Source organism: Cryptomeria japonica, chromosome 4 (genome assembly GCF_030272615.1).
Source record: "Cryptomeria japonica chromosome 4, Sugi_1.0, whole genome shotgun sequence".
Classification (NCBI taxonomy): Eukaryota; Viridiplantae; Streptophyta; class Pinopsida; order Cupressales; family Cupressaceae; genus Cryptomeria; species Cryptomeria japonica.
The window spans coordinates 399,274,526-399,418,704 of NC_081408.1; the positions used below are offsets into that span (position 1 = coordinate 399,274,526).

Consider the following 144,179-nt stretch of genomic DNA (forward strand, 5'->3'; position numbering starts at 1 on the left):
ATAAAGGATTTAAGAAAATATTATAACACTCTGCGAGGTTCACAAATCGGCACCAAATCAAAGCAGCACATTAACAACAGAATGTTAGGCAGGGAATAGAAAAAAGTTAAAAATCTAACCAATAAGGGCAAAGTACAAGAGGCAAGCTAAAGAAAATATCTCACCAACAGATTTTAGGGTACCAAATTGTGATTCACGTCGAGTCCGTCTATTGCCTAAAGATGAATATAATTGTTTTGTAGTGACATATATTGCCTAAAGATGAATATGGATATATCAAGTTCATTAGGAGATGTCTTGCATGGTGCAAAACAAATGCAAAGTTGAAGTCCTACACCCTACTACTAATCCCAAATCATCCACATGAGAGTATACGTATGGATTCCACCATGCCACAAGGTAATGAATACTTACTTCTTCTTGTTAACATATGCATGTGAATCCATAGAACACAATCTAATGTCACATTTCTCAAGTACTCTTCAAGGCATGGGCACACTTAGAGTGCCCAAGTCAAATCCAATTGCTAAATTGTATGTTAGTACAACACTTGAAGGGGCAAAGTAAGAAGCAGCGAAAACTTGTAATGAGAGTTCGGCATGCACTGTTCTACAGTAGCTCCATTTGAGATTAGTTTCAACTATTTTCATCCCACAACATAGAATGGTGGTTTGTATGGGAAGAAAGGAGAGACAAGAAGCTAGTTTTGAAAGAAACCAAGGTAATAAGTGCCAAAAGAGGATACAGCAAATACACGAAAAAAGGTACCGCATGTGTCAAAGGAGTCACAATCAAGTATAACGCTTCTTAAGACTAGTTTCACTTAAGCAAGGATAAACTTTCATGACAGAAAAAATCTTAAATTGGTAAGGTGTGTACCTTTGTAGACCAAACAAACAGATGTTTATGAATGTTGAACAATCTACCTTCCTGTCTGCTAACATTTTTAGCATTCAACATGGAATCTTGTAACCATCTGTTTTGGATGATGAACAAATAGGCCACATATCATCTTCCATAGAGGGTTTTGCATTCTATTCCTAGGAGATGGGCAAAAACTTAGTGCTACAAAAGAAGCTCAAAAACACACTCGTGAAAGAGCAATCGAAAATTCATACCCCCAACGGGAAACTAGGATTCTCTCAATAATATTTGTGTGAATCAAAAGCTAACCATCAAGGAGGTATGACAAATAGTTCAATATTTTTTAATACATGCAGAGTACAAAAATTATATGGAAGTACATGAATCTGAAAACGTCATTTGATGCTAGTCATTTAAGTTGGCAAGATCAATGAGCAGCAACGAGAAGAGCTCAAACTCAATGATACGACCCTAAAGTAGCATGTCAACGTATGTGAGCTTTTACTAGTGACACATCTAGGAATTAAGTTATAATAACCGTTTATTTTATACACTTCATATAAGGTGTGACAAAATAAAAAATGAGTTAAAGATTTTTTTGACTGCTCCCAACTCTTCTTGACATACAAAATTCACTTTTAGATGTAAATTGGTTTTCTAGAATAAAAGAATGTGTATACATACATGAAATGAACTAATATCATATGACCTCCAAACAGCCCGTAGTTTTGGTCCACAAGACACTGAAACGTAGTAATTTAATTAATATCATTTTATCATAACTTTACTTCATATCATTGTCATTCTATGGTTATTAAATGTAAGACATAATTCTAGTGTATCACAAATCACATTCATCGACTAGTCTAAACATAATACTCGGTTAAAATTTTCAATTAATCCAATTGTATTTCAGATCTCAAAATTATCAAACTGGCAAAACTAAAGAGCCTCTACTGATATTCAAGAATACAATTTGGACAAATACGAAGGCATCGGACTTGGAATATGAAACACAATCTGCAAAGATTAGTCTTTTTAAGTTCACACATTGATCTCATGTCCAATGGAATATGAAGAAGACAATGAAATAGATTCAACAGATCCTTCACTTGTTAAATACAGACTCCTACTTTCAAGAGTCTTCTTTCTGAGTTCAATTGGCATTGCAAAAGAACACAATCGTCCATCAAAGGCATAGAAGATGCTACCATCTGTCAATACAAAAAAAGTAAAGGACACCCTTGACAATATTATTTGTATGACTGACACTCAGGAGAATAGCTATGTTAGCTGAGCTAGTACAAGTAACAATAAATAGTACTGGCTTTTGCCGGTTTTCAATGTTAAATACTTAATATTGAATTCATTAACATTAGTTTGGATTGGACAAGAAGACGGCTTGATTAGCAGTCCATTCTTGTCAATAACAATAAAGGATTTAAGAAAATATTATAACACTCTGCGAGGTTCACAAATCGGCACCAAATCAAAGCAGCACATTAACAACAGAATGTTAGGCAGGGAATAGAAAAAAGTTAAAAATCTAACCAATAAGGGCAAAGTACAAGAGGCAAGCTAAAGAAAATATCTCACCAACAGATTTTAGGGTACCAAATTGTGATTCACGTCGAGTCCGTCTATTGCCTAAAGATGAATATAATTGTTTTGTAGTGACATATATTGCCTAAAGATGAATATGGATATATCAAGTTCATTAGGAGATGTCTTGCATGGTGCAAAACAAATGCAAAGTTGAAGTCCTACACCCTACTACTAATCCCAAATCATCCACATGAGAGTATACGTATGGATTCCACCATGCCACAAGGTAATGAATACTTACTTCTTCTTGTTAACATATGCATGTGAATCCATAGAACACAATCTAATGTCACATTTCTCAAGTACTCTTCAAGGCATGGGCACACTTAGAGTGCCCAAGTCAAATCCAATTGCTAAATTGTATGTTAGTACAACACTTGAAGGGGCAAAGTAAGAAGCAGCGAAAACTTGTAATGAGAGTTCGGCATGCACTGTTCTACAGTAGCTCCATTTGAGATTAGTTTCAACTATTTTCATCCCACAACATAGAATGGTGGTTTGTATGGGAAGAAAGGAGAGACAAGAAGCTAGTTTTGAAAGAAACCAAGGTAATAAGTGCCAAAAGAGGATACAGCAAATACACGAAAAAAGGTACCGCATGTGTCAAAGGAGTCACAATCAAGTATAACGCTTCTTAAGACTAGTTTCACTTAAGCAAGGATAAACTTTCATGACAGAAAAAATCTTAAATTGGTAAGGTGTGTACCTTTGTAGACCAAACAAACAGATGTTTATGAATGTTGAACAATCTACCTTCCTGTCTGCTAACATTTTTAGCATTCAACATGGAATCTTGTAACCATCTGTTTTGGATGATGAACAAATAGGCCACATATCATCTTCCATAGAGGGTTTTGCATTCTATTCCTAGGAGATGGGCAAAAACTTAGTGCTACAAAAGAAGCTCAAAAACACACTCGTGAAAGAGCAATCGAAAATTCATACCCCCAACGGGAAACTAGGATTCTCTCAATAATATTTGTGTGAATCAAAAGCTAACCATCAAGGAGGTATGACAAATAGTTCAATATTTTTTAATACATGCAGAGTACAAAAATTATATGGAAGTACATGAATCTGAAAACGTCATTTGATGCTAGTCATTTAAGTTGGCAAGATCAATGAGCAGCAACGAGAAGAGCTCAAACTCAATGATACGACCCTAAAGTAGCATGTCAACGTATGTGAGCTTTTACTAGTGACACATCTAGGAATTAAGTTATAATAACCGTTTATTTTATACACTTCATATAAGGTGTGACAAAATAAAAAATGAGTTAAAGATTTTTTTGACTGCTCCCAACTCTTCTTGACATACAAAATTCACTTTTAGATGTAAATTGGTTTTCTAGAATAAAAGAATGTGTATACATACATGAAATGAACTAATATCATATGACCTCCAAACAGCCCGTAGTTTTGGTCCACAAGACACTGAAACGTAGTAATTTAATTAATATCATTTTATCATAACTTTACTTCATATCATTGTCATTCTATGGTTATTAAATGTAAGACATAATTCTAGTGTATCACAAATCACATTCATCGACTAGTCTAAACATAATACTCGGTTAAAATTTTCAATTAATCCAATTGTATTTCAGATCTCAAAATTATCAAACTGGCAAAACTAAAGAGCCTCTACTGATATTCAAGAATACAATTTGGACAAATACGAAGGCATCGGACTTGGAATATGAAACACAATCTGCAAAGATTAGTCTTTTTAAGTTCACACATTGATCTCATGTCCAATGGAATATGAAGAAGACAATGAAATAGATTCAACAGATCCTTCACTTGTTAAATACAGACTCCTACTTTCAAGAGTCTTCTTTCTGAGTTCAATTGGCATTGCAAAAGAACACAATCGTCCATCAAAGGCATAGAAGATGCTACCATCTGTCAATACAAAAAAAGTAAAGGACACCCTTGACAATATTATTTGTATGACTGACACTCAGGAGAATAGCTATGTTAGCTGAGCTAGTACAAGTAACAATAAATAGTACTGGCTTTTGCCGGTTTTCAATGTTAAATACTTAATATTGAATTCATTAACATTAGTTTGGATTGGACAAGAAGACGGCTTGATTAGCAGTCCATTCTTGTCAATAACAATAAAGGATTTAAGAAAATATTATAACACTCTGCGAGGTTCACAAATCGGCACCAAATCAAAGCAGCACATTAACAACAGAATGTTAGGCAGGGAATAGAAAAAAGTTAAAAATCTAACCAATAAGGGCAAAGTACAAGAGGCAAGCTAAAGAAAATATCTCACCAACAGATTTTAGGGTACCAAATTGTGATTCACGTCGAGTCCGTCTAAAACAGAAAAATCTGAAGGAACAACTACATCAATACCACCTTTCACAGATAATGGTGGAGTATTTGAATTCTTGCCAATCAACTCATGGTCTAAGAATATGACGACGACACTTATATCATCGTGAAAGTGCCTTCTGATGCCTCGTTCAATTTTCTTAAGATCAGAATATCGCATTTCACGTTTTTTGGCTGCCTCTTGTAGAGCTGCTCTAACAAGTCTCCTTGCAATCCCCTGCCATCATAAACTCCAGCATGAATTATTAAACATTGTATAAACCCCTACCAGAGTTTTCTAATCCTTGTGAGCAATTTATTACATAATCTAGTGTTTCTTCTAGGGATTGACAATCATCATGATATTAATGCATACGATACCAGAATATCCCAAAGGAAAGAGTACTTCATGCAAGATTATGTATAAAGTCTTGGATATTTTACAGTATATGTCAGTAATTAATAATTTAAAATTCCATGCATTAGAAGAGGATTAATAATCATTATAAAAATTTAAAAAATACTGTATATGAGGTATGTTGATTTCAGTGTCTTGGATATTTTACAGTATATAAGGTATCATTATAAAAATTAGAACGGAGAAATTCTAGATAGATTGACAAAAAAAATAGGTTTTAGAAAACCTCTAGCAGGAGTTTCAAAAACACGTTATGTTATCTCCACAAACCAAAGTGGTCATAAGGAGATATTTGAGGCATAGTTCCCAAAAAGGAAACATTAAATATTTTGCACCAAACAGTACAAGAAACATACATGGTTCACATGTATAATACACAGTCTTAATAAGAATTTCACTCAAACTGTGAATGGTATGCATCAATTCTTTCGATCTAAGGTTTAACTGAAACTGCTGCCTGAAAGAACAAATTTGTAAACCCTAGGTTATTTTTATGTTACACGAATGAAGTCAAATTATAATCTTGGATTACAGTATCTTTCTTTGCATCAATCTACTTGAAATTTGATAACAAACTGATCTATTATGACAAATATATAGAGATCTACTAAATATCAGATTCATACATCCAAATAAATTAAATGCACGAGTTGTGAAATATAGACTAGAGAGTGACAAGGAGAGAAATAAGAAAATGCATCCTTGGGATATCTGTAGAGTGCATCTAACTAAAAAACTGAGAGAACGCAAGAATCCTAGAAATATTCAACTCTGAAGGATCAACACAGAATTTAGAATTGGACTTAGATGCTTCTACAGGACAGGTAGTCCAATGAGCACTTATGCAAGGCTCTAGGACCACCAATGATATGTCTGTTCTAGACACCTGTGATGGACTCTAGTATTGGGTATGGGCACTCTTGCCCACTATAGACACCTGCGTTAGAGATGGGCACTTTGCCCCTCCTAGGCACCCAAGCAGGTCACTAGAGCTGAATAGAGTAGCTCCTGTAGAGCAGATTTGCAAAGGCTCTTCTATGGGACACTTTATTGTTCCAAGTCTAGTATCTGTGTAAAGAGTGGGAGTCTGAAATTTTCGAGGCATATACATCTCTATATTTTACTTTTCTTCCAAATTGTATCACCCTTCAAAGTGCCTTCAATCTCCTCTTATAATCTCTGAATATTTGCATATATAGAGGGGTAGGGTGTAGGATAGGTGGGTGGGGTGAGCAGGCGAATGGGGGAAGGAGGAAATTAAGGGTGTGGGTGTTTGGGAGACTGCCTCAATCAGCCCCCTTTTTTTATTTTTCAACCTTCAACAAAGCCTTGGTAAAAATCCAAGTGTGTCCTACCTATGTGGAGTGTTTTTAGGTGTGTATTATCCTCAATAAAATTTTAAATAAAATATTTACCACTTTCTAATCACCAAGATATCATGAGGGTGAGGTTAGAGTATGCAGTGAGTAAATATTATTATTCACCACTTTCTGATCACTCAGTTCTCATGAAGGCAAGGTGAGAGCCTATGGTGAAATGAATAGTGATTTTTTTAATTTTTTATATATATTATTTCCAATAATAAAAATGCCCAATAAAGTAGGTATGCTTAGGCTTCAAAGAATAACACACAAATATGAATAAAGCTTCCTCCAAAATAAAATGCTACTGCTGTAATTACAATACATATGCTACCAAAGTATGTTGAGTCTTCAGAAATACAAAACTTGTTGCAAATACCAAACTATGTATTGAAATACATTAAAAACTTTGATGTACAAATACAATCTTTGTGTGATATTGCCCTCAAGAAATCAAAGGCTTTTCATTCTCAAATCCTGTTGCTGAATACTAAGGCTCAAACTATGACAGAAAAGACTAAATAGATTGGCAAATATCTCAAAAGAACTCAATACATAGCACCACCAGGCCTCATTTTCCCTCTCAAAGATAGCAATTAAAATATTAATGAGATTTTCTACTAAAAGTAGCCCCACTTTGTCTTGCAACTCATTAATTTCTTGTCATAGAATTTGTCATGGAAAAGTTGTCAATTGTCGTAGTAGCTATTACCTTTTATGGAAACCTACATGCCCATATCAATTATTATTATTTTATTTGTGGCTACTAAATCATTGCTTCTTTATAATATATTTTCTATCCTTATCAAGAAAATAAAGGTAGGACCCACATATGCTAATTAATGAAAAAAAGGCAGTAGAAGTCTGCCCTTCCCCAAATCGCTAGCCCAAAAGCAATGTTAAGTTGGGTGCTCAAGAATCTCTATTCCCTTCCATGAAAAAGCTTCTACAAGTAGGTTCCTCCAACAAACCAAGTATTCTGTGATTTATTTGTAGCTCAGCTTCTCCTCCCAAGTGTCAATGTGGCTTCTGGCACCAAAATGAGCTTCCCTTCACAACTCTACTATTAGTGTAATGCATTGTCCAAGTGTCTTTCTGGAGCAAGATACATGGAAAACATTGTGAACTTTGTAGTCTATTGGCAATTCCAACTCATAAGCAACTTCACCAACCCTTCTCACAACTCTATAAGGTCCATAGAAACAAGGTTTGAGCTTGTCAACCCCGTGTCACTTGATGGAATCTTATCTATAAGACTACAAACATAGAAAAATCATGTCTCCAAGTCCAACCTCAAATGACCTCTCAATATGTTGTTGATCTACATAAAAATAAAAAAGTTGGTTTTGAGCCCATTGTAGGTTATCCTTGAGGGACCTCCGAAGTTCTTAGTTATACCTACCAACTCACTAGTTGGCACCTTCTTATTAGTGAATGAGAAACACAAAGAAAACACTGAGAGGGGGGGGTGAATCAGTGTTTCAAAATATACCAAAACATAAACAGAAAGACCATAGATACAAGAACACAAGATTTCACGTGGAAAACCCTTTTGGGTAAAAAACCACGACAAATCAAATTCCTTTTATTAATAGAGCTCCAACTCAAAAATACACAAAAAGTGAGCACCAACTCACTGTGGGCACCAACCCAGCTCCAACAATGAGCACCAACTCGTATACAATCTACACTAAGATAGAACTTCCCACACCAACTGTTAACACTTATTTTGCATAAAAATCTCAGCATAAGGCAGACATCATATCCCAAAACAGTCTATTTAGGTAACGATAAAGGTTGTTCACTGAAAATATCCAGCCAGCCTCTTGAAGACACTCGGAAACTTCTTTTATATGAGATCGCTTTCCACGGCCATACAGCAGATCATGTATTTCTCAAAAATAAGAAATTACTGCCCAGAAAGATTCGAAACAGAGACACCACACTTCCAGCAAAAGTTCATCCACATCAAAACAACAATTCCCTTCTTTTTATCCTTCAGCACAAATCTAAGGCCAAACAACAAAACCAGATCTCTAGGATAGAAGCCGACACCAGCTCCAACACGTAACTCATGTACAACAAAGAACTTGTCTTCACCGATTCAACACAAAAATTATCGATAACGCATATATTTAACTTCCAATTTCTGACCACACAAAAATTGAATCAAATCAATGTCAAAAGATGTTATGACATCCACGTCTCTACCATCACTCAGAAGGAAAATATGACCCATATCTTCAGCCCACAAAATTATTTTTAATGTCACCTTTTAATGCTCAAAGACGCAGCTCTTTTCCAATTTTAGAGTCCACCAGCAAGGTCAATGAAAATGCCATACATAGTCAAAGCGGCTCACGTAAGAGTTTAAAAATTGACCCCTTCTCCTAACATCGTGCCTCAATCCTCTTTTTTTTAAAATAAAACTTCCACCACACCCTTGCTTCGATACAAAGAGTCCTAGAAAAAAAAAACAGCATACAGAATTCGCACAACTTCCTCTATTCATCAAATCTTCAGTCAAAAATCGCCAACACAAATATGGAAGAAGACGCAAATAATTATCCACAGTTTAAAAAAAAAACTTCCATCCTTTGACAAAATTCCATACCAAGACTCCACGACCTGGCTGCATAGAAACTTACAAGGTGCCACGATATTTTTAAAAAATTCAATCGAACAATTAAGCCCTACAGAAGTAACGTCTTCCTTCCATGATGTTTGTAACTGCCATAAATTCCTCGTCCAACCACAAAACGCACCTCCTTATAATAGAAAAATGTTCAGTTCTTAAAACAAGTCGTGGCCTCAAAGAAAACAATAAGAAAACGATTTGACTTCCAGAAATTCAGAAATATTAACAAAATTCTGCCAAAGTCTGAAGAAGACACCACCACGCCACTAACCATCGACACATAACAAAATTGTTATCTATATATAAAAAAAAAATGCGAAGGAGACAGGGAGACGGGTCCCACCAAAGCATAGTGATGTGGCATAAGAAGTTGACTCAGCTTGAGCAATAGTGAACAGTAGGCAACTGACAAAAAAAATAAGCAAGCACCTTGTACAAGTTGACACACAACCAGCTAATGCATATACACAAGCATCACAAGAAAACATACAAGCACCTCAAGATAGTAGGCAACTAGCTCAACCAGACAAGCAAGGAGCTTGAGCTGGCAAGCAAGCAGCTCAATTAAACTTAGAATAAACTTGACATCAATGACACAAATATCCAACAATCTCCCCCATTTTGTCATTGATGGCAACTCCAATTCCAACTGCAACTTCCTAAAACCAAGAAAACATAACTTCTCCCCCCGAGATCCTCCCATTTGACATCAATGACTAATCCAATTGTGCAAATAACCACTCCTAACTGCTACCTTAATCTCTCAAAAGTATCTCTAGGCAAGGGCTTCGTAAAAAATATCCGCAAGCTGATTCTAAGTAGACACATATTCAAGCCTTGCTAATCACTTACTTGTTCAAGTAAGAAATGATACCTCATCGGAATGTGCTTAGTTCTAGAATGCAGGACAAGATTCTTAGATATGTTGATGGCACTTGTGTAATCACACAAAATAGAAATGGGATGATGAAAATCTACCTTCAAATCTTTTAAGGTTTGTTTCATCCAAAGGACTTGTGTACAACCGAAGACTGCTGCTATATATTCCACTTTAGTAGTTGAAAGTGAAACAGAAGATTTCTTTTTACTATGGCATGAAACCAAACACTTACCAAGAAAGAAGGCACCTCCACTTGTGCTCTTCCGGTCATCAATTGAGCCACCCCAATCTGCATTTGTGTATGTTGTAAGAAAGAAGTCATTTCCACTTGGATACCAAAGGCCATACTCCATGGTACCTTTAAGCTACTTGAATATTCTTTTAACTGCATTAACATGTGTCCCCTTAAGAGCAGCCTGAAACCTTGCAACATAACCTACAACCTGCATTATGTCAGGTCTAGTTGATGTAACATATAACGAGCTACCTATCATAGACCTGTAAAGAGTTTGATTAGCATCTGGTGATTTACAACCAGTTACCATAGGTGTGCTAACATGAGTACAATCTTCCATTTTGAATTTCTTATTTCTCTAATATACTTAGTCTGTAAAATAAAGATACCTTCCTTTGATTGATGAATTTAGCCCAAGGAAAAATGACAGCTCTCCCAACAATGACATTTCAAACTCCTTCATATTACTTGCAAAAACTTCACACATCTGCACACAATCACTTCCAAAGATTAAATCATCAACATAAACAACCACAATCAGCATATGTTTACCTTCCTCTTTGATGTATAAGTTGTTGTCCGCAACACCTCTTTTGAACCCCTGTTGAAGCAAATAACTATTCAATCTGTCATACCAAGCACGAGGTGCTTGTTTGAGGCCATAAAGTGCCTTTTTCAACTTGCACACATAATCCTGATTCTTTGACACAACAAAACCATCAAGTTGTTCTACATATACCTCTTCATTCAAATCACCATTCAAAAAGGCAGATTTAACATCCATTTGAAAAACTTTAAAACTTTTAAAAGAGGCAAAAGCTAAGAACCTTCCAATAGCCTCTAATCTAGCAAATGGTGCAAAGGTTTCATCAAAATCTGTACCTTCAGCTTAAATGTAACCCTTACACACCAACCTTGCCTTATTTCTCACCACTTGACCATCCTCATTCAATTTGTTTCTGAAAACCCACTTTGTGCCAATCACGTTCTTGTCCTTAGGCCTTGGGACAAGTTCCCAAGTTTCACTCTTGAGTCTTATTGATTTGTTCTAACTCTTCTTTCATAGCTGAAACCCATGATTTATCTTCTGCTGCCTCCTCAAAAGTCTTTGGTTCAATCATGGACAACAATGAAATATCATCATCCTCATAGTAGTTTACCTTTCTTCTAGAAGCTCTAGGTCTGTAGACTTGAGAGAAGTTTTGATTGTAGTTGTGTTTCTATTATGTGAAGTTGTAGGACCAACTGATGCATCTGCTGTACTTGACTGATTTTTTGTTGTTCCATCCTCAGAATGTGAGTCAGCACCTTCATTTTGATTATTAGTAGGTGTATTTCCAACATTGTTGCTTGCTGTCCCAACATGTAGATTGGTAGGAATTGGCTAGCCAACATTTTCAGCTTCATCACCCTGCAAGCTATCATCACAACTTTGCAATCTCTTAGAAGAATCAGCAATCTCATGAATTTTCACATTAGTGCTTTCAACTATTTTGTGCAATCTCTTATTGAAACATTTGTAGCCCTTTTTTTGAAGAATATCCTAGAAAAATACCCTCATATGCTCTAGGATCAAATTTGCCTAAATTATCTTCATCTCTCTTCATATAACATGGGTTACCAAAAATTTTAAAATACTTAACAGTTGCTGCCCTATCATTCCATAATTCAAATGGTGACTTGGTATGCTTTGCCCTTACAAAACTCCTATTCTGAATACAGACAGCTGTATGAACAGCTTCTTTCCAAAAACAATCACTTACCTTGGATTTATTCATCATGCTTCTAGCCATCTCTTGGACTGATCTGTTCTTTCCCTCAACCACCCCATTTTGTTGAGGTGTCCTAGCAGCTAAAAATTGTCTCTTACTGCCATACTTTCACAAAAGCTCACAAACTCATTAGAGGTAAACTCACCTCCATTGTCTGATTGAAGACATTTGATTTTCAATCCCTTCTCATTTTCAACCAAAGCTTTGAATGCTTTGAACTTCTCCAAGGCTTCTGATTTTTCCTTCAAAAAAGGTCACCCAGGTCATACGCAAGTAATCATCAATAAATAACATAAAGTATCTCTCACCTTGCATGCTTGTAGTTCTTGTTGGTCCGCACAAATCAGTATGAACCAGCTCTAGAGGCATTGTGCTTGAGTACTCTTTTGCTTTAAAACTCCTACGAGTTTGCTTACCCAATTGACAATCTTTACATACTGTGTCGGATGGTTTGGTGAGTTTTGGCAAGTCTCTCACCACTTCCTTATTGCTGATCTAAACAAGACTGTCAAAGTTAATATGACCAAGCCTTCTGTGCCACAACCAAGATTGATCAAGTATACTCAAACAACAAGTTTCATTTTTAGCATCATCAAGAATATACAAGTTATTTGCTGCCCTAGTTGCTTCAACAATATAAGTACCATCCTTACTAATCTTACAGCAGCCAGAAGTGAAAGTTAGATTATGACCTTGATCACACAACTGACTCACACTTAGTAGATCATGTTTCAAGCCTTCAACAAGCAACACATTCTCAACCTTAGTCTTACCATCACTCAACATGAGTATACCTTTACCAACAACTCTAGCTGATGAGTTTCCACCAAATCTTACCTTGCCACCATTTGACTTCTTGAGAGTTAAGAACTTACTCTCATCTCCGGTCATGTGTCTAGAGCAACCACTATCCACATACCATATATCTCTCTCATTATGTGCAAGAAAAGTTGTTTGCACAATCAAAGACTTAGTTTCAGCCTCTTTCTCTTTCTTCCTCCATACTTTGGTTTCCTTTGCATTGTTCTTAACATCCTTCTTCAAAAATCTGCCTTGTCATTCTTACAAAATCTTGCACTATTTCCAAGGATATTACACTTGTAGCAAACATTATTGTAATCCCTTAGAGGAGCAAAAGAGTTCTTATTTGCAAAACAAAAATTATTTCTAAAAGACATTCTACAACTTGCTGCCTTGTGTCCATAATAGTTACAAGCAAAACAATAACCATAAAAGAATGAATGATTAAAACTGGTTATGTATGCTTGCCTAGCACTGAAAGGTTGTCTGAAAGCATTATTTCTAGTTTTTGAAGATGAAAACCTTGAGCTTTCACCATTAGATGTTTGTTGTCTTACCTTTGAACTTTCTCCTTCTTCGTGACCAACACCACCTTTGTTTGAGGACTATTTTTGAGAGGCTAACAGGTTGTCCAACGAAAATGAACCTTTCTGATTTATCTCTTCATGATTCAATAGTGTGGTTGATTTTTCTATCTTCCTGAGAGAAGCTATCTCAGCTTCAAGTTTTTCACAACTTTCAGCCTCGACTTTAATCTGATTTTTCAGTTCCTCTTCAATTTTTTTAGCCTCATCAATCTGAAATTTCATATCTTTAATTTGTTTTTCTGCATCTTCAAGAGCTTGTGATTTTGCAGATTTTTCTTCACTTTCTTCTTTGAGTTGCACCTTCAAACCTAGATTTTTCTTCTTAAGAATTTTGATCTCATGAAGAGCGCTTATCAATTCTTGCTCTAAATCAACTTCTCCAAGATCACTTTCAACATCCTGTTTTTCTGTATGAATTTCTTCCATGGCCATGAACAAGATCTCATCACTAAGAGATTCTTCATCAATTTCATCGGACGATTCACTTTCCTTCTTTGAATATAAGCTCTTCTTAGATTTCCAAGTCTTCTTGTCTTTTCCTCTAAACTTCTTCTTATTAAACTTTGGCTTCCTTTCATTGTTGCTGTCATCGTCTTCGTATGGACACTTTGTTGCAAAATGTCTAGATTTGCTATAGTTAAAACACCTAAGAGAGGTCTTCCTCTTGTTTTTACTAAAGTCCTTCTTTGATCTTCTAGTGAACATAGTTTCTCCTGAATCAGCTTCATCCTCTGAACTATCACTTGAGGCAGCTTCCTTTTGTTTGCCCTTCTTTGAGGCTTTGAAAGCAGTCTCTCTTTTTTATGATTCAATGTTTGTCCTCATCTCATATGTTGTTAATATACCATGAAGTTTGTCAATGGACATTTAATCAAGATCAATCATCTCCTCTATGGCTGAGATCTTAGCATCAAATCTTAAAGGTAAAGACCTTAAGAATTTCTGTATAACCAAGCTATCATCAACCTTTTCACCAAGACCCTTTAAAGAGTTCACCACTTCATCAACTCTAAGAAAGTATGCCGCTACACTCTCATCTTCTTTCATTTTCAGACTTTCAAATTGCATACTGTGAATCTAAAGCATGGCTTTCTTGACCTTTTCATCTCCTTCATAAGCATTTTTAAGCTTATCCCACATAGCTTGAGCATTGTCATAGTGCATGACTTTCACGAACTCAAATTCTGACAGTCCACACAAGATAGCATTCATAGCCTTTGCATTGCTTTCAAAGGCTTTTCATCAGCAGTAGACGGAGGATTTTGAGTAGTATAGCTAGTTGAAACAGAATTCCAAACATCAAAACTCAATGACATCAAGTAACCTTGCATTCTGACACACCAAAAGGCATAGTTTGATCCATCGAATAGAGGAGCTCTATTCGTTGCTAATCCTTCTAGAGCATTCATTTTCAAAATCCAATAGAATCAACCTTCAAGCTTTTAAGCCTAACTAGAAGGTACCATCTTTGATGCCAATTGAGAAACACGCAGAAAACACTGAGGGGAGGGGGGAGGGGGGTGAATCGGTGTTTCAAAAGTTTACACAACTTTCAAAATATACCAAAAGATAAATAGAAAGACCATAGATACAAGAACACAAGATTTCACGTGGAAAACCCTTTCAGGTAAAAAACCACAGCAGATCAAATTCCTTCTATTAATAGAGCTCCAACTCAGAAATACACAGAAAGTGAGCACCAACTCACTGTAGGCACCAACCCAGCTCCAACAATAAGCACCAACTTATATACAATCTGCACTAAGATAGAACTTCCCACACCAACTGATAACACTTCTTTTGCATAAAAAACTCAGGATAAGGTAGACATCATATCCCAAAACAGTCTATTTAGGTAATGATAAAGGTTCTTCACTGAAAATATCCAGCTAGCCTCTTAAAGACACTCAGAAACTTCTTTTAAATGAGATCGCTTTCAACAGACATACAACAGATCATATATTTCTAAAAAATAAGAAATTACTGCCCAGAAAGATTCGAAACAGAGACACCACACTTCCAGCAAAAGTTCATCCACATCAAAACAACGATTCCCTTCTTTTTATCCTTAAGTACAAATCTAAGGCCAAACAACAAAACTAGATCTCTAGGATAGAAGCCGACACTAGCTCCAAAACGTAACTCATGTACAACAAAGAACTTGTCTAAACCAATTCAACAACACAAAAATTCTAACCACACAAAAATTGAATCAAATCGATGTCAAAAGATGTGTTATGACATCCACGTCTCTGCCATCACTCAGAAGGAAAATACAACACACATCTTCAGCCCACGATATTATTTTTAATGTCACCTTTTAATGCTCAAAGACGCAGCTCTTTTCCAATTTTAGAGTCCACCAGCAAGGTCAATGAAAACACCATACATAGTCAAAGCAGCTCACTTAAGAGTTTAAAAATTGACCCCCTTCTCCTAACATCGTGCCTCAATCCTTTTTCCCTTTTGTTTCAAAAAAACTTCTGCCACACCCTTGCTCCAATACAAAGAGTCTTGAAAAAAAAAACGGCATAAAGAATTCACACAACTTCCTCTATTCATCAAATCTCTAGTCAAAAATCACCAGCACAAATATGGAAGAAGCCGCAGAGAGTTATCCACAATTTTTTTTAAAAAACTTGCGTCCTTTGACAAAATTCCATACCAAGACTCCACGACCTGGCTGCATAGAAACTTAAAAAGCTCCACAATATTTAAAAAAAAATCAATCGAACAATTAAGCCCTACAGAAGTAACGTCTTCCTTCCACAATGTTTGTAACTGCCATAAATTCCTCGTCCAACCACAAAACGCACCTCCTTATAATAGAAAAATGTTCAGTTCTTAAAACAAGTCATGGCCTCAGAGAAAACAATAAGAAAACGATTTGACTTCCAGAAATTCAGAAATATTAACAAAATTCTGCCAAAGTCTGAAGAAGACACCACCACGCCACTAACCATCAGCACATAACAAAATTGCTATCTATTTATTAAAAATAAAAATGCAAAGGAGACAAGGAGACAGGTCCCACCAAAGCATAGTGATGTGGCATAAGAAGCTAACTCAGCTGCAGAAACAGTGAACAGTAGGCAGCTGACAAAAAAAAAGAAGCAAGCACCTTGTACAAGTTGACACACAACCAGCTGATGCACATACACAGGCAGAACAAGAAAACATACAAGCACCTCAAGCTAGTAGGCAACTAGCTCAACTAGACAGGCAAGGAGCTCAAGCTGGCAAGCAAGCAGCTCAATTAAACTTAGAATATGCTTGGCATTAATGACACAAATATCCAACAGTGAACACCAAACCTATGAGGATTAACACATCATATCCATACAATACCATAAAAGGAGTCAAACCAATGGAAATGTGATGAATGGTATTGTAGTAATATTCTTCAAGGTACAATTACTTGACATATGTTGTCTGCCATGCACTCTGCTGAAAGGATGCCAAACACAAACTATGCACTTGGCAAGTCTCTCCATATGCTAAGTCTATCAAATTAAATTAGCATTCCATGTCACACACAAAATTCTCATTTCTTGGTAGCAAGCAAAGTCTTCTTCAGTACCCTATTCCTATGCTTGAGTACCTGAATCTTTTCAGCAGCTATCAATGCTTGTAAGAAAAGGTTTTTTAAGGTCCTCAACCTGAATTCTAACTTTTCATCACTTGCTTATTGTCTGACCAAATTATCATTTCTCCTTTATAGCAAGGTCAAGACAAAAATTCATTTCTTGAATTCTGACTCTATCACATGCTTATTATCTGACTCGATTACTTCTTCTTCTTGATAAGAAGATCGGGCATACACTGCATTTCCTTGGTGGCAAGGATTTTGTTCTTCAGTCCCCAGTTCCCAAGCCTGAAAACCTGGCCTTGTAAAGCAATGAAGGCCTTAGTCTTGACTTCTAAATTTACCACCTAGGTTATTGTAAATATGAACCCTGAATTTTTTTTCGAGTATGATTTGCCAATCAACTTGATAACAATAAACATAGAATATGATAAGTCACTGCTGTTGCAACTGTTATATCATTTAACCATGCAAATAAAAGTTCCTTGTTTTGTAATTTTTCTCATTGATGTCAAAGGTTATTTGAGCTTGTCCAGTTGCTGATTATTCATTATGGCCTATTTGAATTGTTGGCTTTTTGTTTTGAGCTACTTGTTTGCCTTCTTAAGGTGCTTGTATGCTTGCTGGAGCTACTTGGTTGTTTGGTTAAGCACTGTGTGTGTCTGCATCTGCTCCTTCTATGCCTACTTGTTGTGGTCAGCAGCTTAGTCATACCTTTTGGCCACATCATCAATCAAGATTGATATGGAGTTTGTTTGGTCAGCTTTCACTTCTCCTTGTGGAATATTTTCTTTATGGAGGCGGCAGAGTTATTGAAGATGGGTCTTGAAATTTTCTTTATGGAGGCAGCGGAGTTATTGAAGATGGGTCTTGAATATTGTTAAGTAAATTAACTTTGAGGTGCCGTTGGATTATCTTTTGTTTTGGTGCTCTGTCCATACGTTACAAATTTTAATCATTATTAGTATGCCTGGACACCTATGTTTGATGAAAATTGACTCTGCCTTTGTGGTCAGCATTGATGCGATGGTCAGAAACGTTTTTTTAGGAATACAGGAGGTCGTGGGCGGCTTACTTTTGATATTCTAGAGCTGTCCTTTTTTTAAGAGGTATCGTGAGTGCCCAAATTTGAAATCAGAAAATCAATTTAAGATGGAGTGTGAATTTATTATTGTTTGAGTGTGTAAAATATAGACATCGTGGGTAATCAAAACTTACGTTCTAGCATAATCTGGGTAGTTTGAATGTTAACAGGGGCATTATGATCAGTGTGGAAGTTTTTTTTGATGCGATATTGTTCTTTGGAAATAAAACAAGATGAACATGTGCCATGACAGTTAAGGAGTATTATAAATCGTAGTTGAAGAGCATGTTGGGATTGCCGTGAACTGATAGAATTGGAGGTGTTGAATATTACCAGTGCGTGAGGAGCTCGATGGAAAAAATATTGTAGTGCCAGTGAGTCGAAAAAAAAGAGTTTATCACATATAACAGTCTTTTTTTTTTAAATCTTCATGCTTGGCATTAATTTGAAAAATGGTGGAGTGTCTATGAAAGGCGATACACTTTATTGAAGCTGGATGAATTAATAAGATTCAAAAAACTCATATAACTTAGTGTAGGTCATGGATGATTCTGCCTTCTGTAATGAATGGAAATGTTTGTGTGTCGTATCTGTTTTTGCGTGTAAATTAGAGTGGTGTGTGTTGTGTTTTGAAGAAAAGAGCTTTCGCAAATATATATATAGGAATGCATTAATAAGTTGGGCAGTTAAAAATTTTGCTGTAGAAGAATTTGAAGAATATGATCAAGGAGTGCTTAGCAGTTTGCTCATAGCCTTTGTTTTGAAAGAAATAAAAGTTAGAAGCTTTTTTTTGGTTGGATAGCTGGAGGCTTGCTGGAAGAGTCAAAAACCAAAGACAAAACATATGCCTAAATTGACTAAGGGGTGCAGAGACAGTGTTACAAAAGGATAAGGGTTGGAGCTCTCTTTGAGGTTGGTGCCTCGTCAATTCAGAGTTGGTGCTCTTATAGAGATTGGTGCCACATCAATTCAGAGTTGGTGCTCTTACAGAGATTAGTGCCTGAGCTGTGCATTGGTGCTCTTGGAGAGTGGATGCTCTCAATGAGTTGTAGCTCACTTATGTAATCTGGGTTGTAGCCCATTATTTTGAAGTGAATAGAATCCTTTGATGCCGTGGTTTTTTACCCGAAAGGGTTTTCCATGAGAAACACTTGTGTTCTCATCTTGCTGGTTGTTCTCTGAATCTGTTTTGACTACATATTGATTTTAAAGTTTTAAATTTGTGAAATATTGATTCACCCCACCCTCTCAGTATTTCATGTGTGTTTCTCATTTGGTATCAGAGCCAGTGTCTCCTGTTAAAGCTTAAAAGCTTGAGGGTTGATCCTATTAGCACACTAAGATGAATGCTCTTGAAGGTCTTGCAACGAATAGTGCTCCTCCATTTGATGGCTCTAACTATGCTTTTTGGTGTGTCAAAAAGCGAGCATACTTGATGTCTCAAAATCTGGAACAGTGTGGTGACAGGCTATACAGCTCCTCAAAATCCTCCATCCACTGCTAATGAAAAGAGAGCTTTTGAAAAAAACGCCAAGGCCATAAATGCAATACTGTGTGGATTGTCAGACTCTAAATTTGTTAAAGTCATGCATTGTGATACTGCTCAAGCCATGTGGGGCAAACTCAAGAATGCCTATGAAGGAGATGAAAAGGTGAAGAAAGCCAAGCTTCAGACTCACAAGATGCAATTTGAAAGTCTGAAAATGAAAGAAGAAGAAAATGTTGCAACCTATTTTCTAAGGGTAGATGAAGTAGTGAATTCTCTTAAGGGCCTTCTTGAGATGGATGAAGGTAGTTTGGTTATTCAAAAAATCTTAAGGTCTTTACCTTTAAGATTTGATGCAAAGATTTCAGCAATAGAAGAGATGGTTGATCTTGATAAGATGTCCATTAACAAGCTTCACGGTATATTAACTACATATGAAATGATGACAAACACAAAATCCTCTAAAAGGGGAACCGCCTTCAAAGCTTCAAAGAAAGGCAAACAAAAGGAGCAAGCTTCAAGTGACAATTCGGATCATGATTTAGACTCAAAAGAAGCTTTGTTCATGAAAAGGTTGAAAAAGGATTTCAGCAAACAAAAGAAGAAGATGCCTCTAAAATGTTTCAACTATGGAAAGGCTGGACATTTTGCTGCCAAATGTCCGTATAAGAAAAGTGAGGACAGCAGTTTTGAAAAGAGGCCAAAATATCACAATAAGAAATACAAAGGAAAAGAGAAGAAGGCTCATAAATCTAAAAAGAGTCTACATTCGAAGGAAGAAAATTGTTCATCAGATACTAGTGAAGATGAATCCTTAAGTGATGAAATTTTGTTTATGGCTCTAGAAGAAACTCATGCTGGAAATCAAGAAGTTGAAGATGATTTTGATGAAGAAGATGGAGAACTGGATTTTGAACAAGAATTGTTAAGTGCTCTAAGTCAGATTAAAAGTCTTAAGAAGAAAAATCTGAATTTGAAGCTGCTGCTCAAAGAAGAAAGTGAAGAAAAAACTAGAAAATCACAAGCTCTTGATGATGCTGAGAAACTCATAGATGACCTGAAAATCTAGATTGAAGAAGCAAAGAAATTTCAAGAAGATCTGAAAAATCAGATTAAGGTGAAAGAAGAAAACTGTGATAGATTGGAAGCTGAATTTGTCTCTCTCAAAAGTTAGGCAAATCATCAACGCTGCTAAACGAAGAAAAGATAAATCAGAAAAGTTCACTATCATTGGATGATATATTAGCTTCTCAAAAACAGTTCTCAGATAAAGGTGGAATTGGCCTTGAAGAGGGTCAATGCTCTAAGTCTTCAAAAGAAGAACAACAGACTCTTAATCGTGATAGCTCAAAGATTTCTTCTACAAAAATCCGAAGTAATGGTTTCAAGCAATCTTTCAATATTAGACAACCACACTTAACCAAGTCGAATAACTCTTTCTTTTATTGTTATCGTTATGCTTGTAATTACTTTGGACCTGTTGTGACGTATTCACACATCGCCCCATTGCAAATGGGGACCCCTACTTTTTTTTGCTTTCTGGGGTTTGCTTTCTAGGTGTTTAGGGTTTGTCTATTAGCCTTTGCATTTTGAGTGTCGCCAGGGGATCAATAGGATGGTAGGCTTTGCTTGAGCCAGGGGAGTCAGCAGGTGCTCCAGGTTAGGGTTTCTTTGAGAATCTTCTTTAGGGCCTGGTTTTGCGCTTGTTGCTAATTGTGTCTTGCTTTGTGAGTGGGTATCATCCTTGAAGGTCTGAGTTAGGTCGAGTTGGTGAGTGATGAAGTCTGAAATGTAATCCTGATCTTCAAATGCCCTGAAATTTGACTAAGTCTGGAATGTCCTGATCCTGAAATTTGGCTAAGTCTGGAATGCCCTGTTCCTGAAATTTGGCTAAGTCTGGAATGTCCTGATCTTGAAATTTGACTAAGTCTGGAAAACTGAAGAATCCTCCAAAAACTAGATTTTGCAATATAACTCCTGGAGGTCTGAAACCACTCTCAAACATCCTGAAAGTATATATGGAATATAACTTAAAGTATAATTCCATAAAATGATCCTGACGGAGAGTCTAAAATGTCAAATTTCACTCCTGACCCTTCCAAAGGGTCCAGAGCGAAATTCTCCATAAGACATTTTAGTTTGACCCAAACTTAGAACCAACTCGTTCCCAGGCATCTTTGAGGGCAAAACACTTGTTTGGATGGAAAAATGTGAAAATGAAGTCAGGATTTTGGCCAAGATTAGGAATTTCGCTCCTAACCCTTCCAAAGGGTCCAGAGCGAAAATCCTTATACACCTCAATTTATCACTTATCAAGACCAAGTTCCTAGTTTCCAAGGCACGTGTGGAGGTATTTTTGAATGTTCTTGCCTTGAGAGGGAGTTGGATGATTTCAAAGATCAAGATTTTGCTTAAAAAGTGATTTTCGCTCCTGAACCTTCCAAAGGGTCCAGAGCGAAATTCATCATAAATTTCATTTGCCACCTTGTTTGAGCTTGAAACCTTGTTCCTAACTTGGAAAATGGTCTAACTTTGCCTTGTGAGATAGTTTCAAACTTGAAGACTGAGCAATCTGGCCTGGAATGAAGATTTTGCTCCTGACCCTTCCAGAGGGTCCAGAGCGAAAATTTTATTTGAGCTTATTTTTCACTAATTTTGGCTAACTTTTTATGTGCAGGGTCTCTTGGAATGAAGATTGGACATCATTTGATACATTTGAAGATTTGGAAGTATGCAAAATGAAGAATTTTGGACAAGGAAGGCAATTTCGCTCCTAACCCTTCCAGAGGGTCCAAAGCAAAATTTTGAATAGCTCTCATCTTGCAATGAAAAAGGTCAAGTTTTGGGCATGAATGAAACAAGGACAACTCCCATTTGCCTCCTGAAGAAGTTTCAACTTAAAAGAATGAAGGATTTTGCTTAAAACCTAATTTTCGCTCCTGACCCTTCCAGAGGGTCCAGGGCGAAAATCCTAAAACCTATCTTTTCTTCCAAAGATTGGACTAGACCAAGCTTAGACATGGGTTTGACAAGATGTTTGAATTGCCTTGAAGTTGAATTGGATTGCTAAGGATGCAAATTTTGAAGCCAAGAAGGAAATTCACTCCTGACCCTTCCAAAGGGTCCAGAGCAAAATTTCCAATTCCTCCTATTTTCCTTGCATTTCAAGATAAAATTTTGGTTTTCAGGACTTGGATGGGAGAGAGGCATGATGTTCTATGCCTTAGAAGTGATTTGAAGTTAAAAAGCATGAAGGAATAGGCCTAAAACTCAAAATTCGCTCCTGACCCTTCCAGAGGGTCCAGGGCGAAAATCATAAAATCAACATATTCCTTTTAAGTTTGTGCTAAGGCAAGGATACACCAAGGTGGAAATGACCTTTAAGACCATTGATGAGTAATTGCTTGTTTCAAAAGTTGATGATTCTAGGTCAGAGAGGGAAAATCGCTCCTGACCCTTCCAAAGGGTCCAGGGCGAAAATCTAAAAAACCCCTATTTTACCTTGCAAGAACAAGCCAAACTTGGGTGGAGTGAATGAGGAAGAACATTGCCTAGCTATGAGTGAAAAATTCAACAAAAGCTGATGAAGGAGTAAGCCTAAGGAGGAAAAATCGCTCCTGACCCTTCCAAAGGGTCTAGGGCGAAAAACCCTAAATTCACCTTTTTCTTCCAGATTTGAGTGAGACTAAACCTGGACTACAATGAAAGAAACTATTTGGAATGCCTTGAAAAGGTTTTGGACTTTCAAAGATGAGAATTTTGAGCTCAGGAGAGAATTTCGCTCCTGACCCTTCCAGAGGGTCCAGAGCAAAATTCCCAAAAATGCAATATTTCCTTCAAAGTTTTGATGAGCTAACCCAGTGATGGAAGGAAATGAACCCTAGAGATTGCCTTAGAGGAGTTTAATGATCAAGCTAAGGTGAATTTTGGCCTAAAATGAAAAAATCGCTCCTAACCCTTCCAGAGGGTCCAGGGCGAAATTCACATTTTCACCTAATTCCCTCATGAAAAATGATATAAATTCGAAATGCAAGACTTTGAGTAGGTCAAGGCACACATGAACTCACCTTCCAGGAGATTTTGGAGTCAAGGAATGAGGTATTCAAGACCTAATTTGAAAAATCGCTCCTGACCCTTCCAAAGGGTCCAGGGTGAAATCATCAGGAAACATCATTAAGTCTCAATCAAAACCTAATATTCCCAAATTTTCTCCAAATTTGCCAAAATTAAGACATTTGGGGTGGTTAGATCAAAATCGCATGATTTGAGGCCTTTATAATTGAATTAATTAATCCACCTTGGAGGCCTTGAAATTAATTTTCAAATTTTAAATGAAAGTGAGCGCTCAAAACACATTTATTGGCTTTTACAAGCAAGTCGGCCTCCTTTTAAGTGGGATTTTATCCTATTTTATTACTAAATACCTAGGTCGGCCTTATGCTTAATTAGGGTGAGCGCCCTATATAAGGAAGGAGTATTGTTCCAAAATGCAAACCATTCATTCATTGTTCTAAGTGCGATTTTGAGGAGCAGATTGGAGGAGCGAAATCTAGCAGATTGGAGGCGAATTTTTGCTAAGTGTTGGAGGCTAAAGAAGGTGAAGCTCTTTTGAAGGCTAATGGAGGCGTAATTCATCCAAAGGAAGACCACAATTCAACCCTTGTCCAGCAAAATCCGGTCTTCTTTCTTCATTTTCCAAGGTTTTATAGTTAAGCATTCAAGGGAAGGTATGAAGAATCATTTTGAAGTTCTTATTCAAGGCTTGTTTTGATTTTCATAGCAATTTTTTTTTAAAAAAGGGTCTGAGTCTTAAGAATTTGATTTCATTCATAATTAATTGAAAAATGAAGAATTCTGGATTTATCATGACATTTTCAAATTAATATCTTGAATCTTTCCCTTGAAAAGTCTTAATTTCTATGCTTTAAGGTATGATGCTCAAGGACTAACTTTAATCTTTTGTGTAGGCATCAAATGGCGACCCCCGGAGTTGGAAGATCAACTACTTGGCGGACCCTCATCAAAGAAGATCAAGTCAGGACAAGGACGATCTCCTCCAATCCAGTTTCATTAAGGACGACCTTCTCCATCTATCTTCCAGTCCAGCATTTGAAGGAAAGCATCACCAAATCGAGAATCAACCAAGTATTAGACAAGGTGGCATCCTAGTCATCATTCCTCCAGTCGGGTTGGTCCACCTCAGCATGTCCAGATTCAATGTACCTGACTCATTAAAGGTGGCACAAACTTCGATGTACCTACCCCGGCTATCTATTGGTCGAATATTCCAGAGAAGACATGTGTCCAAATAATGCAATTATTTCATTGGTCAAAATTAAGTTTGTTGTAACAAACCCTAATTAAGGTTTTCATTGTAAAATCTCGGCCATTGATCTCAAGTTGATCTAAGCCATTGAATTGTATTGTGGGCGCTATATAAGCCCTGGCTCTTCATTTGTAAAGGCTAATAGTTAGTGAATAGCGAGTAAAGAATAGTTAGTGAATAGTGAGTCAAGAATAGTTAGTCAGGAGTTAGAAGGTGAATAGTTAGAATAGTGAATAAGTCAATTAATAGTATAGCAATTAGAGTAGAATAGAAAGAGAAGGCAAAAGATTGTTGCCAAGATGTTGTTGTAAAAGGCTTGTAAAACTTCATTGAAGAAATGGTGAAATCTATGGGTCGATTCAACAATTTCCATGGTCTTTATACTTCTCAGTTTTGATTTCATGTTATTAGATGAGTGGAAGAAATTTGTTTGATTGATGGTGAAATTTGTATATCCATACTACTAGCAGTTTGTTGATTGCAGACTTGCCTTGTGTAGTCAACTGGAATCATTCAGCTTGAGTTTAACTTCAATTGTCGCTTCTTCATTGACATGCATCAGCCTGATGGTGTCTATGCCTGTAGTGATGATTTGAACATCATTAAGCTTTCCTCTGAAGATCGCACTAACCTTGTGGAGATGGTCCTGGGATGTCAAAACAAGACTTAGTTAGAATTTCATCAAAGGTCATTCATTGCTCTTACACTCTTAGTGTCAGAATTAGATCCTTTCCTCGCCCTCATCTTTTTTTTCTTTTTTCAAAATCTAGTCTAGTGAAATCCTGTGTTCCGGTAATATTCAAAGCAAATCAGATGTTTAGGTCGTCAAGTGTAAGTCCCCTTGTGATTCCAGCAAAATCACATCATACCACTGGTGCTTATCCACACGTAGAGATCCTACAACAAAGAACCTTGAAGTCATCCCGATTGATCCTTTTCGTGACATCTTCAGCATTCGGAGACTTTAATCAAGAGAGGATAAAGTACCTCTGGGTATTTTATTCTGTGTTTGGTCGTGTACAAAATACACATCAACAGGACCCAAGGTAATAAATTGTAGAGTGTCTTTTATAAATGATTTCAGATTTGTGAATAAGAACTCCTTTGCCTCTTTGAGGAATTATGATCATGTTTGTTACAAATATAATAACATTGGACACAATGCAAGGTTTTGTAGGAATGGCATGGCAGATTTCTCAAAGAAGGATGCTAAGAACAATGTTGAGGAAACTAAAGTGTGGAGGAAGAAAGAGAAAGAGGCTGAAATAAAGTCTCTAATTGTGCAAACAACCCTTCTTGCATAAAATGAGAAAGATATTTGGTCTGTGGATAGTGGCCGCTCCAAATTGTTAGTTTTTTAATGATCGGATTAACAATTAATGAGCAGAAAACAAAAATGCATAGTAAGGACACACAACACAACTATACCCTGGGAAAACCTCCCTCTTGGAGGTGAAAAACCCAGCTAAATTCTCAGATCATATTAATCAATGAACAGTAGGTCTCTTTACAACTAGATTCAGCACATGAAGCATTTAGCACATCTGAATTAGGTGAGCATGTAACTTATCTGCAGTCACCAATGGAGTTCGCTGATGAATTGTAGACCTAAAGGTGAGTGTGGAGACCCTGGAAGATAGTTAGCTGCTACTGGAAGTGGTTCGCTATTTCAGGGTTATGAATCGCTGTCCCTTGAACCAGTTTGCACACCTTGAAATATGATTCGTTGTCCTTGTAATGTGAATTGCTGATGCTCATGAATGCTTCGCTGATAAATGATCTTGCTGAATGGAGAAGTTCGCTGAATGTATATAATGAATGCTCTCAACCATAGTTGAAACTCTCGGACTCGCCTCGGACTCGGACTCGTGAAAGACTCGCGAAAGACTCGGCAAAAAAAAAAACCGTAGTTTTACAAAAAAAAACATAAAGAAATTAATGCATTTAGAGAACATAAGTGCCATAATTGAAACATTACACATGTCATATGATCTACAAACACGCAATATTTGAAATTTCATCATTCATGGCAGCATATTCAAGTTTTGCAGCATATTCAAGTTTCAAGTTTCAACTCTAAAATGTATAATGGCAGCATAAGTATATAAATGTTCACAAAATTACATATAATGATATGTCCAACTCCAACTCCAAATGTGAAAAACAACAATGTGAATGAACAAACCAAAGAGAAGACTACATCTTCCTCTTTGTATTTTTCCTAATATAGCTCAATTTTTCAAGCCTTGAGCTAGAAGTAGTAGCAGTGGGTGTAGTGGTATCTAAATGGTGAGATGATTCTTCTTCAAAGTCAAAGTCCTCATCATCATCCTCATCTTTGTCCTCATCTTCATCCTCCATTTCATCCAATCTTGCTCCTTCTGCATCTTGTGCTGATTCTCTCTCTATTTCTGCAATTTCTTCTTCGGTAAGGACATCGTCACCATCATTTTGTTCGTTCATGGTCCAATCACCATATGGATCAATTTCATCCAAGTCAATGGCCTCATGTGAAACACCCTCCACCTGTCTAACTCGAAGGCGAAGGTTGTACCGAACAAATACTAGATCATTGAGCCGCTTTTGTGACAATCTATTTCTCTTCTTTGTGTGAATGCTCTCAAAGACACTCCAATTTCGTTCACACCCAGAAGCACTGCATGGCTGAGACAAAACACGGATAGCTATCTTTTGAAGATTAGGCATGCCAGCACCATAAATCTACAAAAAACATTTAGAAATATTAGAATTGAGAAAAAATTGTAACAATCAAGTTTGTAGGTTTTTTCTTGCACTATTGAACTAAGTTACTAAATTTTTTACCTGGTTGTTGTTTTCCTCTCCTATCAATTGCTAGTTGTGATGAGAAGAGTCTCCCCTCTGCACTTTTGTAGATCTTGAACAATGAACATTTCCAAATTCAGAAATAGATAGTCAAAGTGTCAAACTCAAATTCAATAATGAACATTTCCGAATTCATAAATAAAGATAGAGCAATTGCAAATGTCAAATCTCACCTCCAACTCATCAAGAACCTTGTCTCTCAACTCAGGATCAGGTGTCATCTTATCAATGCATGTAATAACACCTGCCATGACATCCTCATCAGCCCCAAATGAATCAGAGAAGTAGAATTTCGGGTTCAAAAAGTAGGCGAAGGCATGTATCGGTTGGTGGAGTTGGTTTGTCCACCTACGATCAATGATGCGCCAAAGGATTTCACATTTTCTTGTATTTCCACGATAGTAATGTGAAATGGCCTCTTTGGCCCTATCCATGGCCTCATAAATGAAACCCATTGGCATGCCCTCTCCATCCACCATACGAAGAACCCTCACCAAAGGTTCTGTCACCTAAAAAAAGGAAAAAAAAATTTAAATTAGTACAAAATCAACCCCTAAAAAATAAAATCAGCAAATAGACAAGATTGTATAAACTTTACTTTTGTGTTTGTTACTTACCGCAGTCAACTCCTCTCCACTTTTATTGAACCCTTCATCAAAAACAATGCTCACAATCTTCTCTGCTTCAGGTCTTTTGGAGTATGCAGACCCCAACCAAGCATCTGACACAAACATCTGCTTAAGATGAGGAATGGCACTAACAATGCTCTGCAAAGTGATGAAGTGGCTAGCAAATCGTGTCACTCCAGGTCGCACAAGGTCCTTGCCATTTGTGTGTTTTCTCATCAAAGCAAGCACCCAAGTATGGTTGTAGATGAATTTGGTGACACTTTTTGCATCTTCAACCACCTTCTTCACCCATCCAATCTTCCCAATGTCCTCTAGCACCAAGTCCAAGCAATGTGCAGCACAAGGACTCCATGTAATCGAAGGATGCCTCTCCATAAGCATTCTACCTGCAGATACATATGCAGCTGCGTTGTCCGTGATAATTTGGACAACATTCTCAACTCCAACTTCCCGAACCACACCATCCAATAGATTACACAAAGTCTCTGCATTTTTTATTTCATTTGAGGCATCAACAGACTTTATGAATACCATTGCACCATTTGAAGCCACCAAGAAGTTGAGAAGAGTCCTATTCCGTCCATCTGTCCATCCATCAGATAAAATGCTGCATCCTTTTCTCTTCCAATACCTTTTCTGATCATCAACCACACCTTGTGTATTTTGCACAGCTTTCTCTAGCAATGGCCCACTGAAGTCATGACCTGCTGGGGCCTTAAACCCCTTACCCGCAACTGTACATGCATTAACAAAACTTTCCCAATACACATTGTTTGCTGCATTGAAAGATAGATTATTGTAAAACCAAAAGTTTGAAACTGCTATCCGTGCTTGTTCATGCTTCTCTCTATTCCATCCTATACATTCAAGTGAAGGTTGTGCACCTGGAACATTGCGTGGTACAAAAAAATTAGGGTCTGATCTAACAGGAGTGCCACTAGCCTCACCCTCATTGTCACCAAAAGATGAAAGTGACTGACGACCCCAACTGTGACCAATGGAACCCGAAGTGGACAATGTGGGATTCATTGCAGCGGCCATGGCTTCTCTTATTTTTTGCCTTTCTTCCTTATGCATATCATTCTCAGCAAGAATGGCCTTCATCTCTCTAATAATTTCAGGAGTTGATTTGGGGCATGCCTCCACACCATATCCAGGTATTTGTGCAAGGTGGTATTTTAATCTATTGATTCCACCAGTCATCCATTTTGTACATTCGGTGCAAGTGACCTCCCCCTTTTTGCTTCCTGCAATCCCATATTTCCATGCTTTATCTCTTTGTCTTCCTGACCTTGGGGTTGCCCTTGGAGTTGAACTTGCCATTGCTGATTCAACATGAAAAAAAAAAAAATCAGCAGGGTTTTATGGAAAATCAACAAAAAAAATGACAATGAATCATTTGGGAAAAATAGCATTCAAAAAGAAGAAAAAAAAATGAGGAAATAACTTAGGAAAGAAAATAGAAAAAAATTTGGTAGCATATCCCCTTGTTTTTCAAGATTTTTTTCAGTTTCAAAATAATGAAATGATTCAAACGAAAAAAAAAAAGAAAGAGAAAAAATCCTTACCTAAATCTCTCTTGCTGTTTTTTTCTTCTTCCCTCTACTCCTTCAAACCCTACAAACCTGCTAAAACCAAACAACACTGAAAATGAAGTGAAAAATGAAAAAAAAATGCTCTTTTAACCCTTCACGGGCGTCTTTTTCTGGGCCTGCGAGCCCCTGCGAAAGACTCGCAAGTCCGAGCAAAAGACTCGAAGTGAAAAATGAAAAAAAATGCACTTTTAACCCTTCACGAGCGTCTTTTTCTGGGCCCGCGAGTCTTTCGCAGGGACTCGCCTGGACTCGCCTCGCGAGTCCTAGGCGAGTCGACTCGTGGCGCCAAAGGACTCGCGAGTCCGTGGCGAGTCCGTGGCGAGTTTTAAAACTATGCTCTCAACAACTCGAATATATAGGAGATAATACATTCTAATTTCCCTCTTGGTCGGCCTAGACGATTTTCCCGCCAAGAAGAACAAGTCTAGGTTAAGTACAAGTTACATGAATAGGTCGACCTATTTTGTGTTTACAAGTTACACATGTAATTCGCCCAAATAGGGCCTGCCATAATTCAAGTTACATAATATCCCAAATAGGCTAGGCCCATACACAATTAAATTTAAGGCCGAAGGCCACATTAAAATTTACCAAGCTAGGTCGGCCCAATCAAGGGATACGACCTAGCTACATTTTCAACACAAACACATGACTGGACATGAGAGTAAGTTCTTGACTCTCAAGAAATCCAATAGTGGAAATTCATCTGCAAAGTTAGCTGGAAAAGGTACTCTTATGTTGAATGATGGAAAGACTAAAGTTGAGAATGTGTTTTTTGTAGAAGGCTTAAAACACAATTTGCTTAGTGTTAGTCACTTGTGTGATCAAGGACATAGCTTAACCTTCAGTTCAGACTGTTGCAAAATTAGTAAAGATGGTGTTTAAATTGCTAATGCTAGTAGGGCAGAGAACAATTTGTACATTCTTGATGATATTAAGAGTGAAACTTGTTGTTTGAGTCTACTTGATGAATCTCAGTTGTGGCACAGGAGATTTGCACATATAAATTTTCATAGTCTTATTCAAATCAGCAGGAAGCAGTAAGAGACTTCCCTAAACTTACTAAACCATTTGACACCATGTGCAAGGATTGTCAATTGGGCAAACAAACTCGTAGGAGTTTAAAATCAAAGGAGTACTCTAGCACAAAGTCTTTAAAGCTGATACACACTGAATTGTGTGGTCTCACAAGAACTGCAAGCTTGCAAGGTGAAAAATACTTTATGCTTTTAATTGACGATTTCTCATGTATGACTTGGGATACCTTTTTGAAGGAAAAATCAAAGGCATTGGAGAAGTTCAAAGATTTTAAAGCTTTCGTAGAGAATGAGAAAGGTCTGAAAATCAAGTGCCTACTTTCAAACAATGGAGGTGAGTTTACCTCAAATGACTTTGTGAGGCAGTCCATACAGTTGTCTACATTCAGAATAGAGGTTTGATTAGAGCCAAGCACAACAAGTCACCTTCTGAACTATGGAATGGCAGGGGAAAGTTTGTTAAGAATTTTAATTTTTTTGGCAGCCCTTGTTATATTAAGAGAGATGAAGATAATTAGACAAATTCGATCCTAGAGCTAATGAAGGTATTTTTCTAGGATATTCTTCAAAAAGTAAGGCCTACAAATGTTTTAACAAGAGATAGCATAAGTTAGTTGAAAGTGCTAATGTTAAAGTTCATGAAATTGCTAACTCTGAAAAATTGCAAAGTTGTGATTATGACTTACAAAATGGTGAGGCTGAAAGCGCTGATAAGCAAACTTCTGCTAGTGTGCAAGTTGGGACAGCAAGTAACAATGTTGGAAATACCTCCAAAAATAGTCAAAATAAAGGAGTTGGTACACATTTAGAAGGTGAAACAGCCGATAATCAGTTTGGTACAGAAGATACGTCAGCTGGGCATACATCCCCACATGATCAAAATAGGACTACGATTAGAACCTCACTTAAGACTTCTTCTAGATTTGTTGAAAAGAATCATCCAATCAATCAAATCTTACAAGACGATAGATCTAGTGCAACAAGAAGGAATGTGAATTACTATGAGGATGCTGACATCTCCTTGTTGTCCATGATTGAACCAAAATTCTTTGGAGAGGCAACAGAAGACAAATCTTGGGTAGCTATTATGAAAGAAGAGTTAGATCAGATTCAAAAGAGTGGAACTTGGGAACTTGTCCCAAGGCCTAAGGACAAGAATGTGATTGGCACAAAGTGGGTCTTCGGGAATAAATTGAATGAGGATGGCCAAGTAGTGAGAAACAAGGCAAGGTTAATGTGTGAGAGATATGCCCAGGTTGAAGGAATTGATTTCGATGAAACTTTTGCTCATGTTTTGCTCATTTAGAGACAATTAGAATGTTTTTAGCTTTTGTCTCCTTTAAAGGTTTTAAAGTTTTTCAAATGGATATCAAATCTGCCTTCTTGAATGGAAATCTAAATGAAGAGAACAGCCTGATGGATTTGTATTATCAGCAAATCAAGATTATGTATGCAAGCTGAAAAAGGCCCTTTATGGCCTCAAACATGCTTGGTATGATAGGCTGGATTCTTATTTGCAACAGCAGGGATTCAAAGGAGGCATAGTGGATAACAACTTGTATGTTAAAGAGAAAGGTAAACATATGCTGATTATAGTTGTTTATGTTGATGATCTAATATTTGGTAGCGATTGTGAATAGATATGTCAGAACTTTGCTACCAACATAAAGTTGGAGTTTGAAATGTCAATGTTGGGAGAGCTATCTTTCTTCCTTGGGCTGCAAATTCATCAATCCAAGGAAGGTATTTTTATTTCCCAAACTAAATACATTAGAGAGATGTTGAAGAGATTTGAAATGGAAGATTGTACTCCTGTAAGCACTCTTATGGTGACTGGTTGCAAACTTAGTAAGGATGATGAATCTTTAGATGCTAATCAAACTCTTTACAGATCTATGATAGGAAGCTTGTCGTATGTTACACCCACTAGACCTGACATAATGCAAGCTATAGGATATGTTGCTAGATTCCAAGCTTCTCTTAAAGACACTCATGTTCATGTAGTTAAAAGAATTTTTAAGTATCTCAAAGGTACTATGGAGTATGTGCTTTGGTATCCTAGTTGAAATACGCTCAGTTGATAATAGGAAGAGCACAAATGGAGGTGCCTTCTTCCTTGGGAGGTGTTTAGTATCATGGCATAGTAAAAAGCAAGCATTTGTTTCTCTCTCAACAGCTTAAGCGGAATACATTGCAGCAGTGTCCTGCTGCACACTGGTTCTTTGGATGAAGCAGACATTGAAAGATATTAAGGTAGATTTCAGTCATCCTATTTCTATCTTCTGTGGTAATACGAGTGCCATCAACATATCTAAAAATCTTGTTTTGTACTCTAGAACTATATTTCTATCAAGTATCATTTCTTGCGAGAACAAGTTAGTAATTAGCAAGTTAAACTTGAATACGTTTCTACTAAAAATCAGATTGCAGATGTGTTTACTAAGCCCTTGCCAAGAGATACATTTGAAAAGCTGAGACAGTAGTTAGGAGTGGTTTCACTCCATCATTGAGGAGTTGTATTGCTCAAGGGGATTATCTATTGCGTTATTTTATGTCCCTTTGCAGGTTTTATTACAGATTTGTATCAGTTTTTGTTTATTTGCAGATGTGTATGTCATTGATGTCAAACGGGGAGCAAGATCTCAGGGGGAGAAGTATTATTTTTTTGGTTTCAGGAGGTTGCAAAAAGAGTTGGAGTTGCCATCAATGACAAAGGGGGAGTTTGTTGGAATTTTTGTCATTGGTATCAAAGGTTATCTAGGCTTGTCAAGTTGCTGATTATTCATTATGGCCTATTTGAGTTGTTGCCTTTTTGTTTTGAGTTGCTTGTTTGCCTTCTTGAGGTGCTTGTATGCTTGTTGGAGTTACTTGGTTCTTTGGTTCAGCAATGTGTGTGTCTGCATCAGCTCCTTGTATGCGTGCTTGTCGTGATCAGCAGCTTAGTCATACCTTTTTGCCACATCATCAATCAAGATTGATATGGAGTTTGTTTGGTTGGCATTCACTTCTCCTTGTGGAATACTTTCTTTATGGAGGCAGCAGAATAATTGAAGATGGGTCTTGAATATTGTTAAGTGAATTAACTTTGGGTGCCATTGGATTATCTTTTGTTTTGGTGCTCTGTCCATACGTTACAAATTTTAATCATTATCAGTATGCATGGACACCTATGTTTGATGAAAATTGACTCTGCCTTTGTGGTCAGCATTGATGCAATGGTCAGAAACGTCTTTTTTAGAATACAGGAGGTTGTGGGTGGCCTACTTTTGATATTTTGGAGCTGTTGTTTTTTTAAGAGTATCGGGAGTGTAAATTTGAAATCAGAAAATCAATTTAAGATGGAGTGCGAATTTATTATTTTTTGTGTGTGTAAAATATACACATCATGGGTAATCAAAACTTGCGTTCTAACAGAATCTGGGTAGTTTGAATGTGAACAAGGGCGTTATGATTAGTGCGGAAGTTTTTTTTGATATGATATTGTTCTTTGGGAATAAAACAAGATGAACATGTGCCATGATAGTTAAGGAATATTAAAAATCACAGTTGAAGAGCATGCTGGGATTGCCATGAACTAATAGAATTGGAGGTGTTGAATATTACCAGTGCGTGAGGAGGTCGATGGAAAAAATGTTTTAGTGCTAGTGAGTCGAAAAAAAAGAGTTTTATCACATATAACATTCTGTTTTTTTTTTTGTTTTTTTAAATCTTCATGTCTGGAATTGATTCAAAAAATGGTGGAAGACTATGAAAGGCGATACACTTTATTGAAGCTAGACAAATTAAGAATATTCAAAAAAGTCATTATAACTTAGTGGAGGTTAAAAAATAAATTGAATGAATGATTCAATAATCGGATGACTACATTGAACGATATACACACGTATATATAGAGGTTACAAAACGATGTTCTATAATTAGAACATAACGTTAAAGTAAAAGATTAAAGAGCTAAAAGTTAAATTAAGCTTAAAAGCTAATTACCTAAAAAGAAAAAGCTAAATGCTAAATAAAGCTTAAAAGCTAAATGACCATTAAACAAGGAACTAAATATAGGTGACTAAAATATAATTAAATATTCTAATACCCTCCCTTAATGGTCATGCTATCTATCACACCAAGCTGCCCTCTAAATTTGAGAAACTTTGCCGGGTTCAAAGACTTGGTGAGGATATCTGCAGTCTGATCTTCTGTAGGAATGTACTGCAATATCACTGATCCATCTTCAACATGATGGCCGATGAAATGACAATGAAGCTTCACATGCTTTGTCCGCTCATGGAAGACTAGATTTTTGGCTAATTTTAGAACCCCTTGATTATCACAAAACAAGGGAGTAGATCCTGGTTGAGACATTTGCATGTCTGCAAGCATCCTACGTAGCCAAATTGCCTCACATGCTGCCTTAACAATTCCCCAATACTCTGCTTCGGTCGAGGAAAGAGCTATTCCCTATTGCTTCTTGCTGGTCCATGTGACTGCACCTGTACCCAAGCTGAAAACATACCCAGAAGTTGACTTTCTGTCATCAACACAACCTGCCCAATCTGAGTCTGTAAAACCAACCAGCCTAGGATCTTTGCTTCTGCTGTACAGAATGCCAAAATCAGGAGTGCCCTTCACATATCTAAGCACACGCTTCGCTGCAACCCAATGTTCAACTTTTGGGGCTGACATGAAGCGAGAAATATAGCTCACAACATAATTGATGTCAGGTCTAGTGGCGGTGAGATAGATGAGGCTGCCCACTAGTTGCCTGAATGAAGACTCATCCACTACAGGTGAATCTGATTTGGTTGATAATTTGAGCCCTATCTCCATAGGTGTAGATGCAAGTTTACAATCTTGCATTTGAAACTTATCTAGTAGGCTCTTGGCATACTTTGACTGAGAAATGAATATGTGGCTATCAATCTGCCAAACTTCTACACCGAGACAATAATGGAGAAGTCCCAAATCTGTCATATCAAAATGCTGACACAAATTCTGTTTGACCTGCATGATCAAATGTGCTGCACTGCTAGTAATGATGAGATCATCAACATAGACTACTAGAAATAGAATATCATCACTAGTATGTTTGACATACAAATTGGGATCTGAAGGACTCCTCTAAAAGCCTTGATCAATCAAGTACTTATCAATTTTGATGTACCATGCATGAGGAGCCTGTTTGAGGCCATAGAGTGCTTTGACTAGTCTACATACCTGGTGTTCCTTACCGGCAACCTTGAAACCTGGAGGTTGCGTCATGTAGACTTCCTCCTACAAATCACCATTGAGAAAGGCACTCTTGACATCCATTTGATGGACTTTCCATCCAAATTGAGCTGAGAGAGCGAGGACAAGCCTAATGGTACTCATCTTGGCTGTGGGAGCAAATGTCTCCTCATAGTCAATGCCCTCCTTCTGTGAAAACCCTTTTGCCACCAACCAAGCCTTGTACTTATCAAGGCTCCCATCAGCTTTATACTTGACTTTAAACACCCATTTGCAGCCAATGGGCTTCTTTCCTGGAGGAAGATCGGACAATACCCAAGTGTTGTTTTTCAGAAGACTATCTTGCTCCACTGCCATAGCCTTTTCCCATTCAAGTACACCTTTAGCCTCTGTATATGTTTGAGGCTCATAAATACTATGAATGTTGGCCATAAGAGCAAAATTAATTGTGTGTTGCTTGCTCTTACCTCTAACTGATCTACCCTCAATGAGCTCATCATCATGAAGATCACCAATGGTCTTGGCCCACCACTTAGGCCGGAGAGTAGAAGTACCAACATCTGCTGCAGGATGAAGAGTGCCTGGAATATCTGGAGCAAGCTCCTCTGGATGTGGATCGAGAAGATCCTGAGGAAAGTCAGGGGGTGCAATGTCATGCCTGGGAGACCCCACAACTTCAGAGTCAACTAAATCCCTCCCATCAGATGGAGCTAAGGGAGGACGAACACCCATACTGACAACCTTTGGAGGGTGATCCTCAGTGCTCAAATCAGGAGAGGAAGGCTGAAAAGGCCCTCTTTTTTCATCAAATACTACATCTCGACTGAATATGAGGTGATTAGTGTCTATATCAACCAACTGATATGCCTTGTGGTTGTCACTGTAGCCGATGAACATCAATTTATGACTCTTTGGATCCAGTTTGGTGCACGTGGCATCTGGAATCCAAACATAAGTTGTAGAGCCAAAAACTTTCAAATAACTGATTTTAAGCTTCCTACCAGACCAAGCTTCCTCTGGAGTCATCTTCTTAGCGGCCTTTGTGGGAGACCGGTTCAGAAGGTAGACTGCAGTGAAGACGGCTTCCGCCCAAAAGTGTTTTGGAACATTTCTATGCTCCAACATAGACCGAGCCATCTCAGTGACTGTACGGTTCCTGCGCTCAACAACACCGTTTTGCTGTGGGGTGTAAGGTGTGGTAAGCTGATGCTTAATGCCATGTGATGCACAAAAGTTGGTGAACTCTATAGAACAAAATTCCCCTCCATTGTCGGACCAAAGAGTGACTATCTGACAGCTAGACTCTTTTTCCACTCAGGCCTTAAACGTTTGAAACATGGTGAACACCTCTGATTTCTGCTTAAGAAAATAAACCCACATGCGTCTACTGAAATCATCAACAAATAATAGAAAATACCTGCATCCAGTGATGGATGGAGTGTCCAGTGACGGATGGAGTGTTCATGGGACCACAAATGTCTACATGAACGAGCTGCAAGACCTTGGATGCTCTCCAAGCGTCTCCATCTGAAAACGAAGTCCTATGCTGCTTTCCAGCTTGACACGTTCCGCAAACTCCATGATTTTGAGTTTGAATCTCAGGTAATCCTACGACTAGATCCTCTCGAACCAACTGAGAGAGATAGTGGACATTGAGATGCCCATATCACTGATGCCAAAGAGTGTTGATGGAAGTACTCCTAACTGCCATGGCGAGCTCCTGAGAACCAGTAGAATCAACAAGTCTATAAAGACCATGATCCTCAATACCAACTACAATTGTAGTGCGAGTCTCCCTGTCAACAATGTTGCACTTGTGCAACCCGAAGACGACATCCAGTTGTGGTGAATGCTGCATAATCTGATTGACTGACAGTAGATTGAGCTTCATACCAGGTACAAAGTATACATTGAGGAATATTAAATCCCTCCCACCAGATGAAATCTGAACGTTGCCCTTGCCGACAACAGTATAATCTTCGCCTCCACCAAAGATCACTGAATCAGTGAAAGGCATGTACTCTGTAAACCAATCCCGACGATGTGTGAAATGTCGAGAGGCTCTAGAGTCAATGTACCAATCTGATGATTGAACATCATCAGAGGAGGTTTGGGCAATGAACGCATAGAAGGCAGATTCCTTCTGATCAGGATGCATGGCAGAATTGGCTTTCTGCTTGGACCCTCCCTGTTTGGATTGCTGGGATGCTATCAATTTCCGGCAATCTTTCACCAAATGGCCATATATATGACAGTAGGAACACTGTAAGCTCTTCTTTTTGGAAGACTGTTGAGGTTGACCTTTATACTTATGTGAAGTTGAGACTGTGAAAGCCTGTTCAGTGGATGAACTAGCGCTGCTTCCAAACTGTTGCTTCCATCGATCCTGTTGTAGCAGCTTGTTGCAAAGATCAGGAAACTTCAAATCAACACTAGTAGAGGAGATATTGAGCGTATCAATGAAATGCTCGTAAGATCTGGGAAGGCTTTTCAGCGTGATCACTACCATATCCTCTTCCACCATGGTTCGGCCTATAGCTTCTAACTAATCACGGATGTCCTTGATCTTCGTAAGATGACTTCTCATCCATCATGATAGAAAACAACATATTCTTCAGAAAGAAAGCTCGGCTCTTGTCGGAAATCATGATGTTGGTTAATGATGCCATCATGGAAATCAAGGTTGATCAAGGTCAACTAAGTGAAAGCAAGGGACAGAAGAACCTGATTTTTAAAAAAATCAGAATAGAAGCAGCTGCTGAAAAAACTGAAACCCTATAGGAGAATTCTGGCACGAATTCCAAGGCATGAATTTCGAGGTTTGGAAGAAACCCAAAAATTAAAATTTTCTGCACACTTAAAACAGCATAAATGGTGCCCAAAAAAAAACAGCAAAAATCCCAATGTTCACAGAAATAGCAGAAATTGTGAACTGTTTTTAAATTCCAAGGCAAATTTGCTGGCACAAAATTCGAGGTGTGGAAAACGAGACACCCAGAAAAATTTGAGGCCAACTTAGAAAAGCTCTCGAAAAACCTACCAAGAATCTGAAAATAGATGCAGATCCGATGGCTCAAAAATCGAGGCACGGAAAACGATGCACCCAAAAAAATCTGACAATGACCTAGTTGAAGTCTCAAAAAACCAACCAAGAATCTGCAACCAAAATAAAATTTCGACTTGAACTGAAGGGTCAAAACCCTAGTCGAAAATTGCAGAAACCCTAGGAAAATTTTCAACCTGCAAAAAAAAATCTGCTCTTTCAAAAAAAAAAAAACAGTTTTAAAAAAATCTCTTCAATAAAAACTTCAAAAAATTTCGAAATTTTTAATTTCCATGCTCTGATACCATGAAAAATAAATTGAATGAATGATTCAATAATCGGATGACTACATTGAACGATATACACGTATATATAGAGGTTACAAGACGATGTTCTAATTATATAATTAGAACATAACGTTAAAGTAAAAGATTAAAGAGCTAAAAGCTAAATTAAACTTAAAAGCTAATTAACTAAAAAGAAAAAGCTAAATGCTAAATAAAGCTTAAAAGCTAATTAACTAAAAAGAAAAAGCTAAATGCTAAATAAAGCTTAAAAACTAATTAACTAAAAAGCTAAATGACCATTAAACAAGGAACTAAATATAGGTGACTAAAATATAATAGAGGTCGTGGGTTGTTATTTCTGCCTTATGTAATGAATGGAAATGTCTGTGTGCCGTATCTGTTTTTGTGTGGAAATCAGAGTGGTGTGTGTTGTGTTTTGAAGAAAAGAGCTATCGCAGATATATATAGAAATGCATTAATAACTTGGGCAGTGAAAAAAAGTTTGCTGAATAAGAATTCGAAGAGTATGATCGAGGAGTGCTTAGGAGTTTGCTCATAGCCTTTTTTTTTTTTAGAAATAAAAAATAGAAGTTTTTTTTTGTTAGATAGCTGGAGGCTTGCTGGAAGAGTCAAAAACTAGAGACGGAAAATATGCCTAAATTGACTAAGGGGTACAGAGACAGTGCTTCAAAAGGATAAGGGTTGGAGCTCTCTTTGAGGTTGGTGCCTCATCAATTCAGAGTTGGTGCTCTTACAGAGTTTGGTGCCTTAGTTGTGCAGAGTTGGTGCTCTTGGAGAGTGGATGCTCTCAATGAGTTGTAGCTCACTTATGTAATCTGGGTTGTAGCCTATTATTTTGAAGTGAATTGAATCCTTTGATGCTATGGTTTTTTACCCGAAAGGGTTTTCCACAAGAAACGCTTGTGTTTTCTTCTTGCTGGTTGTTCTCTGAATCTGTTTTGACTACATATTGATTTTAAAGTTTTAAATTCATGAAATACTGATTCCCCTCCCCCTTCCCCCCCTCTCAGTATTTCTTGTGTTTCTCACCCTGCTGATGTAAATTTTCTGATTTGAAATTTCCCAATGTTCTTTCAATTGTTTGCAATGTTCATGTGGAAATTTTACATTCAAATAAGCATATCGATAGCAATAAATGCATGGAAAAGATCTGCTGTCATGAAGGTCTGAAAACTACATTCATTACAATTGCTACTCATAATTTTGGAAGAAAATAATAAGTTTGAGACATCATTACATGAAAAATATATGCATAAAAGTTACAACATGAGTACCTTGGAAAATTATAACCTTCCAATAGCAAATCGAGCTATGTGATCAATGAGAGCTCAATCACAGATAACTGCAACTACTGCAGAAGCAACAGTCCCAAACTTCATGAATTGATACCACTAAACTCCAAAACTGCCTCTTGCCTTCAACGATATTCACTCAGCTTACTCCAACTATTCAAATCAGTCTCACAGAGGCATTAAAGGCTGCTCATTAAGGTCTGAACCATAGAGTAGAAAAGAATAGATCTGATAATTGCATGAACACCTTCGGCTACAACATAAAGACTCCAGCTCTAACCTCCCAAACACCCCAAGGTAACGTTCAAGTATTCACCAACATAGAAACTAAACCTCCAACTGTTTTATCACCTCCATAGAGGTCTGAAATGAATTTATGCAGGTCTGTAATTACAACAGCGGCAGTCACTAATTCTGTTCAAGGGTCCCAAAGAGGGATGGCTAGGCATGAATCCACACAACACAGTCCAAACATTTCACCAAGACCTCAAGCTGATGTGCAGCAGTTCATAGCGTCATACTCTCCACAAGGAATTGCAAAAACTTCACCAAAACTTAAAGGAACACCAGGAAGGTCACACGTGGGAATCCCCAACAATGGCAGCCTGCAGGGATGGGTGATTTGCTCTATAAAATCAAAGCCAACCGAAAACCCTTTGGAAGTACATGGAAAGGGGATGCCTACAGTTGAAGATCACTCAGCAACAATACCCACAAAAAGTTCATCAAACCCTAGTCTTCAATGTGCATTTTGAGGGTTTTGACCAACATTATGAAGGGTACAGGCCTGGAATAAACTCTGCAAACAACTCTGAAAACCACACCAAAAACTTCACAATCAGCTCAACTCAAAAATCTTCATTTTCTCTAAAAATCTAAATCTAAACTTCATTATAAACTTCTGTGTTTCTCGAGTGAAAACAGTAGCCCAGCTAGGGTGGGTCTCTCACCACCAAAACCAGCAGATTGAAGAGGTTTTTCGTCCTCAACAACACCCAAAAGAAATTCCTTTGTTCATTCCAACAAAATTTTGTTATGTGTGCAAACTTTGTATGAAGAAATGAGAGCCCAAACTCCAATTTATAGAGTTTGAAGGGAATTAGAGCCTTTTTAAAAATTTAAATATTTAATTTCTCTCAAAAAAGCTCTCAATAAGCTTTTAAAAACAAGTTTTATTACCCCCACAACCTAGGCATCCAACTTTGGAATCAACACTTAGCACTTTATTATTTAACACTAAAGTGAATAATTTGAAGTCACTTTATAACTCTAATGTAAATACTAAATATTGAAATAATATCTATCACCTTATGAAACTTGCCAAAACACTAGTAATAGAAATCTGATCATGCTAGAACATAACCAAAGCTGAAAGATGATAACTAATGTTGACATAAACACATACTATAAATAGCAGTGTTCTCTGAAAACCATAGAGAACAAACCCAGAAAAACCCAGAAAGATCAATGCCATGAAAACACTTACTATAAATAGCAGTGTTCTCCAAGGACCAAAGAGAACAAATGCAAAAAAAACAAAAAGAAAGGTTCTATGCAAGCACTTACTATAAATAGAAGTGTGCTCCAAGGACCAAACAGAACAAAACCTAGAAAACCCAGAAAGATTGGCACCATGCAATAACTTACTATAAATAGCAATGTTCTTCGAGGATTGAGAAGAACAAATCCAAAAAAACCCAAATATATGCATATGCCAAAAGAGCACTTACTATAAATAATAGTTGTTGTCGAAAACCAATAAAATTGATTGAGCTCTCATCAAGAACATTGGAACTCTCCCAACGCATCCGGAAACCTATGTAAAACCCTCAAAATTGGCCATGTAATGTCCCCTTCTTAGCTAGAATCAACAAATCAAGATCAGTCTATTAACGAAGTCCTCGTAGAACGATAAGGACAAGCAAAGGACACTGAACTGTTGATTTTCTCCTATGGAGTCAGTCGAAAGTATTGTTATCTCCAAGTTGCCAGTCTAAAGTTGCATTAAATCCTAGAATATCTCCCTCAAAGGCATACATGAGTCTAGAGAGAGAGTGAGGTGCTTCCTTGCCAGGTATCCATGAGGAGAGAGAAAAAAAGCAAATTAAAGGACATATTGAAGTTGATGCATAGAATTTCATAATCTCTCCTTGGATCACTTAAAACATATTTATAATATTAAGTTTCACCTTTCCTATGTACCTACTCCTAGTGAGAGAGTGAATGGGGAAGAGAGATAAAAGGTTGGTATAAGTGGCGAAAACATATAACATAAAGTGTACGTCCTAAGTGGGAGAATTGTTATGAGGATAAAGTAACTATTATTTAATTCATTAAATTTGATTGAGGTGTTAGGGTTTCAACCCTAATTAGGGCGACTTGAGGAAAGGTTTTTAAAGGTCAATGGAGACTCATTTCTTATTCATGTTTTTGCTGATAATTATTTCTGCCTCCTTGTAGAGCTTATCAACCTTAGGGTTTTGAAGACCTTGGAGACGGAAACCTCCATTGTTCTTGTACATCTACAGCTGTGAGAGACCAGCCAAGGGTGTGAGGAGGAACTCCATATCAGGGGTTTCCATTGAGCTTCAAAGAAAATAAGTTTTGGTTTGTAAATCTGAAGCCACCTACTTGCTAGTGTGTGTGGTCGTACTTTCTTGTTTTGGAAGGTTTGGTACTGTGTTTTGAAACATCTTTGCACAAGGATATATTGGCAGCATATGAGAGTGAGCTGTGTGAAGACTTGGCAGCAGTTTGAAGAAACTTTGGATTAGCTGAAGAAGTTCGCATAAGTGGCTGAGTGAGGTGGCTGCTTGGCAGGCCAACCCCCTCTACAGCACTTTAGGAGATCATCTTTATCATAAACTTCATTCAAATCAGTCCATTTCTATCAAACAATCATCTCCAACAACAGCAAACGAGTTTAGGAAGGTTGCAGCAGTTGAAAAGGGCATCAAATTCATAAAATCAGACCCTCATCATGCCATATTGACTAAGGGTTTTGGAGTGTACAACAAACTCCTACTTAAGGGGAAACTTCAGTCTATACACTCTAACACTATCACCATCAGCAAACTATCATATGACAGCAGTTTGGAGAGAAAGGAATCAGATTTCTGATCTCTGTGAGTCTTTTTCTGAGTAAGCAACTCATTTTCTGAGTGAGCTCCTTAATTGTGTGCTACATCTGGAGTTCAACTTTTCCTCCTCAAAACTATCGGGTGCTCTTCTTCTACTGTTCAAAATTTCAGTGTCCCAGAGAGGGTGGGACATTATAGGCCAACACTTGCAGAACAAAATGGTGTAAAAATGGGAACATTATAGTTAATATAGTTTCTTGATCTAGACACACCAAAATTACATAAAAGCTATTTTTCTCAAAGAACACAAAAGTAATTTTGCCAAAAGAAATTTTTAACTTCCTTGTATCTGTATGTTAATATTTAATCATTGACTAATTTAACCAGGTATTGTAGCATATACAGGGTTTTGTCAACCCTTGCCTGATGCAAGACTCCCATCAACTCATGATTGTCAGAACTCAGACCTCTTCCGACCACGTAGGACAGCATTCTCTTTCAATATATGCCATAATAACTTGTTTGATTGGCTTCTGGAACTCTCTTCCTGCTTTAAACATCACACAGCTGAGGGCTTGCAGGTTTTATTTGACTCCTTAGTTGATGCCTACCTCAATTTAACCAGCTATTCAAATTTCACCAAAGGCTAATTCTGAACGTTAGTCTTGTGCAGTTGCTTGCCTTTATCATGATTTTCTTTGCTTTTATCTGGTTACTGCTTCCCTGTTGCCACATCAAGCCATAAATGCAATCACCTGTTAAAACATCAGAAATTTAATATGATACTGAATTTTTAATTCAGATATTCACCTAAAGTTCAAATGGTAAGAATACTGGACTTTACCCAGAACTCAAATTTATAATTCCTCCACAGCTTTTTAATTTTTACTGACCCAATACTTATCTTGCCCCACTGATCTCACAAGTGAACCTAGTTTCAGATCTACTTGTACATAAATATTTAAACAAATTTTTGCATTGTAAAAAAAACACATCAGCTAGAATTCACATTTATTTTTTCTTGTGTTACATTATTACCCTTATTTTTGTGAGTATCACTCTTATTTCTGTTGATATCACCCTCCCTTCTTCTGAGATCACCTGTGTAATTTCTGCAAAAGTTGCCTGTTGAAATTCTACTAACGTTACCTGTGCCAGTTATTCTGACATTATCACTGCAAATCCTGTTGGCATCAACTCTACAATCTCGGGCCTACAATTTATGCTTACACCTGCACTTTTGAATTGACTGATGTCAGTCCTGTTGAGGTGAGAACTGCACTCTTTGTACGCATCACCTCTACTCCAATCATTGATGTTAACTTTTTTGTAGTGGGCCTCATAAATTGAAGCTGACTCCGTGCTGATGGCTTAAAGCTCATTTTTTATTTTTGTTGGTCATGCCTTGATACTTGTGCCTCTACCAAAAAAAATCATGGTCAATGAGCGAAATTACTTCTACTCTGACACTTTATTTTTTCTACAAATAGCTTTTCCTCTAGAATTATTTACAAATCATCTGATTGGAAAAGCACGAGTTTGGTGGAGAAAATTCTCAACATACAAGAATAATTTGTGTCCAAAACCTCTCAAAGGCCCATGTCTTCACATTGCCTATCTACATTTTATTAGGTTTTTCACATTGCCTTGCTGCTAGAAATGATTTGCCTAAAACATCCACTATAAGAATGAATCCCATTGCTTGAGCCCTTGAGTTGCTTTAAAATTGGATTACAATTGAGATTAATAAAGAAATGGGTGCCTAAAATGCAGCCAAAAAACCCACTCCCTCTATTCTAGGCTAAAGCCAATTTTGTCCAAAATTTTCATCTCAAATCTGACTCAATCATATGCTATTTGATATCTAGTTTGATCAACATGCCTTCAGATTTTTTAACAAGGATTGAGTGAATGATCTCATGTGAAATCAGTATATCAATCTTAATGGCCCTATCGAGAACAAATTCCCCTACAATGGCCCTATATAGAATAAAGCCCCCTTGTTCCTATAAAATAAGCTCTAATAGAATAAATTTCAATCTGTTTGCCATCACTTTCGAGATAATTTTTATATGGTGTTGCATACAAAGATTGGTAAAAGTCAATGAATGAGAAGGGAGAATTTACTTTTCGAATTAATGCCAAAAGGTACAATTCAAATCTTTCAAAAAAATCATTTTCTCATAGAATTTCCTATTACCAGCCAAGCATCCCAACCCACAAAGCTTCAATATTCTTAAAAGAAAGTAACAGCAAAATCATCTGTGCCAGGGGCTTTATCTCTTTGCATTTGACAAAGGGTCATTTGATTTCATCTTCCGAGAAAGGTGTCATGAGCATTTTGTTTTGCTTCTCATCCAACTACCTTGGAATACTTGTTAGAAGTTGTAGTTCTTGATGTTCCTTAAGATGAGAAACTTCTCTACAGCTATTGAGATCTCTGAAGAAGCCAATGGCCTCATCTTTGATCTCCTGAAATCTTTGAATTGGTGACCATTTCTTGAGACAATGTGGGATTATGAAAGAATTTTAATTTACAAGTCCCATCTTGCAGCCACACTTCAGCAAGCATCTTGTTAGAGGCATTCAAGCCCATTACAAGATACGAGTTTCTTGGTTGTCAGAGAGGTATTTTCACCATCCAAAATCTAGTTTTTGTATAAACTACTATTTCCTTTTGTTACCCAATTTTTACCTCCTCCACTGCTTTCTCTTTTCCTAATTTGTGTCATCTTTTGCCCTTCATACCACAATTTGGTTTACACTATACTGATTCAATTTGGGAAATAGAGAAAATTTACGTAGTTACTAATTTTTCTCTTTAGATCCATTTTCCAGATTTGTGTCCCTTTGAAAGATCATATTTTGAATAATCTTTCTACCAACCAAGTCCCAAAGGAGATTTGCCCCTCCAAAGTCCAATTCAATCTTCTAGCTCCAAACCCCTTCTTTAGTTTTGATCTTGATGGTGTTGGAAGAGATGCTTGTTTTTGTTTGTTGTGTTTGATGCAAATTCTGGAATAAACACCCGAACATTCTTGCACATTTTCAGCTGCTTTCACAATTCTCTTAAGGTTATTCCCCTTTTTTGTCAAAATCTTGATGTCCCACTATTACGCTGAAAGTGTAGAATTTGAACTAAGGGGTGTTGATCACTATTGGGGGATCAAATTTTGGTTTCCATTCTTGCAAAAGCAATTCACACTCCTTCCATCATCCAAGGTCCTCCTTGGATGATATATGAGCAATTTTGAGCAACTTGGCAATATAACAGAAAAAATCCTTTCAAAAAGGTTTTGACTTTGACATTCTCTCCCCAATTTTCCAATATCCATAGTTCAATCTTAGCAAAAAAAAGCCCACATGCCATTGAATTTACCAACTAAACCTTTGTCAATAGATACTTGATCTTGTCCTCAACCTCTTCCCTATACACAGAGACATAAAAGAATTTTGAAAATTGTTTTGGAAGGAAGGGTTTCGCTTATGAGAACCGATTCTCCAACTTGTGATGATTGTTCCTTCCTAGACATTGTCTCTCATTAATGCACCCCCAATCATTCCTCCTACCATTGCCCATACATATCCAAAATCATTGATCTTTCTAATCACCTATACTCATGATTGTCATTGCCAGCCACAGCTCTTTCACTCTCTTTCGCTCTCGCAAGTTTTTTCACCCTTCACTTCCCTAGTTTCTCTTGCCATTCTAGAGCAAGACGATTTTCTATTCTAAAGAGATCTCCTTTAAACTCGTCTAGGGGGGGAAATTTATGGTGTCAATAAACAAGCATTCTATTTCAAGCAGTTTATACCATTGTATCAATCAACCTTTTAGAACATGTTTTGAACACACTCACCACATTTCACATGCCATTTAGACATGATCCTCAAAATGCCAATCAAACCTTGCAAAAACATGAATAACCCAAGGCTTCTATGGAAAAAAGCAGGCTGAAACTAGAATATTGTAGCTTATCCTACTAGCAGAAAATAGGGGCATGATCTTTGACCAGATCCCCTTTGCCATTTACCCTCTACCACGTTGCTTTCTTATTGTAAATAGCACACCAACACGCTAAAAAATATATAGTTTTTAATGATTTCTCGCTAGTTTGAAGACATTTACTGAAAGGGTGTTAGCTAAAGGTTTTCCCTTTCATCCTATGGATTAGAGATGTAGAGCACCATCTTAATTTTATAGATCATCCCTATCAAAGCGATTATCCCCCCTTCTATCATATGGGTTGGAGGGAGATGGTCCAAATTAATTAACAAAACTAAGAGATTAGGGAGCTTGACCAATAGGCCAAGAGGTGAGGGATATGTTTTGTGAACCATCTGATAGCAATTTTGCAAAGTAAAATCGAGCTTACAACTCTCCTCTATTGTTATGGGAGGGTGCTCCTCTACTTGCCTTTCTATAGCACGGTAGTTAGATGCAGACCTAATTTTTTCTATGCTAATGGAAATTGTATTTGATGCAAAAAATGCAAATATAACAGAAACGAAATGGTATAAGGGACTTAAATCTTTATTTTGCTATTTTAAAATATTCTTTTTTTTTTCTAAATTATTGTTTTGTTATGTTTCTCCTATTCTAAACCCAAGTAATTGATAAAAAAAATTATACACCAGCCAAACATGCCATAGTTCTGTAAAAATCATGTTACTATGCTTCAAAATATCTCATACAGTGTTATTGTTCATCCTACACAACTATGATTTTTTACTTTGTTTAGGCCAATATATGTTGACATCAATTGTCAACAATAACTCCATTGGAGCATAGAATTTGCAAACTTCATAAGTTGCAAAGGAGGGAGATCCAACCTATCATGAGATTACAACGAAGCATATTTCTCATTTCAGAAATTTCCTTGGGGATTTCCCTGCCTCATTAAAATGTGTTAACAAAATCGTTTTGCATTGTTCCTCAAATAGGTTGCTTTCAAGCATTGTTCACTTCATAAATTCACTGGATCCACTATATAGATCACTTCTTCCTTCATCCTATTCTAATTAATGTTGATTTCTTGTGCAATGCAGTCACTAATGATCTAAGTTACTGGGTTCTTCTGTTTTAGCCTGGGTCCTGGTACAGGTTTGGCCTTGCGTGTGGTTTGGATTCTTCCTGGGTGCCTGGGTTCTCTGTAGGACCCACAAAGAAACCAGGCACCCAGGAAGTACCAAGGGCCATACCCAAGCATAGTTTGATAAATTAAAACCTCAGTTTCATCCTCATAACTTTGTGACAGCATTTTTTATCAGAATATGCTAGCAAGCAAGCACTTAAATATCATTTCAGTTGCATTTGTGAGCCCTACCTATGAACACGGGGTTAGTAAACTTTATAGCAGCATTACTAAGATTTATTTCAGTTGATTTACATTATCCATATGTAGCAGCTGTTTGCTTATGTTTTGTGAAATCACTTTCCTTGTATTGTTAATGATTTGGCATTTTGTCAAATGTTTGCAAAATGAAATTGAACCAGCATCTGCACTTGACACAGCTAGTGGTAGAGGCAATCCAATTGATTGTGATTCAAATGAAATTGAACCAAATGTTGCTATTGACCTTGATGCTTCTGATGAAGAAAAACATGAATATTAAAATTGATTATAATTTGAATTTTCATTGTGTAATGACATCTCGAGACTTGAGTATTTTCATTTTTGCAAATTATGAATGAGGTGTCAAAATATTCTATTTTTTTATATTTATTGGCAATTATGTATTCACGGGTATCGATCTTCTTATAGTTATACACTGGTATAGTTTATATTTTATAATTTTGATGTTTGAACATATATATAATATATGTTTACTTTTATATATATATATATATATATGTGGGTGTGTGTGTGTGTGTGTGTGTGTACGGATGTACCCATACCCGTACTCGTACCCAAGGAAAAAAAAAAATTGCCTTACCCACAAATCCATACCTGATTTCATATCTGTACCCAAACTGGTAGCTTAGCTGATGATAGCACAATACAAGAAGTAGGCTTTCATTCCCTACACCCATGCTCTAAGTTGTATCGGTACTCCCATAGCAAGTGATGATTATGTTGTTGCCTCCTTCAACACATGGTAAACTATAAGCACCTAATGATTTCTTCTTCCTGCCTTGGTTGCCAACTTTGGTCTTCTCAGCTTCCCCAACTCTGACGAGTTGTCCCCTTGCACATATTTTCACACTTGTACTTGTTTCAATGTTTATCATTTTAGAGTTTGTCTTATTGTCTATTACTTTGTTTTCGTGTTCTTTTTGCTGTGTTTATTTTGTTTGCTTTGACTGTAGGGTCCTCTTTATCTCTAGTAAATTCCTATTATACGAGTTGTAAATTCCATTCCCTTTGAAATATTCTGGGTCACTCGTTGACATTAATATGATTTCTTTCTTTCATTCTTTCTTTCATTCTTTATTTCTTCTCCTCTTTCTTTATTTCCATTTCTCTCTCTCCAAGATCCTGTACACGAACTAGTGTGAAAGTTATTGTACCTGAACCCACACTCTCAGATGGTATACTCAAAGTAGGATGAAAGCTACTATTCCCAGCATCTAATGTAAAATTTATTATCAAAGCCACATTACTAGAGTTTTTCCTTTTAGCAAGGGGATCTTTGCCCTCAGAGCATAAGAAAGTTTCTGTTTTAGTCCCTTTGTAAGCTAATTTGATGCCACATAGGATTATTCCAAAAAAACTTATTACATTTCCCATCATCATTAGGTGGAATAAACTGAAGACAAATAGCTTGATGAATGGATGGATGGATGGATGATGGATGGGCAAAGGGATCGATAACTGGATGGATTAATAGATATATAGACTAGTAGATGGAGGGATAAACAGGAAGAAAAAACATAAATGGACAGAGAGAGAGAGAGAGAGAGATCCAACTAATATAACTAAACAAACATTGACACAAAAATAGATACATATACAGACAACTAAACAGACAGATGAATAGATAGACAGACCTATAGATGTACAAATAAGCTGACAAATAAGTATATAGATGGATAAATAGACAGACAGATACAGACAAACATGCAGACAAATCAAAATACAGATATATCGATAAATAGAGAGACAAACAGACAAATAAGCATACAGAAAGATAATTGACCAGATAGATAGATCAATGAATAATTAGATAGATTGGCATACAAGACAAACAAGATACAAGATACATAGACATACAAGATGATCATGATATAGATAAACATACAAGACAGAGAAACAAGCAAATTGAGAGATAGGCAAGCATACAAATAGATAGATAGGTAAACAGGCAAACAAGATAGCTAGACAGGTAGATAAATAGAAAGACAAACAAATAGACACATAATCACAGAAACATGATAGATAGATGCACAATACAAACACAATTTATAAATAGACAAATAGAGAGATGGAGAGCAGACAAAGACAAAATCAGTTTATATATATATATATATATATAGAGAGAGAGAGAGAGAGGAACGAATCATACATCCTGTAAGGTGCATATGTACCAGTGATCCACAGAGTTTCGAGACAATGGGATGGGGGGACGCGGGGATGGGTTTCAAGGACGGTGGGACAAAGGGCCTAAGTTTGGGGATGGTGGGGGGATGGTGGCAGGGGGATGGTGCAAATACATATAGTACTTGAAAAATTAGTTATAAAAAGATGTGTAAGGAATAAATATAAGAACTGTAAATGAAACAAGCAAATATTTTCAACCAAGGGATATGTAATACGTAAATTTTTATGATCATGATTCATCATTGGCCTATTACTTGCTTAGATTTATAGTTTCATGGGGGTTTCGGGGCAACACCAAAATGAGGTTGAGGGTAGCACCTTGTCAGAGTCAAGGGCTGAGAGAGAGAGATGTAGAGAGATAGGTCTTAGATCTAGGGGGAGAGAGAAGAGAGTGAGATAGAGAGAGGTAGAGAGAGGGGATAGAAGAAGAGTAATAGGGAGAGAGATATTTCTAGAGTTCACAGGAGATAAAGAGAGTGAGATAGAGAGCGAGAGAATGCTAATAGGAGCTTGTTGATTACTGAAATTTGACTGTCTAAAAATTTATAAATTTCTAAAACCTAAAATATGCATTATAACTCCTACAGTTCTAAAACCACTCTCAAACATACTGCCAATATATACATGAAATATAACTTAGAGTATTTTCTTTCTTATACTTAAATGTTACGTTTCATGTATATATTTTGAAGAGAGAATGAGACTGACTTGAAGACAAGGATTCCATTTTCATCATTTTTTTTTTTAAATTGCTTTTTGTCACATCCCAGGACAGGAGACTTCCATCCGTCCCCAGGAGGCTTGAGAGATGCCTAGGCGTCCCCGACGTCTCCGGATGTCCCGGTGGCAGTGGAGGGATGGCGGGAAGATGCCCCGTCCCCATCCCTGCATCCCTATGGTTCACAAATATGTACCAATTTCAACTAGCTGCATGCCCATATGGCAAACAATAATCCACACCATCAAAAAAGTCCAATATACTATATACTTATTACACTTAATAATTAATAATTATTATTGCTGGGTAATCAAGATTTAAGATGTGTAGTCATAAACTTATGTGTTTTAACAAGCCAACAAATAGTTCTATTCTAATTGTTGAAATCAGTAGTTAGAAATTAACAGATAAAATTATATCTTTAAAGCTTAAACATTTTCCAGTTGTAATTAAATTTGACAACTTAATTCCAAACCTTTGAACTTTATTATTCTCCAAGAAAAGGAGGCAGTGGTGTTCATTTTGTCTGTATTCTTCTTTTGATTATTTTTGCTCTTGATAGTGTATTATGTGTTTCTACAGTTTTTAAAGAATATCAGTTTATTTGTTTTTAAAATGGGATACTCAAAAGCAAATCTGCAGGTACCAAGGAGGTGTCAAGAAAAGTCACTAAGGCATCAGAAAGCATCTCTTAATATCCTTGTAACCATCTCCAATACTAAATATATGAGCATACCATCCCAACTCATAAAAGGTTTCTCTTGACAACAAAGCTCCTAATATCAAAGAGGTCTCAAGATTCTTCCTTCTTCCTTTGCACATGTTCCTTAAAAGCTTTTCATTCCACAATGTTTTTTCACTTATCTATAATATTAATCATGTGGAATATCCATAATTTTAGGATTCCTTCAATCAGAACCATTTATGAAATTTTATTTTGGGTAGGAGTATCTTTAGGCACATGTTTATTGCTAAATTGTGTTACACTGATATTTCGGTCATTCATAGACATCACTCTAATTTTTTGTCCATTTTATTCTTTTTCATTACTACAACTGACCTTTGTTTATGCATGCTCACATCTCTACCCTGAATCCTATTGATGTATTTTAGCCATACCTGGACATTAATATAACTTCAACTTCAGCTAATCTTTTGTTCAAAAGATTGTTAATGTTGCTTAACGGTAACCTAACACCTATGGGGTTTCATAGAAGAATCTAGATCTTTCAAGAAAAAAGTTTTTCACATTCAATTTTCTCTACTCTCCTCTTCCTTCCTTAGCAAAAAAACAATCAAAGGGATAGCTTTTCCCTCCATAAAACCCTTATGACTTTTTTCTGCTACTCTTTAAAGATATTGTGTAATGCATTATATTTTCCCAGGTATGCTGTATGAAGTATGATACGAATGAAATTAACAAACAATGTGATATGGTCAATGAACTTTCATTTAGTGTCCATTTCTCTTCCTTTCCCTCCTTTTTAAAGACGACTATTCTAGTACCCAGAAATCCAGAATGAAAATTTCCAACGCCCCATCCTTCTTCATCGGATCAGATGCTACATGACTTGGGGTAAGGTTAGGATTGCCTCATAGTTCACAAGCATACATTGGAAAACAATTTGGAGGATATCCCAATTCTCATTCCCACCATAATAACTCTTATAAGTTGAATAACTCCATAAGCCCAAAAGTTCTATTAGACAATAGGGTCAAAATCAGTGTACCATGTGGATCCAACCCTCTCCCATTTGGTACCATCTTAAATATTACAGGTGTTTCCAGTATGCAGGGACATCTCCTATGTGTTACCCTCTTTTTGAAATTGTCCTCACGTCCAAAGGACGTTTCAATATTTTCTTGGCATTTCTGGGAGATTTGAAGATTTAGGAGGTAGACGGCATCTCAGAGACATTTACGAATATTCCCCACTTGCTGGGGAATAATAGGGGCAGCTTAACATTAACCATGTCAACCATTGTTAAAAAAAAAGTAGTTGTAAAAATAGAAAATGAAAAAAAAAATAAAGACATATTCAAGCATTTATTTCATGATCACTGATATGACAATCAGATATTCATTTCTACAATTTCCATTCATTTTTCACTTCTACACAAAAAAATTTATTTCAATTTTTTCCAAAGGTCAATGTTGAATGTTCAATGTCATTGATGCTATTGTTATTTGAATTTCAGCTAATTATAACATTTAATGATTTTTTTTTTAAATTATTATTAAATTTAAAAAATAAATGTATAAATTTTCCTTCCTTTTTTTGGCTTTAGAAAAAAGCAGTGTATATACTAAAGAGAAAAGGTGAGTAAATTACATAAACTCACTTGCAGCAAAGAACCAAATCAGGTAGGAATTTCACGAGAATACAACCAAAAGAACAAGATAACACAGCCCACATTCTAAGTTTGGAAAAAAAATTATACATTCTGAACACATGTATCCATGTCTTGGGCTAAAGAATAAAAAACATTCTACGAAGTAAATTGATAACTATACAAGCATCAGAAAAAAACAATACTAAAAAAATAACTAAAAGTGGAGTTCAAAGGGAATAACTGAATAAGCAAAGGGTATTACCGCTCGTGGATAATTATAAACTATCTCAACAGCTTGCTGATTAGTAAGATGCTCCCAAAGACCATCTGATGCAAAGATCAAAAATTTGTCTTGAGGATTTAGTGTTAAAGTGTAAATAGAAGGATCTGCTGTTAAGACAGGCCTATGAAGTGGTTCTGAAAGCTGAAATCTTGTGTAAACAGGGCCCAGGTTGAACTCTGGCTTCTTCAGATACACATCCCCTATAGACCTTGAAACCTGCAAAGCATGTATTAGGCTACTTGCTCAAGTACATGAAACTATCAAAAGAAGAAAGAAATTCCAAACAAAATCTATTTGTAGAGATGTTTTCTTGAACAGATCATACAGCTGTAATTAAAACTCTTCAAAGATACGATAGATTAATCTCAACTGATATACCTTTGACAGGGAATTAGGAAATGATCAATAAATATGCCACCAATTGAGTAAGTTCAAATCCATTCACCAAACTAGAATAAAGAGAAACGCCTCACAAGTGGGTCATCCTTCTCCACACTATCCACAACAATATGACATCATAACAAAGTGCTTGGGTAAAGAACAGCTAACCACCAATAAGTTGCTGTTTATTTTTATTGTCCTCATTCTAGTCTCCATATGCTCTCAACTTGCCCACATGAGAGACTTGGCGATCAGAAAGAGATAGAAGTTGAATTGATTATCAAATTTGGTGGATTTGAGCTAAATATCCTACCACGGAAATTACATAAGTTTCTCCTAATCTTCAAGTGTATTCTAATACACCTAAAAGCACATGGATACTCGTATCTATCTATAGATGTTTTCTAAGGCTTAGGTATTAGTGAGTCCTTTCCCACCTCACTTCACATGCCAAAACATGCTTAGTCAATCAACGACATCTCTATAGAATTTTAAAAACACCAACATTGTGTATCTAACCTAGACCACTACTGCAAGAAAAAAATATTGCCAAAAAACTTAGTGCCTCACTACTTTCACAGTGCTCAAATTCAATTACATTGAATGATACTATGTTGGCATTGAATTTGAGCACTTTGAAATGCCAACATCAAAAACTATGTCCTCATTGTTGCATGTACAAACATCATTATTGTTGCATGTGCAAACATCATTATTGTTCACTACCATTCTAATCACATACAATATAAGATAGTTACCACTTCCACCTTGAAACCAATCTTAGCTTTATTCATTTTGGCCCAAATAGTTTTGCCACTAATAAAATTTCGCAGCCTCATCACTAGTCACTGACAAGAAGACGCTATTTGTCCTCCAATATCTTGTGCCTCTACCCTCCAATTGTTTGCTATTTAGCAAATTTGGCTGAGTCTAAATATTAGAATCCCATCCCAACAAGATAGATGCATGTACAAGCAATAGTGTCTTGTTATAATTGAGGCAATCTTTTTTTTTTTTTTTTTCAACACTTTTGAATTTTACCAGTCATACCTTGATGATACAACTTGACTTTGACTTCCTTTGACAAAATACAATAATTTTATTAGATGTTTACACTATGACACAAAATATCTCTATAAGAAATAATACGACATTTTTAGACACTAAACTGACAATAATTAGATAATAAATTATAATAACTTATCACTACACTATCAAACCATTAAAACTTAACTTCAATCTAAAAACTATCATTAGAAACTCTTCAATATTGTCCACAACCAATGTAACCGATCATGGCAAAACTGCCTTGTCAAGTTAACCCAAAATAATGACTTGGTTTTGTGGCCTTCCAAGGAAGTGATGGAGGAATTGTCGATAAAGAATGAGGTGCCTTAGCATCTAAGAACATCTTGTGTAAGATGCATGCAATGTCATCATAACATTTGTAAATCATTACAAAGCTCCAAACATTTACATCTATTCCTCCAATGGGCATGAATTCTTCATAATGTGTACAATCTTTCTCTTCAAACTCTTCTAACATTTGGATGGGATGGAACTCGTTGGAACGGTTACCTACCTTCTGAAATAACCTTCTTTGTTCCCGCACCAGTAGTACTTGGGTAGTAAATCATAACACTGCAATCTCTATGAAAAGGTGTCAAGATTCACTTTCCATGAACTTCAACAAAATCTTCTTCTATAAGGTAAGCCAACTCCTAATTTGATAATCCCCATTCAGAACTGCATAATGAGGATTGAAGAGTACGAATGCCATACATGTTAAGATGGTCATATACCTTCCCGCTGATAATGGCAAAGATGTTGAGTTGCTAGTTCATTCACAAGAAAGAGCCTTCGAAGAGTAGTATAAGCTTCAGCTTTTTCAAGAGGATAGCCAATGGAATAGACAGCAATCAAGAAATCTCAAATTGGTCACTTCTCCACTCAAGATCCTGAAGAATAGCCTTCTCTCCAAATATAATAATTTCAAATTCACCAAATGCCCACAGCCAATCCAAGAATTGATTCAAAAGTGCAAAAAGAACCTATAAAGCAAGAAATAGAACAAGAATGTGAAAATTCACCTCCTTTTCCAATATGAACAATCCGATTGTGATTTTGAAGCCAAGATTGTCAATGTCCTTCCCCACCTTGTCAATTCTGCCGACTCATCTAGCAACGAAATTAGAGAAGGAACAATCACAGCCAAAAACAAGACAAAAGTGCAAAAGAGAAGCAAATTCCTTCATCTGCATGCCATTGATAGCCACTATACTCAAGTTGGTTATCACCAGATATTCTGCCAACTCTAATACCATGTTGGTTTTTCAGAGTGCTTAGATTCAATTATGCTAAATAATACTATGTTTCTACTCATTATTGTTCAACAAACCATAATGCAAATTTATAGGACTTACATCTCCTATATTATAGGATAGCTCCTATGACCACTCCTTTACATTGACATTCACAAGATAAATAATTCATAACAAACCTAAAGACATGGGAATGATATAATATTCCTAACAGTTAAGAAAAGCAGCCCTGGAAAGAGTTCTTATACCACTTGTTATGATCTTACTTACAAAAAATGATCAAACAAAAACATGTGAAAAGGATAGGATGCTCAATGAACACAAAGAATAGCTGCAAATATGCTTATATACATGAATCAAAAACAAAGAACTGTAGGCCTATTCAAAGGGACCTCTCATATAAGGAGTGTACTCCATTGACAATCCAGCCATATATAGATGACAAATAACATAAGATGGATTTCCTAGTTCTCATCTGATAGAGGGAAGAAAATATTATCAGTTTCTAAGTTGCATGTAAGTTTTTGTCTTTTTAGCTCATGGATCCTAGAGGCAAACTCATTACAAACTCAATAAGTTAATCATTGACTTGGACTCAACAAAAAGTTCAGCACATATCCAATAGTTCTAGTAAAGCATAATATATAAATATTTTACAAAAAACATGATAAATTGAAATAATTGGCCAAGAATTATGAAAGTCAGACAAACTTGGCCAAAGTCGCCAAGTCTAGCAAAACAAGCCAAGAGGCCTCTATTACAATCTTACCTAAAATAATAGGATTTTCAATGAGCACAGAAGATAGTTGCAAATATGCTTTACATTCATGAATCAATTACAAAGTATATGTACCACTTCAAGAGGCATCTCTCCATTAAAACACCATTATATATGCTTCAAAAAAATGGCTTACAATGTACAACCCATGTTGAATTAAAATCCACACTTCATATGAACTTGTTACACTATTACAGCTTGATATGATGCATGTTGGATAAATAACAGAATGCAATATTATCTAGATAACTAAACTATGATTACTATAATGCTGATAATAATAAGGTGGTTAGGACATATAAGTCCTAAAAGCCTCATTTTGACCCGCTTGAACTCAAAACCACAAGATAAACAGATCAAAACACTAGAGCAATAAAAAGACAAAGGAAGGTCTCTATAATCCCAGAGCCATACTTCTGGAAAAAGAAATGTCCATAAGTACATAAAAGCAGCTCTAAACTGGAATGGAATAACAGAAATTCTCGGTTAGGAAAGCGCATGGGAACATCTTACCTTGTTAACTAAAGCCTTTCTTTGAAAAACTACGATTATTAGAATGCTTGTAATAATAAGAAGATTAGGACAGGGGTCGTAACACCCTTATTTTGGCCCACTTTAACTCAAAACCCTTGTTAACTAAAGCCTTTCTTTGAAAAACTATGATTATTAGAATGCTTGTAATAATAGGAAGATTAGGACAAGGGTCCCAAGAACCTTATTTTGGCCCACTTGAACTCAAAACCAGGAAACATCAGGATGAAAATACCAAAGCAAGAAAAAGACAAAGGAAGGTCTCCATATGTCCAGAGCCATTCTTCTGAAAAATAAGCTCCAAACTGGAATGGAAAAACAAAAAAGTCTGTAGGAAAGCACGTAGGAATATCTTACCTTGTTGAATGAAGCCTTTGTTTGAAGTACCTAGATTGACACTTCATACCCACTCCTCCTATCTCAAAGTTCCTCACACCTTGTGTTTCTTCACATGCTGTTGGCAAATGAGCCAATAAGTCTACAAGGGATGGCTATTAGCAAATCCTCTCTCATAATGAAGCAATGCTATCAACATCCCATCATTAAATTATATAAAAGAGTGGAAATAATAAGTCTTGATCAATTTTAATCTTAGATTCTTAAGCCAAGCAACCCCTCTCAAGGATAAACTATGTTGTCGACTACCTTTCCTTTACACTTTTCCCACTTAAATTTTCAATAAGATATAGCTAGGTAGATGATCAAGAGTATCCTGTTGACCTGTGACTACTAGCACTGGAGCTCATCTTTTGGGTATGAAAGCAGTTTCTCCTCTGTGTTATTGTCTGAAGTTTTCAGCCAATCCAATATCCTATTATCTTCTCCTTTTACACAGGATAATGTGACTTTAGGGATAAAGCCTGCAGTCAAGAGGAATCTCTATACTATCGTGGTAAGCTTTTCATGCCCTTTATTTCTCATTGCATTGGTAAGGGTCATTGAATCTCAAACAAATACTTTAGAAATTTCCAAACCCTTAAGCAATGCTAGAGCCTCCAATTGATTATTGATGCCTTTACCTATATGAATGTATAAAAATTAGTTGCCCTTGGGAACCTCTAAAAATTCCTGCTGCTTCACCCGGTTTGCCCTTGGCAGCAACCTCAAAACTCAACGTAATAGAGCCTATGGAGGATCTTATCCATAAAATCTTAGCCTTGTGTTGCCAATTGCAATTGATAGCTTCATCAAGGGAAAACTTTACGGCCCTTAGCCTTCAATTGATTATTAATGCCTTTACCTCTATGAATGTATAAAAATTAGTTGCCCTTGGTAACCTCTAAAAATTCCTACTGCTTCACCTGGTTTGCCCTTGGCAGCAACCTCAAAACTCAACGTAATACAGCCTAAGGAGGATCTTATCCATTCATCTTAGTCTAGTGTTGCCAATTCCCATTAATAGCTTCATCAAGGGAAAACTTTAGGTCCCTTAATGACATATAGGATGGGGTTTAGGACATTACATTGTGATAAGTTCAACCTGTTGATTTTAACACTTTCAGATTAATCTAAACTCAGAAAATCAGACTTTAATTATTAACTAAATTAATATGTGAACAAAATAAGAACAAGGAAGGGAACAAAATAAGAACAAGACACGGTTACCTGGGAAAACCTCCTAGGAGGAAAAACACAGCCTGAAAAGATCCTCAGATCTGATTATGAATTATATTCATATGAAGGTTACAACACTTATCTCATGTACTTGAAGGTGATTGCATTTAGGACTGATAATGTCTTCCACAAGACTGCACTTTCACAAGCATCAAGTAGTCACATCTTGCACCTTTAACCCTTCCAATAGCAATCAAGTTCAAACCCTAGGACTGTAATATGTGAAGTCTGCTCTTTGATGGACTGCAACTTCAGTTTGCTCTCCACATGAATGAATTTCATACTTTCACTAGCAGATGTAGTTCGCTGATGTAACAGAAGTATTTCGCTGTAATGGCAGATATAACATTCCTTCTTTAACTCGCATTTAGCAGAACCATATATTTCGCATAGGATGAAATGAAAGATGAATATATGTTATTGAGGTGAGAAGTGTCTTTATTTATATGATGCATTGACCTTGTATGTCAGCTTGTGTTCATGTCGGCTTATCCTTTTAATTTATATTCTTTCCCTTTAATCCAAAATGCATTCTATATAGGGTTGGCCCTATTTTAATTTATATTCTTTTCCCTTTAATCCGAAATGCATTCTATATAGGGTTGGCCCTATTTTGTTTGGCACGTTAACTTTTATGTGGCATGGAGTAGCGTGGGGTTTTTTTATGATGTGTCGTGAGGTATAGGGCCCAGCCCTATACGTTGGAGAAAGGGCTGGCCCGTTAGGCGGATTCCAATGTTGCCCAAGGCAATTGGAATCCACCATCCCTAATTACAATCAACACTCCCTCTTAATTAGGGAGAAAGATAATCTTACAACCAGGTTACAAGATTAGGGCCCGGCCCTAAGTAATACATACAATGTTTAAACTGTAATCCGAACTTAGCTGACAACTTCAAATACTCCTGAGAGAGTATCACAACAAGTATCCCATAGTATCCATCTTGTACTGCCTGTGGAGGATGACTTCAAACTCTAACATGCACACTTGCAAGTCATGAATGCATTCATGCACATCATGGAGTCTTTCCATGCCATCGATCACGCATATCCATCATTCATTGTCTTTACCTCAGTCTTCTCCCAAAGAAGAATGTAACATCATAATCTTCCATCTTGCACCCAAGCATAGAGTGGAGATACAAAATCATTGCTCTCCATAAGCATAAAATGAAAACATAGTCCTCCATCTTGCACACAAGCATAGAATGGAATCTAATAAACATAATCCTCCATCTTGCACACAAGCAAGAAATGGAATAAACATAATCAGAATATTGTAGTCTTCCATATTGCACACAAGCATAGACTGGATCCACCTTACATTGCCCACAGAGGGTGGAGAGGATCTTTTCTACCATCTTACATTGCCCGCAGAGGATGGTTAACAATTACACTTCTCCCTGAGAAGATTACAATACCATCTTACATTGCCTGCAGAGGATGGTTAACAATTATACTTCTCCTTGAGAAGATTACAATACCATCTTACAATGCCCGCAGAGGATGGTTAACAATTACACTTCTCCCTGAGAAGATTACACTACCACCTTACATTGCCCGCAGAGGGTGGTTGATACAACACAATGTATCACAGAGGTTGAGACTCCCTCTCAACCAAGGCGGTGTTCTCCACAGCTCCAAGTCTATCTCAAGCTTCAAGAGACTTGGTGAGAACATCTGCAACACAGGATTGTCCTGCCATAAAACACTGAATTGTCAGGTATCACTATACAACCCTGATAATAAATCAAAATAGCATAACAAGAATTTTGAGAAACCACACTGCTTCTCTTGATGCAACACTTGCAGCAATGTATTTAGCTACAGTAATACTTAATGCAAATTGAGGACTGTCCCTGTAGGTCCAAGAGATCGCAGCGGGTGAATGCTTGAAGTGTTTTCCTTGTCCGTAACACTTCTTGACCAATCTAAACCTAAGCAGCTTCAGCCCATAATCAACTGTGCCTCACAAGTATCTTAGGATGTGCTTGGCTATAACATGATGAACATATTTGGGCAAGCTCATGAACTGGCTGAGAGCATTCACTGCAAAGCATATGTCTAGTCTAGAGTTAACTAGATACATCAGTGATCCAATCAACTACCTGTACTCTGATGGATCTGCAAAATCAGAATTAGCTACAGAAACACTTAACTTCTTAAGTTAGATTCCATAGGAGTAGACATAAACCATCATTCTAAATCTTTTCAAAAATATCAATAGTATACTTTCCTTGACTTAGAAAAATTTCGTTAGACCTTTGCCATACTTCTACACCTAGGAAATAATGTATTAAACCTAAGTCCTTCATTTCAAATTCTGAAGCTAGTTCTTTCTTACATCTAATGATAAGTTCATCTTTACCGGTAAGAAATAGATCATCCACATATCGAACTATAATTAGCATTTCATCATTGGATGACTTAAAGTAGATGTTAGAGTCAGCATCATTTTACAAAATCCTAAACTTAACGAGTATTTAACAATTCTTTCATACCAAGCACGGGAGGCCTGTTTGAGGCCATACAGGGCTTTCTTCAATTTGCACACCTAAATCTCATAATCCTTTAAGATATACCAAAATAGCTGGAACTCCCTCTCAACAGCAACTGTGTCCAATCACAACTTCCAAAGCACTTGAACTTCCTTCGAGTGTATGCCCATCCCAATAATTTCCCTTGAAGAATTAGTATGCCCTGTTTCAGAAGCATTCCAAGCCACTGAAAGATCCAATCAATTTCCTGTACTTCAGGATAGGAGATCATACACTTAAGCATCAAGTCAGTTCAACTATAATGAAATTAAAAATGCTTGACCCAAGAAAAGAATTCTATGTTAATACTCATAATAAAAAGTTATCAACCAACATAAGTTAGAGTATACCAAACTCGGATGGAGGTGTTCCCCCTTAACTTCTGCACAATCAATCTTTTATGTTAATCTCAAGGATCCTGTCCATCTATCTTTCAATAAGGTGGACCCATAGCACAATTGTTGAGATAAGATGAGGATAAATTCCATCAAGAGATTACACAACAAGATTGCCAATCAAATGTCATAAACGAAAATCCTAAGAGATCAATTGCGAAGTCTTTCAAGGAGGAATCACAAATAGAATCAGAGATTTGTAGAAAATAGTTTCAGCCAATGAATAGAAACATTATGCAACGTTAGTAAGATAAGATATAAATTCAATCTCTTGGAACAGACAACGGAGTAAGCACAATAAAGAAAATCTCACAAATCATCCAACCGTGCCCCATCAACCTCTTATAGGAGAAAAGATGAATCAGAACTCAAGATTCCATTAAGGTCCATAGTTGATCATTATCTTTGGTATTACAAAACCAAACAAGAAAGATTTGCCCTAAAACATAACTTCTTCATAAAACATTTATAGTAGATCGAATTCTTCAATGGTCAGATTTGAAGGTTGAGAACATCTCAAAGAATACTAGAACAACTTGTTGGTGTAACAATAAACGAAAGTAATAGTTCACTCAAATCAGAAGAAAGAACATAGAAAAGACCAAAGACTAAATGCAGCCATAACATCCATTAGTTCATCTATTTGCAGTTCAGTCCAGAAGAAGTAATCAAAAGTAAATCAAAACGAGTGAGTATTGATAAGATTGATCTAACAACAACATTATTCTGCAAAATGATATTAATAAAATACTCATTAGTTATACTCTTTGTTAACCACCAAGCACAATTTTATACTTGATCAAAACCAAATAGATCTCAAGGTAGTTTATGATAGTAGAAGAATCCCATACGTCAAAAAACACATGAAGAAGATCTATATTATACTAACTATAAGGTTGTGTAATAGGCAAGAGAAATAAGTTTCTTCGTCTAGCATTAACCCTTGCATACTATGAACATGATTGCAGATCATCTTTCAACTAAACTTTTCTATCAGGAATGCCTATTAGTAAAATTACATATAGGCCAAAATATTAAGTCAAAGTGATCTCGATCTGTTAATTAAGAATTCATCTCCATAATTAATAGAACATAAAATTCCTACACCTCAGTCGGTATACTTATATCAATGATGCCAAGGCAAACAATCATTAGTTCCTCATGACTGTACACATCTCCATAAGTTGTTCATGTCAAGTAGAATTCAAGTCAATAAAAATGTTATGAATGAAGATCATAACTCAACCAAGCATAGCTACTCACTTAAAATGCATATAAGTATTCATCACAAGAATACTTAGAACTTTTAGATCAAAAGTTAATAATAGAACCAGTCCATGTTATTTAACATAATAACAATATCTAAATTACATATGCAGAGAACATAACAAGTATTTAGATCATAGTTATATAGATGACAACTGTGGATGATGAGTCCAAGACATTCCTAATTCCAATCAAAGTATTAATGAAGAATCGATCTATAATACCTTGCAATACTCAAACAAAAATTTAGAATACCTTCTAAGTTCTAAAAAATAAGTATGACGATATCTAAGTAATGTTCTATATTAGATAAGTCTACCAACTAAGGCAATTAGAATCATAAAATCAATACGACCTAGAACTAGGTCAGCCAAACAATAATACTTCAATCCTTTGGATAAGCTAAGTATAATATATCTTGCAATCAAGAATGTAATGACTCAAAAATACTTAGCTTGAATGATGCTGAAGAGTCAGAACTTCAAGCATGCTGGACCAAGATGTGACCATGCTAAACCTTTGATCACAAAACCTTTTCAATCTTTCCTCAATCCTGGACCCTGTCATCAATTATACGACAACAAGAAGGTGCAAGATCTAGGCTACAAGATGCTAGATCTGATTACAACTTGGCTCTGATACCATGTTGATTTTAACACTTTCAGATTAATCTAAACTCAGAAAATCAGACTTTAATTATTAACTAAATTAATATGTGAACAAAAAAAGAACAAGGAAGGGAACAAAATAAGAACAAGACACGGTTACCCTGTGAAAACCTCCTAGGAGGAAAAACCCAGCCTGAAAAGATCCTCAGATCTGATTATGAATTATATTCATATGAAGGTTACAACACTTATCTCATGTACTTGAAGGTGATTGCATTTAGGACTGATAATGTCTTCCACAAGACTGCACTTTCACAAGCATCAAGTAGTCACATCTTGCACCTTTAACCCTTCCAATAGCAATCAGGTTCAAACCCTAGGACTGTAATATGTGAAGTCTGCTCTTTGATGGACTGCAACATCAGTTTGCTCTCCTCCAACCTCAGTTCACTTTTCACATGAATGAATTTCATACTTTCACTAGCAGATGTAGTTCACTGATGTAACAGAAGTATTTCGCTGTAATGGCAGATATAACATTCCTTCTTTAACTCGCATTTAGTAGAACCATATATTTTGCATAGGATGAAATGAAAGATGAATATATGTTATTGAGGTGAGAAGTGTCTTTATTTATATGATGCATTGACCTTGTATGTCGGCTTGTGTTCATGTCTTGTATGTCGGCTTGTGTTCATGTCTTGCATGTCGGCTTGTGTTCATGTCAGCTTATCCTTTTAATTTATATTCTTTTCCCTTTAATCCGAAATGCATTCTATATAGGGTTGGCCCTATTTTAATTTATATTCTTTTCCCTTTAATCCGAAATGCATTCTATATAGGGTTGGCCCTATTTTAATTTATATTATTTTCCCTTTAATCCGAAATGCATTCTATTTAGGGTTGGCCCTATTTTGTTTGGCACGTTAACTTTTATGTGGCATGGAGTAGCGTGGGGTTTTTTTATGATGTGTCGTGAGGTATAGGGCCCAGCCCTATATGTTGGAGAAGGGGCTGGCCCATTAGGCGGATTCCAATGTTGCCCAAGGCAATTGGAATCTGCCATCCCTAATTACAATCAACACAACCCCTACATCAAGGCAACTCCGTGGCCAGTACAAGGCATTTGTGTTGTGAAACTTACCATTTCTAACAATAACTTTAGTTTTTGGCACATTACAACCCACTAGGCAAGGAAACCCCTTAACTGACACAACCATGACCTCTAAAATAGGATTTTTCAAGGCTCTTCCCCAAAAAGCCAATTTATTCAACATTGCTACACTCATCATCAAAAGTCAAATTAAAGTAGGCTAATTCCAGTAATCATGCAAATTTAAATGTTATTGTTTATGATTTGTAGTTATTTATCATTTTGATCACAAAACGTTTATTTCTTCTATAAACATCAATTACAAACCCTTTTCTCTTTACTGCTATTGTTTCAAAGTTGGCATTATCACTGGCAACAACTTGCAGACAATCAGACCTTAAGCATTTAAAACAGCTAAAAACTAAAAGTTAAGTAGATAATTTAAATATTGAAAGAAAAAAGATAATATTAGGAAAATCAATTCTGTGAAATATAACAATGTAAAATGAGTAGAAAAGCATTAAGATTTTAGGACAAAATAAAGAGATACAGAGGAGCATGGTATAGTCTAACTGCAGTCTACAGAATTCCAAAAATAAGACAAGAAAATGACAGAAGTGAACACCATTCAATGCAATTGGAATATGAATTCAATATCAAAGGAATATTACGCGAGCACCAACTTGCACCCTTTAACAGAGGATAAAATAAGCCCTCAGCTTCTTGATGAAGCCTCAGGAACCCCTGTCGCTCATGATGCAACCTGTCAGTTCTTCTTTTGTCTCTCTCAATTTGCTGTTTAATTTAGTATATCATGTTTAAGATAGCTGTTCTCTACAAGTTTTAGGTGTCCGTTAAAAAGTGCTTTATACAAAATAAGCCACAGAAGCTCTGTGCTTATAACTTTATGCGTAAAGTTGACCTTCTCCACAATATTTTGTAGTAGTATAATTCAGATTTCATTAAAAAAAGACTGACTACATTTTATTAGTACAAACGCAAAACTGTTGAAAGCCTGATTGATTAACAATATTACCTAGTTGCATGAATAACTTTTCTTCATAGTTCCTATAATTCAGAAGTTAGAATAAAACTTAGTTGTGAACTGCATAGATAAATGTTTACCATTGATACATTGATTTCCTCAATACAAAAAGTGTCATATGAAGATCCTCTGTTTTTACATTTATATTCCTAGTAATTTTCCCTCAAGAATATAGTATCTTGTACATCAACTGAACAGTATTTCTGAAAAAAAAAACTAATGCCTAGAGGAAAAAAATAATCTTAGTTGTATACTACATAGATAACTGTTTAAACTTTACCACTGATTTATTGATTCCCTAACACAAAAACTATCAGATTAAGATCTCCAAGTTTTAAAATTTATATTCCTAGAATCCTAGTGATCTGCCCTCAAGAATATAGTGCTTGTACATGAAATGAACAGTATTTCCGAATATAAATTCAGTACTTAAAGAAAACAAAATAATAATTTAAAAAATAAAGGTAAGTGTAATGAGCAAACTAAGACTTATCCAATCTGGAGAAATGGCAACATGAAAGTCCATCATTCAGAAAATTCTATATTATGCTGCCCAAAATGTATAAAGCAAGATGCAACAACATGTAAGTCCAACAAGTTCAGATATTGATAAAGACCTGAATAATGCCTTTGACACGCCACACACCATGCTTATTAACAACAATTCGGGAATCATCAGGATGAAGAGCTTTCAACTCCTGTCTGACCTCCTCAACGCTGGCATTATGGTCCCTGGTAAGCTGCTCAGCTGTTATCTTCTTATTAGACCTTCCCAAACTTCCCATAACAGCCCGAGAATCCCCAACATTGGCAACAAACAGCTTTTCACCCCATATAACTCCAACCAAGCAGCATGATCCAACTGCGGCAATCAATGGTTTTGTTTTCCATGATCTAGTTACATGTGCAAGAAATCCTTCTTCAGTTGCATTAAATGACCTCCTAAGAACCTCATCTGACATGCGCCCCTCCTCCCTTGCAAACCCTATAAGATCAATGAAAAGAAATTAGTAACACAACTACACTAAGACTTGAAATCACAATGTAAACTTGAAATGTTGAGTTCAATTTTAAAAATGATAGAACACAACAGATATAAATACAAATAAGAATGTTAAAATGCTTTGAATTGAAAATAGAATGCACGAGTAATAGTAAGTCATTAAAAACCTTATAGCAATTACTTATTCCTTTAGTTAATAATATTTATGTCCGTCCAGAGTATAAGTGTAACATTAGCTATAAATGAGCTCTAATTAATAAAATAGCATGCTTTTGTGGGTGGAAGTGGCTTTATGCACAGATCTATGGAAACCACAGCTTGGACAAGTGCAGCAGCTGTGATATGCTTTGAGAGTTTCTTGGCCTAATTTTGCATCCATAATTCCTTAGGAAAGATCTCTGGACTTCTATTCTTGCTTGTACACATATTTTAATAACAGTACAGCTCTGATTCTTACTTCCCCTTCTGTTTGCAATTAGATATTTCATATCAATTCTAATTGAAAAGCATTTCCTTTAGAAAGCTACTGAATAATTAAATTTGCATTTCTTGGGTTCAAATTCAAATTTTTCACATCTAAGGCTACTGACTTAGATTTTACAACAGTTATATCAAATTTCGGTTTGGTTCACTAACAATAATAGGAGAGAAAGTTTCGTGGCTAAGTGCACTTAAATCAACAATAGCTTCATTCCCAGATACTCATAAAAAATATATGTAGAATTTCTTTTTTATTTCATTGTTTGCAAAAGAATTTATTAAGGCTTCATTGGATGGTTTAGAGGTGTGTGGAACAAATGGATCAAGCCCTGCATACACTGATTGTGACAATGAATATAAGAGAATGGGGAGATGGCAGTAGTAACAAAGAAGAAAGCCAAAAAATACCTAGAATTGAAGAAAAAGGTTGAAAGATTGAAACTAATCTGAGTCTTTTTCTGTGATTGGGCTTTTTCTTTATTGATGGAAAAGATCTTAAAGCATTTCCTTGGTCTTGATTTCTTGGGATGTCCTCAACTCATTAAATGACCTGAAAATCTAGTTGCAACTATATGGAAAAGGACTTTATCCATTCTCTGATACCATTAAGTCTCTGCAAGAGGTTTGGAGGCAGACTTTCGAAGCCAGGATGCAATGTTAAGCTCCTGGATAAATGTCACTTTCGTGACTGTAAAATGTTGCAATTCTGTGAAATGGCTGCAGTCATTGCATCAGTACTTGCTCCATTGACCTTGTGTTAACCAACAGTTGAGAAAGGCAAACAATGTCTATGGTTAGGCTCACAGGACACAATTGTTACCTTTGGCATTCTTCCATCATGCTCAGATGCTGGACCCAGAAGACATTATGGAACGTTTGAACTTTATCTTCTTGATGATAGAAACTGCCTACAAAATTAGTTTAAATGTAAATATTTGTACCAATTGACTCTACAACATATGTCTCTCTTCTTTGGAATAAATTTGCTGAGATTCTTTCATTTTCATTCATATAGCTATGTTTAGGGTGAATCACATAATTTCTCACAGTATCACACTTCTCTTAAGCGAAGTTTGAAAGATGACAAAATCTAATGAAGTTTGCTTGTGCTTCATGACTAAACTGAACAGAATCTTCAGCTCCTTCTCAACTTAATTTACTGAAGCTTATTTATGTATACTGGGATTTTGTTTGTGGTCTGTTTGAGCTTCTTTTGTTGTGGTGATCTATCAATGCTCCAGGAGGTCTATTTATTTGACCGTTGATTCTTATAATTAAGGTATCTCATGTACATGAGCAATCAAATTACCAGCCTCACAGAATATTGTGGCCAAGTTTAGATTGAAAAGTCAAGCAATTTCATTTCTTAAATGGAAGACCAGGGATCAGTGGGTATGCTAGTATTCAATAAAAGTCAAGGTCTTGCTTGGAATAACAGTTTAGGAGGAACAGTCAGTAATCTTGATATGATATACAAGTCCTGAGTAAGGTTGATCTTTTCTAACGATATGCAGCATGCTTGAGCTTTACTCTAATGAATTGGTTCAGTTTGCAATGTTTGTTGTCATATGATGTCTCTGACTTAATTCTGTTAATGTGTTTGTACTGTTATACTTTGAGAACATAACCTGCTGGATTTAAACTGTATGGGCAAATCTCAAAACCACTGCCATCTCAGTATGTGAATTGAAGAATCTTGTAATTTGTAAAATTGGCATCCTAGTGGAAAATTGGGAAGAGGGTCTAGTCATCAGATTCAATTGTGTCTCCTCCTCTGCCTAGAAGGTGTCGCACTTGTGACCCCACCCTACCACTAGACTGCAGTAACTCCTCCTCTGGCCCATTTTGGACATCATCTGCAATGATGTCCTCCAATTCAAACTCTCCTACTTCTATTGCATCTATTCTTGGAAATTAATCCTTGCATGGATGAATGTTAGTGCGTACTCCACATTGTTAGTTATGTGTGTACATAAATAACATGTTGAGAGAATAATGTGAGTGATATATAATCATATTAGATTAGTAAGTTCTTACTTATTATTTAGGAGAATTATTATATAAGATATCCAATATATATGTAATTCATATTACTGTAATAACTGTAGAAGATGATTGATTGATTCCTATGTATCAGCCTTTGGTCCTACTTCATATCATGTTTTTAATATGGTGTTGGAGCAAGTTTCTTGAGAGACCCTCTCTATTCGCCCTCCATTCAATTGTTGCTTGTTAAAATGGCACAAACAAAAGTTATGCAGAGCCAACCACATGCAACAACCATTAATTTGTCCATCCACTATTATTGCATTTTCTTAACAATTTTGCAGTGCAATCCATGTTCAAACTTGCTGACATTCATCATGCACCAGCATTCTCTTCTTGTTACACTGTTCACTCTTTCTGCTATGTACATTCTATTTTGTTCAGAATTTTTCTTCATACCCAAAATCAAGAAAATTAGAAAAAAAAAAAAAGAGGTTTGATTTTCTATTTCTAGGCATTTTCTTGTCCTAGATTATTATACTGTTGGAAGAGAGTGTAAAGGTGTTTGTTTATTCTAGTTAACTTGGAGTGTAGATTTACATCCCTTTGAATCCCCTTTATCATGCATTGAAGAAAAATTGAAGCCACACATTTGTTTGGTGTTTCTACTTTTGCAGTCTCAAGACAGTAGAAGAGATTGCATTCATTTTTGCTGCTTGCGTTTGTCTCCTACTGCAAGAGAATTACTGTTGGTATTTGTTATCAATAGTGTGTAGTTATTTGTTTGAAGATATGCACAAACCTGTAGAGGCAACAAAAAGATTAAAAGAACCCATAAGCCACAAAGGACAATAGACCGTAGACCTCTATGGTGCCCTAACAGTAAATTTTGTTTATGTTTGAACTTATATATACAAATGTGTTGTTCAAGTGTTCTATCAACACAACTTGATTGTGGAAGTTATTGCATTGGAATGCTTGGCATATTGGCTTTTCCAGTAGACAATGTACTTATCGGAGCCAGACATTCTCTATCTAGATCAATTTCTTGGCCACCACATATAAGGCTACCATTGTTGGAAAAGAGCAAAGGTATCTGAGATCTTAACTTGCAAAATATATTGTGGTTTGATCATTGTGAAGAAGCAACGATTCTGTTCTCACTAGAATAGTGTAATATCCCCTTTTGGGATATACCTGATTTTGCCCAAAAATAACAATTCCAACAAATGCAATTTATTTACAAATAGAATTCTCTACTAAAAGTATATAGTTGTAATGCCAATTTAGACAAAATCCTAATTTAGGTCTTATAAACAATATTAATTAACATCAAAGCATTAATATCAAGTATTTATGGTTATATACATATAATCTTTATTAAAATCAAACTATCTTAAAATCATTCATATCTTATTCCCATGGTCAACCATATTAGGAAACCGATGGAAAAGCTCGATAAGATGCCAGGAGACTATCTTCCTCAACCAAGCCCAAGGGCATGGAATGAACCTCTAATCCATTCAGCCCCTTGGCCCACAAGTATGACAGGACCTCCAGTCCATCCATCTTGGGGTGGTATACTTGATGAGGGAAGAGCGGTACTGCTGCATCTTCCTATAACATTTCACATTGATTCCAAACATGGTTGCTGATGGAAATTAGGTAAATAATTACTTATCCTATATTTCTAATCTTAAACTTATCTCACAATATTTTATTGCTGATGAAAATATTTATTTCTGCCTTTTTCTTTATTGCTTTTCAGATTTCCCTTGATATTAAAGGCTGCTATTCTTAATTTCTAACTTAGGTTTATTCCTGAATTCTTCTCCAATTCAAACTTGATTATTCCCCATAGATGTCTTGCCTATTAATTTCTTACTCCATTTATACCTTCATATCTAATTGAGGAAAAACATCTCTTGAAATGAGATATCCTAAGGGTCATGTCTCTTAATCACTGCCTTTTGAGAGTCAATAATCGCTATCCTTTACTCACTAATCGCTGCCTTAACTAACATATAACTATCAGCATAATTGCTGTCTTTGTGAATCACTTATTGCACATATGACTTGAGCGATTAAACCTTTATTTGTATGCCTTTGTCTTGGGTATTAATAGGGAAGTCAGCCAAGAATGGGTTTAGTAGTATGCTCACAAAACACAAATAATTCCTCCTTGGGCAGCAATACGATAGAATGCTAAAACACAGGCAGTCATATTGATTTAAATATGAATTTGACTTGATAAATGAGAAGTAAGTCGGCCACCTTTTGATAGAATAATTTAATTATAAGGCAAAGGGATGCGATCTTGTCTTTCACTAAGGCCTGTTATCCTTAGTTGTTAGTTGTAATTAGGGTGAAGAGCGGATTCCAATTGCCTAAGGCAACATTGGAATCCACCCTTTAGGGCTGGGCCCCCTTTTCCCTCACACGCCACTCTTAGGGCTGGGCCCTCTCTCTCACGCCAACCTCAAATAGGGCAGACCCTATCCTCACGCCACTTGATGTGGCTTTATGAAACGTGCTAAGGAATAAATAATAAATGAAGTTTATTTATGCTAAGCCGACTTTAGAGGTTTACATCTAGAGGAAGATATATATATGGGTGCATCAAATGAAGTAAAGTAATTCATATCACATACACAATGCGATCTGCTCTCCTACACTTGGCGAATCTGCTCCTTGTTGAACTGCAAGAACATTTAGTTACATGCTACTTCAGCCTGTTGAAGTTATCTTCTGCTGATGGATGTCTTGATCATCTACAACTAGGGCATCACTCTACATCACCTTGGCAACTTGCTGTTTGGACAGCAATCAGAGATAAGTGTTGTAATCAGAATATTGTGTTTAAAGCATAATCAGATCTGAGGATCTTTCTTGCTGGGTTTTTCCTCCTAGGAGGTTTTCCCAGGGTACTTGTGTGTTGTATGTTCATTTTGTTCATTTCTTTACTCTTACTTAATTCTGGAAATTCCTAAGTACTAACAGCAATTAATATTATTCTGGAAATTAAGTTAAATTTCTATTTTCTGAGTATTGAATTAATCTAAAAGACTAAAATTAACATTAGTTTGGCCAGGATATAACAAATGGATGTGTTCATTGATTCATCAATTCAGTACAAAGATGGACCAATCATAGATCAAGCGAGTAATAGTTGCTTCTAGACATTCCCTACTCCATAATAAGGTTTAGGCAAGCCATCTGGGAAAACTTGAGTTTTTTATCTGTATCTGGTTAGCCACACTCAACCTGGAATGTAGGCACTCAACTTGTGCAACAAAATTTAGATGGTTGAATGGAGCTATAGGGAACTCAAGACTCTTGCATTAAAGGCAATTGCCACTGCTATTGTTTTTTAGATGAAACTGTAATCCTTGAGTTCAATCAATATACATCTAGATCACGGTGGGAGAGGGCAACAACTAACAGAAAGGATCGTCATGAAAAAAATTGTAAGGAGTCCTGATTGGCAAAGAATTAGGAATTGTTGTTCAAAAATGCTCACTGGAACAAGGCATTGGCAGACCATTTCTTCTTTCAACCATTTAGTACACCCATGCTTAGTTAAATGGTTTGAAAATGTTTACAGTTTTGATTTTTTAATTGTTGGCCTACATGTTTAAAGAGATCCTAATATTTACGAAGCATGACCTTGAGTTGATATATTCTACTATTTTTTAACATCATCTTTTTGTAGTTGGCAAGATAAGTGTATTTTTGCAGCACTAAGGATATACTTGCATATCAATTAGAGATGTTTTTGAATTAATGATTTCCAAAATATTTGTACAATGGGCAAGGCTATTAATTTATGGGATTTTGTGATGAACCCTCGCTGGTTCAATCCTTCAACCTGCAGTAATTTATTATTCTCTTTTTTGTGTTTTAAATATTAGAGATGGTCTTTCAGAAATAGACAGAAGTTGCAGAAGGGTTTCTTTAATTCTCAACACATATTGAAAGAATACATGAAATTAATCAACAGAAGCAATAAACTGGAGAATTTAGAAGCATACCCGTAGGTCCTTAGCCAATTTATCAAATTAAAAGAATTCAATCAGCAACTTACAAAGTTCTGATTTTTTATTCTGAAACAATTCAGATCTGCTCTTATTTAATACTATGGCACCCAAACAGTGGAAGATGGAGCCAATAAATGAGCAAGCTGTGTGTTTGGGAAAAGAAACCTCCAAACCACAAAAAAATTAACAGCAAAACAGTAAATAGGAAACCTGCAACAAATCTGCCTTGTAAGAAGCCAAATCTGCCCCAATTTAATTCAATTTGACTTCTGAATGAATTTGATTGATCTTTCACAATCTCAAAGCTACTGAATTCTGAAGAATGCACACTCTCCAAAACAGGTCCAAACCCTAGCCGCCATAGCCAAGTGCTCAGAAGAAATGTCAAATGCTCAATATCAATGAATGAGGTTTAATTTCATCTTGGCTGCCTAAATACCCAAAAAGTATGATTTTTGGCAATTAGGTTTTTAAAAATCATAACTTGCTTTTAGGATTTCCAACTTAACCCTAAAAGCAACGCCCAACTTAGGAGATATTAAATTTTCACTTAAATAAATTTCAGTGATGCACTTTGTGGTTTTATTTTAATATTTCATTAAAATATTAATTGTCTATGGGAACCACTTAAAAATTCATATCTCCCTCATTATTGCTCAGAAACTGAATCTGTCATAAGCTGGGGCCACAGTTCGCCATGCCAATGAAAATTGGACCATGTCTATTTTTAGTAGTTTTTCCCTAAAAATTAGGAAAACCTCATATAATGTTGGAAACTAATGAAACGAAGACCAGAACTGAACTCAACACTGAACTAGAACAAATAGACAGACCACTCCTCAAGATACTAGATCACTGACCCCCTTATCCATACCTTGTTAGCCTACAAGGGTCCAAAAATAGGCTAACTCCTCAAACCACTGTCCCTGACTAGGATGGGGACATTACAGTCCGCCCTCCCAGAATTTGTTTGTCCTCCAGCAAACTCAATGCTAGATGTTGTAAAATGCTATCACACTCCCAAGTAGCATCCTCTATCGGCAGATCCTTCCATTTAAACAAAAATTCCCTGATGACACTTCTCCACAAATGTCGCTCTCTGAACTCAAGAATGGCCTCAGGTACTAGCACTAACTTCCCCTCATCATCTAGGGGTGGTAAAACTGCAAAAGGAACTATTTGTTGTCCCAATGCCTTCTTAAGGCATGACACATGGAACAAATTATGAACCTTACTATCAGTCGGTAAATCTAACTCATAAGCCACCTGGCCAACTCGCCTGGTAATCCTGAAAGGACCATAATAACGTGGCTTGAGTTTCTCTGAGCCCTTCTTCCTAAGAGAGGACTGTCTATAGGGTTGTAGCATCAGATACACCATATACCCAATCTCAAAATATCGCTCAACCCTCCTCTGATCAGCATATTGCTTTTGTTGATTCTGAGCCTTCTGAATATTATCACGAAGTGCTCTCATAATATCCTGGTTCTCCTGTAACAAATTCCCAACACTCGGTACTCTGCAATCACTCATCAATAAATCCAGAAAACTAGGAGCGTCATATCCATACAAAGCTCTGAAAAGTGTCATCTGAATAGTCATGTAGTGAGTGGAATTATAACAATACTCACACCAATGTAACCACTTCACCCAAGCCTTCTGCTGCCCTGAAATGTAGTTCCGCAAGTATCCTTCCACCCATTTGTTGACAATCTCTGTCTGTCCATCAGTCTGGGGGTGGTAACTGGTACTCGGAGTGAGCTTTGTCCCGCAAAGTCTTAATAACTCCTGCCAGAAGTGACCCATGAACATGTTGTCCCTATCACTGACAATACTCCGAGGTAAACCATGCAATCTGAATACCTCACGAAAGAAAAGATCAGCCACCTGTCCAGCTGAATAAGTAGTCGTGATTGGGAAGAAATGTGCATACTTCGTCAACTGATCAACTACCACATAAATGTCGTCTCTCCCTTGAGCTTTTGGCAAGCTCATAATAAAGTCCATAGACACGCATTCCCACTTCCTGTCAGAAATAGGAAGTGGCTGAAGTAACCCTGCAGGAAGGTTGTCGGTTTAGGGTTTAGGGTTTAGGCGCTCCTGCTTGTTCTGCTGGCAGATAGAACACTCTCTAACGTACTGAAGAACATCAAACTTGAGACCCTTCCAAGAGAATCTCTCCCGTACCTACCTATAAGTCTTAAAGTAACCGGGATGTTCAGCCATAGGTGAATCATGGAAAGTCCTCAATACTATGCACTTCACCTCAGAACCTGGGACTAGAAATATCCTCTCTTTGTAAATGATGTGGTTATTCACAAGAGAGTACCTGTTGTCCTGTACCAGAGGCACATGGATTCTTGGCATACTCTGCTATAATCAAGTGTTTCCAATCTTTGGAAACAGCTGCCATGGAGCTCAAATGGGGACGGCGAGATAAAGCATCAGCAACAATGTTTTGAGTCCGTTTGACATAGGAGATGTCAAAATCATAGGACTATAACTTACTGACCCACTTCTGTTCACGTTCATATAGATCCCGTTGTCCAAGGAAATGCTTCAAACTATTATGATCAGTTTTGACACAAAACTTGCTGCCAACTAAATATTGTCTGAACTTGGCCATTGCATGCATGATGGCCAACATTTCCTTATCCTAAATACTATTAGCTCCTCTCCGGACCCCGAACCTTCCTGCTCTCATAAGCTATAGGATGACGATCCTGCATAATTACTGCACCAATACCCTCTCCACATACATCACAATGAAGCTCAAAAGGTTTGGTGAAATCGGGTAAAGCAAGAATTGGACATGTAGTCATCAATTGCTTGAACTTCTCAAAACACTCATGTGCGAGAGGTGTCCAAACAGATGCACCCTTCTTGGTCAAATCAGTAAGTGGTGCGGCATGCCGTGAAAAACCACTAACAAACCGACGGTAGAAGGCACATAAACCAACAAATCCCCTGAGTTGAGTCAAGGTCTTAGGCATAGGCTAGTCAACAATGGCACAACCTTATCAAGATCCATGAGAACTCCCTCTCTGCTGATTATGTGACCCAAATACAAAAGTTCTGCCATTCCCAATGCACACTTGGACTCTTTGGCGTAAAAGGACTCCCTGTCAAGTATGCCTAAAACAGTATCCAAGTGAACCAGGTGCTCCTCCCAAACCAAAATGTCATCAAAGAAAACTAGAACAAATCTCCTCAACTGAGACTGGAAGACCCTGTTCATAGTGGACTGAAAGGTGGTTGGTGCATTGGTCAACCCAAAACGCATAACCAAAAACTCATAGTGTCCACAATGACATCTGAATGCAGTCTTCTCAATATCCTGCTCCCTGACACTGATCTGATGATAACCTGTCCTCAAGTCAATCTTGGAGAAATAACAAGCTCCGTGAAGCTCATCTAACAACTCATCGATGAGAGGAATGGGATAACTGTTCTTTATAGTCCTTCTATTCAGCATACGGTAATCCATGCACATTTTGAGTGTGCCATCTTTCTTCTTCACCAAAACAACTGATGAAGCGAAAGGAGACTTACTTGGCCTTATGTGTCCCATTGCTAGAAGTTCTTTGATAGTTTTCTCAATTTCATCTTTAAACCGCTTAGGGTGCCGGTAAGGTGTAATCATGATGGGTTTGGTGCCCTCTTCAAGCTCAATAATGTGCTCTATGCCTCTATCAGGAGGCCTACCAGGAGGTATGTCACTAAACACCTTTGTATGCTTAACTCTAAGCTCCTGAATATCTGAATGGTAAGGTGTTTTATGCTGCTCCTCATAAGTAGGCATTAGTTTACACTCTGCTGCCCAATCCACCATGTCATGTATGATAAGTCTCTCCATTCTTTTAACAGTGATTAATTTTAAGTTGCTGGCCTTGATAGCTTTAAGAACATGATTAGTCCCATCAACCTTGAATTTCATCTCCATATCTCTAAGGTTGACTGTAAATTCACCTATTGCATGAAGCCACGTCATGCCAAGGACCACATCCATGTTTCCCATGTTAACCACATAAAAATCAGCTTTGAATTCATAATTATTGAGTTTCATGGGTAGGTCTGAAATCATTCTATCACAAGTCAGCACATTACCATCAGCAACTTTCACCCTTATGCCTTCAAACTCTTGAGTTTGAATCCCGCGCTTCTCCACCAACTATGCATCTATGAAATTATGAGTTGCACCTGTATCAAGTAGAGAAATGACTCTTTGACCAGCCAAGAGTCCACGCAACCCAAAAGAACCTTCTCCTTGCATGCTAGACATATGAACTTCCCATATATCGAATTCTCCTTCATTTTCAACTCCTTTTTCTGAATTTTCAGTCTCGAAATCATCTTTATCAGCATGCTGGTCTGTGTTATCAGTCATGTTTTCTCCCTCATAAAACCACTCCATATTCCTATTTTGACCCTTAGGCTTGAGGGGACAATCATGGTTTTGATCATAAGGGCCCTTACAATGAAAACACAGCTTTCTTCTACGCAAATCATTAAGTGTTTCCCTATCCAAAGGTGCTGCAAACTTCCTCCCTTTGTCCACATTTTCTGATTTCATTTGATCAGACTTGTTGTCATTAAATGATGAGGACGGTTTTGAGTTGTTTGGAGTGAACTTACTACGAGGAGAGGTCAGTTCCATGCTACGTGCCTTCCTCATGGCTTCTTGCAAGGTAGGGGGATCAAAAGCCTTAATCCAAACTTTCATAGGCTCATAAAGACCTTCAACAAAAAGAATAACCAACCTTCTCTCTGAGATGTTAGTTACCATAACTGAAAGCTTTTGAAATTCACTAATATAAGATTCCAAACTGCCCGTTTGTTTCAGCAAAGCTAAATCCCTGAAATACAACTCTGGATCTCTTTCATCAAAACGCTCAACCAATCTGTCAATGAATTATTGGTATGTAGTAATAAGGTCATGATGCAAAGTCACCGTCCCATGGTGCCACCAATCATGGGCTACCCCATCCAAATACAAAGCTGCAAACTTAATAGCATCTTCTTCTGGCATAGGACGTAGGTTCAAGGAAGTATCCAACTTGCTAATCCAAGCTCTAGTTGTAACTCTACCGCTGCCATCAAAAGTAGAAAGTGTGAGCTTGTTGATTGCATATTTGAGATCATTAGTTTTGTTCCAAGGTTTCTGATTATTCCAATTCCTGTTATGATCTCTCTTCTGACTAATTTACCTGTCAAAGCTAAGGTGATCCTGAACTCTCTATGGTAATCTATCCCACTCATCATGCATTGCCATGATATTGTCACCAAAACCCCTGTCATCTCCAACTTCGGAATCAACCTCATCTTCAGGTTCAACTCTGACAAAGGTGGGGCGTGTGGGTCTGTCATATGTACGTGTGTTAGTCACCCGAGCTCTGGAATGACCAACAATACTGCCGTTCTCTTCTTGATTCTGATCATTACCCTTAGGTATTGAAAGTTGTTGTATGGCGATGGTCAACTGTTACAATACTGTTGCTACCTGTTGTTGTCCAGATGCTATACCTCTCATGACCTCCCTTGCCTCGTTGTCATCATTCTATGTAGTGTTTCTGGTGGCTTCTTCATTCCTATCACCCATATTTTCAATTTGGTTCTAACCAAAATGAAATTGGTTTCTCTGAGAACCGAATCTCGTGCGGGTATAAAACCTGTCATGCCCAAACTGTTGGTGATGCATATAAAATCCCCTAACCCTCCAGGATGGCAGGATCAGAGCTCTGATACCACTGTGATGAACCCTTGCTGGTTCAATCCTACAACCTGCTGTAATTTATTATTCTTTTTTTTGTGGTTTAAATATTAGAGATGGTCTTTCAGAAATAGACAAAAGTTGCAGAAGGGTTTCTTTAATTCTCAACACATATTGAAAGAATACATGAAATTAATCAACTGAAGCAATAAACTGGAGAATTTAGAAGCATACCCGTAGGTCCTTAGCCAATTTATTGAATTAAAAGAATTCAATCAACAACTTACAAAGTTCTGATTTTTTATTCTAAAACAATTCAGATCTGCTCTTATTTAATACTACGGCACCCAAATAGTGGAAGATGGTGCCAATAAATGAGCAAGCTGTGTGTTTGGGAAAAGAAACCTCCAAACCAAAGAAAAATTAACAGCAAAACGGTAAATAGGAAACCTACAACAAATCTGCCTTGTAAGAAGCCAAATCTGCCCCAATTTAATTCAATTTAACTTCTGAATGAAGCCAACCAAGCTGCAACAATTCGATTGATCTTTCACAATCTCAAAGCTACTGAATTCTGAAGAATGCACGCTTTCCAAAACTGGTCCAAACCCTAGTTGCCATAGCCAAGTGCTCAGAAGAAATGTCAAATGCTCAATATCAATAAATGAGGTTTAATTTCATCTTGGCTGCCTAAATACCCAAAAAGTACGATTTTCGGCAAGTAGGTTTTTAAAAATCATAACTTGCTTTTAGGGTTTCCAACTTAACCCTAAAAGCAACGCCCAACTTAGGAGATATTAAATTTTCACTTAAATAAATTTAAGTGATGCACTTTGTGGTTTTATTTTAATATTTCATTAAAACATTAATTGCTTGTGGGAACCACTTAAAAATTCATATCTCCCTCATTATTGCTCAGAAACTTAATCTGTCAGAAGCTGGGGCCACAGTTCGCCATGCCAATGAAAATAGGACCATGTCTATTTTTAGCAATTTTTCCCTAAAAATTAGGAAATCCTCATATAATGTCAAAAACTGATGAAACGAAGACCAAAACTGAACTCAACACTGAACTAGAACAAATAGACAAACCACTCCTCAAGATACTGCATCACTAACCCCCTTATCCATACCCTGTTAGCCTACAAGGGTCCAAAAATAGGCTAACTCCTCAAACCACTGTCCCTGACTAGGATGGGGACATTATAGATTTATTATTTGGTGAAAGTGACATCCAAGATTAATTTATTGGATGCAACATCAGTATAAACCAACATCCAAGGAGATTTCAAGATTTTCCATGGGGGTTGGGTGAATATGAAACAAGTGAAACTCAACAACAGAAGATGGAGGCAACAACCAACCAAAACAACTATCAATACCATGCCAAAATAAAGTTCCTCGCCCCATGTTAGCACTACTAGGGGGAATGTTCGAAATTGGTCCTCACATGGGTGAATGTTAGTATGTACAGCGCATTATTATTTGTGTAGATAAATAATATGTGATGAGAATAATGTAAGTGATGTATGATCAAATTAGATTTGTAAGTTGTTAGTTATTAGTTACAGTAGTAGCTATAGGAGAAATGCTATATATATGTAGCTCATGTTATTGTAATTAATGTAAAAGATGTCTAATTGATTTGTGTTGGAGGATCTACCTCATATCATGTTATTAACATCTACACCCTCTCAAAATCAGCAATGTCAAAATCAGCAATGTCATCCTTTATGAATATCATAATGTACATAGACTAATCACTATAGGGATCAATATAATTTGGGTCTATTAGCTCCTGCATATATTTGTCCACCTTTCTGGTGCAAAGAGGAAGGTTGATCACACAAAAAACAAGTCATTGAAACATCGTTGAGTCCACTTATTGCATTCACATCCAAAGGCATTACAACTTACAAGGTTGGACAAAATTTGAAAGGCTATCTTTTGAAGATTTGGGGTATTTCCACCCCAATCTTCCCACCAAGAACCTAAAAATAAGATATTAAAAAGTTTGAAGTAAGAATATCAATAATTGTAATTTATATTAATAATTGTAATTTGTAACTTGTAAGATTTAAGGCTCAAATTTTTGTTAAGTAGTGTCTAGGTGGATCTCACTCAAAACAGCTAATACTGAAGAAAAGAGTTTTCCCTAGCTTTCTTGTAATTTTGCAACCCTAAAAATAATGAGGTCCCTCACATCAACCTCAAGTGTCATCCTCTCCATACATGTTGAGAGGTCCTCCATAATTCCCCATTAAAAACTATGAAATCATCAAAGTAGAAAACTTGGACTTGAGTTAGTACCTTGCTACATAAATGGGTTGGTGGAGTTGATTGTTCCACCTTTGATCAATGATCTCCCAAATGGGATCAAACTTCTCTCTATCCCCTTTTTTATAGTTTTCCATGGCCTCATAAATGTATCCCGATGGATTTTGATCCCCATTCACCAAACATAAAACCCTCAACAAAGAAGCTAACACCTACAAATATTAACAAATTGAGGTTACAAACTTACAATGAAAGTAAAAACTTTTAAAATTTGAAACTAAAGGGTTAAATTTGAAATTTCAATTGAAATTTGAAGTAGCTTTGACAATCTCTACAACTCTCTTCACAAGGACATTATCAAAATTTGATTTTGTGGTCCCCTCTCCATCAACCTTCTTTGAATATATTGAGTCGAGCCATGCTTGACTCACAAATATTTGCTTCAACAATGTCAACAAACTAGTCATTGTTTGCAACATCAAAGACTTGGTTGCAAACCTTATGACACCCAATCACACAAGCTCTTTCCCCTTTGTGTGATCTCTCATTAAGCTGAGAACACAATGGCGATTAGAAATATATTTTGTGATGTTCTTTGTGTCTACTACAACCAATCTCGCCCAATCAATTTGTAATGTCCCCAATTTGAAATAGAATTTGATAATAAATAATAATAATAAAATTAAAATATTAGAAATTAAATTAAAATATAAAAGAATATAATTAAATATAATTAATATTTAATTAAGTTATTGAATGGTCAAAAGACATAAAATGAAAAGTTGTGACTCCCTCAAACATGAGATATAAAAGGGAGAAGAGAACCTATTTAAGGGGGGATAATTTGGGGAATCCGAAGTGCAGATTGTTGAGACATGGACCAGCTAGGACTCAAACCTAGGACCTTCCATACGCTGCTGGAGTGCTCTACCACTGAGCTACTTGCCCCTCTTGGACCAGTCCATCGTCGGTCCGGATGTGGCTTATTTCCAACACCAACACCCCCCTTAAGCCACACCTCTCGTGTGCTTGGGGCTCCTAGCCGGGACCTGGCTCTGATACCATGTTAAATTCGTGCTAATGTACTTTAGTTGAATGGCGCCTCTTTGCACCATATCCCGAATGAAGTGATAGTGTGTTTCCACATGTTTGGACCGGTCATGGAAAACAGGATTTACTGACATCTTTATACATCTTTGATTATCACAATGAATGGTGGTAGGACCACTAGCTTGACCAAATAATCCAACGAGGAGTTTGCGAAGCCACACTGCTTCTCTGGATGCAACAGATGCTGCAATGTACTCAGCTTCTGCAGTGTTCAATGCTACAGAAGATTGCTTTCTACATGCCCAAGAGATCACTGCAGAGCCCAAGTTGAAGCAGATACCTGAATTACTTTTCCTGATACATTCATTGTGCAATCTGTAATCTAAAAAGAGAAATATCAGTTACTTCCTTCTTTGATTCTTCACTCGAATCTCCACAATCTTTAATGAATTTAAGAATGACTCCTTGATGAGGACCCGATGATGCCCTCTAACTTCACCCCTGTCATTATCTTAATAAAAGACAAACAACAACCTGAAGGTAAGAGCTTATAAGTCTAGGGTTTTGTAAAGTTCTAACTTCCTTTCTTAAAGTATTTTGGTTTTTGATGTGATGATTTAACTCTATTCTCATCATTGGAATATAAGGAATAATTAGCGCAAGGATCTAAATTTATTGTCTTCTAGGATTAGAAATTTGCCCAAGGATTGGGCGAACTTATTCAAGAGGATATAGGGCATTTTGGTGCAGTCTTGAAGCATGCAAAAAGGGCAGATCTGATATAAATAAAGGTTAAATTGCAAATGCAAATACAATTCAATTATCCATGAAATCAACGAATTAGCTCTGCAAACAAGAGATGCAAAATCATCAAAGAAGGTTGTGCGAACTTATATCATCCCTGTTGCATTCAAGCTCATGTCATTAAATGTTGAGACATGGACCAGCTAGGACTCGAGCCTAGGACCTTCCATACGCTGCTGGAGTGCTCTACCACTGAGCTACTGGCCCCTCTTGGACCAGTCCATCGTCGGTCTGGATGTGGCTTATTTCCAACACCAATACCCCCCTTAAGCCACACCTCTCGTGTGCTTGGGGCTCCTAGCCGGGACCTGGCTCTGATACCATGTTGAGACATGGACCAGCTAAGACTCGAACCTAGGACCTTCCATACGCTGCTGGAGTGCTCTACCACTGAGCTACTGGCCCCTCTTGGACCAGTCCATCGTCGGTCCGGATGTGGCTTATTTCCAACACCAACACAGATCTGATTTGAATAAAAAATGCAGATATGATTGTGAAAGGTTGTGTCCCTTTCAAACGGCAGAAATAATGAAGAGTTGCACTCTTTCAAAGGGTGCTAATGGTGAAAGGTCGTGTCTCTTGCCAAAGGGCATACATGATGAAGAGGTGTGACCTCTCCCTCACATTGAGAGAGATAAAGGAAAGGGATCAAACGCTTCCAATGACATCACCATCAATCGATCAGATCAAATCAGAACTGTTATTAAGTTACAGGCAATAATATCTTTGTTCTTGGCTAAGTCACCAAGTTCGGCCGAATTTCATCCTTGAAGTTCGAAATTCGCCGAACTTCAAATTTTTTTTTATTTTATTTTTATTTTTTTTTATAATTTTTTGGCCTTCTTCTTCTGTTAATATTTTTTAAACACATCTTCAGTCTGTCGTGAGTCGCGGCCTGCAGGAGAAGTAGTCGCGGACCCGTGATAGTCGCAGCCTGCAGGAGAAGTTCGCTTGCAATTTTTGCCTGTCGTTCGTGCCCTAGCATATGTTTCCTATGATTTATATTTTATAAATAAGTCATCTTTTTGTAACGATTTCAAATCTATTTATCAATGTTAAACTATTTAGGCAATTTTATAGATATATTACATATATTTATTGAAACAATTTAAAAATTACATATGGCGAATTTAATTCGAATTTTATACATTTCGAATTTTTCCCTCATCGAACTTCATTCGAATTTCAAAGTTGTCGAACTTCGAATTCGAATTCGAACCTGGTGACTTAGGTTCTTGGTAGTATGCATGGGGATGTGCTTAATATGTATGCTTAATATATGAATCCTAATAATGTTCTTATGCAGAATTTAGTAGTAATATTAATATAGACTGCAATATGTATAACAGTCAAACTTAATAAAATAATTGTTCATAATCCAATTGAAGTTAGTACACTCAGCCTATAACTTAATCACTCGCTATAGCCCCTTAAGTGGAGAGGTTGGTGTTGTGTAGGGAGAGGCGGAGTAAATCCTCACAAGGTAGGTAAGTTCCAAGATGGCTAAGGACATGTATTTCCCCATGCCTTGAGGGAGAGTCCCAAGATGCGTACGAACATGCATTCCCAATGCCTTGAGGGAGCCTGCTTGTAGATGGTTTCCAAGAGCCCTATGACAAGTAATTCTCCGTCCTCCTTCGGGGTTGATGATTAGGAGAGAAGTAAGGAATTAGCTTAAGTATGTTAACTGTAAAATGTATTATGAATCATTAATTGTTTCTTAATTCAATCTAATTTAAAAGCATAGTGATGTATGTTAATCATTGGGAATTGGCAACCTCCAAGTAGGGGACATTACACAATTTTGCATATGTCCTCCAAAAGGTCAAAGTAATATGAGATGCAAGCTATGATACACGAGGATGCATCCCCGGGATTTTTTGCCCATGTCCCCATACCAGGGACAGCTCAGGGTGTAATGTCCCCTTGTTGAAATAGGATTTATTAATAAATAACAATAATGAATTAAAAAATTAAAAAATTAATATAATTAAAATTTAGTTAAGTTTAATGAATGGTCAAAAGGCATGAAATGAAAAGTTGCGACTCCCTCAAATATGAGATATAAAAGGGAGAGAAGAGAACTTCATTTGGAAAAAAAGGCGAAAAAGTAAGAAAGAAGGGGGCAAAGGAATTAAGTAAGCATTAATGGGAAGAAGATAAGGATGTGACTCTTTCAAAGGGGCAGCAATGATAAAAGGTTTTGACCATTTCGAAGGGTGGTAATTGTGAAAGGTTGTGACCATTAAGAAGAGGTGTGACTCTCCCTCACATTGGAGGATATAAAGTGGAGAAGTTTTCATTTGAGAAGGTAGGTGTTGATTTTATTGTAGATGTGGTCAGAATCCATAGGCCGACATTGATATCACAAAGGTTGTGATCATATTTATATTATTATTATGAGATAATATAATCATATTATTATGTGATAATATAATTATATTATAAGGTATAATTAGCATAATAATAAAAATATATTATTATGTGATAATATAATTATATTATAATGTATAATTATTATATTATATATTAATACAACAATTATTATATTATATTAATAATGCAATAATTGGTGGCACTTGGAAGAGTGGCGACCCTTGGTGTATAGACATCTCTCACATATACATAATGAGATGTGTGATCTCATTCAAAGGTGAACATAACAATATAACAAAATATGCATATCAATATAAATTAGAGTGCTCGGGGGAGACGAATATATCGTCTATGGTTGGGAGGGCAATAAGAGCTATTGCCTATGGTTAATCGAGCATACCAAAAAAATAACATGGTATCAGAGCAGGTTGATTTTGTGCCTATTCTCTGATAGCAATAATGTGAACAGGGCTCCAATCCACCACAAGCGACGTTTGTTATCTGACGGATATGATTTGGGCCTGCTTAAAGATGGGTTTCCTTGGTGGGCAGATTGGTGGCTAGCGTGGGACAGAGCTACGCAGTCGTAATCGCTTTCGTTTACACCGCAGAGCTTGCCCCAGCTTCTACCCACAGGATGCTCACTTGTTTTCCCGAGATCTTTGTTAACTTGGGAATTCTGCTGGGCTACGTTGCCAACTATGCATTCCAGGGCTTGCCGATGCATTACAGTTCATATCCCCAATCACGGTGACTTCATACTATCTGGAAACTATAGAAAGCACGGGAACATAATATATTTCTATAGCTCCACACAACTGGAATCATCGAGTGTGTATAAGTCAACCCTGGTAGTGATCGTCCACCTCAAGGTTGTTGCGGCTTTATTTCTCCATGCTACCGAACCTCTAAGAAATAGAGAAGTATTCATGAGCAATACAGTTCGGCATACAAACAATCAACAACATCTCTTGCTAAGAACATGATAATAACGCTGATTAATAATGAGAAAAGGTGTGATTCATTAGAGATTACTATAATACATTATACAACTTTATTAAGAACTGGGTTTGTCTGGATAAAGACAGGGACCATGTATTGCAACGACTACATTATAGAATGGACAACAGCTTCAATTTGTTAATAAGCAAACAGTTCATTATTAAAGAAGTGTAATTCACTAACAACAAATGGAGTGATTTGCATATACAAATGTAGTGATGTGTATTTGAAATATGGCTACGATCAAATAAACTCATTTAGCCGCAATTTCAAAGTCAGCCATTATAAAGGAGCAATTACAAATTAAAAAGTCGCAGATTCCATTATCTGTTTACAGCGATCATAGAGTGCAGTGATTTGATTAATGGAGCATCGATTATAACGTCTAAGCAAGCAGCGAATGATTATGAAGAATGGAGAGTCTATGACTTTGTTAAGTAAGAAGGGAGCAATAGAGAAAGTCGTCTATCCTAACAAGAACGAATCGACACAGTACAAATTGAGAATGGTGTACCGTCGAATGAGGCTGAAAATTGGACCCCTATGATTGGAGGAACAGGTGGAGATGCAAAGGCTTCACGTATTATTGTAGGTGCAGCATTAGCAGTCTGGTCAAATCAAACTTGGCTATTGCAGTTGCTTCTCAGCTTGTCAAGTTAGTCATGACTGTGAATGGTAGACACAGCCCAACTGCAGCAGAACTCCTAGCAGAAGGGATGGATACTACATGGCGTTCACATATTGCTTCAGATATACCACATTTAATTCGTGATGTTTTTCTTCTAATTGAGTACCTAAGTGGAAGTGCATCTGGAAATGCAGGTTCTATACAAAATCCAGTGATTGCCATGACAATACGAGAAACTCTGACTGGAATTCTCCTTCCAAGTTTGGCAATGGCAAATGTATTAGGATATTTGCATGTTGTTGAAAATCAAATATGGACTACAGGTTCCGATTCACCTGTCCACTTAGTGTCACTGATGACTCTTGTAAGAATTATACGAGGTGCCCCAAAAGCTATGATTCCCTACTTGGACAAGTGATACTCTGCAGACAATTGCATGGAACTCCAAACTGTGTATGGTGAAGATTATTCTTCAGGAACGGACTGTGTGAAGAGTTAAGGAAGAAAATTGGCAGGCCATTATATGGGAGATCTGATTGTCGTCCCCATCATGCATGGTGCTTGCTATATGAGCATGTTCAGGCTCTCACGTGAAGAGCATAAGGCCTTCGGGGGAAGACCTTTCACCGTTAAGCTTCCTTTAATTCTGTGAATCACCATCAGAGATCTGAGATCCCCATCTAGCTAGATGGCTTACCTCATCATCAGATATTCATGAATCTGAGAACATGAGACTGCAGCAGTAAATGTGGAATCGACCTGCAGTCACTCTGATTTTGACAGTGATTGTCAGCCAGAGCAGAATGCTCGGCCTGATCGTGTCCCTCCTAGAGTGGATGTGGACATAGGTCCTGAGAAATCGTCAATAAAGAGATAAGTGTTTTATGCTTATATTCTGAAATAATGTTCTTAAATTCTTATGCAGTTGTTAATTCATAACATTGGGATGGTGAACTTTGTATGCTTCTAGCATTGATATTTCCCTTCAGATAAGTTAGTTCTATGAACTAGTTGTAATCTCTCTTTGAAATGCTTTCAGGACGGATCAGGAAGCACAGAGATTGCATTCAAGGAAGGAAGACCTTGATAATGGCTGCCATGAGATTGAGTTGGTGACTGAAGACGTTTTCTCGAAGAGGAGGAATTAACATTCAAAGGGACCCTGATTTTTCAGCTTCAGAGGGAGTCTGACAAACCATCTGAGGTAACCTTGGACAAGGAGGTCAGAAGGTTGATGCAAGCCCTTGTTAATGCATTATTCTTTGTGAGAGAAGTTTGAGGTGTAAGCCCTTGTTCCACCATCTGGGATGAGCCATGGTGGATGCACCCTCTGAGATGAGTCATTGTGGATGTCATGTGTGTGATGCAATGACAACACTACATGAGAGAGTCCGTGGTGATTTTCTTGTACTTGTGTGTTTACCCTCTGGATGAGCCATGGTGAATATCATTGTGAGGTGATGATCTCACAATGATGAACACTTGTGCATCTTACCATCATTGTGAGGTGACGATCTCACAATAATGGTTGATATCTCGTGAGGCGATATCTATGGATAAGCCATAATGGTGGATATCACGTGAGGTGATATCTATGGATAAGCCATAATGGTGGATATTACATGAGGGGATATCTATATATAAGCCATAATGGTGGATATCATGTGAGGTGATATCTATGGATAAGCCATAATGGTTGATGTCACAGTGAGGTGATATCTATTCTTTCACCATTCATGGGAGTAGCCATGGTGGTTGTGTTCATTTGTATTTCCATTCATGGGAGTAGCCATGATGGACCCACCCTCTGGGAGTAGCTAGGTGGATGTCATGTAAGAGAGTCCATGACAACATCACTTTGTGACCGTCATGATGAGATGACGACATCACGTTGAGTGACTCCGTGATGGGCACTTGTGTTTATATTCTTTTCATTCATGGGTGTATCCATGATGGATGTCATCATGTTATGTGCATTCATGATGAACTCTGTTCCACCCTTTGGGAGTAGCCATGGTGGATGTCATTCCATGTCTCGGATATGAGCAAGGAGTCCTCCCTAGCCAAGAGGGAGTGTTGATGTGTATAGCTAAAGTTGGATCCTTGTTTGGGCCAACCTAATGAAGAAGTGCTTCATTAAATATAAATATCGAGTAGGATTCCTCCCTAGCTAAGAGGGAGTGTTGATTTTATTGTAGTTGTGGTCAGAATCCACAAGCCGACATTGATATCACAAAGGTTGTGAACATTTTTATATTATTATTATGAGATAACATAATTATATTATTATGTGATCATATAATTATATTATAATGTATAATTATTATATTATATGATAATACAATAATTATTATATTATAATAATAATGTAATAATTGGTGCCACTTGGAAGAGTGGCGACCCTTGGTGTATAGACATCTCTCACATATACATAATGAGATGTGTGATCTCAGATGTGTGATCCCATTCAAAGGTGAACATAACAATATAACAAAACATGCAGATCAATATAAATTAGAGTGCTAAGGGGAGACGAATATATCGTCTATGGTTGGGAGGGCAGTAAGAGTTATTGCCTATGGTTAATCGAGCATACCAAAAAAATAACAGTAGGATCCATGGAATAGAAAAAAATATCTGAAGCGTTAAATGCAGATTCAGGAGCAGACCTAAAACATAATTATAAGAAAATCTGGAAGAATGATATGAACATTTATCAAAGAGATCAGAACACAAATACAAATCTGCAAACAATAATAAAGCAGGCATCAAAGGAAAAGAAGAGGAAACATTAAATCAATAACCAGAGAATCAAACCTGATGGAATAGAAAGGATTCTCATACACACATATATATCTGAGTATAGGTAGCAGATCAGATTGATATAAACAGCAGACCTGTGCATTTAAAGAGCGAAACAACATCTAATTGAATCTGTCCAAATTATTACAGCAGACTGAATGTACATAACTGCAATAATTCTACAAGTATATTGGGCAAGATTTGGTGTCCTCCCAAAAGGGGACATTACACAAGGACATTTCCTCAGGTCTGCCACTATAAACAGTACATGCTTTAAACAATTTATTGTGGTTTCAATGAAAGTATAGACTAACAATCCACAAGAATGCATCCAGCATTTGATAACATAAAGATTGTTGTGTTTTAAGGATTCTATAATGTATATGTCAATATGATGAATGATTCTATAATGTATATATATTTTTATACAGCCGTCTCTTTTGCCGTCCCTCGCCGTCCCCAAAAATGGCCTCAAAAAATCCTGTCCCCGAAACAATTCCCCCCATCCTCGCGTCCAGGAAACTTGATGGATCATAGCATGCAAGGGGTCCAAAAGAGTGACAAATGCCTTCCTGAAACAATGTCCCAACTACTATATATGTTGTCACATTATCAGTGACAATTTGCAATGCATTCTCTATGCCCATCTTTAAGACAACCTCCTCCGACATTTGGCCCAAAGCGTTTGCAATCTTTATTTTGTTAAAAGCACTAATTGACTTCAAAAACCATCTCACCATTTGAAGTTGCCAAAAAGTTAATGAGGATGTTGTTCTTTCCATCCATACACCCATTTGAAAGAATGGTGCCTCTGAAATTTAACCATTGCATACCATATTTTATGATCTAATATTCCAGTCAGCTTATTAACCAGAAAGGGCCTAGGAAATACAACCAGATAAGCAGCCACAAGTTTACAAGCAAAGTCCAAAATGTTTAAGGTCACTGAAATAACAGGTCTCATGTGTTCTTCACAAACACTAAAAAACTATATACTGTAGACTAAAGTTTTTACTTGCTAGGACTGAATGAACCTTCCATAAAGAGTGAGGCAGGTGCCATAAGTGGAGGAGCAAAGTAGTGTCAATTGGTTTACACACATTTTCAGTAGAGTGGAGGAAAGAAAATAAAAACTGGATATGATTTCTCAGACTAGTAAAAGATGTGATGATTTGTCACAACAAGGGAGAGCAAATTAAAGGTCATATGTCATTTATAATAATAATTCTTCAAGGTGAATGAAAGAATACAAATAGAAGGACTGACTATCAAATGAAAATCAAAATATTGATAGGCAAAATTCAAGATATAATCATTGGACATATACGCAAGAATTTAAACAAATGCTTCGAAAGCTAGCAAATGTGAAGATCAAACCCTTAAAGAAAATCAAAGTGAAAGAGTAGGGGAATAGAAAGAACATGTATTATATCCATGTAAAGTAACTTATGAGAGCCTTGCTAGACTCACCATGTCCCAAGCAACATTATTTAAGATATCATACTTTTGCAAAATCTTACAAACCCAACTCTATTGTAAGACTTATAAAGAGAAGCAAAGCTTAACAAAAGAAACAGGAGATTGTGGACATGGGTGGATAATTCTTCCCTAAGGCCATCAAGGTCGACAATGTTTCCTTATTTTATAGAAGATTTTGTATTAATGTTTGGAATCACTTTCCATAATCTAAGGTTAGTAAATAAGCCCATGCAAAGCTGATTTTCTGCACCTTTGCAATTTTTCCAATGAACCACAGAAGAAGCTGAGCACTTTATGATCAATCTACTATTTTTCCCAGTTTCAGCCTTTCTTCAAACCAAAGTATTTAGGAAAAAATTTAAAGCATCTAAGATACAGAAATATTTTTAAAGCAGTTGAGGTTTTCATAAAATAACTTAGAAAAAGTACACACCAAAAATTCATACAACTTACATTGTTTTTTATCAGAAGGATTGTTTTTCCTTCTATACTTATAAAATTTGTAAAAATATTGTGTCTTAAAAAAAAGCATTAAAGTCAATGTCAAAAATAACATAATTTACTTTTACAATCATAGCAGATAAAAAACTAGCACATCTATCTTTACAAAAAAACTATCTAAAATACATGGAGAAATGTTCTTTTCAACACAACTATTCTGCTTATATATGACATTAGATTTTAATAAGGTGCTCAACAAGAATATTTCTTAAAATATTTAAAAAGAAAAAATTGTAAAGATAAATAAGCTGTAGGAAAAAAAAAATCATTTAAATTACAGAAGAAATAATGGGAGACCGAGCAAGTAAATATGTTTATTAGTAATAAGTCTTTTTATTATAAGAATCTATTTTTCTTTTGGGTGGATGTATATTTGCCTTCTAATTAATGTCAAAAATTATATAATTGACTTTTACAAATCAAAGCAGATAAAAGAAAATCTGAAATTTTGATTTTATCTCATCAGAATTATTATACATTTTGTTTTAATTATTACTGATTATTAATTCTGAAGTGTAAGTTTCATTGCATTTTTTCACAGACCGTTTTTCATTCATATTTAGGGTCATAGTTGTGAAAATTTAGAGGGTGTTGCTGAGGAAAATTAGGAGGGGTCCCTAGATTTTATTAAATAAAATGTTAAGAAATTTTAAGTGGACGTGAAAAAATTTAAGATGAGAAGTTATAATAATTAAAAATAAATAGAAATTAAATTTAAAATAAAAAATGTTACGCACGCTGCAAACTATCAGACATTAAAGTCCGTGGTGAAAGAAACTTCAGCCCCATCTCTAAAATTTTAAAGCTAAAAATTCCTATTTTCCCGAGAAAGATTTCAATTCAATCCTATGGCTGCCGACTGGAATGTCATCGGAGTTAATATAGAGGCCATTAGACCACACTGCCTATGGTGCAATCCATCATCAGGATGAAACATTTGTTTCATCTACTCAAGCACTGTGAAAACCTGATGTTCTTAATAAATTAAGTAAGAATTTGGGCTTCAAATTCTGCAAGAGCAATAAAAATTTTCTGGAATACAAACACTGCTACTCAGCTATGAGTTTGGCATTCAATCAAATGAGGTAAATGAGTAAATTGAGGCGAGATATCCGTACTCATGAGATGCAGGAACAGATGATCGCTGACAAAGCGGGAGGCTTCGGGTCCGCCATGGCCGTCATAAATGCCAACAAAAGTGCCGTGCGGGCCTGTCTCGACCTGGCTTTGATCCTCCACCAGTGCATTCGCCTGCACAACCGCAAAGGAGAATTCTCCACAGGCATGCTGGCAAATGTCTTTGTACCACAGCAGCTCGTCATTGTGACCGCCCTCATCCTCATTCATTCGCGCATACTGCCGGACAGGCCGCCAGCATGCCGCCACCACTTTCATCAACCACGAAAACATCCCTCATCTCACCTACCCCTCCTCATTTACCCCCTAAACAGCAAACCAGAGTTCAAACAAATTGTGGATGCCCTATAGATAATCATTCACCAACTATCAATCAAAGTATTAAACCCCTACGGATTGTCAGAATCTCTTAGGGTTTGGTGCTGCTTAGGTGGCATCATCTCATATCAATCAAAACTTCAAATGAAACCATGCCATTCCAGCAGCAGCAGCAGCAGCAGAACTTTTTGGTCGAGAATTTCTCGATCATGAAATCGAAGCAGTGTGGAATGCGCAGAGCGTAATTGATCAACGCATTATTGTTGACCTGTTATGGAGGGCATTTGTTGTCAGGGTCTGAGAAAAGTTCTCTTTCAAACAAGTGTAAGCAGTCCAGCACAAATTTCAACTCGGTAGAATTCCTTTTTTAATTAGCTAAATTACAAATTTAAATATACTAATTTTACGACAATTATTTATATGGATCAGTCTGACGTGGAATTTGAATTTATTTGTTTCCCCTTTCGATTAGCTTGAATAATGTTAAGGGAAATAACATTTCCTAATGTTTAATCTACGCTAATTAAATGAATGCATGCAGCTCACGATGGATCAACCTTGATTAAAGCAAAATTCACTATTGTGAAAAGATAATTGAAAAAAAAATGTTAATTTAACTTCGAAGGTTTAAAGTCTTTAGTTTTAAAAGTAATTGGACTAGAGTATAAATTTTGATGTCATACTAAAATATGTTTTGTTTTGGGATTGAACATGATTCTTTTATTTGGAGAATGTTTTGGTATGATTAAAGTCTCTAACTTTCATACAAGTCAATCTCACAATTTTAGGTCACTTTTACACAACTTAAATATGTCATGTAACATGTAGATCTAATTTGAAGAAAGGTGCACTTTTACTCCTCGATTTATTATGATCTTTATCTTTTGTTGATAATCAAGGGTTAGTGATATTTAAAAATACCTTGAGGAAGTCATCAAATTGCAAAGGTTATGTTCTCCTAGGTCAACCGCCTTGATTGGACCGTCTTATATTCATGAAAATGGTTGAAAGTAAAAAACTCAAATAACATAGATCACCCAAGTGACTCTAATGCAAATTAGGTTCCTTTTAGTGCTCCAAATTGAAAGATTTGTATAATGTTGTCTTATTTTGTAATGCATATGATTCCCCTTTTGATATTCAATGCACATGTTATGCATTTGATACAAACTTACATGTAGGCGAAAAAAAAAGTGAGAGTTAAAAAAATTGAATTTGATTTTTTAACTTCAAGACTTGACATTGTTGAGTGTGTCACCAAAGTATTGACCCAAGATAAGGAAACACTAATATCAATATAGAGAATGAATGTCTAGCCATGGGAGGAAAAAACAAGTGTACTTAAATGTAAAATGTAAGGAGATATATTCAAATATTGGTAGGGTCAAATATATGCAATGAGTGTAAAAGGAGAAGGATGACAAATCTAGGAATAGACCCAACTCTACACAAGAGTGTGTCATTTGTCAATTTGTAGTTGTATTAAATCATCCCATCACAATAGGCCCAAAAGTAAATGAGAATTGGCATGAGTGTGAATTTCATGATTAAATTTTTCCCCCACTTTAAGGTGCATATAAATCATAACATGTATATGCATTACAAAGTTAATGAGCACTTACAAACGTAAACATAAAAGGGTATTTAAGTTCATAAAAGGTGCCATGTTCTCTTTCTTAAAATAGTAAATTTAAAATCAATATTGACCATTCCTATTTTCTCATGGGTTGATGGGAGCAATTAGGAAAAATATTCATATTTACTATTTAATTTTATTTGGACTTAATTCACATTTCCTAACAAATTTAATATTAAATAAATTAATTACCAATAAAGGTGGGGTGTGGAAATCCAAGAAACATCTTTTGGCATTATTTTATTTATTTAATATTGCTCTCATTTGATAATTATGGCATAATGCATTGATGACTATGATAGAGTTATGACATTTGTCATAACCTATTCTTGGCAACCACTTTGTAAAATCTTCTAGAGGAACGTGTGGGTGTTTGGGCACCCATTTTGGGCCTATTGCATATAAAAATATAGAATTTCTATTTTTTTTTTGTATTGCATCTTTTCATATTTTAATATTGAGCACTTGTGATTGTATTGTTTTCAATAAATGAAAACCCATTAAAGTTGGAGACCTGTGGACAAAAACCCATCGATTTTAGGTGACCATAGGATGAAAACCCTTTGTTCACAAAGGGTAATTCCATCAATGGATTGTATTTGAGCTAAAAGTTTGAGAAGATTTTGGCGGTTTCTTGTGTTTGGTTTGTGGATTATTTTGTTGTGGTTTTGCTATGTTCAATTGTACTATTTCCAAAAGTACTATTCCAAAAGTGTTATTTCCAATACTTTTGTTCAATGTTGTTTCAGGGTATATGCATTGTTTTTTGTGTGTGGGGGGTATTTCATCATTCTCAAAAAAAAAATTGTTGTGTAAATCCTTACTTCAAGCTCGGTTTCTTGTTGCTATATCAAAAAATCAAATAAAAGTGTGTTGTGGTATTTTCCAATCAATCCTAGTGTTTTATTATTCCTAGATGATATAAGTTTTTTATTTAGTTTCCTCCATCTATATTAAATATTTTTCAATGAAATCAATCCCAAGACTTTAATATTACATTGAACATTGGCAATTAATGATTTGGAAGGTTGATGATAAAATTTGGGTGTTTAATGGTAGAAATAAGTTGCCAAGTTGTTGTGTTTGCCTCTGGCTATTCTCCACACAAAATGGCATGGCTAAGACATGATACCATACCATACCCCATCCCTCATGCAATAACATGATGATGAAAGATTAGACAAGAGGACTAACGAATAGTAACAAACATTTTGGTTCCTATCATTTGTTTTAAAAACCCCTCTCCCACTTAGGATAATTTTAAATCACTATCCTACCCAACATAATTTTAAATCCTCTCTGCTACTACCCATTTTCTCAGCTGCTACCCATTTTCATGCTACTCCTGCCCTGTTGTTTTCATGCTTGTGGCGCTATGTTTTGGCAAGCAAATATGCATCTCAAAAACTCATTTTCCCAGTAGATAGTCCACTTTGTTGATTGTAGGATCATTTCGGTTTCCAAATCCTAGTCAATCATATTTGGATCATTTGCTAGATTCGCTTGAATTGGCCTTTTCTCTACATCATTAGGCATGAGCAAGATGTGTCCCAGATGTAGATTCACCCAATCGAGGAGAGGGGCTAATGAAGTTGCTCTCTATATTGTTAAAGGTATAATTATATTTATACACTATGCATTTGAAGCTTGTGATGCATGAATCTTAATATGTGTCTTTACTAATAATAAATCCTTTGTTCCCCTTTTCCCTACCAAACATTAGGGTTTTGAATTTTTGGTTCTTCATTGTTGTGACTACAATCATGTTTTGCACAATTAGGTAAACACAAATTCTTTGGACAGTTTCTTTTTGTTATTTGTTGCTCCATAAGTATCGTTGCCTACATCCCCATCTCTTGGTCTTGTTGTTACTGTTTTTTCTTGTAACACATCTTTTTATTGTTGATGACCTTGTCACAACAACTTAAGAGGGATCCATTCACCATTAAACTTGAAGAGTTGATGACACTTTCACCAATCTCCTAAAATCCTTGTGAGTACAACTCTCTTCTCTTTATGCAACTCCAAATATCATGGAGCTTTTCTAATTGAACGACAAAGAGGGTTGCATTCTTTTTACTTGATTAATCACAAATTTTTTAAGGCCGGGATAATATTAGGTTGATATATTCCTTAAACTGATTACAAAAATTCAAATAAATTTAACTTTTGTTCTAAACAAGTTCGACTAGCCAAACAGATCAATGATTTAATTATTGGAAGCTTTTGTAGTTTTTAACAACCATTCCCTGCATCTCACATGATTTGCTTCAATATCTACTACAAGTTCAAGTTTTCTATGGGTAGTTTGTTTCCAAATTTGCTAATAATCTTGAAAATGAACTCTTATGTTAATGGGTGGGTTTTTCTTACAACAATTAATGCTCTAAAATCATGTATAGTTTAATAAATTTGTAATTTCTTTAGTATCTTGTAGGTGTGATATGAATTAGCAACCTCCATTGATAAATGTAGGAAAATCAATCTTAGGAGAGACAATGGTGTTGCTTATTGGGGTATCTGAAAAATATGTAGATTTTGAGGATGGAGTTACCATCTGCAAAGTGTTATCATTCTCTTCTTAGGTATATATTCTAAGGAGTTGTGATGTATTCTTGTAATGCTTTCTATGCTTTAAAGAAAAAAATTATATCATCAATATATGTATTTTTTATTTTCTTATGTTAATTGAATTTTTTTCTTATATAGTTCGCTTTTGTTCTCTACCTCCGGGCTTGATGAAAAACTAATGGCACATAAGTTTTCCTTTCGCTCTGTAAAAATTCAACGTTCAATGGGTTAAGTAACTTATAGATATGGTTAATTTTAATGAATGTAATGGTGATCAGTAGAAAATAATTTTTGGATAACCATTGAATAGGCAAAAAAAACAAAAAACATGTTTAAGGCCAAAAGAAAAGGAACTCCCAAATTTTGAGTAAAATATTTGTGATGAGTTGTAAATTATTACATTGTCAACTGCAGTAGAAATGAAAACTTGATAATTTAAAAATGAAAATCACCCTTTCATTACTAATAATATCCATTTATGTAATTTCTATGACCCTTATGTTGTTTCTAAATTGTTTCATTTAAATGACAATTATTAAAATGTATATAATGTTGTCTACAAATGGATTAAATTATATTAAATTAGATTGATTTAAAAAATATTTATATTTTTTTCTTATATAATATATAATCTTCAATATAAGTTAGATTGTTATTTTGTTGTTATGTTATAAATGTTTACTTATAGAAAATATAAATTACTTATTCTTCTTCTCAATCACACTATTTCCATTATTGTTGCTATGATATCCTGTTTTATTATTATATATTGTTTTATTAATAACAACAATATAATTTGCTATTCAATATTTCTACATTGTGTAAGAACATTTAATTGGTTGTTGAAAATGTAACTTATAATAGAGTTTCATGGTCAAAATTACAAATCTATTTCAAAATTTTAATCATTAATACATGAAATGTGTTTCATGTATATAATTTTTTTTAAACTATTTTTTAGTAATAGATTTTTCGAAGAAGAAAAATACATTGAAACTAACCATGTAACAAATGTTATCCTTACTTAGATTTAAATAAATAAGGGTCTCCCAACATTTATCTTTATAATGTGCCATACATATTTTTGTATAGTCAAATATAGATATTTTCAACTCGTCTTAATTGATGTAATTAGTATAATTATTTTTTTCTTATAAAATTATAGCAATAAAACAAGCCAATAACTAGATTAATAAAAGAGTTGCCATGTCATCCTTTTGTCTTACCCACAATAATAGTGAAACAACTCTAGATTGTCTATTTTTGTCATTCTTGCTAATCCTCTCTTTATTTTATCTATCATCACAATTTTTACACAAATATTAGGGTATGATGGCTCTCTATAAAATATTTAGGTTGGTAAACTTCAAAGCATGTCCTTAATGTTTTTCTCAATCTATATTAAACTCTTTGTAACTTGCAAATATGATTTAACTAGTCTAGTTTTACAAATACTTTTGTTTTTGAATAGATATTTTTGCCTCTTACATATTGTTGAGAAAAAAAGTCTTCGTATCCATTTTGTTATTTTTTTAAAATTAATAAACATCACACAAACAAGCCTAATTATGTTCATATCTAAAAAGAAATAAAATCTATGACTAAAATCATTTCTTTCTTCTCGAAGAGAATCATTTTTCTATAGAATTGCTTTAGCTTTTTTTTCTTTATATGCATTAGACATAATCTTGATAGTAGATCAATTTGCTATTTGAGATTTCAACTAATTTTTATTAATCAAATATAATCTTTTTATATGAATATTATCATTCTTTCTTACCTTAAATGTCTTTATAGGATTAGGAACCGCATACTTTATTCACTATTTTTATCCAAGTATAATTTAAATGGTGATTTTTATCTCTTTCTTTTCTCTTATGATAAATTTATTAATATTTTATTGTATGATTTGGTATGATTTCTTTAGCATCGTGGATTTTATCTTTTTCTATCACAAGTTCAATTGATGAAACTATTATACAAGTAGACATTTTAGTTTTCTATTATATCCCTTCAAAGATTTAACATCCTCACTAATAGTGTCGAGAAAGATTTTTATATTTATATATTGTAACATTACACAAATTACTATAACTATGAAGATGTATTTATGATATTTTTTCTATACATTATATTTCTTAGATCATCAAATAGATGAACACAATCATCACAAACAAAGATATTGGAGCAACAATAATAAATATATTATTATTAGTTTGTTCCACTTCACATCCATTATGATTTGTGCACTTGTAATAAATAATTGATCATAACTAAGCTTGAAAGTGTGCATTATGATTTGTAAGGTCCACTTCACATGGTACCCAAAATACACCATGTTTTATATCCTATAATGTGTATAGGTTATCTAGTTTACCCAATATAGCAACAATAGGATCATTGCAAATTGAAATGTAGACCTAGCTAAGCAATGTCTACAAATGCATGGGTTGGGTATGCCTTGAAATGTAGGTTAGCAAACATAGTGTGTTTTGAAACACAATGTGTGTTGAAACACACTATGCTTTCGAACACACTATGTTTTCCTTATAATGTGGGGTAAGGGGCCAATCTTATTATAATCTAGTTGTCCAATAATACACTGGGAATCCAGGATAGAGAACATAATGTATTCTAAATTAATGTTTTGAAACACATTATGTTTTAAAACACACCGTGTTTCAAAACTCATCATGTTTTGAAAAATAGTATGTCTTGCAACATAGTGTGTTTTGAAACCAAGATAGAAGAATAAGTTGTTAGAATACAAGCTTTTTCAATATCCTCCCTACTTATTCTATGTAAAAGATAATTCAATAAAACAATATTATGTTGCAAGGTTGATCTGAATGAGTTGTTTATTTGTTGTCATTGATATCAACATGCTTTGGTTGTCATTAGTGACTAATTGGTATAAGAGATGATAAGTTTTTTGTGCAGTTATGCTGAGAGATTTGCTACACATATTTTTATGTTGTATATATATTCATGTTGTTTGGATATGTCACTAAGCTATGTCTAGAGATGTTATACTCTAAATTTGGTGCTCCAAATTGTTGTGTCAAGGAAGTTGTGTTTACCATTATGATTGACAGTGCTTGACAATGTTTTTGTATGAAATGGATGCTTTGCATTTCTCCACGTTATGGTTTTTGGCATTGCAATTTTGGATTTAAGGTGATAATTTCCTTAGCTTCATTCTATTCATTTGGCACGTGTTCTTGGGTTTTGGAAGCATGATTTTCAATTTTGATGGTGTTTACTATAGGTTTGTGTTTACACTTCATTTTGTTGCTCCGATGATTTTGGATCATTGTATAACATGGTTGATGATTATTTTTGGTCCAGATTAAGATGTGTTGTGGTCCACTCTACATTCTTTTCCACTGCACGAATGTTTAATGTCAACCTAATTTGAATTATGCTTGGTTAAGATGCTTAGCCAACCTTGGGAGGCTTTGCATATGTGAAGATGATATATATGGTCGTGTTTGGGTGTTGTGGATGAATATATATTGAAGTGCAGGTGTGTGAAAGAAAGTGAAAATGTGATGAAGGTGTGAAAGAGGATCTATCTTCATGACTATTTGATGATTGGTGTTAGAGTTGGTGAAAATAATTTAGTGTGAGCTTTCATGAATCGAAAGCAATGAGACAAAGGTATCTACAGGTCTTGTGGTTCCAAAAGTACATTAGTGGTGGATTATTTCTCTTGTATTCTTCTTCATTGTGATAGTGAGCCCTCTAACAATCAACCTCTCTTTCTTTCTCTCAGGCGGTGAGCCCTCTAATAGTGAGTCTTTCTTTGTAAAAATCACCTTAATCGATGTCACCCTAACAGGTGTTCATATATTGAGAACAGCTTCTCCATGGTTTTTCCCCTAATAGGGTTTTCCATGTAAAATATGGTGTTTCTTTGTGTATGGTGTGCTCTAGTGTATGGGTTTTCTTTGTATATGTTATCTCAAATGAATTGTTGGATATCACAACCTTCATCCTAGGTAATAGAGACATGTTACATATCACAACTAAGTGTGTGTAGGTTAAAAACAACAATGTGTATTTTAACCTACAAAGTTATATTTTTTATAGAACCCTATCACAATCCTAAAACACCATAAAATAAGGTATATACTTTTTTGGGGGTGCACGTACCTCTATTACTTGAAGAAGAAGTTTGTGATATCAAACTAATAATTTGAGATATATTTTACACATTGTGTTTTACACAAAAGTGTATTCCACATTGTGTTTTACACAAAGTGTATTTCATGTTATTTAATCCTTAGTCTATTAATCCTTTTGAGCCTCTAAGATGATTTTAGTTATAGAAGTAGGTGTCTTTGGTGGCGATCTACTAGGAGGATAGGAAGGAGTTATTTTAGAAGAAGGGGATTATATAAATTATTCCTTCTTGGTTGAATCATATACAATGATGGAGAAGGATTGACGACTTTAATTTGAATAGAGTGGATCTACTATGGAGATAATGCTTCAAACATTTCCCTTACCCCACCTTTAATAACTGCTTTTATTATATGAGCCCAATCAAGGACTTCATATATATTAACTATGAGAGACATATTTTTCTTCATTTTAGACCTCTTATATGCTTTAGGAGGATAGTTGTTTTGCATTCTCTTCTTTTCTTTTCCTTTTCCCATTTTGTCTTTCAAATATAGAATATTTCTCTATCTTTTAATTTATGACCTTCAATTCATTATTTTTTGTTATTGTTCATATAATCATTAAAATATGTTACTATCTATATTTCTCTACCATCGTAGTAAAAGTTGGGTTTTACAACCTCCTCTTTAGGTAACATAGATAAGTGCACCCCAAAAAACTACGTTCCTCATTTTGTGTTACTACAGGATTGTGATAGGATTTCATTGTAAATATGAAGTTGTAAGTTGAATTACACATTTTGTTTCTCAACATGCACAAGCTTGGTTCATAGTTGGTAAAATGTGTTTTTTAAACTTATTTGATGTTAACTCAAATGAATGGTTGGATATCACAACCTTCCTCTTTAGTTAAAAGAGGTATGTTCACTTCAATAGGATTTCATTGCTAAACATGAAGTTCTAGAAGTTAAACTACACATCATGTTTTTCACCCTACACAAACTTAGTTCATGGTTGGTAAGATACACTTTTTCTTCTTATTTGATGTTATCTTAAACTAAAGGTTGTATCACAACCTTCCCCTTTAGGTCAAAGAGGTATGTGATATCCAATCTTTAATTTAAGGAGACATCAAATGAGAAAAAAAATTACATCTTACCAACGCTAAACTAAATTTATGTAGGTTAGAAAACACAATGTATAGTTCAACCTAGAACTTCATATATAAAATGCAATAATGTTGAGGTGCACATATCTCTCTTACCTAAAGATCATGTTTGTGATATCCAACCTTTATTTTGAGATAAAATCAAACAAGCACAAAAACTACATCTTACAAACCATGAACTAAGTTTATGTATGTTGAAAAACACGATGTGTACTAGTTCAACATAGAACTGCATGTTTAGAATGAAATCTTGTTGACGTGCACATACCTCTTCTACCTAAAAAGGAAGGTTGTGATATCCAACCTTTAATTTGAGATAACATAAAATGAGCACAAAAAATACATCTTACCAACCATGAACTAAGTTTGTGTAGGTTGAAAAACACGATGTGTAGTTCAATCTAGAAATTCATATTTACAATCACATCAAGGTGCGCATACCTTTTTTAACTAAATGGGAAAGTCATGATATCCAATCTTTAATTTGAGACAACATCAAATAAGCACAAAAAGTACATCTTATCGACCATCAACTAAGTTTATCTAGGTTCAAAAACATGATGTGCAGTTCAACCTAGAACTTCATATTTACAATGAAAACCTTTCACAATCCTACAACAAAAAATGAGGACTATTTTTTATGGTGCAAATACCTCTATTACATAGTGAAATAAAGAAAAACACAATGTGTCATTCATCCTACAACTTTATATACATAGTGAAATCTTGTTACAGCCTTGTAGAAACATAAAATGATGAATATACTTTTGTTGGGGTGCATATGTCTTTATTACCTAATAAAGAAAATAGGCTGTGAAACTCAAACTTTACTCTGATGGTAGTGAAATATAGATAGTATACCTCTTCTAAATTATCAATTGGATAGCTTGATGAAAAATCATGAACTGAAGATCATATATTAAAAGTTAGAAAAATATTCTATTTGATGGTTGCACCATTACAAAGATAAAATGTCCAAAAGGAACTTAGAAAAGAATGGACTGTAGAAGAGTTGTCCTCCTACAATATATAAAAGGTCTAAATAAAGAAAATTATGCCTCTCATAGATAAGATATATGAAACCCTTGAGTAGGATCATATGATAAGATTGTCTATTAAAGGTGGGATTAGAGAAGTGTTTGTAGCACTATCTCTACAATAGATCCACCTTAGCCATCTTAAAGTAATTAGTCATTCTCCATCATTGTATATAACTCAACTGAGGTGGTAGAATTTCCATCATCCCCTTCTTCTTAACTCCTTCCCATCCTCCTAGTAGGTCACCACCAAAGACACCTACTTCTACAACACGAATCATCTTAGAGACTCAAAATGATGAATAGACTAAAAATGCTACAAAGAAAGTATTGTAATAGGTAGAAGAATAGCTTAAGTGAGGAGAGAATATGTTGCAAACACATTTGTTTGCTTCCAACAAGGCAAAACCACAACATGCTACCACTCTCATTAAGGAAATGGATGATGAGGGTGAAAAATTGGATCAATAGATAACTTTGTCCCCTCCAAGTCCTCCTTAACAAGATACATTACAATCACCTCTAAGAAGTACTCACCACTAGGTATCTCAATTTCCTTCTATTTCTCTACAGTTGGCCCATGGGCCCAACTTTTCATAAATCAATTTTTTTTGCTATAAAAAGGATTGCACAAGTGCAACCATTAGACTTAGTAGCGATATAGGAAATGATAAATAAAGAGAAATCTTAGAAGAAACCTGGAATTCTCTTAGCCATCAAGGAAAAACAAAATAGAGAAATGATTATTTAACTTACAAATCCTATTGTAGATAAAGATGTCAAAGAAATGATGCATCAAGATTACCAAATGACCAAAGTCAATTTGGGTAAACAAAAAATAGAAGAAGAGGTGGTCTATCTAGACTCTACCATTGAAAAGTTGAAGTTAGAATTTCTAAAGATGAACAAGCTAAAAAATAACTCAAAGAACAACTAAACCAATTGAGAAATTTTGTAAAAGATTTGATAGCTTCAATGGCATTTGCACCTAGTAATTATGCAAATATCCCAATTTTGATATCCAAGACTAAGACCGATAACATGTAGATGATGAAATAGAAGGTTCAAACATTGGATAGTTCGATAGATACAATGGTAAATGAATCTTGTAAAAAAAGGAGTTGGGTTGTGAATATCATTCGTAACTACACATTTATATGAAATCATGAATCAATTTTTGAATCTAACAATTACATGAATTAATTATTATTATCTATATTACATAATATTATATATATCTTCAATAAATATAAAATAATCTTAATATTTTCAATTTATTTAATGATAATTCTATTTTATTTATGATTTATTCAATAAATATTATATTTTATTTATATTGTTTGTTTCATTTTATTTTATTTAAAAATTGTATAATTTATAGTCAATAATTTAACCAAAATATTAATATCAATGATAATTATATTTATATATCATTATTATAATTATGATAATTCTATCTATATAATTATAATTTATAATATAATATGTTTTAATTATGTTTTTTAATTTTTTAATAATATTAATATTAATATAACATGAATACCTTCTTCCAGGGGTGGAAAAGTTTTTGATGAGGCGTGGACCGAACCGGAGCAAGGGTAGATCAAGATCAATTTTGATGGAGCTTCAAGGGGAAATTTGGGTATCTCAGGTGCAGGGTGTGTCACTCGCGATGAGGAAGGTAAAGTGTTGTTCAAAGGGGTGCAGAGGTTGCAAGATGGGACGAATAATGAGGTTGAGGCACAGGCTGCTTTGCTTGTGGTGGAATTGGCAAGTAATATGAAAGTCCCAAGGGTACACTTAGAGGGGGACTCAAAAGTTGTGGTGGAAGCAATTGCGAAAGGGGCTTCACCAAGTTGGAGAATAAACAAATCATGTTTGATTATTTGTTCGAGGCTTCAAAATTTCTAGAATTTTCAGATGTCTCATATTCGTAGAGCAAGAAATGGGGAGGCGGACCTTTTGTCCAACATGGCCTACGAGTTGGACAGTTTTGTTACGAGGTGGTAGGGTGGAGATGACACTGATGTACAATGGCCAACTTAGTGGGATTTTTAATCTTTGAAAAAATAGGTGAATTAAGATGTGAAGATGTTAGTTTGTTGGCCATGGAGGATTTAGTTGAGTGATCGGGGGGATTGAGTTGAAGGTCATCAAAGAGTACGACTCTGATAAAACTCATTAATTTCTCTATCTGTAGCAGGGGGGTGAGAAAAGGATGGCGATATGTGGCGGACAATGCACTTAATGCAAGAGGGAATTACAATTATTATGCTCATTTATTTGTTTTCACTGCCCGATGTATTGGCAACTTTTCTTCCTGAAGAGGTTGTTGAGTTGACAAGGTGTGGGGAGATGGTAGGTGCTTACAAAGGGATCATGGAGGAAAATTTTACGCTAAAGACTAAGAAGCAATTGTGCCCATTCTTTGGAGATGTTACTGAAAGAAGGTTTCAAGGGATGTTTCTTTTTCATGACGAACAATTGGTTAAGTGTGTGCAATTAATCTTGGGGAAGGTTTTTGGCAATCTGAGGCATAGGTATTGAACGAACATGGATGTGTATTCATCAATCATGGCACGGGGGTTGGATGTTGGGGAACCAATGGAGGTGGTGAAAGGTGATGGAGACAATAGTGCACAGTGACTATTTGGATGGTATGGACTCAATTCTGGAATGGACAATTCCAGGGGTAGGAATTGATGTGAGTGAGGGATTTGTAGTGGTGCTACATGAATGCTTCAAGAAACCGCTATCCTTTATTCGATGGTCGAAAGATTGTGGCAGGGAACACCGTAGGGCGAAAGCCAAACAAGGTTGGGAAGTATTGAATATTTTTATGCAAATTACAAAGTTTGATGAAGTGATTCGACAAACCAAGGTGGAAGTGGAAAGAGTGGAAGGCAGAGTACTAAGACCACGCAAGAGGAAGAGGATGAGCAAGCTGACTGGAAATGCAGATGAAGGGAGCTCTCAGGGTGCATGAATTTACTCTCTCTTTTTTGAATTGAAAGTAAAATTGTTTATGGTTTGGTTTTATTTGGTCTGCATACCTTTTAATTATGTACTCGAAGTAATAGGGTAGCTTCACGAGATTTGAATATTCTAGTCTGAAAATTGAATCTGTGAATGCAATTTTTTGAACACGCATTTGGCTAATGGGTACAAAGAATTTTGGGGGGATTTTTTGTTGGTACTGGTTAATCGGGTTGGAGTTGGGTGGTTTTGAGGTGTTTTTTGCTTTTTGTCTGGAAGTTTAGAATTTCCATGGATGTATCTTTTTCTATTTCGAATAAATAAAAACATATTATCGAGCAAAAAAAAAATATAACATGAATAACTAAATTTTTACTTATAGTTATTTTATTTGTTCAAGAATTATCTCATTGAACTAGAAAATTTATTTTATTTACTATAATTAATTTATTATGTAAGATTTACTTTACTTTAATTTAGAATTATCTCAATATTTTTTCTTTCTCATTTGAAATTATATGAAGAATTATTTTATTTACCTCAACATTAATTTTAGTTTGTTTTTTAAAATATAATTGAACAAAAAAAACAAATTATAAATATTTTATTTTACTAATATAATACAATATTATATTAAAAAATAAAATATTTATGTTATATAATATTAATATTATAAGCTATATTATATTTATATATAATTGATTATATATATATACTGAAAATTTTTAAAATAAATATGGGTGGCATTACTCCCTCCATTCTTGGCTTTACTCGCATTACTCCTCTGTTACTCACTTCGTCAAATGTAACTACCGTAGCAAGTGGACATGAGCCTCATTTTGTATGACTTTTTATGCACGTATGTACCCTTTTTATGCATGGTAAGTTTTACTTCGTGCTATTTTATGTTGAGAATATCCATCTCTGTTGTGTTTTGGGCAGTTCATGAAATCAATTTTTAAGTTTGTTTTTATTCAAAATTAATTAAGTTTGGGACATTAGATAAAGTAATGGACCCCACTAGAACTCATCATTATGTTATTTGTCCATTGAATGCATGCTCCACGGAAACCTATTAAACAATAAAAGGATGTGGACTAATAGTTTTTGTCACAAGGTGAGATAAAAACAACTGTAAATTAAATGTATTATCTTTAATCATGAGAAATGAGGAGAGAGTTGTTTGAGAAAGATTTTGCCTATACCAAATAGGGTATGATAATTATTTGCTTGATATTATGTATATTGATAGGATAACATAGTATATGAAGCACTACATGTCATTTTATTGAGATTTATGTAAGCATGTGATGATGAATCTTTGTGTACACACCTATAACTTTCTATAGGTTCAATAAAGGAGTGTCACTGACAAGATATGCTCCTTTTAATTGGTTGCATCTCAAATTCAAGAAAATGGATGGGAGGGAAAAACAATACTTAAAATATAAATTTAAGCTAGGCACATAAGCATGCAAATCATGTAAAGTAAGTTAGTGTCATGAATAAATTATGTAGCAATAAAGTGCAATATATTGAGTGATATGCACAATACGTGTGTGGGTTTGAGATAATCTTGTAGCAAGATGTAAATATAAACAAATGAAAATAGTGGTGTGGTCCTCAATGAATAAAAATACTCATGCTAGTAAATAAGACACTAGGTTGGATATATGCCCCCATTTTAGCATTCAAGATAATTAACACACAATGCTTACACTTAAGACAATAAACCCCTAGTGTTAACATAGATCTAGATAATATTGTTATCAATTAGGTTTGCACCTCTCAACTCAACAACCTAGTGAAACATGGAAACACTCCTATGCCTGCGGTTTGCTTGAAAGTTGAAGTGAATTTGCAAAGTAGGTTGGTTCCTACATAGATATCACCTAAAATACAATCTAAACTATTAATACTTTGAGGAAAAGGGGAAGAAATTCTTGAGAGTTGACTTATAACTACCTAATTGATGCACCAAATTTGATAATTTAGACTTGCACTAAGTGTTTTGGCATACAATCTTTCAGTTGTTCAAGGAGTACTTTTCATAACTTGAGTGTCATGTAGATTCACGCATCATTGATTTGCATGAAGATATTTATTTTCCTCAAACTTAAAAAGGAAAACTAATATTTTTTTACAACTAAAGTTGATTTCACTATCTACACAACAAGCAACCTACATAAATGAATGTATTTTCCTATCCTAAGGTGCTACAAGAAAGACATCTACTTAAGGATTGCCAAAATCATGAAAAAAGTATTTCAAAATGATTTTGCACGCAAATAAAAAAGAAGATTTGAAGGCAATAATCTGAAATTTTATTGGAAGATCAAAGCTCTTACAATAGTACAAGACTAGAAAAATGTTGATATTTCTCAGAAATGAAATTTGCAATGCTTATTTTAGTCACTAGACTAATTTTCATAATTACAATACAATTCTTGCTAGAAAGAACTAATAACAGTGACAATACTTAGCAAAAATTGTGAAAGAACTCCTTCAAGAGCTTAAAGATTATATGTCAAAACACTTAGTGCAAGTTTGAAATATCAAATTTGGTGCATCACCTAGGTAGTTATAGGTCAATTTTCAAGCATTTCTTCCCATTTTCCCCAAAGTATTAGAAGTTTAGAGTCTATTTTAGGTGATATCTACGTAGGAACCAACCTACTTTATAAATTCACTCCAACTTTCAAGCAACCCATAGGCCTAGGAGTGTTTCCATGTGTCACCAAATTGTTTAGTTGAGAGCTCAACAAGGGTGTGAACCTAAGCGATAACAATTGTTGGCATGCCCGGTGGAACTATTTGTACTATTACAGTCCATGAATTTTTCATACATTACTAATATTTGCTCTTTATATTAATGATTTTTGCCATTGGAGGCAAATTTTACACACACATAGTGACTCTGAGAAGATAATCTATTGGTTTCAAGCGAACAAAGTGCTAGTATGTAAAAATTAGATATTTTTTCCTAATTTTGACAATATTTCAAGAGTTTCCAACTTAGTTGAATGAGAAAACATGTCAAAATTTCATGAAGAGATGTTATATAACCCCCATATCATGAAAATATTGTCCATGTACCTTCTTATCTACAATATCAAACTCAACAAGTTATTTCTCCAATCTAAAATAACTCATCAACAACAATCCATCAACACCCCCAATATACTTACCACCCACCCACCCTTGCTCAAACGTTATGGCAACCTCAATATGCTTATAATCATCCCTAAGAGTACCGTCTGGTTCCAAGTCAGCATGGTTGTTCTTAGAATCAACTTCAACATGTTGATAAGATGATCATAAAGGATATAATGTCAAGTTTTCAAGAGTAATTTAAGGTTATTGAAGGGGAGAAGGAGTTAAAATTGCAGCAGGAGAAGTGGGCTTACCAATCTTAGCAAGAGATGGATACATAGAGGAATTAATATAATGAATATCTTGTAAGGGAGGTGGTTATAAAAGAATATCAAATGAGGCTATTGCTTTCCCAAGCTAAAAAATTAGAAGCCCAATCAACTTCTTGCATTTTGTAGCAACTTTTGAAGGAAGAGGTTTCTAAGTTGAAATTTCTAAACTTTAAACAAGGTGAGCCTCTTGAATTCTCAAGTAAGTGCTCTAAAATTGAAATCCCAAGCTTTTGAGGATTCCATTTATTGTAAGAAAATATAGCACCTACACAAAATTAGTCCACCACTCCTCAAGAATACCATGTCCAAGACACCCCCCTACCTCAAGAAACTCCTGAAATTCAAGAAAATCCTATACCAAGTCAACCTCCCTTCCCTATTGTCATTTGTCTTTACCCAAGGGGTCCTATTATATATGAAAAGAGTTGGTTTAGTGAGTAAAATAAGGAGTCTTATGGGGTAAAAGAGGAATGATTCATAGTTGATGCATCTTCATATGATAGAGAAAATAAAATATTGGACTTTTAGCAGTAGGATGATGAGTATAACCAATTGAAGCAGCGAGGTATAGAGCAAGAAAACATTTAGCATGAGGTTTTAGTTGATTTGTTTGAAGAAATTCCATTCTCTATTAGAGATGAGGAATAAATGTTAATGCCAACATTAGTTGAAGAGTTGAGGCAATAGAGAAATAAACAAGAAGTGAGTGTTGAACATGAGATGCTAATATTTTTTTTAGATGAACTTTCTTCTCTTGTTGATTGAGATGAAAAAAATATGTCGAAGGCAATGGCAATAGTGATTTTGGGGCAAATAGGGCATGTTAAATACATAAAAATTAGTGTGATAATCAGACTTTGAATCATGAAGTTGAACACAAAGGTGAGTCATTTTTGGAGTTTGGAAGGCTTGGGAAAAGCTGCAATAAGGTGGAAAACAATCCTCTTATGCAAAAAACCAAAGAAGATTTTGAAGACTAAGACAGTTTTTGGGAAGAGCTAGAAATGTTTTGTTCAACTCGAGATGACAAAACAATATTCCATGAAGAAGAAAACCATGAGCAGCTGGAACAAATGTGAAAGCAGTTATATTTCAGCTTGAGTCACCTGAACTATCTCATTTCAACCAACAAAATGATGACAAAGAAGTAGCTCTTAAGCATGAAACCAACAAGAAGAGTTCAAAGTTTTTTCTTTCAAGGGGATTCCCTATTGAGCATCTAGTTATGATGGAAGCCAACAAAGAACCATTATCCAAGCTTGCGCCCAAGCACAAAGTTGCAACTGAAGAGCGACAAGTTTAGCTTACCTATGCACTTCCGAACACCAGTATGTCTGATCAATATGATGAGGTAACATAAGTTGTTTTATTATTCAAGAAGCATCACAACAGTTGGTCAAACACCTCCGAATCTTTTATCTTTTCTTTTTTGTTTACAAACATGATGAACATGACAAGTTGTTGAGAAATTGCAGCTATTTCAAGGTACTAGTTAATGGTTTCGTTTGATCGTGTGTCATTGTTGATTAGTGTAGGTTATGGTAGGATCTTTATATGTTCAATAAGTGTTGGTTGCACATAGTTGTAAGTTTCTTTCACTCCAAGTGTTGAAGCACATTAGTTCGTTGTTTAGTTTAGGTGTCTAGGCTATTGTTTTGAGGTGTTAGCAATAGTGAATCAAGTTTAGTTTGAGTTCTTTATAGGCCTTTTAACTATTTTTCCCAATGGATTTCTCAAGACTATTGATCTATGTGTTTAACAAGAAAACACCCCTAAGAGGTCACTAGATTGTTGGCATGTTTTAATCTCTTTGATTAAAATAGCCACATAAAAGTTTTCTTTGGAAATGTTTAGTCTTTTAGGTCTAGGAGTTTTGGAAGAAGGTTGAGTCATGTTCTAAGAGGCCAGTTTGAAGGTTTGAAAATAAAAAATAAAAGTCTTAAGTGTCAAAGGATTACAAAAGAAAGAAAAAAGAGGAAATAATGATACATTTTTGTTCGCTTCCAACCATGTTGCATACACAAGTTTAGGGTTTTTATGTGACTGGTATCGAGGAAATCTCCATTTTTGGGATGAAAATAGTTTGAGTTGTATCCATGTTGAAGAAGAGTAATGACCCGCGTTGCTAGAAAGAAGCATAGCAATGCTATGTAGAAGAAATCTTGATGACTGGCTCACCACATTGCACATTGGGAAATAAAAAGATGGCCCAAAGCATGGATATTGGTAATGATAGCTTTCCTTCACACGCATTTCAAATTTTTCTTCTCTAGCTTCATATGTTGACATGTATGCTCTATGATTTGAAATTTTAAAGTTTGTTGAAGCATTCAAGATTGTATATGGATTTGTTAAGGTCCGTTTAAAGTGAATGTAAGAAGAGTCTTTGACTAGTGTAAAATAAGTGGTTTAAATCTCTCTCTAAAGACCATCATGTGCTTTGAAGCCCTGATTATTATTTTGTATTTTTAGATCACCAAAAGTTGCAGATATCTAATGAAAATCATCAAGGTGTTCTTCCTAAGTTTTTATAGATTTTCATTGTAGTTGTGAGACAAAAGTTATCATTAGCTTCAAACTTGGTTCCATGTAGACATTGTAACTTTTTCACTAATTGTCACGCCACCACTATGAGGCCTAGAGGACAATGCAATAATACACAATAAAATGCAAATAATTTTTTTTTTTTTTTGAAGAAATGTTCTATGCATTACAATGAACATCATGAACACACAAGAAAAGGATATAATATACATCAACATAAACCATCATCTGAGTGTCCTCAAGGCCTTACAATGAAACAACTCACATAACAATAATCAAATATACATGAAGGAAGGAAATACTTTTACAAATAATATTACATAGTCCTGCTCAAGGAGCATGGTTCAGATTACATAACCATGAATGTACAAGTGATCATAATTACATTACATGATATCACAATGGATACAATTTTCTAATACAAGGATGTCTGAAACTCTATAACTGGAGTGCAAGGTAGGTCATCAGCCTTCAACTCGAACCATCACGAGCATGAAAGATCTCGTACCAAACCTAATGGGTGCAAAAAGCACTCCACCCAACTGTGTGTTACCATTAGGTCCATCCCTCATGCTAGGAGGTATCAGTCAGACCTCTGAGATAGGAGAGAGGTAATAATCATGAAGCAATAACATAATCAAGGCTTCATGGATGCAACACTATTATATGCCAGACAAGAACAAGAGTTCTCAAGATTACCAAAATAAGGGAACCACAAGATGACCAAAGATATACTCAAGAACAATAACTAATACACCGGATTCTAGAGGCTCGACAAACATAGAAGAATAACCATGAAAACTACTAGGTAAGCAACTGGGAAGAGTGTCATCACTAGGCAGTCATGGGTTACCCTGACAGGTCTCGACTAGGTCCCGACCCCCATCCTGGGTTACCCTGGTAACCTCTCCCAACCCTTGACCCCCATACAGCTCTAGTGGACCACACCAACTCTCGTGGAGATGAGATTGGTGGATGCCATTCCAGACCTTCTCGTCTTACCCCGAACCTATACAAGCATTCGGGAGTAAGAGAGGCATCCAAAGCAATTATCTTGTTAAGTGTGAACTAACTACCCATTCCCAAGTTTATTATATTATGTTATCACTTATTAACAAACTTCCATTGGGTTACCCTGGCGACCACTTTGGGTCTCAACCCCCAACGAAAGCCACTCTCCCATTAATGCACCTAGGAATAAAAAACCAAGATCCGAAAGGAAAACACAATGAAGAAAAACACTGATATACCATAGCAAGGCATTACCCTCTTGCTAGATTAAATAAAATGAAGCTCCGAAAGGATACAGGAAGGGCTAGGAATCATCATCTAGCTCCCAAACTAACATTCAGACTGACACGTACTTCCAAGAAAAGAAAATGACCTCACAAGGAGAAGACCACAATTACCCTTCCATGGCCTCTGGAATGAAACATAAAACCTTTGAATTGAAAGTATACCCCACAAGAACAGAAAGACCAAGACTCTATTACGAACACGTGAGTCAAAACAACGAGATACATTTCAACCAAAAGAGGAACACTATTACATACCAAAATATTCACATCAATACTTCACAAAAACAAATACCACATTTTCATTATTCTTACCCATTCAAAAGAAAAAATCTTATTATAATGAAATACAATAAGAATTACAACTAGTCATAGCCAGTCTTCCACATTCTTTCTTTATTATGCTAATAAAAAGGGAAATTGATAATATTCAAAAACAAGTATTTCCTATTAACAAAATTCCCTTTCCATTAATTAAACTTATATCTCTCTTATTAGGACAAAACATTATTCCTACTTAATATATATATATATATATATATATATATATATATATATATATATATATATATATATATATGTATGTATATGTATATATGTATGTATGTATGTATGTATATGTATATATGTATGTATGTATATGTATATATATATACATATATTTATGTATATGTATATATATATACATATATATATGTATATATATATACATATATACATATATATGTATATATATACACATATATGTATATATACATAGTACACACACACACACACACACATAGATATATACACATGTAAATACATACATATACATATACACACACATACACACACATATACATACATATGTATGTATGTATATACACATATATACATATATATACATATATGTACATGTACATACATGTACATGTATGTACATGTACATACATGTACATGTATGTACATGTACATACATATATATACATATATGTATATATATGTATATGTATGTGTATATACATATGTATATACACATGTAAATACATACATACAAACATATATATACATATGCATATGTATATACATGTGTATATATATGTATATATAGATATGTATATATGTATACATATATACATATGTGTATACGTATACATATGTGTATATGTATACATATGTATATATGTATACATGTGTGTGTGTGTGTGTGTGTGTGTGTGTGTGTGTGTGTATATATATATATGTATGTATGTATATACATATGTATGTATATACATATGTATGTATATGTATATATATCTATGTGTGTGTGTGTGTACACACACATGCAAATACATACATACATATATATGTTGTCTGTATATATATACACATATATATACATATGTATATACATATATATACACACACATATATATACATATGTATGTATATATGTATATGTATGTGTATATACATATGTATATACACATGTAAATACATACATACAAACATATATATACATATATATACATATGCATATGTATATACATGTGTATATATATGTATATATAGATATGTATATATGTATACATATATACATATGTGTATACGTATACATATGTGTATATGTATACATATGTGTATATGTATACATATGTATATATGTATACATATGTGTGTGTGTGTGTGTATATATATATATATATATATGTATGTATGTATATACATATGTATGTATATGTATATATATCTATGTGTGTGTGTGTGTGTGTACACACACATGCAAATACATACATACATATATATGTTGTCTGTATATATATACACATATATATACATATGTATATACATATATATACACACACATATATATACATATGTATGTATGTATGTATGTATATACATATGTATATATACATGTATATATACATGTATATATATGTATATGTGTGTGTGTGTAAAAACATAAGTATCTAAAATCAATATATCCACATTGACTGAATAGAGTCACATGATTAATCTTAACTAAAAACTAAACTGATTATCAATATATCTCGATACCATACATATATATTTACATACACACATATAAATAAATATATAAAAAGACTTATTGAAATCCAAACATCACCATAAAGCAGCGAATGTTACTGTCGGCTCCAAGGAAGCGAGCACAAAGGAAGTCATGGAGGCCACGACTGTGGGTATTACACCCCACAGTCCCCATAATTGTGGTTTATCCCCACGGTTGTGGGTTGTAAAACCCACAGCTCAACACAGACAGTGAGCGATGATAACATAATACACCACGACAAAAAAAAAAAAAAAAATTTCGACATCAAAGTTTCTTGGATATATATATATATATATATATATATAACACAGGCAGAGCTTCAAATACACATGAAGTTGAAAATTAAGAGATCAATATATATGGACAATTTAATCAATGATGAATATATATATATCTGCATACAAAAAAATCTACAGTCACAAGAGAAATCTAAAACTGAGTTTTCCCAATTTTGAATAAACTAAAAATTCAAGTAAACCTTATTACTAAATTCTAAATCCATATAAAAAAAAAATATCAAATTCTTCTTTATGGCAACCCCCATTCCAAATTTATTGAAAGTAAAAAAAAAACACGCAGCAAATTTGATTTCAATTCACAGCAAAAAATTTCCCAAACAAAACGTAAAACCCCGAAAACTTGTTTATATTCTGAAAACTAAAATTTTCAATTTAATAACTAAAATTTCCAAACAATATGTGGGTAAAATTTTCTACCTCAAAATCGCTTTCCTGGGAGAAAATCTGAAGGAGTAACCAAGTCAGAAAACCACAGCAAACCTTCAATCCAAACAGTGAGATCCACATATTCAATACGAGAGCCACTTATATCTATCAAACCTCCTCAAATATCTTTCCAGATGATTTGCAGGATGAATCCAAAACCCCCAAAGAATTTCTTCTACATGCACCGAATTAATTCACCAAGAGTTTTTCCCAAAAAAAAAATTCAAAAACCCCCAAATTTTCAATAGAAACAATTTTCCCCTATTCAATTCCCATTTTCCCTTCAAAAGCTCTAGAGAATGTTCACGGGAAAACATTCTTTTCCCCCAAATCCAAAAAAAACAACACTAAAAAGCATGTTGTTTTGCCTGCCAGATTCCTCCATTACATTTTTTTTTTGGAACTCATGACATGCACGGGAGCAATTAATTGCCCCACTAACAATTCTATTAATTTTATTATTATATTTTTTTTAAAGAGAGAGTGGGGAAAAATGATAATTCATTTATTTATTTTTCACTAAAATTTTATCATTATTATTATTATTCTTTAATAGAGCAAGAATTTAAAATAAGAATCCCATGACCACTAGATTATTAAAACTCGTATATATATATATATATATATATATATATATATATATATATATATATATATATATATATATATATATATACTTAAAATTTTAATATCTTAAAACAATAACCAATCTAATTAAATTTAAACATGCATAACAACATTAATTAAACCAAGTTATAAAATGCTATATAGACTAGAATTAATTCTTTGATGTCTAAGTAATTTAATCTACACTAAAACTATTTGCATTTCATTAACTTTAGTGAATAAACACGAGTATGAAAATGTCATTAACTTGCAAGGTCAAATTCACACCAACTTACATGGAGAGAGAGCAACCAAGGTTGACAACACCACACATGGGTAAACTGACATCACAAGGCTAACCACAACCTCAAGGTTACCTGACAAAAAGGGGTTGAATCTAGGGTATGATTGATATCTCCGATTCCACTTTACCATTAGGTTGATGAGCACGCTCACACCTGCAAGTTCAGGTGGAGTCGATGCTCGGTACCTGCAGCTGCATAAGCAAACGTCAAACATGTGCATATACCATATAGCATCACATTGTGAAAGAAGAATGGAAGCGACGTAGCTTGCCCATAAAGAGAAATGTGGTGCTTTTCCCCCTCACCCCAAACACATCAGAAATAATAAGCAATGTAAGATCAAGGCAGATATATATATATATATATATATATATATATATATATATATATATATATATATATATATATATATATATATATATATATATATATATATATATATATATATATATCTAAGAGCATCAAGATAAAATTCTAACATCACAATAATATTCCATCTATAATCATCTAACACATAGAGAAAAGATACATCATATAACATCACATGCTCAGAACATCATTATTCTAACCATCCATATAACATGAAATATCAAATGTCACAACCCTCCTTTATCACTTTTTGATTTAAGTACAATTCTATTATATTTTTGGTTAAGCTATTTAAAATGATTGAATAAATGTTATAAAATAATAATAAACACACACACACACTTGGAGAATATAATTCAAAAGGCATTATTTTTATTTATTTATTTTCCACTCCCAATTATGGCACATGTTGTAGGAAGAATAAGAAGCTTCTAGAGGAATCTCCGCCACCTTGCATGTAACTCCCCCATTAAGTTTATTCAATTTGCATGAGTCCAATATTGGAAAAGAATCTCCTTTTTAATTAAATTTTCTAGATAGTGGAATGGAGGGATTTTTCTTATAAAATTGTATGCAAGTTTCAAAGAAGGGGGTTGATTATGTTTTGGAGGAAAATTTCCCAAGTTTTAGTAGTAGGATCTTCTTGGTAGACTCATTTTCGTTGCAGGATTATTAAGTTGTTCTTGAAGATTTCTCTCAAGTCGCAAGGAAGGGCCTAAAAAGGATAGCTAGAGGCTTCAACTTCGAGCTTCAATAAACTAGGTTCTCTCCTTTTGTCATATGAAGAATTTGTATTATCAAAAAAAAAAAATAGTTTCTAGATTCTTTAGTTGAATATAGTTTTCTGAAAGAAATCATTTCTTAATTGCTAGATGGGAAGAAAATCTATTTTGTTTTCTTTAAATAAATGCAGTGATATCATTTTTTCTCCTTTTAAATACAAATGCAAATTTCTCTTGCATATTTTATTTAATCTATTTAAAAGGTAGAAAATTATATTTTTGCTTTTCTGTTTTCTCTTGAAAACTAGAGATGATATTGAATATAAAAATAAATAAATCTCTCTCTCTCTCTGTGAATGAATAAATAAATCCCTCTCTCTCTGAGTGAATAAATAAATCTCTCCCTCTATGAATGAATAAACAAATCTCTCTCCTTGTGAATGAATAAATATATCTCTCTGTGAGTGAAGAAATAAATCTCTCAGTGAGTGAAGAAATAAATCTCTCTGTGAATGAAGAAATAAATCCCTCTCTCTGTGAATATTAGTTGATAAATAAAATACAAATCCCTCTGTGTGAGCTTGGTATTTCTCAGCATAAACATCTACCTACTTTGATAATCTGTGCATCGCTGGAGTAAATTATTTCCCTATTTTATTTTATTTCTCTGTTATAATTTCATCCCTAGGATTAAATTGTTATTCTCACTCTTACATTAATATTTTTTTTATATACACATACCTGTTTATATACTCTTCTTTTATGTAATTTAATAATTTGGAATGAAATTATATATATATATATATAGTATTAATAAATTTATGCAAGAAAATTTCATTTGTTTTAGCGCACGAAATTTCGGATCGTCGCAGGTGGGGAGCAGAGTTATTACCCCGCAGGAGAGTACTATCGTAACGGTGCCCTCCACTAGCCTGTGGTCACTGCTGCGGCAGTACCCGCAGGGTAGTGTAGGGGACCACGGTCATTGCTGCGGCAGTACCCGCAGGGTAGTGTAGGGGACCACGGTGGTCCCCTCACCACTACGGACCTGTACCCGCAGTTTCGCAGTGGTGATGGGACCCGTGGGGTCCCACCCCCACTTGGCCTTTGTTAATGCCATTTCAAATTTTAAATTTATGACAAATGTCAATTGTTAAATTTTTTTTTTTTTAATATAAATTTTAGTTTAATAAAAATTTTAAACTTAGGTAAGTTTTTAGATTTATAATTAGTTTTAGCAAATTTATAAATTGTAAATTAAATCATACCAAATTTTAAAATTAGATCTTCTTAAAAACCCACTTAGCAATTTATCCATGTTAATATGATTTGAAGCTAAATTCTATTTTTGGGACTAGTGACTTTATAGGCGATATTCTTGCATGTAACTTACACTACCTTCGCCTCATGCAAATTATTTACATTGATTACATTTATTGGCATTTCCATCTCCATGCAAGTTACATTTTTAATTATCATTATGCAAATTTCCTAATTGCCATTATTATGCAAGTTATATTTCAAGTTTTGAATAATAAATAATTTAGTTATGGTTTTTATTCCATGTAACTCATCAAGTAGTTAATTCAATTAATTGAGCTTTGCAATGTCTAATTATATGCATTCAATTCATAATTATTTCCAAGTATGATGTTATCATAAGTTAGAAAATTAAATAAAAGATGTTGGAAAACCAAAACCTAGCAGCGTTCGGTATATACAGTGCCTTTGGGTCACGCTTACAGGTAATGCCATCGTGTTGAACTACTGCACTTAATGCCTAATAAAGATGCATCAACAACGTCTATGGCATCGTCCCTATAAATCGTCAGGCAGTGATAAGGGACACTTGGAAGTTAAAATCCAAGGGGCGAGTAATCCCCCTTGGATCGATAATTTAATAAGATAATTCTGAAATGATCTTTCATCTGCTAAGTTAACCCATAGTAAACTCCTATAGGGTTGATGAGTGAAATGCTTTTATGGAATTGATTTAATCTCGAAGAATTGTTGTCAATTGATAATTTGGTCAAGGGTGACGCTTATGATAGGTGTTAGGATGTAGTTGTTTTAGGCCACAAACAATAGGCCATCTTGAGCCTTTGTTTAAGTGCTACCACAGTGGGTAGCAACTATAGAGAAACTGTTTGGGACATCGACCCTAGAAAGGGTTGCGTACCCACTAATCAGTTTACATCAAACCATAGAGTAGAAAATAGAACTACATACTTTACACCTTGATCCCGTGCCGAAGCGGGTATGTAGGCAGTCTTGGGATGGAGTTGTCCCTCGTACTCAGGCATTCATGGGTGGGGTCTAGGCTTGGTAAAAGGAAGGATTGAGTAAGAATCCTAATTTGAAAGATGAGTATAATAAAATGGAAAAAGTAATTCAATGCATACTCGGAAGGAATCCTGTATGGATTTGCTTGACTTCCCGAAGCTTTAAGCCAAATTTCAAGGCGGAATTCAAGCTTGAATTATGTTATTTAATTACTCCCAAGGACGATGACCTCGATGCACTTCTGTTAGAAGAGTGTAGTACTTAGTGAGTGGCTCAGGACCCGAATGGTCCCGATGAGTCTAAGTCTTTGGCTAGAGCACCTCCTATCCCGATTGGATAGATGCCTACCCCGTATGGGTAGATGCCTATCCCGTATTGGATAGATGAAATCTTATGTCCCATATGGACCGATGCTTAACCCGTATGGTTAGATGCTCATCCCGAATGGATGAATGCCTAATCCAAATGGATGGATGCCCAGAGTATGCAATTGAATCAAACACAATGAATTAAATTAAACAAAAAATAATAATGGTCAATTTTGTTGGGTTAATTAAGATGGGTTATTACATCAAAGTCACATAGAAATCCAAGAAGCATAGTCAAGCATCACAATCCAAAACCAACATTGACCAACACCAAAAAGGTTGAAGCCACACATAGAAAGCTCATAAGTATAAGGTTTATCAAGTCAAAAGAGAGGGGCACTACACTAATGGTGATGACAAGGAAGGAAATTGTACTGGTATTGATGGTTGCTCTATTGGGAAAGTTTGTATGTTTACAATAGTTGAGGCATGTTATGTGGTAGTCCTAGCAAGAAAAGTTTTTCAAGATCAAAAGGTCATCATGTCATCATGTCTTAGATATTTCATGCTCATATTCCCACTATTTGCTACTCATGTCTTCAATAGATCAAACATCTTGTTTATGGGATATAAAAACATTAGAATTATATTAAATATTCTTCTCAAATGATAATGTGACATATATACAATTCAATCCAATTGTTGATAAATACTTTATCAGTAATTCATTGAATGAAAAATTATAATTTATATTTGGAGCTATGAAACTAATTGTGGCTCAATTGCAAAATAATATAAAGACTTCTTGATCATAAAAGTATTTTCTATTAGTATCTTAGTTGCAATTCCTTGGCCTGATAATCATGGAGCCTCAGAGTTGAACATGCAAGTTTAGAAGTGTAGTCCCATGAGAGGCTACATCTCAATTCACGGGGGAGCATATGATAAAATATGATGGAAACATTGCATTGAGTCTACATAAGCATACATAAGATTGATAACAATGGAAGTGAGACTGCCAATTTAGAGTGGACTATAGACACAAAAAATGAGTTTGAAGAGGACAATCATATCATGCAAATAAGAGATATGCATTAAACATAAACTATGAACACGAGACAAAATGAAATAGACAAAGGCATAGCACTGTCATTAACCTCTAAGCCATAGTACCAAGAGAGATATGAGGTAAGAAAGATCTTTAAGATAGTGACTAGTGAATGATCTATAGTCATGGTCATGTAGGTCATGAGAAATTTGAAAGGCATACTAATGACTAGTTGAAAAGAAAATAAATAAATAAATAAGCAAAGGAAAATTCACATTCAGGAATGACAGTCTTGACGAGGCAGTGAGAAGATGGTGTGTGATAGTGGTAAAAATAATAAAAGAGAGCAGTGGTATAAAGTGTAGGGACAACAGGTTGTGAAGTTATAAACGTAATAGGAACTCATGAAGATGATCAAGCCACAACCCTATCAAACAAAAATATGACATCAGTCTCAACTTGTGCATGAGAGTAACAAGTGGAAGATATGACAATCCATATTAAGAAGTTGTCACATGAGGAGCAATGTAAATTCAAAAAATGAAGACATTGAATGAAAATCATACATTGCTATCACAAAAAGGGAACATCATAATGAAAACCCTCCAGGGATGGTGAAAGAGGTAATAAACCTCATATAGAAGTGGTATAAAATGATGGCATTTTGAAGAAGCCATAATAGACTTCCAAAGATTGATTCAAAGTCTAGAAAAACATTAAGGAGGACTATCTTGGTATAGTCAAAGTGAATGAGAAGTTATAGACAACAATAAAACAAGAAGCTCTCATTGGCATTGAAGGACACGGTAAACTCAAAGGAAGAACCTTTTAAGTTACATTGTGACTATCACAAGAATCTCCAAAGCTTTTTTTTTAAAATGATGCATGAGGAATGATGTGGTCAATCCATAAAGTTTATCAGTGCTCAAGGCATTAAATGATGCCTCTTGGAGAAGCTTTATTCAGTCCTACTTAATATGTGGAAAGTGCCTTGTCTACATAGCATCGATCACGAGGGATGGAACCTTGAAATCCATTGGTGAGACATTGGATGAAGGAACAATCCTTGACTTGGAGAATTTAAGAGGACAAAAGGGTATTATGGAGTAGAAAAATCCTATTGCTATAGAACAAAGAACATGCCCTTTGAAGGATGTCGTGGAACTTGTTTTTTCAAATCGATCTATCCATAATCTTTCAATTAAGGATAGTTACAACAAATAGTTAAATACAATGATCTAAGCAAGAGGTAAATGATAGAAGACAGTGGTAGTTTAAAGATGATAGTCCTTGTGAGAGTTAGGATAAAGCAAACATTATGCTTGTAGACAATAGTGACATTGAAAGAGCACCAAAAAAATAGTCTACAATGATATGTGCATGATAAAAAAATATGGATTGTGCTTACAAGTAAAACTTCATTATAGGATGCTCCATGATAATGAATAGAGACAAGTATATCTAAGAAGAATAGAGGATAATAGACAAGGTTTTAAGGGTAGTTTAGCATATCAATATAAAATGATCATGTTTGTAAAGTACATTCCCAACAGAAAAGACTAGTGAGCAATCAAAAGAATAGCAAAAATACTTGATGGAAGATTGTATTAGAGACTAGCAACAAAAGCGGACAACATGCTTGAAGGTTGTGGTGAAAATTAGATGAAATTATTAAGGGTCTTAAGATAGTTGGAGAAAACTGCAAGACCCAAAAGGATTACATTGTTGAATGCTTATGAAAATAGAATCTGCTAGCTAGTATATTTCCTGAGAAAGACATGAAAGGAAATAGTATGGCAAGTTGCAATATAATTTTACATTTCATTGAGCCTTCATATGGTGGTTACTAATAATGTTGATGTGTTTCCTTCAACATAGGTCAATGAAACAAAAGGATTTTATCCATAGTGAAAGAAGAGAGGTATAGGTTAGTGCAAATGATAATCCAATAGAAGAACCTACAATTAAGACATAACCTCCATACACATGAATAAATTTTAAAGTAAGATCACATAAAAATAATGAGATTGAATATGAGATAAGGTTGATCTTTGTTTTAAGACAAAGTTCCTATTGTCAAGGCACAATGAACAATAAGTTACCCATGATGATAAACTTGAGCAATCTAGGATGAACCTAGGTAATAAAGGAAAAAGACCATCCAATATAAATTTTGACAATGAAGTCATTAGTTCTCTTTAACATAAATATGATTGTTGGATTCTTCTATTGTATATATCATACCATGTATGATGGAGGAGTATTTGTCATAGAAAGGATATCACTATCTTCATCTGAATAGATATACTAGTTGTTGTCATGAAGGATTGCACCAAACACTAAGCTCTGAAGCTTAGAAATCTTGTGCAACATGGGGACATCTTCAGGTTGTGGGTGAACTAGAATGAAGATGAACCTCCAGATTATGGGTTCGTTTGCTTTGAAAACCTCCTATAAACCACTAAACTCTCTTGGAAAAAGGATAGAGAGATTGTTTGGAAATAAAATTCTACAACTACTAGAAGGTGATGCACCAATTTTTTTACTCCATTTTTTATCCTAAACTCACAATTAGCTTTAAAATAAGAGGCTTTTGTATTAACAACTCAAAATAAATCATGAAATACATGAGTGTTTTATAAGAAGGTTTGTATTTCAGCTTTTCCATGAATGAAAACAAGTTTTTCTCGACTTCAAACCACTGGAACAACCTAACACAACTTATAACCTACATTTAGCATAAACTCTCCTATTCTAAAATTCACATAAATGAGACACATTCAAGGTTTTGTATAGAAAAACACAGTAAATGCATCAAATCATTCATAAACAATTGCCAAAACAAGAGATGTTTGAGAAAGAACTGATGCTCTTTTATTAAAATTGAAAGGAATCGCTGATACAAATATGAAAATTGCTTCTAAAACTAAAAATGTGAGTAACACTTGCTACTTGATGTTGTGTATACAAGCCAAGAGAAAATAATTGAGAAGAAAAGAAGAATAGAAGAACTTTTATTGGAAAGAAGCTCCCTTCAATTGATGGTTTGGAATGATGATGAACTACACCTTCTAATCATCGAACTTAGCTTCAACTGTTACTAATTTGTCATCTTAATTCTTGTTTTCTTCTTCAACTCGCATGACTTTAGCCCTTTAGTTTGTGCATATTAAAAAATCATGCAAAAAGGGCTTGAAAACTACTCTAAACTAATTGATTGAGGGCTCGAAACTTGACTCAACGGATACTACACCCATGTGGGGTCTTAAACTAGACTAGAACTACTCTATTTGCTTCAAAACTCCACCCTTTAAGCCTCTAACTGATGTATGAGTTTAAGAATCCACTTCTTGCCTCTAAAACTAGCCCTTGAGCTGACAATAAACTGCTTGTATACGATTCCAACTGATTTTTCAACCTCCTATGTGATGCATGACATGAGGGTAAGATTGAATTCAAATTTTTAGTCTTGATGTTAATATTCCTCTACAAAATCTAATCCAAGACTAGTCTTTCTTAATTTTGATGTTATATCCCTTGATTGGACTGTAATTAAAATTCATGGATTGTCATAACAATTCATACCCTTATTAGGAGTGACATTTTCATCTTCTTTTGGAGACCCCTTGGTTTGTTGTATTTGTATTCTTATGAATCATAACATTTTAAACATTAGTACCAAACTACTTCTCAATTGGAAGGCATGGACAAAGCTAAGATCCCTTAACCTCCTTGCATGTGTAGTTGCAATAGTCATACAATCTTCATGGTACTATTGGAATCTTATGTGACCTTTATTTTGTTGTTCCTTCTAATATTTCCTTAAATAGTTGTTTCTCAACTTCTACCTTTTCCTTGAGTCATTGTTTGTTTTCCTTGTATCCATCTAAAATTTATATATCTTTGTTCTTAGGTATTTTTGATTTCATCATCACTACTTTCTTGAAGTAATTTTAGCACTTTGGAATCATCTTTGAACATCCTTAGGGTTCTTTTTATCTTTATTTGTCTTTGCAAATGTATGATGCATTGTCACTTAGTAGCTCTATGAGGGTCATGATTATGTGTTGACTTTTTACCTTCTTGATACTCTATCATTGGTTCACCCTTTTCTTGGACTATATTTTATTCTTCTATAACCTCTATTACTACTTTTTTATTTTTTTGTATGGGCTTGTAAAACCTTTTTGTTTCCATTGGCTGTTTGGACTCGTTGCAACACTGTCATTGTATGTATTTAGAAAGTGATATATCCTTGATTGTTTGGTTGATCTCTTTCTCATTGGGTCTTCTCTATTGAACTTTGGTTGTAAGAACTATTTTGATAGTGATCTTTCTTTGCCATTGCGATCCTATGCCATGATGTATCATCATCTTTAACTAAAACTTTCATTATCATCTACAACATATGGTATGGAGTCTCTTTAAATTTCACTGTTCATTTGCCTTCTATTTTGAAACCTTCATCTATCCCTATTTTAGATTTGCATCAAGTCATTATTATTCTATTCTTGAGGACTACTTTTTGCTTTTCTAAATCTTTATGAAATAAATTATAGATCCCTCACTATGATTAATGGTCTTAATGACTGTGGTAGTGACTTGTTATTTAATCTTTCATTAGTGATAGATCTTTGCAACCTATTCTCAGGTCACAGCCATTACTTGTTCACTCTTTCTAATCATGGAGTTCTAGCGGTGTATAAATCTTTCAAAGCTTTTATCTATTAAGATCATAAGGCTATCTTACTCTATTTTCCAATTTTCACTTATATGGCGGCTTTCATTCTCTTTATTTCATTTTCATCTTTTGAGATATACTTGAGAAGATCCCTCAGATTGTCATGGTATTACCTTGTTGATCATAACCTATCTTGTTCCTTATCATTACTGACAATCCTCTTGGCATATTATTTTAAGGTTTTCAAAGTAGGGGTTTGAGGAACAAACCTTAACAAGATAGATTATGACTAATTAAAATCCCTTTCATTAATTTTATTGATGCATTTTGAATGCATTTCCTCCATCTTTTAACCTCTGTTAGGGAAATTACTGTCTTTGCATGCTGTAATAATGTCTTCATAGTAATGGTCTAGTCCTCAATTACATTCTTGTTTGTCTTCTATGGTGTTTCTTTGCTTAGTTGTTATCCTCTTTCATATCCAACCCTGCTATAATCCTTTACACATTGTCTTTGGTCTTTACTATACACCATTTGTTAGTATTGATCTTGGACTGTCATGTACATCCATTTCCCTAAAGTGGACTACATCTCTTTTGTGATAGGTCTAAGAATGTTGCATTGCTTCACTGAAGGCCAACATATCATTACTACTTTCTTGTGTTATGACTACTACAAATTATTTGGCTGGCACTTGGTTGTCTTTTATTATGTTATCTCACTTTTCATTACCTTGCAAATTTGACTGTGACTTCTCTAGAGCTCTCATGACTCTTGCTCACTCAATGGGTTTGAAATGAAAATATTTCACCCTTTCCTAGGTTTTCCATGTCATTCCCTTTTGATTGCTATGATTAAACCAAGGAAAGCTTTCAGTATTTGTCATCATTATTCTTACTATTGTACATTGTGTGTTTAGAGTGCTCCTTTATATTTTCATGTATTGTCCTATATGACCCAAGGCTATCTTATATCAGTTATGTCAATAACCACTTCACATGATTGTCAAAACTCTTCCTATCTTCAAATATGCTTTGTGGGATTCTATACAATTCTTTGAACCCTCTAATATTGGTCCTTTTGGGGTGCCCTAGTGACTTGGATCATGATCTCCTACGTCCCTTGTTCCATTTGGTATGTCTTTATTAGTAAGATACCATAATTTGTGTCATTCAAAACTTGTATTTAGAATACTCTTTGTAGTCCTTTTATGGCTTTTCTTACTTTGATAACAATGCTAGAGGAGCCTTAGTCATCATACTTGCTTCAAAATCTTTATCTTTTGTGATAAACTTGAGCTTATTTCATTCATTGGTAGGGATTTTTGAAATCCCTTTGCTAACTTTTACCAAATCTTGGACCGCTCTTTCTACTTGTCCTCCATGAATGTTTCTTGGCTAGATTCAAACTACTCTTACTCTACTTAAAGCGTGGAATGCATGTTCATGACTACATTCTTTTAAAGCTCAATGGAATTTTTTGTTGCAACACACATTCTAAGAAGATGTGTGATAACTCATATTTGCAAGACAATCCATTAAATGCCAAATCCTTCTCATAACAAAATACTTTTCTATTCATAAACTAACTTTAATATGACCTGATCATTTCATTTCTATGTATTCTTCTGCATCATTATAAGAATATGGTTTTGTTCTTGTGATATCGACATAAATCCTAGGTATGCAACAAAGAGAAGATATATTAGTAACTCATTGTTATGACAAAAAATATTCTTCCCTTGAGTTATGACATGCAAACTAAAAGGCATCAAGTTGTAAACTTCATGAAAAGCCTCCTCTTAAACCATAGTTGATCAACTATCTCTTCTTGTTGTTTAGACACCATCATAGCCATGAACTAATTTATACAACATGAGAAAGAAACTGGGGTTTCCTTCCTGCATGATAATCAGTCTAACCACAACCCCTAACTCAAACCAAGGGAAAGCTTTAAGCAAACTATAGCTAGGTCATGGGTTTACTCTTGTCCAAGCTTCCTTTTAAAAAAAACATGTTGAGAATTTGACCATTGATATTGTGTATCATGGAGACTTATCTATTTTTAAAAGACTGTTTAATTTCTTAGGTCAAAGGAGAATGATATTTTCTCTTTTACACTCCAGGCTTTATCAATGCAAACCAAGATATGTTGAAAAAAAATAACCCCTCTAAAATTTTGACTACTAAGACCTAGGACCCTGTGTGGGACTATTTTCTACCTAAAGGACAAAAAATAAGCAACACTAATAAAAAATATCAATGATCCACTATGGAGAAGCTCAACAGATCTAATTCTGAAACCTTTTGTTCTCAGTCACTATTCAGGATTGAGTTGTTGGAATCAAATTGGCAATCTTAAGAACCAATTAATGGAACCTTGTTTGTACATTTTGAGGCAGTGAATACCATTGTACAACTATCCTAACATGAGGATATTGATAGGTGAGTGGAATTTAAAGTTGATGCTCTGCAAAAAGGATTAGAAAATTTGTTTGATGGCAACACACACAAGAGCACAAGAAACAAACGTTAGTGTTAGCAACAAAAGATTATCCTAAACAGGCATATCAAGAGAGATATTAAGCATGAAATAGAAAGCATATAAACATAAAATGAAATAGCTAATCAAGATGCTCATAGTTGCTCCTCCCTTGTTCCTCTCCTCTCCAAGTCCCAAATGAGTGTAGCTCTCAGCAGCTTTTTGCACTATGGATGCTTATGGAGGATTGAGATTTAATACTAAGCTTCAAATATGAAATGAAAAGCTAAATACTATGCTAGAGTAGATAGTGATGCTATGAAAAAGCTCTATGCTAATGCCAGTATAACAACAATACTCTAAAATGCTTCTCCTTTTGCTTGAGGAGAAGGGTTCTATTTATAGAAGAAATGGGGAAATGAAGGGTTAAGATTGAATGGTTTAATCAAGGGCCAAGTTTGAAAGTTGGGGATCCATGTGCACAATTGGCACCAATAAAATGGTGACAAGTGTCAACATAGGATTGGGTTGAGAGAAGAGGTTGGAGGCATTAAAGGCCTGAGAAGACCTCATGGTTATCTAGAAGGTAAGGGTCAAGTCCAAATTAAGATTACCCACTGGATTAAGAGTTAATGCAAGGATAAACCTTTGTGCAAATGATTAAGAGATAATCATGGTCAAAGCATTAATGGCCTGATGAGACCTTTGGGTTGGGTAGAGGTTGAGTCAAAACAAATGTTTTAACCATGTGGGAGGGTTTGAGGTAACCATTAATGGTTATTGGAGACTTTGGGGATTAAGTGGTTGAAGGTTGAAAGCCTTCAATGGTTATCAAAGACTTTGAGCCATTTAGTGGTTGAAGGTTGGAAGCTTTCAAAGGTTATCCAAGACTTTGAGGGTTAATTTGTTGAACACACAAAGCATTAATTGCTTTTCAAAGACTTTGGAGTCTTTGAGAAGTGACTCCAATTTGCTTAGGAATGTGACAATATTTAAGGGATGGATTTAGGCTAATTAGGAAGGGTTTAGAAGAATCTAGAAGGGGTTTAGGCATACAAGTGGATTTTGTAGGAAAATGCAAGTGGGAGAAATTTTGGTATTTTCAATTAAAATAAAATCATTTATTTCAATTAAATGGTGTAAGTTGAATTTGGATAAATATTTAAATAAATATTAATTTATTTAAATGAGAAAATGAAGATAAAGCATTAAAATGCTTGAAGACTTTGAGGGAAACCATTAAAGGCTTGAAGACTTTAAGGAAAACCATTAAAGTCTTAAGAAGACTATAGAAGGAAGCCATCAAGTTTGAAGACTTTAAAGCCATCAAGTTTGAATACTTTAAGGGAAACCATTAAAGGTTTCAAGTGGGTGAGGATAAATAGGATTTTAAATAAATAATTTATTTAAAATAGTTGTGCAACTTGCTTTTGTAGGAAAATACAAGTGGGTGGAGGATAAAGGTGATTTAAATAAATGATTTATTTAAAATAATTGTGCAACTTGCATTTGTAGGAAAATGCAAGTGGGTGGAGGATAAAGGTGATTTAAATAAATGATTTATTTATTTAAATGTGAGAGGTGGGATTTTGGGGGTTTTAAATAAATATTAATTTATTTAAATGTGAGAGAAGATTTAATTAAATAAATATGATTTATTTATTTAATTATTGGTCTGAATTTGGTTAAGTGAATTAAATCAAATAAATTGAATAATTTATTTAATTAATAGGAGAATAGGGTTAAGATGAATTAATTAAATATTAATTTAATTAATTATTAATTGATGGTTAAATAATCAAATAAATACTAAGTATTCATTTAATTAAGTGGACAGATTTATGTGACTACATTTGCCCCTCTTTGAGACGGTGCGGTTTATCGCGTCGTTTCAAAGAAAGAAAAATAGGTGTGAAGAAATGCCCCATAAAATGTAAATTTAATGGGTGGTATGCCCCCTCGAGAGATGGGCCGAATGTTTTTTTTTTTTTTTTTTTATTTTAAATCGGGCGATCTCTCGGAAAAGAATGAAAAGTGGAGGGGAGGTAGAATAGAAGAAATTAGAACTAATGATGAAAGAATGGGAGAAAATGGAGTGAATATGAAGAAACAACAAGTCAGTGAGTACCCTGAGGTCATGCAAGAGATACATAGCAGATGTAGTGTGGGGTTTGGATTGATGCTATACAATTGATCAAAATTGGTTGAACAATCTGGTGCAATCGGTTGAATTGCCCTGGTCAAGTCAAAGCGTGACAGTTGATGTCAGTTGGTCGCTTGGACATGATAAAGTCTGAGTAAGTGAATCAAAGTGACCTGATGGTGACTTAGACAATTGATGTAATTGCCCGATGAAGTCAAGGTATATGAAGCAAAATACTCATTGAGACGTAGACAATTGATGTAATTGTCCGTTGGATTGTGTTTGATTGGCTAATCAATTGATAGTATGTGCGTGTGATGGATGGTTGTGGGGAATCATGGCAACCCCGTTGAGACTAGGTCATTGTGATAAATGCCTGATGTAGTCTAGGATTACCATAATCGATTACCTGTTGAGACCCGAAGATACTTGATCAGAGTATCTGTTGATAGTCTAGGTGTGTGGGAGTCGATGTATCTGTGTAGACAGAGCAACTTGCTTGATTGTGTGGATGAATGAGGATGGGAAACACAATCCCTCCTATTAGAGATGGATGGTGATGAACGTGGCTTGATTGGGTTGATGGGAAACGATGAAGGATATGTGATGCTGATTATCGAGATGGGGAGGGTGGGGGGGTTCAATGTTAAATAGAAGAAATGGAGGACCTATTACATTCCTATGGAAGAAGAGGAAAATAGAGTATCCATTGTCATTACTATGTATGAATGATATGCAGCTATTTATGAATGTATGGATGGATGGAATGCAACGAAATGCAATATATACAGATGAGATGAAATGACGATCCATGGTGCTTTATTTTTCATCATTGAGCTTTAAAATGTTGTAAGAAAATACAAGCAACTTGACATAAAGATTCAAGATGACCAGAGTATTTCTTACATGGATTTTGATATAGCAAGTTAATACAAGCAACTTGATATAATGGATCAAGTTGACCTGAGTATTGCTTGCGGAACAGACAAGGATTATCTCCTTTCATGTATGACTTGGATCGTCCTCCTTGATCTTAGGCTGATCATATCCTGAGACAAGTGCATACCGTAATAAGAGATAAAACCTTTATCCAGTTTGGATGAGGTAGGAGGAACCAAAGAAAGAGAATTGTACCTGCAAACAAACAATATATACATAAAGAATAAAGAATATGGATCCTTGGTAATGGTTCATGCTCATATGGTCGAGGTATACGCTGTAGTCAGCAAGCCGTAGTGATCTATGACTGCATTTTGCATAAGATCACGTAGCTTGGTGAACTTCCCACGTAGACACCATTAGTACATGTCCCAGAACTTCATCGGAAGTAATGCGCAAATGATACAAAATAATGCTGCAAGATCCTGATACAGATAAACAAACGATTGTACTCACAAATCAACCAAGTATTTGATAGCTTAACATAATTTTCTTTGTCAAAGAAAATGTCACTTTTGTCTTTGTTTTGGTAAGGAATGATGCATCCTTGTTGAAGACAGTTTGATTGTTGATGTTGAGTGTGTGGTTGATTGGTAAATGGTCATTTTGTTAAGTATGTCGCAATGTTTGTTTGGGATCTACTCAGATGGGTATGTACAATGTATTGTCGTGTTTTTGTTGGATTTTTCAATGGTTTGTCGATGTTTTTGGATTTTGAATTGTTTTGAATGTTTTTGGTATTTTTGCGAGATATTTTTGAATGTTTTTGGATTTTTGATGATTGTTTGAATGAAGAACTTAATGAATCATAAGACAATGTAGAATCCACTTCCATCAATAGGTTAAAGGCATTGCCCCCAGTTTTAGACATGACTATGAAAAAGCGGGATGCAAGATGTATGGAGTACTATCATAATTGCAGAGGAATAACAAGCCATGGTTGATGGATGGATGGATGTATGTATGAAGTAGATGTGATCGCCACAAGTCTGAAAGATAATGGAGCCATAGCCTTTACGAATGGCGCCTGTTTGCCAGGTTTTCACCATCGTTCTTACCCAAGGTGCCACCGGAGTGGTTGTTCACCGTTTGGATGCATGATTTTTCTTTACTTTTTTGAATGTTTTTATATTTTCTTCAGGACATTTTTCTGAATGTTTTTTGGTATTTTATAATAGGCAAGGGAGCCTGATGCTCTGTACAGCTTATGTGTAAAACCGTTTGAGGTGCATGCTGTTGATTGGATCTGCGAGCGGTTCTCCTTCTGATGTAGCCAACTGATATGCCCCGGACCCGAATACAGCAGTGACAACATATGGGCCCAACCAGTTTGATTCAAACTTGCCTTGATGTTCTCTGTTTGGTTGGTTGCGAGGATTTTCTCGAAGAACAAGATCACCTACCTCAAATGTACGAGATCTAACTCGGTGATTGTAGCTTCTACTCATGCGCTGCTGATAGGCTTTGAGATGGTTGTATGCAGCTTGTCGCTTCTCATCAAGTAGCTCCAAGTCCTGAAGGTGTGAGACTCTGTATGCGTCATCATCAATGAGATTGTGCAAGGAAACCCTTAATGATGGTATCTCGACCTCAATAGGCAAGATAGCTTCTGCACCATAGACCAATGAATAAGGAGTTGCACCTGTAGGGGTTCGAATGCTAGTTCGATATGCCCATAGCGCTGGATTCAATTGAACATGCCAATCACGACCGGCATCATTGACTGTCTTCTTTAGGATCCTCAATATGTTTTTATTGGATGCTTCGGCCTGACCATTGCCTTGTGGGTAATAGGGAGTGGAAAAGCGGTGTTGGATATGAAATTTCTCACAAAGTTCACGGACATCCTGATTTTTGAAAGGAAGACCGTTATCTGTGACAATGGACATGGGTACACCATACCGGCAGATGATGTAGTTGAGGATGAATGAGGCGATCTGCTTGCCGGTGACTTGGGTAAGTGGAACAGCTTCGATCCACTTGGTGAAATATTCGGTGGCGGTAATAATGAATTTATGGCCATTGGATGAAGATGGATGGATTTTACCCACAAGATCAAGACCCCATTGACAAAAAGGCCATGGTGTTGTGATTGGTTGCAGTTCTTGAGCTGGTGCATGTATCAGGTCGCCATGAACTTGACATTTCTTGCATTTCCTGACAAAGTAGTAGGAATCCTTTTCCATAGATGGCCAATAGTATCCAGCTCGCATGAGTTTCTTGGCTAGTGACGGACCACTTGAGTGAGTCCCGCAAATTCCTTCATGTACCTCTTCCAAAGCCTTTGTTATCTCACCTTGTTCTAGACATTGAAGGAGAGTACCATCAAGACTACGTCGGTATAGGGTTTCAGCAATAATGGTATATCGAGCAGTTTGGCGAATGAAGGTTTTTCGTTGGTTATTTGATTGGTCGGGAGGAAGGGTGATTGGTCGAGAGGAAGGGTGTGATCGCGGAGATAGGTGTAGAACTCACCATACCATGGGGATTCAGAACCGACAAGGTGACATATCATTTCAGATTCAGGGATATCATAAGCGGGGATCCAAAGCTGTTCTACCAAGAACTCGTAGCGTGTTGAATTCTGTGGAAGATCTAGTAGAGATGCGATGGTAGCCATAGCGTCAGCAGCTCGATTCTGATCTCTTGGTATCTGCTCAAAAGTGATAGTAGTAAATGATGTCTTTAGACTGTCCACCATTTGCTTGTATGGCATGAGTTTATCATCTTTGGTCTGATATTCATTAGTTGCTTGTCGAATGACCAGTTGTGAGTCGCCATATACTTGTAGTTCTTGTAATTTCCATTGTACGGCTAACCTGAGTCCTGTGATAAGGGCCTCATACTCTGCTATGTTGTTTGTGCATGGAAATGTGAGCCTGTAAGACTTCGGGATGCTATCACCTTGAGGTGTGATAAACAGAATGCCTGCCCCCGAGCCGTGCCTAGTGTATGAACCATCAAAATATAGTTTCCATGGTTGTGCTTCTGTGATCATGAATATCTCTTCATCTGGAAAATTGGAAATGAGAGGATGATCGCCTATGAGAGGTGCATCAGCCAACTGATCTGCAATAACTTGACCTTTGATAGCTTTACGGTCCACATACTCGATGTCAAATTCACTTAGAATCATTACCCATTTGGCCAAATGACCTGTCAATGCTGCTTTGCTGAGTAAATACTTGAGTGGATCAATCTTTGCAATGAGTTGTACCTTGTGTGTTAATAGATAGTGCCGCAATTTAGTGGCTGCCAGGATTACTGCTAGGCAAGCTCGCTCAATAGGTGTGTAATTGAGTTCATAGCCCACCAGTGTGCGAGAGATGTAGTAAATAGCACACTCTTTTCCTTCTGCATTATGTTGTGCCAGTAATACACCTAATGCTGTACTTGTCGCTGAGATATAAAGTAACAACGGTCTACTTGGATCTGGTGGCATCAGCAATGGTGGATTTATGAGATAGTCTTTAAGCGCCTGAAATGCTTGCTGGCATCTGTCATCCCACTGAAAGCGGATGTTCTTGTGTAGCAGGTGTGTGAATGGGTGACACTTATCAGCCAATTGTGCAATGAATCTGCGGATAGATTGAAGCCGTCCTTGTAGTGTTCTTAGCTGACTGATATTCTTTGGAGGTGGCATGTCCATGATTGCTTTAACCTTTGCTGGATCGACCTCAATGCCTTTGCTTGAGACAATGTATCCTAGAAGCTTCCCGGAGGTCACTCCGAAGACACATTTCTTTGGGTTGAGTCGAACATGGTATTGTTCCAGTCTATCAAAGATTTTATCTAAGATGTGAAGATGTCCTTCTCTAGTAAGTGATTTTGCTAGTAAATCATCCACATAATCTTCCATTATAGTATGCATCATGTCATGGAAGATGGTGGTCATTGCTCTTTGATAGGTCGCTCCTGCATTCTTTAGACCAAAAGGCATTACATTCCAGCAGTATGTGCCCCATGGACATGTGAAGGCTGTCTTATGTTGGTCCTCTGGTGCGATCTTTATTTGATTGTATCCTGAAAAGCCATCCATGAGTGAAAGCATGGCATGTCTTGCTGTCAAATCTACTATGATGTCGATATTTGGTAGAGGGAAGTCGTCCTTAGGACATGCCTTATTCAGATCTCTGAAGTCTGTACAAATGCGGATGCCCCCTTTTGGTTTGCCAACTGGTACAATGTTGGAGATCCATTCTGCATAATCAATTGGTCTAATGAAACCAACATCCAGGAGTTTCTTGAGTTCTGTTTTGACTAGCACGGCAATCTGAGGATGCATCTTACGAAGCTTCTGCTTGACAGGTTTGGCTCCTTTTGCTACTGTGAGATGATGCATGACTAAATCAGGATCAAGCCCAGGCATGTCTGCATATGACCATGCAAAGTTGATCTGACGCTGTTGGAAGAACTCTATAAATTGAGGCTGTTCCTCTGGAGTGAGAAGAGATGCCAGATGTATGATATGAGGGTTTTCAGGAGTCCCCACATTGTATTCTTTGGTCTCCTCAATGAGGATCGTTGATCGTTCCTGTTGTGTATTAGCAGGGAGAATGTCAAACCCTTCATCCTCAGGCGCCTCAGAGAGGTTTTCACCGTTGGATACGCTCTTTCTTTTTACTTTTGTTGGATCAAACAGTGCCACAGTGTGGTTTTCACTAGAAGATCCATGTTTTAATGTTATATTTTTGCAGCTGAAGGGTTTGGCATCCGCCCCGAAGTATGCTGCGCTATTAAGTTCAATGGCGAATCCAGCTTTGTGATCCCCGCTTGGTAGATTATCCCTTAATTCCAAAAAGTCAATGATAGCCTCATCATTTTGGAAGAGGTCAAGACATGGGGGATTTGGTTGGTTCCATTCGATGAGTTCAGGGTGGATAATGGGCATTACTTCATCGATTAAGTTAAGTGCGGGAGATGTATCAGTGAGGGTTAAGACAGTGTGGTGAAGGTCGTTGATGGTACTCTCCCTGTCAGAATCAGGCGTAGGATGAGACGTAGGGTCTGTGGAAGATGTTTCCAGCTCAGGTACCCAAGTGGTCTTTATCTGTGCTTCTCCATAAACAGGGATGTCTTTGTGGGGTGGAGGTGGTGATGTGTCTTCCTCATCTGAAGTGTTAAGCTGTACAGAATCAAATTCCCACTCATGTGAGTCGGTCTCTGAATCACTTTCCAGCATCCGATTGCTATACCATATTGGGATGTCTTTGGAGTTAAACACGGCAGGTGTGATTGGTTTATGTATCCTTGTAGTGATCGGTGCTGCAGGAATTGTGATGGGGTTTAATGGATTTGTCACTGGAAGTATCGGTAATGGTGACTCAGTGGCTTCTGCTGGAACTACTGGTGCCATAGATGCTGCTGCGGGTTCCAATATAGTTGCTGCTACAAATGGTGTTGCTGATAGGATTACTGGTTCGTTTGATGGGATGAGTGACATTGGTGATGGTGGAGTTGTGAGCCTTGAGGGGGCAGTGGGGATAGTGCTTGATGGTGCTTTGATTATGAAAGGTATCCTCTTTGCAGTAGGTGGGCAAAATGGTTTGCTGGGTTTTCCTTTGAATCTGAGTTTAGGAAGGATCTCTTTTTCAAAGCCAAGGCCTGTATTACCTTTGGGCTTGAATTCTGGTAGCAGCGGTTCGTGTCGTCCTTGTTTGCAGTATCCCAAAGCACTCTGACCATCATATCCCATTCTTTGCATAATGAGGAGGCCTTTGCCATATTGTTCCGTAGGAAGTGTAACTTGCGGTTTGTCAGTGGTGATGGGATCTTTATAGATCCAGTCCGCTAGGTCCTCATCTTGTGTTTCTTCCTCTTGACTCTTTCCAAGGATGAAAGGCGTTAAGGCACATGCTGGCGTGATTAGTGGTTGCTGGAGCAACTGCTGTGGTTTACCATGTGTTCTAGGAGAAGTAGGCATTTGTCCCACACAAAAGAGCTGACTCAAGTTGTATTCTCCAGGACCTTCCTCTGTGACTTTCATCTTAAGCTTTTCTTGCTTGGGCATAGGGGTGTTTGAACTGGCAAGAGAGGCGGGATTTATATATGATGTGGAGGAAATGGCTTCTCTATTATTAGGAACGGTAATCTCTGGTTGATGGCTGATATTATGGCAAAATGCAAAGGGATTTGCATCGCCCAGGATTGTGATCTCGACCCCGTTATGTGGGAACTTGATACATTGATGGTAGGTAGATGGAACAACTTGCATGGCATGTATCCAAGGTCTCCCTAATAATAGATTATATGGCAGAGGAAGGTCCAGAACCTGACAAATGATATGCTTTACCACAGGGCCCACTCGGATTGGTAGTACCACAGCTCCTTTGGATGAACGCTCTGCATCATCATAGGCTTTGATGGTGATCTTCCTACGAGGATCCACTGATTCTATTGCATATCCCAATGCTGTGACCAACTGAAGTGTGCAAATGTTTAGGCCTGCTCCATTATCGATCAAGACTCGCTTGATCCTGTGTTGGTTGACAAAGCCTTCAATGTGGAGTGAGGCGTTATGAGGTTGTTGGAAAGAAGAGTTGTCGCTTTCAGAAAAAGTGAGACAAGGTGATGACTTTAGACTTCCAACCATGGCTTGAAATTGGTCCGTATTTAGATTTGCAGGGACTGACGCCTCTTGGAGTGCTTGATCCAAGATTGTTTTATGAGAGGGTGACAGACGCAAAAGCTCCAAAATGGATATAAGTGCAGGGGTTTTGTCTAATTGTTCCACAAGATTGTACTGCTTTGGGACGGAGGTGGTGCCTTGTGGAGCTGCCTTGATGGTGACCTTGCCACGACGTGTAACAACATTGCAATTTGAGGTGGGATTTTTGAAGGTTATGGTTGCAATTTGTTCACTGGCATCATACAGGTGATTTACAGTGTAATTATACGCAGCTTGCGTATAATCAGTGGTATCAGGACCTCGACTGGACGTCGAAGGACCCCTTTGATCTTGCGATGGAAGTGGATTCTTGAACATCTGATGATCATTATTGGTTGTTTTTGGGTCATGCCCTTCAATTTCAATTTCTCCTCGGTCAATAAGATCCTGAATGAGATCTTTCAATCGGTGACAATTACTTGTCTTGTGTCCTCTTCCTTGATGGAACTCACAATGTTCAGTATCTCTCCACCATGCCGGTTTGACTTGAGGCTCATAATTTGATAACTTAGGTAGAGTGATCAAATTCTGAGAAATGAGTTGTCGCATCACTGTTTCAATGGGTTCCCCTAAGGGAGTGTATGTGCATTTTTGTTTTTGTGGACGAGGTCTTGGTTCATCCTGAGATGTGATGCGACCTTGATTAGGAAGAACATTTGTGTTATTTTGAGGTGGAGGATTTTGTCCTGCAAACCGAACCACAGGTTGTGCATTTTGGACAGTCCGAGCATCCACAACTCCATCGTTAACGATATTCTTATTCTTGTTCCAGAAGTTCGGTTTATCGCTATTGAAGCGCGGGCGAGGACCATCTTTGGGTTCATTAAAGATTTTGATGAGTCCTTTTTTGATGAGTGCCCTTTCACATTTTATACCTTTGGTGATCATATCGTTAAAAGAATCTGTGTCTTTGACATCCAGGTGAAATTCCATTTCTTCGTTTAAGTTGGAAATGAAAATTTCCACTAGTTCTCGTTCAGGTAACTGAAGAGAACGTCTGCTAGACATTTGGCGCCATCGTTGCAGGAATACTGAGAATAATTCACCTGGTTTTTGTTTGGTGTTACATAGATCAGCCATGGTGATGTCGCGTTCAATATTATAAGAGTAATGAGATAGGAACTTCTGGATGAGTTCCTCAAATGTTCTAATGCCACCTGGAAGTCGGGAAAACCATGATGTGGTTGTTCCTCCCAAGCTTTGGGGAAAAAGGCGCATTAGGTATGTGTCCTCATAAGCTACTTCAAGACAAGCAGAATGAAATTCTCGGACATGATCACGGGGATCCCCCTTTCCTCTATATTTTTCAAATTTGGGTGTTTCAAACCCGCGTGGAAAGGGTGGCATATAAAGATTCCTATCAAACGGATAGGGACAGATGTCGTTAAGTGAGAATTGATTGGTCTTAACACCACTATGAAGTTGTTGGGCGAGATTCTCGACTTGTTGCCGCAACATCTCCATTTCATTTGGAGGAGGAGGTGGTGGGTTACCTCGAGGGATGTTATATCTGATGGGATCTCTACGCCTTTCCTCCTCATGGCGACTTTGTCTTTCTGATGCTTGTCTTAATTGGGCAAGATCAAAGTCAGAGGGGAGTTTGGCTCCTTCTTGAGCAAGTCGTAAAAAGTGAGCATCTGCATTGCTCCTTAGTATTTCATCAAATAATCTGTTAAAATGAGGGTTATGCTGAACCCTTTCGATTGTTGAAGGAGTGGGAGTACTTGGGTTTTCATCATTCCCATTTCCTCCAAGTGCTTCTTGAAATTCATTGAGGTTGTCCTCTTCTTCCTCAATTTCCATTTCTCGTTGCCTTGATCGTGATCGGGTTTGAGCCATTTTGTTTGCAAGTTTGTTTTGAAGTTGATTGAAGATGATGATGAGTTGGTGATGAAATGAAATATTGATTGGTTGGTGATTTGTGTTGTATGGGGATCTCTAGCACTTTTAAGGTAGATGTAACCGAAATTCCTTTCTTTGAATTGCTTGTTTGTTTGATAAGTTTGGATGTGATAAGGTGTAGAGAAATCTGAGATGTGTTACAGATTTTGACTACCTAGCAATGAGAGGATTCACTCATGAACTAGTTTTAACCTACGTAGATGTGTCTCTTAGGATGAGCTTATCCTAGATGTAGAAACAATCTAAAAGTGATGTGATGTGTTTGATTTCAAGCAATATCTAAAAAAGGAATCTTGGGACAAGAACCTCTTAATGTTTTGAGAGTTTTGGTATGAATTGATGATGGAAAAATGATGTATGAATGAGATGATGGATGTTTTGTTTTCAACTTTAATAAAAACTTTGTGTTACAAATGGAACAAACTCTACTTCTTCCCTTTCAGGCGTTGGTGGCATTTCTCGAGCTGTGTTGTAGGTGATACAGATGTTTGGGAAGAAGTTGGGATTAATCTTTCCTCCTTGATTTTTGTGATAACTCAGAGCTCTATATTGCATAAAAGCTCTGCGGTTCAATGATTCGGAATCAAACTCGTTTGTTTTACCTTGAAGATAGAGACGCATGCGATGTAGAAAGACTCTATGTGAGACAAAGATTTGTCTATTGAGATAGAAGAATTTCCTCCTGTTGATCAAAGCCTTTGAGCTTAGTGGTCTCCTTTTCAAGGTGATATTCTGATGACACTTCTTCTTTCGCAAGATGTGAAGAATGGTCATAAATTTTTGATTCTTTGTTTGTTTGTACCTTGTTTTTGATGTTTTTGGTTGTGTTGACAGATGTTGGATGAATACTTTGTTTTTGGGATTGATTTTCTGATTTTTCTTTGACAAGAAAACAAAGCAAGCACACAAACACAAGAATGTTGCCTCAAAAGGCACAAATGAGTATGGGTCTAGATCAACCCAATCCTTGGACTTGTTTTTGACCCTTCCTTTAGATTTATTTTAAGGTGTAATTCCAAAGCCTGAAGTCGGCTCAATTTGCACTAGGTCTGTAAAACGAACACACTTCAAACACTCTTTATCCCTAAGGTCAAATGGCCAGTTGTGATAAATTTAGCCCACATCTTGAT

General features: G+C 35.8%; 2 protein-coding genes across 4 annotated transcripts; both read right to left on the bottom strand.

Moving 5' to 3' along the window:
* Positions 1 to 4,169: 4,169 nt before the first annotated feature.
* LOC131074675 (probable protein phosphatase 2C 25) lies at positions 4,170 to 95,439 on the bottom strand. Of its 2 annotated transcripts, none has more exons than XM_058011349.2 (4): positions 94,717 to 95,439; positions 68,081 to 68,448; positions 54,874 to 55,110; positions 4,170 to 5,035 (listed from the first exon to the last, which is right to left on the bottom strand). In XM_058011349.2, the coding sequence occupies exons 1-4, from the start codon at positions 95,006 to 95,008 to the stop codon at positions 4,766 to 4,768; spliced, it is 1,167 nt and encodes a 388-aa protein (XP_057867332.2). In that variant the 5' UTR covers positions 95,009 to 95,439; the 3' UTR covers positions 4,170 to 4,765. The 2 variants fall into 2 exon arrangements, with proteins under 2 accessions (XP_057867332.2, XP_057867331.2); XM_058011348.2 differs by having other exon boundaries at positions 54,853 to 55,110.
* On the bottom strand, positions 26,880 to 30,777 carry LOC131875474 (uncharacterized). 2 transcript variants are annotated; one of them, XM_059219843.1, is made up of 4 exons: positions 28,433 to 30,777; positions 27,989 to 28,324; positions 27,795 to 27,867; positions 26,880 to 27,692 (listed from the first exon to the last, which is right to left on the bottom strand). In XM_059219843.1, the coding sequence occupies exons 1-4, from the start codon at positions 29,765 to 29,767 to the stop codon at positions 27,670 to 27,672; spliced, it is 1,767 nt and encodes a 588-aa protein (XP_059075826.1). In that variant the 5' UTR covers positions 29,768 to 30,777; the 3' UTR covers positions 26,880 to 27,669. The 2 variants fall into 2 exon arrangements, with proteins under 2 accessions (XP_059075826.1, XP_059075825.1); XM_059219842.1 differs by lacking the exon at positions 26,880 to 27,692 and having other exon boundaries at positions 27,724 to 27,867.
* Positions 95,440 to 144,179: the final 48,740 nt, after the last annotated feature.

What these genes read in the sequence shown, in the direction of transcription:
- LOC131875474 (XM_059219842.1), bottom strand. Translation starts at nt 29,767, where the DNA reads ATGGCAAGTTCAACTCCAAGGGCAACCCCAAGGTCAGGAAGACAAAGA. An exon ending in GTGGAGAGGAGTTGACTGCG is followed by an intron (nt 28,325 to 28,432) that starts GTAAGTAACAAA and finishes TCCTTTTTTTAG; the next exon opens with GTGACAGAACCTTTGGTGAG. An exon ending in AGGTTCTTGATGAGTTGGAG is followed by an intron (nt 27,868 to 27,988) that starts GTGAGATTTGAC and finishes TCATTGTTCAAG; the next exon opens with ATCTACAAAAGTGCAGAGGG.
- LOC131074675 (XM_058011348.2), bottom strand. Translation starts at nt 95,008, where the DNA reads ATGTTTTCGTGGTTGATGAAAGTGGTGGCGGCATGCTGGCGGCCTGTC. An exon ending in TCTGTTCCTGCATCTCATGA is followed by an intron (nt 68,449 to 94,716) that starts GTACGGATATCT and finishes TTGATCTTATAG; the next exon opens with GGTTTGCAAGGGAGGAGGGG. An exon ending in TAATACCCTTTGCTTATTCA is followed by an intron (nt 5,036 to 54,852) that starts GTTATTCCCTTT and finishes TTATGATGGCAG; the next exon opens with GGGATTGCAAGGAGACTTGT.